Source organism: Argentina silus (genome assembly GCF_951799395.1).
Source record: "Argentina silus genome assembly, chromosome: 2".
Taxonomy (NCBI): domain Eukaryota; kingdom Metazoa; phylum Chordata; class Actinopteri; order Argentiniformes; family Argentinidae; genus Argentina; species Argentina silus.
The window spans coordinates 30,081,075-30,206,432 of NC_139656.1; the positions used below are offsets into that span (position 1 = coordinate 30,081,075).

Sequence of the window (125,358 nt, forward strand, 5' to 3'; positions counted from 1 at the left end):
TTCATGGTTCCCTTAATGATTTGGAGTCGTCCAGGTCCAGAGGAGGAAAAGCAGCCCCAGATCTTGACAATCCCACCACCATGCTTGACTGTTGGGATAAGGTTCTTTTGGTGGTAGGCAGTGTCGGGTTTTCGCCAAACATAGTGGTTTTGATTGTGGCCAAAAAGGTCAATTTTGGACTCATCTGTCTAGAGCCACTATTGTCAAAGTGGGGTACGCGTGCTGTGATTTACCTTCCCAAACAGTCCTGTTGAATAGCCGACTGCAGGCTCAGCACCAAAAATAAATGCATGCACCCTATCCAACAGAATAATATTATCACAATGTCTAATATGTAAGGGATAATGATCATAGAATATCAATTAGGCTACCAAATAAGCGACAGGGGGTACATGACTGTTAAAAGTTTGGGAACCACTGGTCTAGAGAATGGACTTCCAGAAACCTTCAGGCTTGTCCAGGTGGTCTCTGGTTAGTTAAGATGGGCAGTTTGGTTCTTTGTTTGACAGCAGAGGCTTCTTCCTCACAACCCTCCCATGAATGCCATTTCGATTCAGTGTTCCTCTTATTGTTGAAGCATGCACAGTTATCTGAGATGCAGCAAGAGAGGTCTGTAAATCTCTAGATGTTATGTTTGGGTTGGCTTTTACCTGATTTATTAATTTTCTTGTGGCTCTTGGGGATATTTTGGAAGGGCGTCCACCTTTAGGCCAAGTTGCTGTCATGTTAAATGCTCTCCATTTGTAAATGGTTTGCCTCACAGTGGACCGATGGAGCTCAAATCTTGTTGAGATTATTGTATAGCCTTCCCAGACTGATGTGTTCTCACTACCCTCTCCCTGATGTCCTCTGACATCTCCTTTCCTATCGGCATGGTGTGTTTTGCATTCACCTGTATGGGTAACCTTCACCTGTATGGGTAACCTTCACCTGTATGGGTAACATTCACCTGTATGGGTAACACAAATCTGACCAGGTTTCTCATCTCTATTTATCAGAGTTGGTTCATTTGGTACCCAATTATTTACCCACCTACTTACTGACTTGATATGCATCTTGGGGTTCACAAATTTTTGCACCTGCACTAATTTATAATTTAGTTTTTCTACTACACGCATGATTTCCTCAAAATCAACATATGGAATTGGTAAAAAAAAAAACTGTTATGTCAGATAAAAAAGACTGGTTCTGATTAAATAAAGATTTCATGGTAAAAACTAAAAAAAATCTATAATTGCAGGGGTTCACATACTTTCAATCTATATATTAAAAAAACAATGTGGATAACAGACAAAAGCAATAGATAGGAATCACATACCAAAGGACCTGTTACAACAGTTACCAATTCAAAAGTGCAAAGGTAAGGGTAAAGTACGATGGTAGTTTCTGGAGAATTGCTTTATAAAAACAAATAAGCCAATGGCATGATCTTCGATTAACCAGGGAAACCCCACCCACATTCTGGTATAGAGTACAATAATGAATGGTATATCTGTCACTGGTTATAAACCACAGCATATACATAAGTCATCAGGTGCATTTTTCTGTGATCTGGAATATATTATATATTTGTTTTTTCTTGCATTAAGTACCAATTTCTGTTTAACAAGGGTTTTCTGAGGAGCAGTACTGTAAATGCAGCCTGAAGCTCAGAAAAGCCTGTTCAGCATACAAATGGAGGTTACAGTTTTGTACAGAAGACCCAATATTGTTTATATAAATAGTAAAAAGGACCGGACCATGAATCGAGCCTTGTGGGACACCCTTTGTTATATCCAGAAAACCTGATTTAACACCATCAGAAGACATACATTGTTCTCTCCATAACCATCTACATGAAGCCTGGTCGAGACCTATCTTAGATAACATCTGGATAAGTAGATAATGATCGACTGTATTGAAAGCTTTGGAGAGGTCTATGAATAAGGCAGCACAATCATTTTAGATTTTTTTCGGCAATTTAACACATCATCTAAAACAAGTGTAGCAGCTTAACTGTGAGTTGACCAGGGACTATAGTACTTTAGAAAGGTAGGATAACTTCGATATTGGACGATAGTTATCTAGGTCAGAGGGGTCCCCACCCGTATAGAGAGGGAGCACATGGGCTTCCCTCCAAACCTGGGGATAACACCTGAGATAATTGTCAGATTAAAAATATGAGTTAATGATTCATTATCAAAATCCTAAGTACTGTTTTACAGTCTGGGTTTACCTCTAAAACACATACTGCATGTAACCTTAAGTAAACAATACAGTACCAGTAGTGTACAGCACAGCTACTGGTAATGGCTGTGTTATTTTGACAAATTAGCAGCTGTGAGTGAAACACATCAGGCTTCAATTTGCATGTGCAAAAAAGTGCCAAAAACTGAGCAAGTCGGCCTTAACCGTAATATATCTAATAGACACAATGAGAAATAATCCAATGGGAGTTTTGAATACTGCAACTAGCATTTTCGTGATATTCAGTGCATTTTTTGAATGTTTACTAAAACTGAAAAATGACGAATGATAATATGATAATAATTTATGTTCTCAAAAACATAAAGAAAAAAAAAGAAACATAAAAATCATGCTGTAGAGTATTCTGAGTTGGCCCCTCAAGTGCAACTGATGTGGAAGTGGATATACAGTATGAGATATCAATTCTCAATTTTGTTTAGTTAAAATAAATATATTTTTTATAATTTTACATATACAGTATATCTTTCAACTTGAACCCTGAAGAACTAATTTCATGTCATTGCTGTATATGTTATTTTCATTTGAGAGTATGGATGTGACTGTGTTGTTTTTAAGATCTTTCAGTTAGCTAGTCAATGACCACACTACATGACACGAGGACAGATATGAAATGGTCAGAGATAAAAGGTTAGAATCTTAAAAGAAACAACCATGGGACAACAACAACTGCTCCTTGGGATTGGAGATTGTGCTTGCCTTGTGTGACTGACTTGTGTAACACTGTCCATTTCCAAAAAGGCCACTTGTACCCTTCTCTCTCCCATGTCACTCAATGGGTATTGCTCATCATAGGGTAGAATGTAAATGCACTGTACCTTTGAGGATGGAAAAGGGGGATAAAACCCTAGACATGTCTCCTTAACCTGTATTCTATGCGGGGAATACTTCTTATGCCATTTTATACACTGTGCTTTAATGTTTAGAACTTTTTGCACTAGTTCTAATAACATTTATTTTTTTCTGAGATTGTTTTCAAACTGTGCTAACTAATTATGTTCTAAAACTAATATTATACCATATCTGTGTTTCTAGTTAACCTGTATACGTAATCTGTTTTCTGTTTCTATTGTATTTTGGGCAGACCAGTGCCTGCTCACTGATAAAGCCCAATAAAGTAAAACAATCGTTCATCAACAGCCTCCCATTTTGTTAGGGGATAATTTATTTTCTGTTTTGGTCATTTTCAAACATGAAATGACCTGAATGTGTTTTTATTTAGAAACAACATTGGAAGAATGACATCATCATGTAAAACCCATTATGGTATTTTATGACATTATGGAATGTTTCCCCAAAGTGAACAATTATACAGAAGAGAATCTATGGCCTAACCGTGTTGTTACAGGAGAAACGTTTGATATGGATTCCATTTCTGCTCCGAAAATTATTTAACCTGTGATACTACATATCACCAGTAGGGAGAGCCATTGTTAAGTGAGAGGAGTGAAGGAATTGGTAGGATCTGTATCAGCAGCCTGTATCAGGACTTCTATCAGCAGCACCATGTTACGTCTGCATCAGCATTACCAATTGGGTTTTACACTGATTACTATTACGCAATCAGATTAACTCCCCACTGATTATATCTGTTATATGCTCATTAATGTCACAACATCCCAGTGTGATAACAAATTGACGAACACCCACTGCTGTCAATTATCAACTGTCAATTAGATTTATTAAATTTCAAACTTTAATTTGATGTATGTGTATCATGTGTATGACTACAAACCTACTGAAACAAAATGTGTTATGAAGTAAAGGTGACCCGTGTCCTTGACCACACAACCTGTTCTCAAATGGATATTTAGCTGTGGTGCGAGCGACGATGACTGAAATGGTCAAGTGTTTCATAAACGGTATACTTTTTGAAATAATTTGAAATGATTACCTTGTGTTTATTTATCCATGCCCCGTGTGTGTATTATCTGCTGATGTAGTCTTCAAACATGATTTACTGGTTATATTTTAATTTTGCCAGCAGTTGTGTTAAATTGCTTATGTAATACTGTTGTTTTATTTCTTTTCAAACGGTACAGTTTGAAGAGAATCCCTACTACAGCTGCAATGTCGACGTCTGTCAGATGTTGAGAAAATTAATGGATCACAGCAAATTTTCACATCAGAAAAGGGCAGCTTCCCAATGCTCTGTTGGTATTGATGTTAAAATCTCACTCTGAACACTGGAACTCATAAAGTCACTCTGAAAGCAAGGTCCATTCCCAAAGCTGGAGAGGGATAAAAGGCATGCTTATATTAAGCCCATTCTTTATTGCTCTTGGAATGGTGCTGCTACAGAAAATCCTCTCTTGAGTTAATACTTTAAGGAGCAGACATGGCCCATGAAAGATATAGGGTTACATCTGTGGGACAGCCTCCATGATTGTGGGATGGGGAAATTGACCCATGATTTAAAGGTACTGATACTGTGTGTTCCCGAAGCTAGTGGCAAATCTATTTATTCACTGTGACCTTTTCCAACCCCTGTCAAGTCTGTACCACTATGCACTATGCCAAAAGCAGGGAAATCATCTACTCTGGTTACTGCAATTCTATTATTCTTGGGCATACTCTTAAATATTTGATTTTGTCTATGCTGTGGATGTAGAATCACTGAATATTAGTGGGTTAAATGTAGGTGATAGATTCAGAGACTGTCTATGGAGTGTTACCTTATGTATACATTATTTCAATCAGAATACACATGAAAAGAACAGTGCTGGAATCACTGCTTTTGCTCTTTTATGACAGTGGAGGGCAATCCTTCCCCTTGGGGGCCTTGGTGTCTGCAGGCTCCTGTGGTTGCATATGAATCAGCAACAGATCTAGACTTGGAAAACCAGATGGAGTCACTTACTCCCTATTGTGCTGAAACAATGACAAAACAGAAACCAGCCGATCCTGAAGCCTCCTGTGGCTTTCTAGGCTGGCCATCTATGTGTGACCGACCATCCCTTGAACCTAGCTAGTCTGTGTGCCTCAAGACTGTGTTAACCCACTGAGCTAAAGCAGAGTTATTTCCTCCACTGCACTTCACACCTTTGACCTCCTCTTCTTCCTCACAGCATCCCTCAGCAGCTGACAGAGGGCAGCTGTGTGATCGGGTACACAGACCCAATGTGACAAACTGGGCATTGACTCTGAGTCACCTGCACACTGCAAGACCCTCAGGTCCCAGGTGTCTCATCATGTGAGCTTCAATGGTCACAGTACACTCTTGTAGGGTGTACTGTGAGGGTTCCAAAAGGGTTCTTCAACTGTCCCTGTGGGAGAACCCTTTGGGTTCCATGTAGAACCCTTCCATGGAGAAAACCTTCTGTGGAAAGGGCTCTCCCACAGGCACAACCGAAGAATCCTTTATGGTTCTAGATGTTCTATGGTCAGTGTTGGGAAAATGCAGTAGGGGAAGCAACAAATAATGTAAGTTTATCTACCAGAGATATTACATCAAAAGGACGGATAGGTCACAGACAATGTTTTACACTGTTACTGGGCATGAGATGAAATATTTGTGGCTGGCAATCTGAACATGTCAGACATCAACAATCTAAGTATGAGGATGTGCATCAAATCCCTGTAACCAACAACAACTAAAAGATGCAGACACCAATAATTCTATATGCCCCTAAGGTGTTGCTTTTAGTATTGTTAAGGGATGCAGATGGTTGCTCAAATGCTTTTCACTGAGAGGGCATCAGATGTGGAACTATAGAGAGGCACCATTTACTGTAATACGTCACTCTTTTTAGTGGGCATGAGGAAATTATTACTCTCTCCTGTTTTAATCATATTTTTCCAATTTATAGCCAAACACATTCCATGATATTGAAGTTTCCCAGCCTAGTGTTCTGTGACATATGCCTAGACAGGAGTGAGCAGAGCAGCACTCACTCTCTCTCTCCATGCCAAGAGCTGACGGATCCTGCTGTTTCAAAGGGAGCCTAACACTTTGAGGATTACAGAGCGTTGTGACATGGAAGGGCTCAGCGCTGGAAAGTGTGGAGAGTGGAAAACCAGTCCCGGACCATCACCTCCACAGACCTACCGTTGAAGATACTTTTGAAGATAACTAGTGTGTGTGTGTGTGTGTGTGTGTGCGTGTGTGCGTGCGTGCGTGCGTGCTTCATTAAACGTGTTCTTAGTAGTAGGCTATGTAATTATAGCCAAACAGCAGTGAGCCTAATTTCAGAGTTGACTTGAAAGGGTGGGGTTGGTTTATCCAGTCAGATCATGAAGAAACTGACTATTATAGATCTATTTATTTAAGGCTTAAATGTGTATCTGTGGGAAAAAATGAATGTCTATTCATACAAATCAATGTGTTGAGAGGGTTAATAATAGAGCCATCATGACTTTCCAATGCCATTTTAATAGGATGGACATTAACAGTCAGAATGGTTGTACAGTAGAATCAGTGCAACCTCACCAGGAACTAAAAGTGTACATGTCTACCAGAAGTGCTATCAATGAAGTCATAGGGCTCTATTTTAAACGGACGCTAGTCCAATTGCAGGCGTATTTGGGAATTTGTGTCGGTGGTAACTGGTAAAAAATACCACAGTGCTGAATCGCTAACTCTCCTACGCTCAGGTGGGTGGTGTAGCGGTAATAGAGGCGTGTTCATGACAATGCCATCAGTTGCGCTGAAAAATTACAAAAACAAAAAGCACCCTTCACACATTGAAAGGTATAGTATTTTAGGCTTGTATTTAAAAAAAAAAAAAAAAAAAAAAAAAAACGATGTTGACGCAATTGTTGATGTCATGCATGAATACGTGACTTCATATAATTTAAATTGCAGATTAGTTGTTGAAGTTTCAAGAATATAGGCCCCCGTTATGAAGTGTAGCCGAAATGATTTTCCCTTTATGAAAAATAGGCTATTCTGTCATCAGATCAACGTTTGTGGCAGCGCATCTCGTCTCGCTCTTGGCGCAGTACCCTGGAAAATGTGTTAACGGGACCATTGCGGTACACCGTTGTATCGGTGTTGGTGTAGTTTCGGTGTAAAGGCCTCTACGTGCTTCTGCGTCACATGTGCGACAAGTACGCGGTTCGCCCTGCGCAACACAACAGCATTCTGTAATTTATACAGAAGGAGGTGGGCTTTGTTTGATTCCCAGCCCCGGCTCCACAAAGAATTGTTTTCTCCAGCTGTCTTTTAATTCTCATCCTCCTATTGGCCACCTCCTCCACTGTGTCCAGGGTGACACCGAGGACAGAACCAGCTTTCCTAATAAGCTTGTTCAGCCTCTTGGTGTCACCTTCCTTGATGCTGCCCCCCCAGAATACTGTGCTGGCCACCACTGACTGGTAGAACATGTTCAGCAGAGTCCTGCACACCCCAAAGGACCTGACCCTCTTCAGGAAATAAAGCCGACTCTGGCCCCTCTTGTACAGGACATCTGTGTTACCAGTCCAGTCCAGTTTATTGTCCAGGTGCACCCCCAGGTGGATGGAAACAGGAAACAGGGGGACCCTACCCTAGTCCTCCTAAAGTCCACCACCATTTCTTTTGTCTTGCTGATGTTGAGTAGCAGGTGGTTCTGCTCACACCACTCTACAAAACTGTCCACCAGTCCTCTGTACTCGGTCTCCTGGCCTCCACTGACACATCCCACAATAGCAGAATCGTCCGAGAACTTCTGCAGATGGCAAGTATCTGTGTTGTGCCTGAAGTCCGAGGTATAGAGGGTGAAGAGGAAGGGAGCCAGAACTGTCCCCTGGGGGGCGCCAGTGCTGTTCACCACCCAGTCCGACACACCTCCCTGCAGCCATACAAACTGTGGCCTGTTGGTCAGGTAGTTCGTAATCCAGGAAACAATGGGGGTGTCCACCTGCATCCTCAGCAGCTTATCCGCAAGTAGTAAGGGCTGTATGGTGTTAAATGCACTGGAGAAGTCAAAGAACATGACCTTCACAGTGCTGCCAGCCTTATCTAAATGGGAGTGAGCTCTGTGTAGCAGGTAGATGATGACATCATCCACACCAATGTCTGCCTGGTAGGCAAACTGCGGGGGGTCCAAGGATGTCTTCACCAGGGGCCTCATGTGTGCTAGCATGGACTTCATGATGTAGGATGTCAAGGCTACCGGTCTATAGTCATTCAGAAGACTGGGGTTCCTTTCCTTTGGTACCGGTACCAGGCAATATGTTTTCCACATTTTGGAAATGTGGACTTTTTCCAGACTGAGGCTTAGGTTAAAGAGGTACTGGAGTACTCCACACAGTTGGTCCGCGCAGACTTTGAGCACCCTCGGGTCACGCCGTCAGGGCCCGCAGTCTTCCTGGTGTGGAGTTTCCCCAGCTCTCTCTTCACCTAAGCTGTACTGATGAAGACACTGGAGCGGGGGGTGGTGAGGGGGTCGTTGGCTGTGGCAGTGGTGCCGGGGGCAGAATGATGGGGGGGCGCTGAAGAGTTAGGAAGTAAGGAAATGGTGGGGCTGGAGGAGGAGGGGAATGGAGGGGAGGTGTGAATGGAGTCAGAGGGGCTGGAGAGGGAGAGGGAAGGGAGAGGGTACTGGATGGGACAAAGGGGTAGGTGAGAGGTGTGAGGAGCTCCCATGGTCCTTATGGTCCTGAGTGCTGCTGGAGTAGAGGCTCATACATGGGGCTTGAGGTGGACTAGGTTGTAGTCCGATCTGGAGAGATGTAGGCATCCTTTACATTAGCATATAACAGGTCCAGTGTTTTGTTCTCCATAGTGGGGCACTTCATAAACTGGGAGAACGTTGCCAGTGTTTTTGTCAGGGTGACATGGTTAAAATCCCCGGAGATTACAATGAATGCGATGGGGTGCTGGGTCTGTAGTCTCGCGATAACATCATACATAGTCTCACACGCTGCCTCCGCGTCGGCAGAGGGGGGGGGGAGAAATATGCAACCACAACAATAACATGAGAGAACTCTCGTGGCAAATAATATGGGCGAAGTCCTACATCCAAAAGTTCGATGTCTGTATTCTCCATCCATGCGCACAACTGTTCACGTTTCTGGTAGGGCAGGTTACATTACTACGTTGATAGGTACTTCCCGGTGTATTAGCTACGTAAGTCTGTTTTTTATAGTGATAAAATATAGACCATATCATTGTTAACCCTTTAACGCCCGATGTAGCATATAGGCAACAATGTCTTACACCTCGTAAAATGTCTGCACATCATCAATTCACAAAAGGAATGTACTTGGACAAGATATTCTAATAAACACTGTTACCACCATCTGGTGGCTGATTATTGTAATTACACCAGCGTAAGTCTGTAAACTCAGAAAATCTGCTCCTCTGAAAGAGTCTCGTACGTGGTCAAAAGGGTGAGTTTCTGAAATTCAATGGATACAAAATGTTCATAAGATGTCCAGAGATGCCAGAGTAAATGTTCGAAGAAAAATATTTACCATATAACATTTAACATTTTTGGCAAAGGTTCAGTCACTTGAAATGTAAATGTTACATGCATATACGCAACATCGGGTGTTAAGGACTGTATCACACTGTCATACTTTGCATTGGCTTTCATGTGGCTCAAAGGCTGAATGAAAACGTACAATCAGAGTCTGGATCATTTTATGACTCCTATATGAGAGTGTTAACTAAAAAAAAAAAAAAAGATTTTAACAAGTCTTTTTTTGCATTAGCAAAAACCATGGAGACATGAATGAATGCAACATTGCATACCTATTGATATGAGTGTTTAATCTTTTTTTTTTTTTTTTTTTTTTATGTGTTATTTGGAGTCTCCTAAACAACACTGAGCAGTCATAATCACTGCTTAATTTCTATGCAAGGAAAACTGGGTCCGGGTATCAAAGGGTTAAGGCTGTTGACATAATGTGCTTCACGTGAGGGCAATGGCCATCATTCATGATGGAAGAATGGCTAAATGTATTGGCAGATATACACAACTTGATCATGTGTGTATGTTATTCAAAGTTATTTGACATATGAATCGCTCAAGTCCTTTCCTTTTATGTGACAGGCTTGAGGGGATGAAAATATATTGCCCTACACATGTTAGTATTACGCTATAATGCCTTTTATTCTAACACTTTAAAGATGTCAGCTCCATATGCTTTCAGAGGGGCTGATATTTCTTCAGCTGTTGCTATTGTAACAATCCTGGAATAGGATCATTGAGTGAGTTGCAGGGTTTATGTATCCAGCAGGCAGAGACAGAGATGTGTGCACTGAAATCCACTAATGGATATTGCATGGCTATCATCTTTGATACAGTCATATTACTGTATCAACTCACCCTTTTGACCAAGTTTTCATGATGGGTCCTGTCCTGTCCTGACATGGCTACTAAGGCAGGTAGGTTATTCCAAGGGACTTCTCATACTGTAGGTTAAATTGCAGTAGGGGCTATAGCAGACTCATTTGGACCACCAGTGTTAACCTCATCTCACTGACCCTTGATCAAATGCAATTCAATAGATCATGAGTTATTTTTAAACATAAACTGTGGTCTAATTGACAGTAAGATCAGGTGCCATTTTAATATTCTTGACCTCCAACACAAGGTCACTGTTGTGCTCTCCTACTTTGATATAGTAGCATTGAAAAGAGAGAGAGAAAACATATTGTTCCACGTCAAGCATGACAGATAGTCATACGACCGGGTCACTCATCGTGATACAGAGCTTGATCTTCGAGAGGGGTTTTAATGAAGTAAGCGTATAGACATAGTCCAATGAGAGAAAACGGGGCGGATCTTTCAAATGGACTGCTTTATGTTACGGTGTCAGTGTGGATTACCGTACCGTCCCCTTACGAGATGTGGCTGTAGATAACCGCTGCAGTTAAATTTTTTACATCAGACAGTTTAGGTTAGGACATAGGTTAGCATAGACAGAAACCGATTATGCTGAAATAGCAACGACTCAAACAGTGTTTAGACATGGCACCTAAATCTCTTTCTGAAAAGTTTGCAAACTTAGAGGACAGTGACTTGAAAGAGTCTACCTGCATTTGCAGGAAGCAGTGTAATAACTGCAAAATCTTCTTGGGATTTTTCGTTTTATCCCTGTCATTGCATTTGATCACTCTTTTCTGTTATTTGGACCTGAGATCCGAGGTGAAGCGAGAGATTCTCCAGAAGAGCAGAGACGAGTCGCTGTCACCGGGCGCAACCGATATCAATGAGCGATATCCCTCGGGATTCCAGCTGTTGGATATCAGCTACCCGACAATCGATCTACAGGTAATAACGACTATGTACTTGATTAACAACGCATGATAAAAAATAAAATTAAAAATAAAATAAAAACAACAACACATGATTAGACTACACAATACATTAATTATGGAAGGACACGTCACAATTAAAGGAATAAGTCATAGGAAGTAGCCAGGCCAATTTATTTTGATTATTTTTGTCAGTTTCTACGAATCCCTTAAAGACCATATATTCCATTTTGCATAGCATTGTTCTATTTGTAGACGTAATGACGAGTTGAACCCAAATGAACCGACAAGCTTAGGTGGTGATGATGGCACGACGTCTTGTGCGTGGTAGATCTCATACGGAGTATCTGCATGTGGTGCACATTTATCCAACATTTCTTGTTTCAACTACAGTGTGTGGATGATAATGAACTACAATAAGGATGGATTTATCGTTACTCTATTCAGAATGCAATATGACATCATACACTTCACATCTCTCCTTAATGGTACACTACCTTTGATTGTATCATCTGCATCAAAAATGTTTCTGGGTTCCTAGTTATGATAGCACACTGTTTTTGATGTCAGTCTTTTTAAAAAGCAGATTGTTTGGCAATGATTTGCAGTGAGAGTATGGTTTTAGTGACCTGGTGGTGCGTGTTGGGGCGGGCAGACAGCTAAAGGTAGAGAATGCTGCATGCCATTAGCATGTGCCACACTAAGATCCCACCCATCACCTCCGAGTATTAACAAGCCACTCACACATTTCACTGCATTAGCTTTGAACATCTCCCACCATTTTTTGAAGGGGGCAGAAAAAAACCTGGGGCATTTTGGGCTGTTACTGGAATCAAATTATAAGGAGCCAAATGTCTCGTCAGCGGTCTGTGGATTGACAGCATGGGATAGAGCATGCTCTCTCGTCTGCAAGGCTGGTTGTAAGATGGCTCTGCCAAACATGTGCTTGGTTTGAACTATCTATTCACAGGAGCATGGTCAGCCATGTTAAAAATACTACTGCTTAGAAACATGTGGTTGTAAGACGACACAACGTTGATGCCTTTAAATTACAGATTAATTACACACAAACAAGTCTGAAAATGTTAAGATTCATCTGGCCTTCATCAACATCATAATCAAATCAGAGAGGACGGGTTTATTGGGTTTGTTTCAATTATGTTGCTCTAATTTCCTCAGATTCGGTTTTTGATGACCTTGCTATCATCAGAAAAAAACGCTTGCGGCTTCGGTCCAATGATTTCAATGGACTTACACTGTACCCAAAATCAGTTTGGTTCAGTCGCAATGTGTTGTTAGAGTTTGTTGGATGGTTTGTTTTCAAGGGTTCATGTTGAGAATAAAAGACTTCAAAAAGCCCAAATGAGATTCTGAATGAATTAAAGCAGGTAAACGACCCCCTGCTTCCTCATTTTTACTTCCTTAGGCATTGTGGCTTGTATCCAGAGCTCAGTGTGAATTCTCTGACTAGCACAGTTTGCTCCACACAAAGATCCGGTGCCAACCCTCAACATCGCTATTAAACAGACTCTTTGCTCTGTTGTACAATGAGATTTCTTACAGGATATTACCTTAATGGCAACATTGTGCATGCAAGTAATTACATCCACTCAATTACTCAACTCCATTAACATTTAGAATTGTGGAAGAATGTACACATGGCAGTAAAGGCTAATGCATCCAGAGATTTGCAGGACTTGAAGAGTTGATTGAGACACCGAGGGCTATATTTGCAAAGTAGTGGATGTATCCAAAGATATTGGCCTCTCTTATTTGAAATGAAATGTGCTCAACTGGATTTGTTTGTCACATCAATTGTATTGGAGTGACAAGATGGCTTCTTGGTTCTTTGGTCCTAACCCTAACCCTAACCCTAACCCTAACCCTAACCCTTTGGTAAGACGTTGAGCTAGTGAGCAGGAGGTAAATTAGCAATTAAGGGTTAGGAAGTAAGGTTAGGAGTGGGGTTAGGGATAGTATTTAAAATAATATTTAAGAAGACAAATAGTTGTACTTCCTATTAAGCAGCATGGCCTGATAGTGACAACCTGCTAATAGGAGAACAATCCAGTATTTTTGCTGGAAAATAGACATCAAATCTGGTGGAGATGAGGCATAACCAAGGCTGGGGTCATTATAAAACAGGTCAGATTAATACATTATCTTGAAGGTTTAACTTGTGCTCAGCAAATATTAACATTTTTTAGTTTTTAGGTTTTAAAGTGCTCAGTCCAGTTATATGTAAACTTTTCAAATTCCAAATCTCAGACTGTCTCCTATAACAGAAAGTCTCCAACCGAGACATAGCTTTTCCTTGCCAGATGACTTGCCTGTCCTAGTTATTGGGAGTGGAGTGACATACAGTGACTTCGGAAAGTATTCAGACCCCTTCATTTGTTCCACATTTTGTTGTGTTATAGACTCAATTTAAAATGAATTAAATTAAAAGAATTTGCCATCAATCCACACACAATACCCCAGAATGACAAAGCGTGCATTTCTGCCAAATGACAAAGTGAAACTACCGCTGGACCAGGCCTTTAAAGCTAACCCTTACCCCAACCATTACCATAACCTTAATGCTCACCTAAGGCTAGCATTAATCAATAAAATGCTGAAAAATAAAGAATTAAAGGTATACCAGTAGCATGTAGTTTTGCGCTTTGCTGCTGCCTTTGGCAACACAGTGAATCTGAAAACATAGAATAGGGTATGTTTTCTAATAGCGGCAAATGTGTGCATATCCACAAAACATACAAATAGTATGTAAAAAGGGCAGAAAAGGTGTTAATATTTGACATTAATCCATCACATCAAGACCAAACTGCCATGAGACAAGGTACTGTAGCGAGTTAAAGATTTGCCACATTGATTAAAAATAATTTAGAAAATGCGTCAGTTCAAATGACCTCACCTTACGAACATGTGGGCATGTGAAAACCTTCCAAATGCGTTCTGTATATATATATATATATATATATCTATTTGCGCAAACATTTGTTATATTTCCTGGCTATTTAGACAACAAAGACCACTTATAACTTGCTGTTGAGTGTTCCTTTAACACTGTGTCTTATTCAGATGAATCTGCTGTCAATGCTAACACAGTAACAAGCCTTAATCACAACTTTAATCGTAACTTTCATTTTATTAATTTCTTCTTTTAAGAGGATGGATTAAAGAAGAAAAGATTTACGATTATTTTAGGCACCCTCACTCAACCACCCCATCCCCCACCCCCTAACCGAAAGTTAGATCATCCCTGATGATGAACTTTTGATGTGTGGGCAAGAATGATTTGTTTATTTCAGCTCTAGGTTTTTAATTGATCTATTTGGAATCCTTTCAAAGGAACTGAGGGCCTCGGGGCATATTTGTAACTGGGGGACAGGTGTCAAGACTGTTACTGCTTTTGGAGTTAGGAAAGAATGTCTGAATGTCCTTAATTGTGGATGATGTTTACCATGATATACACCTGCTTCTATTTAGATTAACTCGAGGGTATCGTGGCTACACAGATGTTATTTTGTTTCGTAAGCAAACCATGCACATTAAACATTGTGTGGTTTGTGGTATGTTTAGTAGAGAAGAAAGACATGAGGAGGTCACTGCAACCAGTCAAATAAGCCTGAAAGATTCTCAGAACGGTACTCAACGGTTGTCACAAACAAATGCCTTAATATGATACATTACTTAAATGTTAGCGCACCCATTAATTCTCACATGCTTCTTGAGATGCCATGTTGATAACACTTATTGTATCAAACCGAAAGTTTGAGTTGAGTTTGAGATTCTAGTGACCATTACGTTAGCCAAATATACTAGCATTACTAATAAATAAACAACTACAGTCTTTAGTCATCTTTGAGAGAGTGCTTAGTTGTGGAACCAGTGTTTGGAGTGTGTTATTTCAAAGAAACAACACAAGCTATTTTTTACCCTGCCAATCCAAAGCCCAAAACACAGTTGGTTTGAGGTTCACAGAGAAATGTTTTTCTTCTCTTGGCTCTACACTCCAAAAGATTTTAAATCAAACAATTACTATTAGGTTGAAGTAGAGATGTTGTATGATGGTTTGCACCTTGCAGTGTAGCCTCTGTAGATCTGCTGGTGAAGTCTTCTGCGGATAGTCTCTGACACATTCATGCCTACCTCCTGGAGACTGTTCCTGATCTGTGGGACAGTTGTTTTTTTGGGGGGGGTTTTCTTAATCATGGTGAGCATTCTTCAGTCATCCACTGTAGAAGTCTTCCTTGGCCGACCAGGCCATTTGTGATGTTGGAGCTCACCAGTGCTTTCTTTCCTTTTAATGATGTTCCAAACTTGATTTTGGTAGGTTTAAGGTTTTGGCTATGTTTCAGATGTATTTATTTTCTGATATTTCAGCCTCATATTGGCTTCCTTGACATTCATTGATGTCTCTTTGGTCCTCATGTTGACACCAATAGCAGACTCCAAAGGCAAACGCAAAGCCTAGAATCAATACTAGACATTGAGAGCTGTCTTATGGCTGCCCAAATGATGTGACGGAACACACCTGATGAACCAGAAACACCTGTCAAGCCAATTGTCCCATCACTTTTGGGTACCCTGAAATAGGGGGACTATGCATAAAAACTGTACACACATACCATCTAATAAAAGCTGGGAATCTCTATAACCTCAGGGTAATAGTTTGATTTCAAATCCAAACCTTCAGAAAGTAGAGCCAAAAAAAAAAAAGCTTCACTGTCACATTACTTACGCAGGGCAATGTATAAAGCTTCATCATGATCAGATCATCAAGTAGCTAACATTTTACAGTTATATGGTCATTCTTTGTGGTGTTTGGCTGGCCACAATTAATCCTTTATTTTTCACACTTGCATTTTCAGACCATGCATGGATTTTTGTTATGTTTAATTTGTTCTCTTCTCTCTGAAGTTCAATTTGTCTGGGTAAGTCCAGACATTTTTGTGGAGAAGTTTGTGCAATTACTTGAGAGAGGAATTCTCGTGAAACTGTTGTCTTTCTGTCCTTTTAAGGGAGACCACAGCCCTTTATGAGAGTGTTTGTACAAATGCCAGGAATACATTTGCCGGAGTTCAGATGACCAAGATGCCAAACTGGATTTGATGTTTTTGTGGGTAGATCAATTTGTCGGTAGAACAATAGTAGAACATTCTCAAAATAATCTCCTGAAGTGTCAATCTCCCAAAGTATTATAGGGTGTGAATTACATTAATTGACAGCAAAATTGGAAATGAGTGCCTTGACATGCATGTAATTCCAGTTCAAATCTGTTTTGATTCTGATTTAGTCGTTTTAATAAATGGGGTAAAATCACACTTTGATGTAAAAATGTATTCTTTGGCAGAAAGCGTATTGATCTTATCTTTCTGGACACAAATTAATTTGAACATCCCACATTCCTGACACTATCATGGAGCATATCGAGACAATTTAATTGTAATTCTCAGAAGACCATCATAAATAGTCGGTTTCTACTTAGTAACAAACACAGTGAATGGTGTACTTTGTCTAAGATACAGTATACTTATCATTTACCTGGCTCTTTTATCCACTGTGTGCCCTCTGCTGAACCTACATCCAGCAAACAGCACTGGAGGTGACATGAGCATGAAATGACAACGTTAATAATGTCCATTAGCTTGGTAACCACATTGACCATAAGTGACTGTGTCAAGGGAAACATTGAGTGGCCACTGCAATGATTGCAGACTATAATGTTTAATATTTGATCTATGAATGATCTTGTTAAGTTCAGCTCTTAATTCACATTCATATGTAATTACAGTGTAATTGTAACACCAAAAAAAGCTCAGATGCCAAAATAGGAGTGAAATTTCTGCAGCATATGCCATCATGACTGATCATCATGATCATCACTGCAATGAGAAAGGAATAATATATATCTCAGTATAAATAGTTGTGGTGGAGTCTAGAAGAAGACTATGAAAAATAAAGGGGTAGTGAAAGCATGTTGTCAACCTTGCTGCAGAACAGATGTGGGGCCACATTTACGAAACATGTTTCATGTGGTTTTTTGGTTGTCCCAAATTGGAATTGTTTTAAAGCCACAACACACAGAAACTGTGCCAGGAGGAAGGGTAGGGTGAGCACTCCGAGGAACAAAGGGTGGAAAACGAGGTAGCAGGTGGAAAAACATATTTGCCAAATTGCTGACAGGTGCTCCGCAGCCTTGGTTTTGAAGGTTCAAATAGAAAACTCAGCATGGGGAATTGAACAAGCTTTCGATATTTGGCGAAGAGCCACTCAAAGCAAGATGTGACATTTTTTAGCTACCTAGCACATGGATATTTTTTGGGGGATTTTCTTTGTTGAAATGTATTAAAACCCACAGATGAACCTTGCACTTTGTTCAGAGCTGCTGTGATTGTGTCCCATGGATAATGTTGGGACAGAGAGAAGTAAACCTAGACTGTTGGGTGTCAAAGATATTCAAACGTGTGTAGATTCCAGCACATTTACCCTGTTTACTGTTAACTTTCGAAGCCAATGGCCCTCATTAAAATGATGTCCCTACATCAAACCCCTATACGCCAATGTTGGAAGGCTACTTCTCAGGAAATCCAGGTTTGGTTTTGAGAATCTCTATTCTATATCCAAAAGTCTAAGCTCTAGTGACAGATGCTTGGGTGATAAATTGTGATTTCAATCCCTGAAATATATCATTGCTCTGTCACACATTTCTGGAAATATCACCTGTTCCCCATGGTGATTAACATGCCAGCAATTTGATTGTACTTTAGTCAAATGGATTACTCATGAATTTCTGAATTTGTGCACTATATAATTACTTACAATGACTTTATTCTCTGATTTGAGTATATAATCGAAAGTGTTTTATGTACAGTATTAGGTTATTAGAGTCTGATAAGTCCTGAAGGCAAACTTTCATAGATCTCCACTCCAAGCCTGTGCCTTCAAAAGAAGGAATGGAAGGGGGGGGAGGGGGGGTCATATAATGGATCCCTGTAAAATCTGGTATAAAAGACCGAAAACTAAAAGAACGTTGGGGCAACAAAAAGCATGATCCTGTGTTAAAGATGTTGAAAACATTCCAAGTTATTCTTTGAAATAACCAGATGATATTGCTATTGCCTCTTACAAACCTAAGGAACACTAACATTTCAGGGGGTCATCATCTGTAATATCTCAGAAGATGGGGCTCTCTTTTTGTAAGTGTTCTGGAAACGTCCTATACCAAGTATCTCAAATGCCTTAAAATGTCTAAAAAAACGAACGTACAAAAGGACGTTACATGTACTGTGAGTGCATTGTGAATGCCTTGTCTCATGGATTCTCTAAAAGCCCAGTGACGTTCTCTGTCCCAAAGGTGAACAGCCATAAATAAATCTTTCATTCTAAGAAAAGTTCAGGTTTTCCACTCAATTGTATCTCCCCTGCCCATTTTGTCTTTTGATGTCATAAAGACGGCGGATTAGGACAGTGTCATTCGTGATGAGCCAGGATCTTCATTCTGCACAGAGCAACATCCAAAGGCCTTCGTGACTGCCTTAGTGGAAGCAGCTGTGAGACATTACTAGGACTAGATGAGATAAGGCGTGTCTGAGGAGTCCCAGGCCCTTTGTTGATATGCAAAGTGTTTGATGTCAGTTTCAGTGCAGCTTGGTTTATGAAAAAATGTTTCTCATTTGTCATGTCGGAAAGCCTTGTATGACTTATGCTTCAGAGAACGCATCCCAGTTTGTCTTTCTTTGTGATTTAGTCCAATTTCAAAGAGCTATTAAACTCAATTACAGGGATCAGGGGGTTCCCTCTGATTTGTAATATCCACAAAAGTATGGATAAAATACAGGGGGCTTTGCTGAAAAAAAGGGGGAGCCAAGGAACCAAAGTGAGACACGTAGTATCACTATAAAGGATGGCATATCCAGTGGCTGTCACATGACCCATTGACAGGCATTCCTTAGTTAGGCAATCATTTTCTTTTACCAGCATTTTGTCATTTAGAAAAATCTGCACTAGCACCCAGAGCTGCACTTATGAAACTAATGAACAAATTTATGTGTATTGTGGGGGATCCTAAAGATTTAATCAGCCATACCCCACACCCTAACCCTAACCCTAACCCATACAAAAACAAATCTTTCAGTTGTTGTAGACCACACACTCATTTCGAGTGTGTGGCCACATCACAACATCACGTCACAATGTTGTGACTTTTCTTTCTGTGTGGCTGGCTTAACGAGATGCCTTATAAATAATCTGACCCAATATGAATTATGACCTGTTTCATTTCTTGAATTTCCTAATTGATGTAGTCCATTCAAATGAACTGCTTGGATAATTTGATTCTTCACTAGATTGCATACAGATGTTGCACTGAAGTAGTGTTTTGTGTCAAGAAAAGACACCAGATAGATAGATTCAAACCTATACCATGTGTTAAGGCTAAGTGCACCTCTGATACTGTAAATCACATTCTAGTTATGTTATATATGATTTATACTGTAATAATTCTATACAGTATATAGAATTACTGTCATGAACTATATTTACCCTTAATTTGGCATCTAGCATTACTATTCCTCTGGAGAGATCTAAAATGCGAGGGTCTTGAACTGTATGTTTGGAGCCTGAAGGTAAAAGCTGTAGGAGATATTTGAACATGCTTCAATAAAGTGTTCCCCTGGTATATTAATGTGCTCTTAAACTGGATGACATATAATCCTAGTTTATTGTTTCTGGCCTTATGTACAAATCTATATTTGATTTCACATGTAATACATGAATTGGCTAGCTACATTACTGGAGCATTGTGTGTCTATTTGATTAGATTTATTACTTATCCACTTATGGAGTGGGTCTGCAGCCCAAATTTGAAAACAGTTATCAAACCATCTCAAGAACAAAGAAAGCTGATTGCCAATCTTGCAGCTATTTCAGGTTCATTCCATTACTCTGTCAATACGGGAATTCTGGTTTCTAGCCTTTTGTGGGAACAGTTTGATCTTGGGAGCAGTTAGAATAACATATTCACAATATTAATTTCCATAGTTTGAAGAAAGAGACCAATGAGTCATATATCAGGCATCTCCTGGCTATTGTTTAAAGAGGCTAGATACTATTTGTTGTGTTCAGACAGAGGAAAACCCAGCACTTGAGAACGTTTTTCTCATAACTCTTGCTGAAAGGGTTGAGTCTTTGTTTGAAGTCTTCGTGCAGTGTGTTGCCATGACCTGAGTTCCCTCTATAGTAACACTAACCCTGTTCAATCAGATCACATTATAACAATCAAAATTGCACACATATTTCATGTGACAAGATTTCCATCTTTTGGGGGAAAGTTCCAGGGGGCGTTCTGTGCAATGGGCGTTCTTTGCCAGGAAAGAAACGCCTCCAGAGCAAGTTGAATGTGTGTGTAGCATGTATCAAACCATACATTAGTGCAGTGCTTCATGATTTAACACTGGACAAGTATTCAAAGTCCATTGGAAGGTTGAGGACATAATGGATGCAGAATTCTGGTACTAAAATCTATCTCTCAGCAAGGTGTCACGGCTCAAAAACTAGGATCGCCTAACTGTGTGCTGTGGAGTGTTTCTGCATACTCCATTTATTTTGGAGAGAACATTGAGCTAAATAGCCCTTTATTTTCATCCCCCACCATACTATCATTTATCAGTAAAAAAATAATTTAAAAAAAAATCGATTTTAACATGCTTTTTACTATCTGCTGCACTAAGCAGTAGTGGAAACAGCTCCAATGGAAACAATAAGTGTTTATTATTTTGAAGGTGGCCATATTGAACTGAATGTGGCTATAGTGAACTGAATGAAAGAATAACCATGATTTTTATTTGTTACTCAGAGTCATAATGCACCAGATCCAAAATATTTACACTCTGTGGGTCGATAGCTGGGAGGACCTCAAAGCAATCTGTCACATAGCTTGGCTGTGTTTTTCAACCATTTCATCAGGTATTTGATCTAGTTTCATTGGCCTACAATTGTTGACACTATTTTCACCTCTTCTGAGGTTTCTCGTGCTCAGTTGCAGCTTTTACATTTCATATAAAGCAAATTACATCGGTTTGAAAAAGGAACACAGCTGGTGGGTCTCAACTGAGTGCAAGCTCATGCACCACATGCATTCAATCAAATCCTATTAATTTTCTATGACAAAAAGCGGCTTGCTTTCGAAACATGTCATGGCACAACATGGAGTGTGTTTACCAAGTGTAACCAAATCCTGTTTCTTGTAAAGAGGGCAAATCCACAAGAGAGTACCAAACACATACAGATGAGTTTTTCAAAGCTGCGGCTTTGCTACTGCGATGACAAGCCAGCACAGTTCCTCCACGTTGGCTCTGTACATGAAACGACGTGAGAGGAAAGTGATGAGTTATCCCCATTATCTCACCCTGGCATTGCCACAGTCACACACACCCCTCCGTCCCAAGCTGTGTCTGTCTCCCATGACTTTTTCACACACAAATAATCCCAAAGTCACCACTTTGCTTCAAAGAGGAGTTGACGTGTGGAGCTGAAGTGGGGTCTATGCGGGATTCTGTCATCATATCCTCATGAAGTCATGCATCATACTTCGATCATCGCATGTTTTTACATGTCGAATTTGAACATATGCACATTATAATCTTTGAATTCAGAACATGCTATGAACCTCACCCACCATCCTTGTGCACCTGAAGACACAAAGTGTTGATTATTGATTTAGAGTTCCGTTATTATTGTTAATAGTACAGGTACGATCTTCCGCCAATGGTTGCATCACAGAAGGACTAGTCAGCCACCTAGTACCTCATGATAATAGCCTATTATCAATCTCATCTTACTATGTTGTAATTAACCCAGCTATTTCTGTACTGTGTTTTTCTGTTGCGTTTTTCAAAGATTTCTACTGTCAAGTATTAGTTGACTTTCTTAAATTCATCATGTCCCTTACATTTCTGGATTGTCAAATACTCGTCTTCGGTAACAGTATATAAGTACAATTTCCTTACTGTATGACAGTATTTTCTAGTGGAAATATTTGGAAAGGATATGCTTGAAATGGATTTTTTGAAATGACAGTTAGATATAAGTGTGTGTGTATGAGGTCTGTAGACTGCATGTAATGGATGACGGTTGGTTTGCTGTGTCAGGTCTAGTGTCAGTTGTGTGATGTAGCGTTGCTCCAGCTGCCTCCCAGCTGGACAGGGCTGCAGATTGGTGGAACATCTGGAGCTCTGTGGACAGATGAGTCTGTCTCCTCCACTGGACTTTGTCTGGGGTAACACTAGGCTTATGAGGTGAGAACATGTTCACGTCTGGTCCAAGACGACTGCTCAAACATCTCATCCAGCCTGAGCCCCCCCCCCTCTTCATACAATGTATTAAGTAAAGACATTGTGTGAGTTTGAATTTCTCCCTTTGTATTTAGGGGTTGGGTTATGGATAGAATGTGGGAAGAGAAAATACAAGCCATTGAACCTCTTAAAGGATATCAAATGCAGGCATGATGATCATGTAATTATAACACCACTGCATAAATATATCTCCAGTGTCCCCTGGACTTGCTCTTTTCAGAGTAACAGGGTAGTCAGTCGTTAGTCTTTGCTTCGTAGAAACACTGAGCTTTCTCACTTTCTCATCTTGGCAAAGGGGGTGAAGCGGAGTCTGTGTGCTATTAAAAGTGTCAGAGAATGTTCTGGATGATGATTAAAAGCATATCATGTCCAAAGCTTTTCAGTAGTTTTTTATTTGAATATCTCTGTGTAAAACTGATCAGAACCTGATCAGACTCTATGCTGTAGAAAGAATCATACTAATGCCTATGTGTTGGAAGATTAGGCTATGTAATGTGTGAGTAAAATGATCTGGGGAATGCCCTTTCAGGGAAGTGGTCTAGGTCTCCTTTGATTATGAATTCAACTGACTGCATTACACATCACATTTCACGAGGTTTCAAAGTTTGCGTGGTTTTGGGAAAACTCACCTACATCCCACTAGTGTACAGATGTATAGAATGTATGTATGGAACATCACAATGACGTATTCAGTGTATTATTATTGTTATTGGGAAGAATTTCTGTGGACCCCAAATGAATTCCCAGTGTGCCACCATCACTCTTTTACCCTTCTCATTGTGGTGATGAAAACTGAAATCTCATTTTGTATTGAATCTCAAGTAATTTCCTCTGAAAGGCTGTAATATACTACATGTGTGTTTTTTCTCTAGTGGCTTGTAACATCATTTTAACTCTCTCTTCATTATGCCAAAGAGACTCAGAAAGGCTTTTCTGGGCTGCACCATGATGGATTTTGACAGCACCTCTAATGGATCTGGTTGGTTGCCTGTGGTGCGGAAATGACATAATGATACAAAAAAGCACATGATGCGTACTGGAACTCACAGAAAGAGAACGCTCTCCTCAACCACTCTTACTTACTTATTAACCTAGACTCATAGTCTTTTTTCTCACCTCGGGAAATCCTGGGAACATTTGTCGGAAATAAAAAATGTCTAGCAATGTTGAAAAGTTGCTAACACTAAAGTGGCTAACACTGACTAATTTGAAACGGAAAAGGGGGTGGGGTTGTTGTTCTCGAAACATCACTTCTGCTCAAAGCTGAATGTGTAGCAGCCGGCACTCCTTTCTAACAATTTTTCCAGAACAGCATGATTTGGAGGTATGCTACTGCAACGCACTCTTGGCCGGTCTCCCCCGCCTCCACCATCAGGCCTCTGCAGCTCATCCAGAACGCTGCCGCCCGTCTGGTGCAATCTCCCCAAATTCTCTGCACCCTTCACTGGCTCCTGGTAGCAGCTCGCATCAGATTCAAGACCCTGGTGCTCACCTACCAGGCGGCAAAGTGAACAGCCCCTCCCTACTTGCAAGCAATGGTCAGCCCCCAAACCCCTGCCCGATCACTCCGCTCTTCCACCTCGGCTGGCCACCTGGCACCGGAGCCTCTACGTGGATGCAGCAGCCGCACTACTCGGTCAGGGCTTTTCACTGTCCTGGCGCCCCGCTGGTGGAACGAGCTTCCCACTGCTGTCAGGACTGCAGAGTCACTACCTATCTTCCGCCGTAGATTGAAGACCCATCTCTTCAGGCTACATCTTAACGGTCCCTCCTAACGGTCCCTCCTAAAGACCTCTTCAACCCCACTAGTTTCTCTCCTTGTACAGGGGGGTAGTGGGGGTGAAGGAAAAAAAAAAGTAAGCATTGTGACTGCCTATGACCCCTGGTCCGGGCATTGATTACTTTATCTTATGATGACTGATGGATAGATGATTCACTTACTTAAACAAATGTATTTGTTGTAAGTTGCTTTGGATAGAGGCGTCTGCTAAATGCCATAAATGTAAATGTATGTGAGACGACTTACTTATTAACTCACTCAGTCATTGGCTGGCTTACATGCATGTGTTCATCAGAAACCTCCTGCCTTTGAGTCCTTATTGCTACCACCATCATGGGTTGAATGAGTGTGCCACTGAATGCAAATCCCTTACCTCCATTGATCACTCCCCTACATGTCCCATCACTCACAATGTTCAGACATCTGTACTCTTAAGAGTTGTGGGTTAAAACAATGTTTGAATCCAGTCCTGATCTTTAGTGATGCCCATCTAGTGAGTCTTGATTGGATCAGTACTCCTCTCTTTGTATCCATGTCAAAGGCTTTTCTACACAGGTCAAACAGAAGTGCAGTGTGAAAACATACAGAACTGAGTTCTTATACTTTTTTCACCTTTTGCTTCACTTGAAGATCCAGGAGGTAACATTCAAGCTTTCTAAAAAGCTTCGTAGTGGTTGTAATGACTATGTTAATAAGATCCCTTGAAAGAAGTATTTCATTTACAAACGCTGTTTTGGTCAGGAAAAATCGCCTACCATTGTCCTCCACATTTGCATATAACCATTCGTGCAGAAACACAGCAGCTAATGTACGACACTGCAAGTCCATTTCGGAGGGTTATATTATTATGAGGGAGGATGTTGTTGTGGAACTTATATCTGAATTTCACCACAATGGCCAGAGGTGGCAGATTTCCGACACACTTACGCACTGTTTCTTTAAAGAGGGCTGAGTTTGGTCCTTTTAAAGAGGGTTAGGATTAGGGTTAGGGACTATATGTGAAAATACACTGAAATGTTTGAAAGGACATGAGCATTATTTTGCCAGGAAGGCTCTCCCATGATTGACAGTTCACATGAGAGCCCATGGACCATGTGTATATATGCTTTTAACACTCACACATGTCATCTGACATGTATCCATTGCCTTGTCCAAGTCTAAACATGGGCCTCATAGGGCAGTGTTTGCTAGCTGTTTCATGCGAAGTGTGCTAATGGAAACACTTAACAGTCATTTTATTATCCATTCTTTCTATGCTGTATATACAATACATTATGCGTAGGATAAACAGTAGCAGTAGTGTTTATCCTTTAAATCATTCATGAGGAAGGTCATGAAATTTCATTGGTGTTTTTATAGCCTGTTCACAACATAATGACTAAGTACATATTTCATGAAATAACAGCAGCACTCACGCAGACGAGCTTGGGTTTGTACGACAAGTGAAAATAAATAGGAGAGCAGAGGTAGCTACTGTGAAACATACCCTCACATCCAGTGTAATCACCCTCTCTTTCCACCACCACGATCCAAGTCCTGCGAAACAATCTGCCTCGAGATAATCTATGGATTAGCATTGTTTTCTTTGAAGTTATCTCAATCTACAGATCTACTTGGCTAAGGAAAGGAACCTCTTGTGTCTTCTCACGGTAATTTGCATTTTAATACAGCTTGTCAACATTAGAACAGTGGTCATATCCAAACATTTCAATAAATACCAGGATTTCAGAAAACAAGATCCTTTTTTAATCTTTTTCCAGCAAAACCAACACCTTGTATATGTACACACCTTGTACATAACTTTGGCATAAATATGGCTGTCTTTGGTTTCCATGTATTATGAATGAGACCTGCTATGCAACATGAATCTGATAACTCCAAATCTCTGGATCAGGATGTCACGCACACACACACTGCAAACAAATCAATAAAACAGTAGCCCCCGGCGATAGTCTTCCTCCCCATGGCTCCTCTTTCCCAAATGCATTCCCAAAAGTGATAGCACCACCCTATGTGCCAAAAATGTTCTACATGTCACTGCAGGACTGAATTCAGGACTGAATCGGAATCGGTTGTGGGTTTTTTTTTTGTATTTTTTTCTCTCCCAGATATAAATTTCCACTCCCATGTCACATAATAAGTCAGTCTGACCCCTCTGGAGCATATGCTGTTAAGACAGAGAGCAAAGACATTCTTCGCACTCATATCTCCACACATACACTGAACAGAACAGTGTTGGCCTCCGTCGAGGGCAAGGCGCTGGGTGGTCTGTTTAGATCATTGAGGAGGAATAAGTCAAACCGGTCTCTTACCGTCTTTTTTTTACCCACTGTCCCCCTGGCCTCCTCAGGGGGTTGGCCTGCGTGTCTGGCTGAGCTACAAGCTCCCTGTTGGGCTTGGCCCCTGAGCAGAGCACATATTTGACAGAGAAGCCTTTAAATCAATCCCCCAAGCCAAGTGCATGACCCGATCTCGGGACAACACAGAGGACAGGCTGACATGACCTCAGGCACCAGATTATTTGTAACTTCATGCTCAAGGAGATCCAACCATATGTCTCTCAGATCAGGCATGAATATCAGACCAATTAAAGCAGTTATATTCATTTCTGATCTACTGAACCTGTATACAGTACATGCTTCCTTGTGGTATGTGAAGTGAGAACAGGCTAATGCTACAGAGCAGAACATACCAACTGAGCTTGTCCAGGGCCCAGAATCAAGCACCCTAGTCTTTGTAGTATGTAATCAGCAAGTCTATCGTGTCAGATGGTGATAGGAGTTTGATTTGTAATTAACAAAGATCCCTATGAGTACCCTGAGGAGACCTGTCCTCTTTGGGTCCAATAACAGCCTGGGTTGGAGGGCCCATATTCATGGTCCCCCCCTCTGGTCTCTTGGCTGTGTAGAGTTCGGTAGAGAGCATCGTTACAGTTTCGGCCCCAGCTGCCTCGACCCTCGCTGCACTGCCAGATACGGGGTGGAAGGTCTGTACTCTGATCTCCTCTGTTACAGTGCCATGAATGAGACGGCAATGCCCGCCGTCAGTATAAAAGATGCAATTTAAAACGCACCTGGAAACGTCACCTGCATAGAAATGCTCCATGTCTCACGGCAGACTCATGTTGCATAGTCTAGACAACGCGTCTCTCCAGCCTTTCAGAGCCCTGCCGCATTAGGTTAGCATTTGGCAGGTCAGCATCTATTCCGGTGATAGCCTACTCCTCCCCACACTGGGTTCATCTAATATTGGATGTGTTCCTTTGCTCCCTAGGGCATCTCTCTCTCTCTCTCTCTCTCTCTCTCTCTCTCTCTGTCTCTCTTACCCTGCTACCTGACCTCCACTCTCCTGCCTGATTTACTTACCCTCTCTTCCCCTTGTTGCTTTAGATGGTCTCTTCTGTATTACCTACTGTACCTTTGCACCTGTCTAATGAATCACTGTTATCTTGATGCTTCAATCAATGGATCCATTTCAACCTGTGTGAGCACTGCAGGGGAGCATCAAAGAAGGGACTTGATTTAGAGTGTGAACTCTACAACATAGCATTGAAAAGGACTGAAATTACATAGTATATTTGTGTTTCACCTTAGCAGTTCTCTCATGTTTTGCATAGTCTGTCTGGATTTTTCTCAAGGTTTTTACGTAATAGAACGTGAATACATAAAGCATTAGTCATATTCATGCTGTGGGCCATCAACAACTAAGGTGCTTTTTCATACTTATTTGTGCAACCTAAATATGACAACTGCTGTAGGTCATTGAAGTATGAACACAGTTTACCCAAGCACAGATTGTTAGTTTTACCCATCCCACTGTAAGACAATATCTGCTTAGAGAACACATGTTCTTGTCAAATGTTGAGAACTTAATTCTTAATCCAGTAAGTGTGAAACCCAACACCTTTTAAGAGCTCTGCTTGTGTGATCACTCAAAGACTTCAAATTACTCTTCATTAATAATCTTGTCCAACAGCATTATTTTTCCCAGCTACTGGCTGTTCTTGCCAATATCTTGTTTCAGATGTGCAAATATGCTTGATAGACATGAAGATAAAGCACAATATAGTGATCGGCCGCCTGCTGAGAGGAATCCTTAAAGATTGCATCATAGTCCTTGTCATCCCCATCAGAGTGTGTATCTTTTATCCTGGACAGAGGGTCACCCTTGTAAGTATTGGATGCAAGCCACATATTGTATTGACATTGGCTGAATATGTAGAGAGTGTTTCTCGTGTAAAGATGGGCAATGGCATACAGTATAAGCACCTACATCTATTTGGTGGTTATACTTCAGTGGAAAAGTACTTGCTGAGAGTCAATTTCACACAAAGCTGAGGTTCAGGGGTCTTGTCTAAGGCTCCACAGACTGTAATGAGTGCCTGTCAGGTTAGCTGAAGTTTTGGCTGTCCTCTCTCTTTACGGGCTGGCTGGGATTTCAAAGGCCCCGCCGATAAACAAAATAACTCCCAGCACTGCTTTCACCCTTTATTGTCCTGCCCGGTTTTAATGCCGGCCAGGTGCAGAGTTAAGCACAAACTCCAGCATTTTTCAATCCGGCAGCATCCACAGAAGCCTGCCTATTGTGATCCATCAGCTCAGTGTGAGATGGAGGGAACATCCTCAATGCAGAATAAAGGCATTGTCACTCTAAACAAAGTTCTTTTTGAACTACTTTTCTCCTATAACATTGTTTTATTTTATGCCAACTGTGTAGAGCAAGATCTTTCATACAGGTAGTAAATACCTGATATCTACATTTGCATCCCCAAAAACCACAGTAGTGTAGCATTAGCAGTATCCCCAAAAAACGTCAAATATTTGTATATGTAGTAGCCTATGTGCTGCCACTTCACAAGGGAGGAGACACTAGTAACCATGTTTAGATAAAATATTAGAATCCTTGCTCAAATGTGGTCTGAATTTGCATCAATCTGGCTTTAAACCTGGTCATAGTACCATCTCTGTGACATCACTGGTCATAAATGACATTGTTAGTGCTCTGGATAAAAAACAACAATGTATTGTTCTCTTTATTGATTTGTCTAAGGCATTCGATACAGTTGATCATCATCTTCTACTGAATCAACTGGCGTCTATTGGTGTGGATGAGGGTGCCTGTGATTGGTTATCAGTGGTCAAACTCAGTCTATAGTAGTGAATGGTGTCAAGTTTGAATTCCTTGAAATCAGGAAAGGGGTGCCACAGGGTTCCATTTTAGGTCCACTTCTATTTACCCTATACTTAAACAATATTGGTGCCACATTAAAGGATTGTAATGTACATGTTTATGCTGTCGACACTATACTTTATTCTTCTGCCTCCTCTGTAAACCAGGCTTACTCTAAATCTTCAGACTTTTAATGCTATACAACACTCAATGGGAAAAAACAATATATGCTTTTCTCCAGATCCCGCAAAGATACCTCAGCGTTAAATATTAGCACCCTGAGTGGAGTCCAAATTGAGTCCCATCATATAAATATCTCAGTATCTGGATTGATGACAAGCTATTGTTAAAACACATATAGATCTAGTTTCTGTTTTTGTATCAGTTGTATTGCAGGGCACCCTTGAAATACGCTCTGGTCTCAACGTGACTCCCTAAAACATAAGGTTAAATACAATTTAAAAAAAATATATATATATTAAGAGTATCCATATAACTGAGACTGCACTATAAATGCTGACACACGTATATCAGCACATCAGAATCACCTCAGGAGTATATAATCATCGTTGGTGGAAGTGGACTATCACCCCAAAGGAATGCAATAAAGCCATAAAATGAACCTTTTGGCTTGGAGTCATGTGAGGTAATGCTTTACTCATTGTTCATGTTTGGCAAACCCAGTCTTTCTTGCCAATTTTCACGTAATTTTACAGGTACGGTTTTCCTTCATATAGGACTTTTAAAACAGTACTTTGAAGACATCTAGGGTAGATGGTAGCCTACCTAATAAGGTGTATTGTTTACTACAGTTGTTACAGTTCATACAACTCCATTACAATGCAACTACAAAAAACATGTTGTTACTAGTGTGATTACAAAGTTACTACACAAGCAAAGGGCAACTTAATGTCAAATATGATCCATTATCCTTCTAGATATCCTACAAAAACAATAATGCAAGTCACATAGACATTTAGTGCAGGTCATTATATGCACATCCTATTGTTTCCTTTGGGTGTGGTTCTACATTATATCTTATCAAATATACCTGTTTGAAATGATCTGCAATAGGGTCCTCTGTTTAATCTAATGTCCATGAGGGTCTCACTTGCCTTCAAGTTTTTGCTGGAAGGGTAGGCCTGATCTCAGCCTCTGGCATTAACTCCATGAAATGTATGGCTACTGCTTACTATTGTCATAAAATGTGCTATTTTCAATGAGTAATCAATAACACAGCTCAAGAGTGAGCCTTGGCAAAAAGCCTTCTGTTCTGCCAAGGGCAGTTTTGTGAGTCCAACATCTGACTTTCTACTATCCATCAGAGTCTCTTTACTGCCTGGGTTTGGTTTGCTGCATCTTGTACCATTCACACAAGCCTGATGCCTTCCATCAATGGAATCATGTTTTCACATTGTTTCCCCTGGAGTTGGGCATGCAGCAGAGACGTTAATCTCTCCCCCTCCCCTCTTCTTTGTATCTGTTGAGAGGAACTTTGCCGATCGCATTGCAGTTTGGTCTAATTTATGTTCCACAAGTGCAGGTCTCATAAATACTAAAAGTGAACAAAGCCAAGTAATTCAATCCTGTGTCAACAAAGTCCAAAAAACAGAGACAAATCTAATCCGTCCCAGCAGGGTTCCAGTCTGGATATGAAATATCAGTTTTTTATTCTCGTCCTTGAAAGAACATCAACTTTTCCTCCCTTAGTACACATTGCCTCTGAATTTCCACGAATCCTCTTAATTATATCGGCACATTTTGTATTTCTTTTTGCATATTCTCTTGATGACTTTTAGAGGTCCTGCAGATGTGAAATGATAAAGATGTTAACATCTCAAATGTTCCTTTTATCCCCCACTGCACAACAGAATACATTGCCTCGGAAGAACAGGGCCGAGAACTTTCCCCTCTCAGAAGACAGCGAGCATGTCATCCATCGCTCCAAAAGGAGCCAGAATAAGCGACCTGAATCAGGTATGGACTCTAAATGATGTCATTATATTCACAGAGGGTGGAATCTTAACTTGAGATCCGCACGCTTAAATGGAATCACCACACAAGCCAATGCAAGAAGTTGCGCGAGGATCTCGAGTTGGGATTACACTCAGAGTGCCTTACATTTTGCACTAATTTGCTAGGTGGATGGTGAAATGAATGCATATCATCTGAATCAAGAAAGTATGTGGCTCATGGTGGGAGTGGGTTTGTGTAATGCTAGTGATGCTTAGCTATGTTTACAGAGGCTGAGTCTGTGCATTTTGGGAGGGAAACGTTGTTCCCCACTTCTAGGCAGTTGGTATGAAACCAGAACTTAAGTAATGACATTTTTGTGGTCATCCTCCTGGTTTCTTGGTTTGACAGGGGTGAGTACAAAACTTTTTGATGTGGTGTGCAGTTCAAAGCCTGAGATGCATTTCATGTGTACATTTACAATGCAGTAATTTGTTTGGGCGCTCTGTCATTACTTTCTTCCCCCACCCCCCCCCCCCCCCTCTCTCTTTCTCCCAATTCCATTGTGGTCTACTGCTGTTAAGATATCAGTTGAAGTGAGTCTACATACCTCAGCCCCACATACAATAAGGTTGGAATGATCCTGCCTGCACCACTGAAGCATTGTTCCTTTTCCTCTGATTACCTCCCAACCCCAGTCAGGGAAGGCTGAGGAGATGATTGGCATGTGTTTTGAAGGCCTCCGCTTCCTGTGCTGAGGGGTTTATTTACACATAAATGCAGGGCAGTGTTTTCAGTCAAGATACCGAATGGAAGAAATGGTGCTGAGATTCCAGATGGAAATGCGTGTTAGCGCTCCCCTGAGATCTACAGTATACAGTATATTCAGTGGCAATTTGTCAGTCACCAAGCACATTTAGAGAACTGGATATTGCGAGTTAGAATTGAGTACGGTAAAGTGATGCCAGGTAAGGGTCGTACTGATCATAAAGATACACACAAGCACAACTGCACCAAAATGGTTCTGCGTGTGAAGTGTGCAAAGCGCAAAGTATGCCAAAGAGGCAGAGAGTGGAGATGCTAGGTCATTGGCTGCCACTGAGAAGCCTGCCTGGCCTTAAAATACATGCATTCCCAACATCAGCATGGAAGAATGGATCCCCTACAAACATCTGTACGAAAGCCTAGGAGAGGGAGCAAGCATGGAGAGTAGGGTCTCTCCAAAAGAACCCAAAAAGGATGTGGAAAGGACAGACATTATGGAGGGCTAGAACAAACCTCCCATGAAAAGATCATATATATACTGTAATGGGAACAACATTGAGAAATAGAGCCACTACAAAGGCACAAAGATAGATGCATGCTGTATGCACCATTTAAGACTGCACAGTGATTTCCATGCTCTCGTAAACAACATGTGTGTGTGTAAACTTATGTGATAGTGTGTTCCAGCTAAGATCAACCCATGAACAGGCCAATGGACTGTGATGAGCTTGTGAAGGCCCGCATTGTTTTATTTCTGTATTTGGGGCTCAGTAAGGAATCATCTGTTTATTTTCACTGGACTGAAATGTCTACAACTGTCTATGACTGTGGCCACACTGCCCGTGCTCTGGACACTTCCACCTTATTCTGCCTAAAAACGCAGACGAGACACTCATGCGCGAACAAACTGCCGTTGTGACACCTGATCTGTTTTGATCTTTACCACCGTTGGTTTAAGAGACAAAGCAGGAGGAAGGGAGGGAACTCAACCCCCTCTGTGTTTTCTCCCCCGGGGAGATTAAGCTCTGTATTGAGGGTGGCATTAATCTTTACAAGTACAAAATGGTTGTGATTTGTTCACCTGTTGATCAAAGGCTGGGGGTCACAGTTGTAACCAGTAGAGGTGGAATCACACAGAGACAAGTTCTGACACAGACGGCCGCTGTTCTTAAAAGGAAGGGCTTTATGTTCACCTGTCATGTTCTGTCATGATGTTCTTCCTCGTTATCATCACCTACATGTGTCCATGAATTCATTCTGAAAGATGTGTTCAGATCACAAAACCTATCTGTCTTCACTCCAGTCAAACCTCTCGATTGAGAAATTAAATTCTCATCATAATGACAGAATCTTATTTCTAAGTATTTATTCATTCTTTCGTCAGTATAGAGTTGTGGTTGCATTGGAAATGGATTGAAATGAGTTATGAAAGGCCTGGTGTCCTTGTACACTCTGAGCATTGTGTAAACGGGAACATGTGCATGGGGACTGTCAGAATGACATATGTATACATTTCGTGAGTCTTCAGAGTTTGTTACCCCTACATCCTTTTATGCACTGGATACTCTCTCACTGCAAAGTGGAAATGTCACTTTTATAGAGAACATCTTTAAACATAGGCAGGTACAGAGTTTTGTGGATCTAAGGGCAGAGACAGTAGGCTTATTAAATCAAAGACCCATTATGTAAAATAAATCTTATGTTGTTTTGGCTCGAAGTCCTCTCTCATAATTCTACTGCCTACATTGCCACGGTTCTTCATTACAGCACCCCAGTAGTACAACTGCCAACTGCAGCATGGATCCCATTTTCTGCCTGCACAGTATATCATATGTACAACATATATCACCTCACAAATCCACCAAGGCGAATTACTGAGGCAATTTTAAGAGAGGTTTCATCAACTAAGGCAGGATGAAAATGAAATAGAACATCATGTAATTTTCAGTCCTCCAGTGTCATTTAAGTACTGCTGTGTAATGGTCCGCAACCAATCAGGGCCTCCTATTGCGACTTGGAGCAACAATAGAGCTGCTGGCTAACTTTACTCTTTTTAAATCAAATTAGGCGATAGATGACAGATTGGCCAGTTGGCTCATCTCCCCGTTGCCCTCCCTCCCCTCTCTGCTTGTGTTAAGTTCCCCAGGGCCTCCCCTTGACACAGACAGCGTTACATGACAGGGCCTTTGACAGGACTAGGAGCTCGCTGCATTAAATAATGGTGTTTTTCCTCTCGCATGGAACAGGGGAGCACAGAGCTCATTTTCGGACACGACCATTGGCTGACTCATTGTCTGGAATAACAAGCCATTTGTTTTTATAACTCAATTTGATTTAAACTTAATATCCATTTAATTTATTTGACATGACTTTTAAAAACCAAGCAGCCCCAGTCTAAAAACTGACCCAAATTAGGAAACAAGACAGATTATGTTATTGAGCACACTGAGAATAGTTGTATTAATAAATGGATATGTGGCTTATGTTTAACTCTACATTACACGGTTATTCAATTAAGATTGATCTTTAAACCAAAGTGCGACAATCTCAGGCAGAAGGAATGTTAACAATTTTCCCCACCTGCATCTTGGCAGTGTCTGTCCTTCTTTTATATTTTGATTAAAAGAAAAGAAATACCTGTATTAGAATACCTTGCCATGAATCACAGTCTGAGCTTGGAGCAGCACCATGCAGGATCCATGCAGTATGAGATTACATAAAGCAGATCCTATTCCATTTGGACAACTGGTGAGGGCTTCTTGGCAGTCAAAGAGATTTTTGTGCCATGCCAAGGTTTACTTTGTGCCTTTAATTTGAGTTATTTTGAAAGGCATGTTGCCATGTGGTAGTATGTACTCTCAGTTAGTACAGAGGGAACATGAAACTGAAGTATTTCTCAAGATTCTGTTCTAACCATTACAGGAGATTGAGGTGCAACCTTGTTTTGAGAAGATTGTTTGGAGTAGTACCTTGGGGCAGACAAGTAGAGCTCCCAGCTCAAAATGCTTGACACATTGGATGTTTTCACCCTCTGATTCCCTTTTCAGTTATCTCTCTAAAGGGGCCATGGAATCATCCACCAGCCTATCCAGTTACATTGTTGGAGGTAATGGCGATATTTTTCCAAAGCATAAAGGTGTGATAGAGGTGAAGGTTAAAGTAGTACTTTCCTTTTGTTTTTTTCACTTTAGTGTAACACATACATTAATGACACATTGACTACATTTACATACAGCCTAATATTCCATTGACCCTCCATTAATCCCATTTCCCCCCATTTTCCCCAGTCTCATAAATTCACTTTTCAGAACAATCCAATAAAAATTAGCTATCAAGTGAATTACATTTAGGGGAATTTAGTTATATTTTTTGTATTATTTTATGAAAGTTGAGAAATTGCATTTCTCAATCATCCATCAGAAAATTATCTCTGCCTGTGGATGTTGCACAGGCATGATTTTCATATTGCCAGAAATGTCATGTGCTTGTTAACACAGTGGGGAAAACACGCTTGTCTCTCAGTGAAATGGTTCTTTGGATTTGCCCACTTGACTTTGGAAGTCCCTCCCTTTTTGGCCCATCAGAAACAAATGAGGTGTCAGTATGTGCACAAGACCCACCTCTTTCACTTCCCTTTATGGAAAGTTTCTAGGTCAAATAGTTCATGCTGGAGAGGAGAAAAGCAATCGCTGAGAAGAGTGGAGAGAGAGAGACTGCTTGAAAATTGACTTTAGTTACCTCATGGGCATTTTAGAAAAAACAATGTTGTATTAACATTGTTTTTTAGTTGGAGCATTATATATCAGTCATGATGGAAAATGGTATGGTGCAGCAATGTCTAAATCCAAACATTGTATAAGTGTATGTAAAAGGATGTTGATTCACTGTCTTTTGCCATCCATAGAGAGACGATGGACTGTTAAAACCAAACATTGCACAGTAGAATATGGTAACACCATCATACCATGTTGGTTTATGGTTATCATTTGATGGTCATCATTCAGTGTTTTATTTTTTATTTTTTTATTTTACCTTTATTTTACCAGGGGAGTCCCATTGAGGTGATGAGACCTCTTTTTCAAGGGAGCCCTTGGCCAAGAAAGCAGCAACACAGTTTAAAACAGCATAAAAGCAAACATCTGCAGAGTAACACAACATATAAGCAACATATAAGCAAGCAACACCAAGAGCACAAAAGGCAAAGCACACAAGCAGCACACAGGATTTTATTTGTAACAGTAGACACACAAAATCAACACACAATCAGCATTAAAAGATACAAAAGCAAGACATAGAACACAACACACAAGCAAAACATTAAAGCACATAAAATACAAAGCATGCAGTAACAGTAAACACCTTGCAGAGGCATAAGGAGACAGGGGGAAACAGGTCTAGTGGAAGCAGTTAGACTCCTATGGAGTCTGCCTCCAAGCCCTTCACTAGACTTTTAAAAGCCCCGAAGGCCACTGAACTCTGGCATAATGGGTGCAATGGTGAGTGAGAGCTTTGCAGCCCGTAACAAACCTCAGAGCACTGTGGTACACGGTGTCCAGGCGTTGCAAGCACTGGGCAGAGGCATGCATGTACAGCCGATCGCCGTAATCAAGCAAAGGGAGGCATGTGGCCTCAACCAATCTTTTCCTGGCGGAATAAGAAAAACAGGTTTTATTTCAGAAATAAAAACCTAGTTTGAGCTTTAGTTTCTTTACTAGGTTTTCTATGTGAAGTTTAAAAGTTAAACGATCATCAATTAAAATACCTAGATACTTGTATTCCAACACTAATTCAATCTGACTACCCTGCAAGGTTGTAATGTTGGGAAGAGAAGTGGGTGTTTTCTTGGCTTTTGAGTACAGCATCAATTTAGTTTTTGAGGCATTCAACACCAACTTTAAATCAAACAACCGAGATTCAACAATACCAAAAGCAGACTGCAGGAACTCAAGTGATTGAACAAGGGTGGCACCACAACAGTAAATAACAGTATCGTCTGCATAAAAATGAAACTGTGCATTCGGAACATTAAGACCCAGATTATTAACGTAAATAGTAAACATCTATCTTGGGGGACCCCTGAGACAACATGCATTACACTGGAGAAAGTACCGTCAAATTTAACACAAATTTGTGTCGAAGGCCTTTGAAAGATCTATAAAAAGAGCAGCACAGGTTTTTTTGGAGTCCAGTGACTCGATAATATCGTTGACAACCTTTAGGGATGCCGTGATTGTACTGTGTTGTTTTCTGAAGCCAGACTGGTGCGGTGAAAGAATGTTATTAGCACTCAGGAACTCCTTCAGTTGATCGTTTATCAGCCCCTCGAGGACCTTCGATAAGATGGCTAGGAAGGGTCCCCCCCCTTTAACAGGGGGAGAACATGGGCAGATTTCCAAATTTTGGGGATGACATTTTGAGTGAGGGTGAGGTTAAAATAAAAGGGGTTTGGCGATAAAATCCGCAGCGAGTTTTAAAAAGTACGGTTCCAGGTTATCTGGACCAGACGGTTTTTTGGTATCCAGTGAAAGGAGAGCTTTATGAACCTATCAGGGAAAGGAACAAAAGAAAAGGGCTGACCATCAAAAGCACAGTCAGCAGCTAAGTGCGGAGAAGGCACGTTTTTTAGAGGTGGGGACTGGTTAAACAGGGAACTGGAGGCAATGAAGTGTTCATTAAAGCATTCCAGCATGTCTTTTTTTTATCTGAAATGGATTTGGTGTCATTAACAATACAAGGAGGCAGTTGTTGTGGTCAAATAAAAATCAGACTTGGCTCGTCTAGTAAATGAAGTAAAACGTTTGAGTAATTTAGACAGGTCAGGGGAGAACCATGCGTTGGAACCATGCTCCTCCACCCTGTACCTTCAAACAGGAGCATGTTTATCCACAGTACGAAAGAACAAGTCATAAAAAAGTGACCAAGCAATTTCAACATCATCAATGAGATCGATTTTCTCCCAGTCAAATGAAATAAGTCGTGCAAAAAGCCTTGTTCAGAGAAGTGCTTCAGATCTCTTTTTTTAACAAAGCGAGGCCTGGACTTCAGAATTTTAACATTTCTAATTGCAGCAATTACACAGTGATCACTAACGTCATTTGCAAAAACAGGCGGGTGAGGAGCAAAGCAAGATCCAAGCAGTTATAACGACGAAAAAACTCAGCTCAGCAGTAGTATCAGGAGTCCAGCAGTGTAGTCAGGAGTTTAGTGGCAGTTTACGAGCTTTGAAGCCAGCAAGCAATAAAAAACAGACACAACTCACAAGACAAACAGACAGGGAGACGTGCGTGCTGCCATTTTGAAATGTGCCATGTTGTTTATCATGAGTTGAAAATGAAAGTTTTCTTAATATTGGCAGTTGACGGTCAGCATCAGACCATCTCACAGTTGAAAATAATAGTTTTTAAAATGTTGCCTATTTACGTAAATACAGGTTTTCTGAAAATCAGCATTTGACTGTCATCACACAACATTGTAACAAAGTTGCCCATTGATTCCTAAACAAAGGGAAGTAAATAAAAAAGTGTCATTACATGAATAGAACTTCACTTAACATTGACATTTGCTATAATTGAATAAGCACTGTTCTTTATGACATCGTTTGGAATTTTAACCCACAGCCTTTTTGGTTTGTAGTACATTGTTCTGTCCACAATGCAGCGCAAGAGTAATAATGATGTTGTATTTAATGACGAACTGGACTGCTTCACTCAACCCACCAGATGCACAGTGCTTGACATTCCTAAAAAGCTAACATGAAGTATCTCTTAACCCACTGCATCCATATCACTGGAACTTGTTAATGCCCAGTCCCTCACCAACAAATCTCTGCTGCTGTTAGACACAACAAAATAGGATTTACCATGCTCTGAATGAGTCCTGTCCTCCTGGCTGCAACTACATTGAGAGAGAGAGCTGCAGTAGCCGTGCTGGTGGCTTAGCTGAAATGTACCCCCTTGCCCCTGCCTGAACTGTGCTCATTTTAATGTGTAGCCTTAAAATGCAAGCCACCTTATTCCATGACTGTTCTCCTTGTCTACCAACCACCCAAACCCAATTCATCCTTCATCCCTGAATTCTCTGACCTGTTTTTGCCACATAGCTCCAACACCATCCCAATTCTAATAGCATTCATGAACTGTTCCAGTCAGGCTTCAGATCAGGTCACGGCACGGAAACCGCTCTCATCAGGGTTACAAATGACCTGCTGATGGCTGCTGGATTTAAATGCAGCCATTGATACCATCGACCACTCTATTCTCTATAGAGCGCCTCAGAACCACCATCAGACTCTCAGGGACAGCTTTAAGCTGATAGGTCAGAATATGTTGCCCTAGGTATGTGCAGGTCACTTCCCCACATGGTCTCTTGTGGTTTCCCCAGCAAGAGCCTGTAGAAGCTCCAATACATCCAGAGCAGCCTTCTCTCATTCACACAACGTAATAATAATAATAATAATAAAAATCTATTTATTTCGTATAGCGCTTTGTGATGGATTGTTTGATTTGGGGAGAGCATGCTGGATAAATATTCTTGCTTTTGTTTGTCAATCAAAAACGAGTCAGAATCGGAACCGCAAGCACACACAGACATGTATTCCCCCTTCACCTTCCTCCACCCATTTGCTTCCAAAGCGCACCACTACACAAAGTGATCGCATATAGGCTTTAGGAGTAGCTTAACCAGTGTGATATCTAGACTACCAGAGCGCAAGTTGCTATCAGTATATTAAGGAGTGAGTTAAGACAGAGACTTGTAAATACTTATGTTCTCTATGAAAACCGCACTGTAACATGGCAACATGTGAATGGAGGAGTGGGATTGGACTGTGCTCATCATTTGAATTGTATCTCTCTAGTGGCTAGATAAATGTACAACCTCTACGGCAAGAACCCATCAAGGCTCTCACTGCTCGCAAGGACAATATGCTAGCAATCAACACGGCCGACATAAGGAAGGCTTTTAAGCAGGTAAACACCCACAAAGCTGCCGGACCTGACAGCATCCCTGGCCGTGTCCTCAGAGTATGCGTGTCAGATGTCTTCACGGATATATTCAATCTATCCCAGTCTGTAATCCCCACTTGTTTCAAAGCAACCACTATCATCCCAGTCCCCAAGAAGAACAAGGTAACCTGCCTCAATGACTACCGTGTTGCACTTACCCCAATCATCATGAAGTGCTTCAAGAAGCTGGTTAACTCACACATCAACTCATCATTACCTGCCACTCTGGAAGCTCTTCAGTTTGCATACCGCCCTAATAGATCCAAAGATGATGCCATCACCTACACATCGCCTGCACACCTCCCTATCCCTCCTGGACAAGCGGGACACCTACGTGAGAATGCTGTTCATCGACTACAGCTCAGCATTCAACACCGTTGTCCTCTCCAAGTTCATCATCAAGCTCAGAGACTGGCTGAGGAAATTTGGTATGAACCCTCAGATCCTTACAAACTTCTACAGATGCACCACCGAGAGTATCCTCACCGGCTATATCACATACAGAAGCTGCACTGCCCTCGACCGTAAGGCTCTTCAAAGGGTGGTGAAAACAGCCCAGTACATCACAGGCCGCAACCTACCTGCCATTCAGGACCTCTACTCTGAGAGGTGCAAGAGGAAGGCTGGGAAGATCATCAGGGACCCCAGCCTCCCCAACCACGCCCTGTTCTCTCTGATGGCAAAAGGTAGCGGAGCATCCAGAACCGGTCCAACAGGGTCCGGAACACTTATATGACACCTATATGAAAGCAATTATATGACAGCAATTATATGACACCTATATGAAAGTATTTCATTTGTAGCCAAATATGATACATGATGAGGATCGACAGGGGCAAAATAGAACAGTCAAATACAGACAGTAGGCAACTACAAATGACTCATTGGATACGAGGTGCAGCAGAGGTTGGCAATGGCATTATGAATGCCAAATGCGCTACAATTCGCTCACCTTCCCCCACTGTGGTTAATGTTTGGAATGTTCCATGTGGCCATATCTTCTGATTCTATTCAAATGTATTTGAACAGAGTTGGCAGTTTGTAATGTCAGCTCAGAAGCTCATCCTCTAAACGTTTTGTTATCATGCAGATTACAAAATGTTATTTTCGGTACGTTGAAAACAAAGTATCCCCCTTCTTAAAAAAAAGCCATACAAAGCTGGTTACAATTTATATTTTATCCTCCAGAACAGTCAGATCAAATATTACAGCAAATAATCAGTTTAAACTTCAATATACTTATTGGAAAAAAACAAAGTTTATGGGGGAAAAAATGGAATAAATGTTATCAATGATATTATGAAGGATGGAAATATTATGTTATATAAACAACTTTTGAAAGAATATGGGACTGTATGCTCAATTCAAAATTACAATCAACTGATTGCAGCCTTGCCACAAAATTGGAAGAGGAAAATTGGAAAAGGAGAAGGTAAGGATTTAATTTGTCTGGTTCATATTAAAAATCACAAATGGCTGAAAAAATCAGTATACCAGTTTCATTCAAGGTCAAACACACTGACCGCTACACCAGGATATAGGATAACAAGATTACTGGGAACAGATATTTGATGTTCCTATTCCATGGCATCATGTTTATGAATCAATATATAAAACAACAATTGACTCATCACATTGCTTTCTTCAAGTTAAAATACTTTAGCATCTCTACATGTATGGCAGCCATTCCATTCCAGTGTCTGTTGAATTCCAATACAGGCACACCTCATTCTACTTAATGAGGTACTGATTAGGTGATCACCTGAACCAAATCTTATTTAATGAGGAAAAGTATAAAAACCACTGCTGTGGTCATCACTATCCTCTTGCAATAGGACCAGCTGGAAGGCAAAAACAGTGCTGGTAGTACCTCAAAAGTAATTGGAATAAAAAAAATGTCGTCATCTGAAATGTCGTCCCATGGATATATATATACAGGTCACACAGTCACATCCTCAGGGGCCACATTCCATAAGTGTACACAATTTCGTAAAGGACGAGTGTGTCATTGAAAAGTTATGCTTCCATTCCTCATCTGTGACTTCCAGGAGCACAGTCCTTTCCCACTAGTGTTTTACTCAGACCTTTCATCCACTGTTGTATTCAGTGTCTTACGTCAGGTGTCATAATTCTAGTGCGACGCTGTTCACCTGAACTAACTGTCTTATAAATCGTGGAACGATTCTTGATTTTTAAAGTTTTTCCGCATCCGTGGAAATATAGTGCTGTCACATCAGCCCTTTGCTTTCAATGGCATTACAACCTACTTTACACACTATCAAAAGTCAGTTAAAACTGTTGGCTTTTATACTAACTGGCTACTTTTCGAGATACTTACTGTGTATGTATTGTTTTGTATAAACCAACTGGATAGAAGACCAGTCTACGCTAGCTTTGTTCCTCAGGCATGTGGCATGATGGAAGGCCTCTGATTACAGTTGTCACTTTCTGATGATCAAGAGTGGGATGATGATTTGTTGTTGGGTCTGTCTAATTTGCAAAAAAAAAAAAATGAATACGGGCAAATACTGGGAAAAACATGTGTTTGTGCCACAGGATGCACAAAGAAACTGTGCAAAGTCATTAACTACTTTATTCAGATTATATGTTTGGACATGTAAACAGTTGCCTATTTTGGAATGTTTGTCCAGAATGAATAAATTCTGAATGGCCAAAAAATGTGCATGGAAAAGTAAATATTTTGATAAACACCGGTATGTACCTAAAATTGCAAGTCATTTGTTTGACATATGTTTCAAACATGATGCTTTTGGCAGTGTGATGTTTGAGATGTGCCAAAACAACATTGCTATACAATTGCTAAAAATAAGAGAGTTGTTACCCTTGTGCAAATGTATTGGATTGATTCCAAATGGTAGACCGACCATCTGTATCTTTTGAATGTTAACAGTTAACCGTACACTGGGGATCCACCCCAATCTTCAGCTGTTCAGCCATGACTCTATGTGTTAATGATGGAAGTCAATCAGCTGGCCCTGGGAGAGGACTTAAAAGAGGCCTCTGCCTTATCAGACCAAAGGAGCTGGTACTGAAGCATTTGCCAAATATAATTTCTCTTTCATGTCAGATGCACTTTGCCTTCATAAATATGCAGTTTGCCTTTGCAAGCCATTCCAAAGCAGATGTGTTTTTGTAGTACGTGTTGTGAAAATGTGTTTTCAATGTTGGCCCTCTTTGATGCTAATTTGTTCCATTCATTAAAGCATTTTACCACTTTTTAGTCACAATCTGTTTACAGATGGAATATGGGTATTCTTTTAAGAAATCAATTCTCAGTGTTTGGCCATTAGAACTGTGTCACACACAGAGGACAGACTTGTTCTCTCTCTCTTTGTTGTTCAGCTAAGACATTCCCCTCTCCGTAACACATTGACCAATATGTATTGCCCATGGCCCACCCATTAAATTGTGTGTGCACCTCTGGCGGCTGTGCTAAGCATGTGCTTAAGTGGGGACACCTGCTGTAGAAACAGCTGAGTAAGGAGCGTTGTGCTATTAATGGAGCTCATCTGGCCACATACTGTCTAGCATGTCTTTCAGTGACATTTATGCTTGAAATGGCATCCAGTTGCATTTTGGATGTTTCTCAACCATAGTGATTTTGTTTCTGAATCCTACAACAACCCCCCTAGCATGCACAGTGGTTACCACAGTCTTCAGGAGTGTCCGTGTCTGTGAGCGTGTTGACCTCTCATGTCGGTTAACTGACAAGTGAGACATAAAACATGCAGAATAGAAGTGCTTAAGCTTCATTATTGTGTAACAAAACTGTCCTTATTGAGTGACATGTCAGCGTGGCCATGAGAGAAAGCAGACATAGTTGGGATGAAGAGGAAATTGTATTTTAAGTGTTTGTTATATCCTTACAAATCTCCTGTCAAACTGGACTTGTTCAAAGTTGAGTTTCACCAGAACAATCTCACAAGTGTTTATTCAGCTAAGGTCAAGTCAGGAAAGATAGGCTTTTGCATCAGTGGTTCTGTCTCAGTCTCCATCCATAGTTAAATCCTCATTGTCTCATCTTACCGTACACAATTTATCAATGAAACGAGAAATTCTTATCACACTATCCCCGAACGGCAGAGAACGTTATCACATATTTCCCATGCATAATGATAAACAAAGAACTCAATGAAGTCTGTTATTTTCTTTTTGTAGCCGAATATATATCTTAATCAGAATGATTGGTTTGCTCAAAACAATCTGTATGCTCATGGTTTGCTGAAGGTTTTTATTCATTTTGTGCGTTAACCTCAACTGTGTTTCTAGCCGTACTCCTTTCCAGTAAAACAGTCTTTTCCTAGACCACTGCCAATGAAAACAAAGTGAAAAGTGTTGTTATCGCTGATCCAGCAGATTAGTTTAATGAGTAATGCTCTCTTTGGCTCCTCTGTGGCAATGACAGACTGAACTGTTTTGTGCTCAGATTTTGGACAGATTGATTAGTGGGTGGTGCTGTAGGTGGACAGGTTCCCTTCCTATGAGGGCCTTCATCTTGTTTATACAAATGTGTCTGTATCTTAGGTCTATTACAAAGTTAAATAGCACAAACCAAGTGAAAATCCAGTAAAAGGAAGGTTTTAGAGTCTGGTTTGTGTGCTCGGAGGCACTCTGTGTTGACACTTTCACATTTTTCCCATCTTCACTGTAGAGTTATTCACTATTCTGATGCATAGTTAGCCATGCAATACATGTTTACTTTTTAACATCAAAGAATCTATTGAACTCATTTGGAATGAATGTCATCTGGAATAAATACAAAATTGTAACTAGCGTCTTAAGAAAATTGTTCTTCTACTTTTGATCTCTTATGTTTTGAGAAAAATTTATATATTGCGTGAGAAGACATGCAGACAACATTAGGAAACAATGGTAATTAAAACAGCAAAATGATGACATTTATTGAGAAAACAACTTGTGAGCCAATTGAAACAGGCGTATAGAAGTGAGCATGAATGTCACAGGTCTTACAGTATGATTGACAGTCTTCTTGGGCTGTTTCACTTGAACACTTAAAGCAGTTGGTACACAGATGTTGAGTTGAGGAAGGTTGTTGAGGATACTCTTCTGAGTAATAGGGATCCATTCATATAATTCAACTACAAGAAACAGCATGTGCTCTCGTTAAAGCAATTTTATTTTCAATGTCCATCCGAGACTAGGATTTGGGTCCAGTAACACTGAAGCCTTGTTGTTTTTGAAGTCTTGAAGTTAATTACATTTTGTTTAGCCAGTCCCATGCACTACCTGCCAGCTATGAAAGCTGTGGTTGGGGAAGTTGTTTTCGGGAAACACGAACACACTTTATACAAAGAAACGGCCTACAAATAGACCACAGAGTGGTGGGCGCGGCGCCACACCATCTCTCACTATTAATTAATAACAAGTGTTTCAGCTCATGGGCTTCATGGCACAGGGATTGGGATTTGGTCACATCTCTTATAGAACTTTTCTCAAATTATATTCAGAAATATTTATTTTATTTTTTAAATGTGTGATATCCCCAGATTTTCTTTATTGATTTTTTATTCATTCTTTATTCATTCTATGGCATGTGAGAGAAGCTTCTCAAAGCTTCTCCCTTGTGTTGTTTGACAAAGAAAACAACACAAAACAATACAGCAGTACAAACCACCTTTAAAAAAATTAAAACCACCCTAAGAGACATTTTCCTCAAATCAGTAAAATTCCTGAGTCTTTAAATGATAATTACTAACAGACCACCTCCTGCTCGCCTGTGATACACAGACAAAAAAATCAAAAAGGAGTTGGCATTTCAGATGTTTCACTTCTAACATGTTCCAGATTTGATATCACTCATTAAGGGGAAATGTAAAGGCAGCCACTAATCTATCAAGGGAGAAAGTTTATTGATATCTTAAATGTAATCTTGATACATTGTGAAAGAATGGAGATATGTCATCTGAAGCTAAGCCCTGTAATTTCATGGACAGACTGTTTTTAAAACATATATTTTTTAAGTTTATTCTATTTCAGGCCAATAGCATGCTGATTATTTTCATATCAGTTGGGCCCAAACCCCTCAAGCAAACTCCGATCATTAGCTCCACATGCTCCTACAATGAATCATTATGCTGTGACTCATGAGTTAAATCTGCAATCAAGAGTCTGAGAGAGATGGGATGGGCAGCTGGCATAAGACATAGCTTGAAGACTGGTTTTGTGGTAGGGCCACGGGTAGTCTATGCTTCAACCTATGTTTTGGCTGCATGAACTACATGCCCCCCTCTACTTAGGTGACGTGTCTGAAAACCGCACCTCCTCTGAAATGATAGATAGATAGAAACTTTATTTATCCCAGGGGGAAATTCAGGTTCCAAGTAGCATACAGACATAGGGGTATCACACATAACATACACATACAACATACAACATTAGCAGCATTTTATACAAGCGAGGTGCAGTTGTAAATGTCTTTGCAGTTAGGTGAGGTGCAAAAAGGTAAGGCAGACAGTGCAATTATAGCATTAAATACTAAAAACTAAATACGGGCTACATAAATATGGACTATTTTTAAAGTGCATTAGTCCAGGCTGGTGGAGGGAGGTAGTTAAATGAGGTGAAACAGTGACATGAGGCCATTAGTCATGTAGCTCAGCTCCCTTGGCTTCATAGGAAGAGTAGTGCTGGTAAAGTGCTGCGTTTCATTCATACGGGCGTCTTGTGAAGGACAGGTAAATGTTCTTGGACTGTGACCCTCCACTGCTTAGTGGGGAGCGTCTTCCACTGGTCACCATTTATAGCCAGTAACCCCAGAGTGATTTACAGATGCCATGTGGTACTTGATGCAGACCATTCAGAACAATAATGGATGAATACAATGATTGACGGTACATGCAAACTAGGTAATCTAACAGTATGGTTTCTCTCTTTCAGAATCAAATGGAAGACGAAAAGAAGATCGAAAGAAAAAAGGTACAGCTCTCATTTGATGCATGTGACCAATTAGAGAAATATGAGCATTTGAGTGTATCTTATGTGTCTGTGTTTTCTTTCTCTTTAGGCAAGAAAGGCCCTCCAGGTGCACCAGGCCCCCCAGGTCCCCCAGGGCCGCAGGGGCCACCTGGGATTCCTGGGATCCCAGGCATACCTGGGAACAATGCCATGGGTCCCTCAGGACCACCCGGACCTCCAGGGCCCGCTGGACCCCCAGGGCCACAGGGACCTCCTGGTCCTCAAGGACCTTCAGGTGCCTCCTGAGTTTAATTTAATTGGGAGCCAAACTCCTGACTGGAGATAAGGTTGTGTCACTCCAACTTTATGCCACAAGCTCACGGCTTCATCTCGCTTAGTGGTGGAGCCCCAGATGTCCCTATCTGCTTGAGAAGATGGAGTATACTAAAAACCTACCAGAACTTTCAGAAGCAGAAACACTCATTTCATTATCATTATCCTAATCTTCCTGGTTGAACTTGTATCAGTTGAGGGTCTATTCAAACCTTTGAGATATGGGATACTAATGCATCTCCAGTCAGGACTCCACCCCAGATCTCAGTTTGTTGAAATCAGAAATCATTGTTGGTTTGTGACGTTTGTCCATGTCTATGTCCATGTTCAAGCCTCAGTGAGCTGGTTGTTTGATTTTTCTAACTTGTACTGTAAATGTGATTGTAATTGTTCTCTAACCTACACAGGAGGTATGGATAAAGTCAGACTCAGAGATATACAGGTATGTGATTCATCTGAAAGAATCTTGGACTCATGTTACTCAAACTTGTTACTGTCAGATGATATATGGAGATGATTGAGGCTGTAGTAGTTATCTAATGAGAGCATTGCTCTTTATGTATGGGTTTGATGCAACTTTATAAAGGAAAATGCATTACTCAATGGAAAATCTCTACCCTCATTTTATTCCGTTTTAATTATGAATTTCATTGATTTATACCCAATTGTTCCAGGAATAAGTTATTTATTGTTGTGTTCCAGCCTGCTGTGGTACATCTTCAAGGCCAGGAGACAACGATACAGGTCAAGGAAGGTAAGTGATAATTTTAGATAATCTGCTCCTCACATTGCATGTCAGGCCATCAGGTGGAAACTCAATGAAGACCTAAAGGTAAAACAGTTGTCATAGTCAATACACTGTGTGCAGTCGTCCTATTTTACAAATACTATACAGGATTTCACAAATAGTCAAATAATGATAATCAAATCACAAAAAAACAAACTGAATTTATATTCCAACATTTTTATCAAGGAGACTCTAATGATTCTCTTTGAATGAAATCTGACAGTATCAGGATGGTTTTGAATAACTTGATACATTATTGTACTGCTGGAGTGGAATGTGTTCATTATAGTCTACTTTGGTTTTTGTCTCTAATGTCCTGACAATAATACTGTCCTTTTCTCACGCTGAGATCTTTCAGAAGGCGTACTGAGAAACTGGAAAATGATATCAATACACCACAAGGTGTTCAAGATGCACTCGCGCTCAGGAGAGCTGGAGGTGTTGGTTGACGGCACCTACTTCATCTATAGTCAGGTAGAAGTGAGTACGGTCTTGGGCCTAACTCTTCATATCACCTGCATGTCACTCATCCTTTCTCTCTGCAGTTCCAATGGCTTCTGCTGCCTCACAGGGAAGCAGGGTCTAAAGAGCAGAGGTTTTGGCCCACTGTAATAAGGTGTACCATACTGACACATACTGTGTACATCATAATGACTCCATACAGTAGCTTTGAGTCAGAACACACATTCTAAATAGCTATTGCATAACATGTAATCAAATACTGTATATGAGTATCAAAAGGGAAAGAAAGTATATGATATATGTTAACTTTTGCCAGTGTCTCTTATCTGCAGAGGGAAACACCTGGATAAGTGAAGTTCATGTATTGCATGCCATTCATAGTGAATCAGACTGATAAAAGAGAACCATATGAAAAAACAATTTGCCTGCCATATCACCAGATTGTAAATTGTTGATCTTGGATTTAAATGTCTTATTGAGATATGAAGCTATCCTAATCGTGTGTGTGTGTGTGTGTGTGTGTGTGTGTGTGTGTGTGTGTGTGTGTGTGTGTGTGTGTATGTGTGTGTGTGTGTGTGTGTGTGTGTGTGTGTGTGTGTGTGTGCGCGTTCATTTGTGTTAAGCCCTTAGGATTCAACATATCAATGACACGTTTGTTTCAACCCAACCTCTCTGCCAGGTTTACTACCTTAACTTCACTGACATTGCTAGCTACGAGGTGATGGTGGACAAGACGCCCTTCCTGCGCTGTACGCGGAGCATCGAGACAGGTCAGCGCAAGTTCAACACCTGCTACACCGCCGGCGTGTGTCTGCTCCGCGCTCGTCAGAAAATCTCAATCAGGATGGTGTACGAGGACACCTCCATCAGCATGACCAACCACACGACCTTCCTGGGAAGCATCCGCCTCGGTGAGGCCCCACCAGCCAATCATTCCTGAGCAGGCGTACACACACCTAATTCTGTATGCAAGGCCACTCTGCCTTCACTTGACTGATCATTGACCAATCACTTATCCAGTAATGAGGAGGCCTGCCTGCACAGTAAACACAGTATCTACGCCACTCCCTCAGCCTGTGCCAGGCCCTGCCCTTAGGCTACTACTGAGATGATAAGTCCCACCAATCATTGAGCTTCTCCCACAGTTTTCTCTTTACCCGCAGACATTGGTGCCCACAGAGTGTTGCTTTACATTAGGGGGGTGACCTAGTGTAATGATGTTATTAACCCCAACCTTTTCTCTCTGAATGGGATATTCTTTCTGTAGAAAAGTGATGATCATTTGCAGTGATTGTAGACACCAAACGTTCCTAGGCATCGAAAATGGGGGGACACATTGATGTTTAAGGGGAAAAAATACATTCGGTTTCCCTTGCTTGCATTTCTCTGATGAAATGAACAAACAGCTGAAGCACAAGCATTTCTCAGTTCCAATGAGCACTGATAAAAACAAATGATGGATGAGTAGGCAAATCTCTCTCTCTTTCTCTCTCTCCTCTCCTCCCCTCTCCTCTACTCTCCTCTCCTCTCTCTCCTCTCTCTCTCTCTCTCTCTCTCTCTCTCACTTTCTATCTCTTCCTCCCTCCCTTAAGATCAATATGAATGTTTTCTTTTGATTAAATGAAGTTGCTCACTGTAGATCTAATGTTAATTAGTATTCCTTTTCTTTATTTCCAAATTCCAAATTTCACCTTAATGCATTCTTTGTGTTACTATGTTGGCGGATGGTCATAAGATTTCTCTGGATGGTGTATGGATGGTGTATTTGTCTCTGTATTTAGTTCTGCTTTGGTTTGTTTGAAATAACTCATTCACTTGTCATTTTGTTTGAGCCGAACCAGTCATGTCCTGTTTCTGGAAGGGCATTTATCAAATTTTCCTCAAAATAACTCTGTCTTTCTGTATACATAGGCAGCTTGAAGCTTTTGTAAATATCACACAAAGTCAAAACATTTCCAGCATATAACTCCTACTCATGTATATGTTTATATTTGAATGAACACATTAGTCTTATTTAAGGGCACAAATTATCCATCAACATACATTTTCTAGCTGTTTATGAATCTCTCTCTGCACTGTGCATGTACTGTAAGTATTACAGGGTCTTGTCAATCACCATGCAAACAACCCTCTGGAAAACTATTGATGACAAAAGCAGAATCAGGTCCAGTTGTCTTGAATGATTTCATTCAACAAGATCCAACTAGGGAAGGATGGATGGATACGTATGTAAGACAATTACTAAGAGAGGTTATGGAATTCATATATTTTCCTTTTGCATATCCAAGTCAAACCATTAGGCTACATCATTCAAAATCCAAAATCTGACCCAACATCCCATGTAATGAGAAAACATTACCAAACACATTTACTGTAAAGAATGTTTCACTTCATTGGTCATTATGAAAAATTCAGTTTAGATGTCCAGACAGATGGCTTGCCATGGCTTTGTTGTCATCAGTTAGTATTTGTTACGATATGTATCCTGCTTCATTCAGTAATGCTGTTGAATGTCTGCAAGAGGAGTTGTCATAAAGCATTTCAGATTTGACCCCAGCCCTCGTGACAATAGATCCTGGTTGAATTTAAACATTGTTCACCTTAACTGTTAGAATACATCGTGGATTATTTTTGATTGTTTGTAGGTAAATAGGGTATATTTGTTCCCTGCTATGTTGAATATAATGTACATTTGTATACTCTTTTGTGATTGTAAATATGTATATAAAATAGAATTCTGTTTTTGTAAATTTAATTGATTTATAATATTAAATTGTTTTAAATTCACCCAATTTCTATGATAATGTTGTGGAATTTGTATGAGTGTAGTTGAAGATGACCATAGCTAGATTAAGAGCCGGGTTTCCCATTGATTTGACATTGACATGAATATATGCCTATATATGTCTTTCGAAAAACTTATGAAACATGTTGTGAGCTTCCTTTGTTGAGTTGGATAGTTAGGTATGTCAAGGCTACAGTGCATGTATAGATCAGAAGGCTTTCTTCCCTGCCTTGTGTTGATGTACAGTGGCCCCTTGTGGCCAGAAAGCATACCCATACAAGTGGACATCTTTACTATTTCACAAATATGTCCACAAATGTGTGGAATAGGACCACTTTTAGCACCATCATTAAAATATAAGAACAAATGAACTTATTCCATTCTTTTTCACCGCTCCCAATTCAGAAGTAGCACTTCTAGAGACCTAATACCCTTTTAAGCAAAGACTTCAAACGTCTGCCTCTCCAACCTCCAATACACACTGCTTGTCATTTTGTATGTATACTTCCATTCCTTTGGTGGGATGCTTTAACTGTAGATTCCACGAATAAGCATTCTCAGAGGAATAAAGGGAGAAACAGGAAGGTCAAGCCCTTGCATGCAAGCTCACACCCCAAAATGTACCTTTCATAAACATGAATGTTTTTCTCACCTGCTAACAAGATTGCTAACACCTGATCCTAAGCTGGGGGTCCAACAAAAGGATTGTCTTGGAGTAGAATGGCTTTAACAGCAGAGGGAATGTTCAGGGGGATGGCTGGCTGGAGCAAATAAACTCCCTAGCAATTCACACTTGTGTAAGGTAAGTGAGAATAAGGTCATATTAAATAAAAAAATAACTCATAGGCCCCTTTGGCAATAACATATGACACTGGACACTAGTTTAGCTTGTGTCAAACAATTATCAAACTCGTCAAATGTGATGGGGATGTTTTGTTTCCACAATGAGAGACATTAATCAACCAAGTATAACATGAGTTGGAACAAAGGGAGTAATCAATCAAAGATTAGCATGATTATGATCAACCTCAAGGAAAAACTACAACAAATACAGAGAGGATGTTGGCCTACTGAAGTTAGAATATGAACCACAGACCGTTTTTTGTGTGTTTGTGCATCCAGATTGCATTCAGATAAATGGTGGTAGAGAGAGAGAGAGAGAGAGAGAGAGAGAGAGAGAAGTGGTGATATGGTGCTGATAAGTGGAGCTAGATCAGACAACCCAAAGATCCTGTCCAAAGACAATCAGGCGGCCAAGAGGCCTTGAAGAGCCAGTCATCACCGCGAATGATGTAAGGACATCTATATTGTTGTTCTGACCATAAACTGGGGTTCCATTAGACTGGCTCTGGGCAAATAACATCAACCCCATACAGGGAGAATTAACTCTATCATGATACAAATGTTGATACTCTTATGTTTCACACTACTGTCAAATACAACCAAATTACTGTAGCCTATGTTTTTGTTTCAAATACCAAAAGCACCCCTGCCCCTCCCCCGCTTTCAATGACATAGACCCTGAAATGTTTTAACAACATGACCCCATACCAAGTTTTTATTGACAGTATTCAAGACACTAATAAGGTGTTCTTGCAAAGCCTTGCAAAGCCATAAGTCTACTTCAGAGAGAAAAGCTTGCCTCTGTCATGGTGGGAATATAATAGTGGTTAGATAAACACAAGTTTGAATAATCCTCTCACTAAAGTATACTGATGTCCCCTGGAAACCCTCTTTCACCCTCTAATCCTGTGCTCATACCACATGCAGATAATGAACCATTTATACTCCCTCATTTGGTCCATGCCACTGAAAGCCTAGCTTTTGGTTCCCTGCATTCTTTGTTTATAAGAATGTGAGGGCATTACTATTTGCTAGATCAGAGTGATTCCACACACACACACACACACACACACACACACACACACACACACACACACACACATACACACATACATAAAACATAAAACTCAAGACAGTCTGATATTCTGTTTTGCAAGAGCTCATGTAGGTTACCTTGATAATACGGGTAGGCCTACCTAAATGTTAATTGGATTAGTTCAGCAATTTGTTTAGTGCAGTCAATCGTCTTGTTTAGTCGAATTGCTGTAATTTTTATGAACAAGGGCGTGTGACACAAGCCTTTCCTCCCAACTCACATCAAACATCACCAGGAGTGCGTTGCTGGTTTCGATGTTCACTCTTTCATTATACAGAGAAGTTAGACAGAGTATGCATCTCATTTGTCTATATGTAGCGTGGCTTATAAACTAATGGGCCTCTACTGTAATGTGCCTGGAGGAGACCTGGTGAAGACTTGAGATAAGACTGAAGCTGAATCCTACTTTGACATCCGCGTGCGTAAAACCCAGAATTTCCCGTCAAAAGCGTGCTCTTGCGCCGTTTGCAGCACTTTGCCCCAAGATAGAGTAGAGCAAGCAGTCTATCATTATAAAATGATTGAGATTATTTGACTTTAACAAGGCAAATAGCCTAATGAAGGGCATATCATTGCCAGAGTGCCTAATGCAGATTAGTATGTTGCAGATCATGTTTCAAAGGAAATCTTCAAAGGTCCTAATGGCTAGTAAATAGTTTCACGTAATAGATTACTCACGTCTCACACTTTGGATGGCTGTTGTTTAATCATGATTAAACGACGGAGACGCAGTTAGGCTAGAATAACAGTTACATCAACCATGCATAAAAGGGTACTTTTAAACGTCATGTCCAGTAAGGAAGCATTCAAAAATAATATATACGCCTATGAAATTCATATAGGCCCTGCTGCGAGTAAATATTGAAATAGAGCATGGCCTTAAACCATATGGATATGTTCATTCACAAGCAGTTGACTGGGGCGTGGCTGTCGTAGTAAAGCCGACATAAGAAGGCTCCGTGGGTCACAGCGGCCAGCAGCGTGAGGGCACTAACCTACAAACCTAATCTTTCATTTACCGAGGACAACATCATCCCCCTTGGACTACTAAAGGAATACTCTTCTGATTGGAGCTACATTGATAACTTTCGACAGAGGAGTAGCTCTATTGCAATATTTTACAATGAAATTCCACATGGATTTATTGCTACTGACATTTATTGGGAACAACTACTACTGTGCTGCCATACACTGGCTGTAAGTGAATATTCTTTTTCTTGTGCAATAATGAATCTTTAGTTTATATTTTTGGATAGCCTAAATGTGTTTAATAGTAAGCCTATAGTCTATATGAAATAGCTTATTGATGACCTAATTTAAGTTTGTATATATGTTTTGTCTTTGCAGTGGACTCACTGTAAATGGGAGCTCTGTTGGTTGGAATCAAACTCATCATTGCAAGCTACTGGACGGGTTGGCTCCTGACCAGTTGCAACTTTGTCGTCGAAATCTTGAGTTGATGCACAGTATTGTTCACGCAGCGAAGTTGACTAAAAACACCTGTCAAAAGACCTTTAGTGACATGCGGTGGAACTGTTCGTCTATTGAAAGTGCCCCTCGTTTTACCCCCGATTTAGCAAAAGGTAGGATGAAGAAAAAAACCGAAAACATATTGAATGGTCGTGGTTTTCCACAGGTTTATACAATAAACCCTGATTAAGTCTATAACCTCCGTGTTATTAAGCATTTACTGAGCTTTTGAATGTGTGTTATTGCAGGTACTAGAGAATCCGCGTTTGTGTTCTCACTGGCCGCTGCCGTAGTGAGTCATTCCATCGCCAAAGCCTGCTCCTCAGGGGAGCTCCCAAGCTGCTCTTGCGCTCCAGCGCCTGCTGAACAGGCCGGGCCAGACTTCAGATGGGGAGGATGCGGTGATAATCTGCGCTACGGTCTCCAAATGGGCTCAGCATTTTCTGATACACCAATGAGAAACAGCAGATCTGGTTCGCAGGCATTCAGACTGATGCACTTGCACAACAACGCGGTTGGAAGACAGGTAGCGTACGCTGAAGGCTACAATTAACATATTTACGCACGCGATTTACGCACGGGCATCTCACATTGGGGATTTCCTCAGTGTGCATTCCGGCAGCCCCAAACTATAGTGCCATTGGCTTTTTGTTTAACCATAAATATCTCCTTCTAAATCAAATGTTTGTTTGTGCTCTACGTTCAGGCACTGGTTGATGCCCATGAGACCAAATGCAAATGCCACGGGGTGTCCGGGTCGTGTTCTGTCAAAACATGTTGGAAGAGCCTCCATGATATCGGCCACATTGCCATGGATCTCAAATCCAAGTACCTGGCTGCCACCAAGGTGAAACATCGCCATGTTGGGACAAGGAAGCAGTTGGTCCCCAAAGAGCTGGATGTTCGACCAGTGAGAGAGAGTGAGCTGGTCTATCTGGTCAGCTCTCCGGATTACTGCACACACAACGAGAAGCATGGGTCACTCGGCACACAGGACAGGTACATTTTCGTCTGTGTTGCAAGTAACATGTTTTGTGTCCCTCTTCCTTTATATCCATAAAGGCATTATCATTGTTTTATATTCAAATAATCAAATAGTCGTTGTTTTTTTAATACTGATTGGACCTATTTTTTTGTCTTCAGACAGTGCAACAAGACATCCAATGACAGTGGGAGTTGCAATCTCATGTGCTGTGGTCGCGGCTACAACGCCTACGCAGAGACAATGGTGGAGAGATGTCAGTGCAAGTACCACTGGTGCTGCTACGTCACCTGTAAGAGATGTGAACGGACAGTGGAGAGATACGTATGCAAATGAACTTGGCCCAAAGACACTTGAGCAAACATGAAGCACTATTTTCACCATGTCTTGTCGAGCTGTCTGCTAAAATTGGAGGACACATGTATATATATATATATATATATATGACTCCACAATGAAAAATAAGATAAACAACTCTTTAGACACTACCAAAGATGAGAAGATGGATTTGTACTCCCCCTTTACCTGTTGAAGAGATTGCATGATACTGTGTAGAGAATTGGTTACTTGATGGGCAAATGTGATTGATAGGGAGCTATAGCCTTTCATGCCTGGTCAGTTAAACATTCCTCAATGGAAGCCAACTTGAATAGGAGACAATAGGCATGAATCACAAAAAAGACTACTCAGAAGTTACCCAAATGGTAACTGCCCAGTCAGCTTGAGGATTTTTAACTGAAAATGAAAAAACATTTGACAATGTACTCCTTATTCATTAACTAAACTCTCAAGGAGATACGTTAGTGTGCCTGATTGCTCTGAAGCCTGTTTCAGTTATACAGGTACCCTGATCTGCTCAGGATATTTTTGTAATGTAATTTTATATTTATTTTATTAAAAAAATGCTACACTATGTTTAGATGTGTCCTGTTCTGTTATAACACTGCTAAAAAGGAAACACTCACTGTCACTGTGTGTGGTAGCTTGAATAAATGTAGTTTTATATGTAATGTTACATATATATAATGTTACATATATATAATGTTACATATATGTAATGTTACAATAACAATACAGAACTGTTGTAAAGGCCGACAACTATGTTTTTCTAAAGTTGTGTTCAGGGGAAATAGTTTAGTTACTAGAACAGAATCTTTCCTCTTGTACCCGGGTCACTCATAATCATAGTGGTATTAAATGTGGTAATAATAGTGGTAAAAATAGTGGTAATAATAGTGGTGATAATAGTGGTAGTAATAGTGGTAACAGTGTGAATACTTAAGCACATTGTTAACTAGATTCCAATAAGAATATGAACTAACATGAGACATTGTCAAATACAAAAGCTGTCTATTGTAACAGTTTTGTGCTCCTAGGATTCAGTAACTGCATTTCAATTGACAATTGTTGATCATTGAGCAAATTTTAAGAATCAGCTTAGAGATGATGACCCTTGCACAACTCCACATACATATTTTCCAAATGTGTCTGAGTCGTGGAGTTCCAGAGCCTGAGATTAACTAAAGAGGTCGCATCCAACTGTAAAGATCCCCCATGTTGATTCAGGACCTGGTGAGAATATGCTTGGAATGCATGCAAACCCTCCTCACTGATCTGAGTCCAGAATTGTATTGACTGTGGTGATCATTCTTAACGGTCCAAATCTACAGATAAATTGGCGCATACTTATGACCCTGTCATAATTGTTACTGAAACAATACCCTGGGTTTAAAGGTTGATTGCAATTAAATACTAATTTAAAGTATGTTGTTAATTTGAACACAGGAAAGAAAATGGCTCACATTGTCTGTATAGGAATATTAAGGGTATGATTGATGGCTGCAGCCCACTTAAGATTATTTTAGTGGGAATGTGAGGACAAGTATTTACAATGGGGTTATTTGTCTTGTGCATGTTTTAAGACTAATTGCTAAATAAACAGGTGTTAAAATGATTCATGCTTCCCTTTAGTTTAGTCTCTTGTGAAGTTAATTACAGAACTGTTACATTTGTATATGGCAATTTATGGTGAATCAATCTATCTAACTATCTCTAACAAATGTCAACCTATCTATTGTTATTAAGTTTTATTTTGTATTTATTTATTTATTTATTTTGTATTTATCTTTTATTTATACAGGGGAGATCTTACTGAGTCTCTTTTGCAGAAGAGTTCTGTAAGAAGAAGGCACATGGGGGTAAAATAAACATACAGACAGACACAGACACAAAATATTTCAAGGAAAAAAAGCAGAGGGGGGAAAAAAGGGAAATCTATAAAAGAATGAATGAAAAAAGAATAACCACATTATATAAACCCTTAAGACATAAGCAACATAGGTTTAAAAAATAAAAAAAACACACACAATATAGATAACAGAAAATGTCCAGGTCTAAAGCCGGATTGGTGCACATTTAAAATAGAATGGGAAGTTAAAAATGTTCTTAACTACGAGTTGACCAGGGACTCTAGAAAGACAGGATAACTTCGATATTGGACAATAGTTCTAGGTCAGAGGGGTCCCCACCCTTATGGAGAGGGAGCACATGGGCTTCCCTCCAAACCTGGGGATAACACCTGAGATAATTGTCAGATTAAAAAACATGAGTTAATAACTCAGTAATCAGGGGAGCGGAAAGCTGTAAGAGGAAAGAATCAAGCAAGTAAGGCATTAAGCACATGAACGAAAACAATGGTTCTCTACTAGTTGACTGAGCTCCAAATGCTCTAGTTTCCCTGTCATACAGCTGATGTACTGAGTTTCTAGGAGATGACTTTCGAGGCATGCAGTGGGGGGTTGTGGTGGTGGTCACCACTGGTGGTGAATGATTTCAACCCTCATGAAGACATGTTTTCACACAACACAATTGCACTGATGGCACTATTCAATTGCAGTTCTCGATCCCAAGTGACTTTACTTGTTTTTCATTACACTGCATTATTTATTCATTTGCAGTTCATCTCCATGATTGGTGACTTAACAAAAGCAAAATGTCAAATGCGAGATACATCGGCTAACGTTTAAAGTCTGTTTGAACAGTGGGGGTATCCAGTTACCAGTAACAGCAGTTGAGACTTAAATGCAGTCTTTGACATATTCACAAAAAACAAATGCCTTGACTAAAAGGCTACCTGATGATAAACAGATTAGGAGTTTGAGGAGGCAGACCAATGGCTGAAGTTTGAAATATAACATGCTACATTGAATCTATCTGGAGATGGTTACACATTTTTTTAATGCTTCATAAAAAAATGCTTCATAAAAAAAATACCTGGAACCCAGATCGCAATACAAGCCTAATATGTGGGCACACCTATCTAGAAAACATTCAGCCATATATATCGTCATGAAAAGTATATATTTCACTGACATGTGTTCAAACTAAACAGTGTTCCTTCTTATTCAGTTCAGTTTATCCTCCATCTCCCATCATGCATTGCATAGTTGCTTCTAGTCCAGTCTCTGCCAAGCCCCCAGGCATTGTAGTAGTCAGCATGCTTCTCATCTCTATAGAAGTAAGTGGAGTGGTAAAGTCTGGCCAATGAAAACATCCCAGACCCTCTTAACAGCCCATTGTAAAATCATTTATTCCATATTTTTATTTTATGTTCACAGCCCTAGATATTAACATTCAGAATATTAGCTATGCACAGTCCATGAGCAGTTACAATGTGTTCACTCTCCCTGCCCTCTCACAGCAGACAAATTGTGGGCCATATCTGGTCTTGTGGTGGCACATATGGCTCAGTGCTGGAAACAGCAAGTAGTATATGGGCCAGGTCTGGTCTGAATGTGGGGGGCCAGTCCTGGATGAGAGTTGGCAATTTGTTATGGGCCAGCTCTGGTATGAGGAATGTGGCTGATACGTTCCTATAGTTACAGGACCATCTTTGGTCTGAGTGTGGTTGACAAGTACTGGGTGAGAGTTGGCATTTTGCTCATGGGCCAGCTCTGGCAAGTGATATCTGGCCCTGATACCTTCCTGTCGTTACTGGGTCACTTTTGGTGGATAGATATTTTCACACTGGGTCTCGTTCAGCCAATTATGTGAACTCAGAGCTGTTTTCCCAAATTGTCATGCATGTGTGAATGCTCCGAATGAAGTCAGACCCCTCTGAAGCGAACCGAACTGACATCATCTCGGGAGATCTGAGTTCAGTTCTAGGGGTGTAACGATTCACCGATACATCGATGCGAATCGGTCCAAGCATCTACAATGTGCGATCGAAGACCCCAAACCGACATAAACCGATACGGCAATCACAGATCGCATTATTAATGTGATTGGTTTCTGGGAAGCGTCATCTCAACTCTCCTTCTCCCTTCTTGCCAAAATAGAGCTGGCCCTTTCACCGTCTTTTCAACTGTAAAACATCCAATAACAGCCCAGGTGTTTTTGCTTAAACAACCACATATTAGAATCAGGCTGTTATTGGAGACGGGGCGTTTATTGTGAGTTTTACGGTATCTGTTCTGTTAATTGCGCCTGCCAACCACTCAAAAAATAACAATAACTATTGTCCTTTGAGCTCGCTAAAATGTTAGAGGACACAGTGTTTAACATGCCAACCAGTCTGAAGTTTGGAAACACTTCGGGTTCTATCAAAAAGAAGCCAATCTGGACAGAAGCTTTTGATTTGCAAACTTTGTAGAGCTGGCATCAAGTACTCGGGCAGTACCACCAACCTTTCAACGCATTTGAAAAGACAACATGGTGTCACTGAAAACGAAGAACACACTGTTGCAGGAGATGTTTTAAAATGTTATCTTTGTTCATAACAAGCTCTTGCAAATTCAAAGCAATGCACTGAATACTTGTGTGAAAATAAACACAGTGACTTGTTTGGAAGATGAATATTTTGACTTTGATTTAATGTTGAATTAAACCGTATTGTATCAAATCGATACATGTTTATATCTTTCCTGTATCATATCATAGACCATGTATTTAGACGCATTCCGAATCGGTCTGAAGCGAAAGATTCACACCTCTATTCAATTCACTTTAGGGTTTCGCTTTCTTGAGTGCAATGTGAGCGCAAAGCACTGCCAGTGCACTTCATTGGAACCGCTCTGTCCTGACTCTCTTAGCTTGCTGTACATGTCAGATGCACAATAAATGTGCAATTACCCAAGATGCAAAGTGGACTGAGACCTCATCACTGCTAAAATGGAGTCCTTATTCAAACAGAAGGGCAGTGTGAATACAAACATAACTCAGTTTGTTAACTTTTCGGGGGGGGTGGGTTGGTTCTTCTAAAGAGGACTGAGTTTGTTTCTTTTAAAGAGGGTTGAGTTTGGTTCTTTTAAAGAGGACTGAGTTTGGTACTTTCAAAGAGGATGTAAAAATACCCCAAAAGTGGGGGAGCAATGCTGGATGACCATTTGCTCATGGGCCAGCTCTGGAATGAAGAATGTGGCCCTGATACATTCCTGTAATTATTGGGCCAACTTTGGTCTAAATGTGGCGGGCCAGTACTGGGTGATAGCTGGATCTTTGCTTATGGGCCAGCTCTGGTACTGTATCTGGTGTATGGCTCTAATAAGTTCCCATTGTCACTAGGCCAATGTAGGTCTGAATATGGGGGACCAGTACTGGGTGAGAATTGGCAGTTTTTGTTGGCCAACTCTGGCTTGAGGTATGTAGCCCAAATAATTTACTGTAGGTGCTTGGTCACTTTTGTGATTTGTTAAGAAATGCCATACTTCATTCCCATTAAAGCCTGGGCCACACACAATTCAGATCTTGACAGTTGGACTAAGAATTTAGATCTATGGAATAACAAAAACTGGTGTGGGCACACAGAAGTGATAACATCTGAGATTCATAACTGAAAGCTGCAGTTTGTCAGTTTTATGCAGCTTTTAGCAGTTTTACAGTGAAGCAGCAATATTTGAAGGACTCTTTTAGTCACATTAAGAGAGATTGCAGCGCTCCATCTATAATTTTCTCCATTTATCTCTTATTTCAAGTAAGAAGTGTTAGATTTTAGATTTATTTAACATATCTAAGTTATTTCTAAGCTTTTGTTTTTCCAACGTATTTTGTTCTTTTGCTTGATGTGATTTCGAAACGTTCTACTCTAAGACCAGTGTCTGTGAAAAGACGTTGATCTATGATCTAGTCTCCAAACTAATGCTCCCTCAGAAAAATATTGTTTACACATTGCTTATTACACTCTTTTAGGCTGTTTTTTTAAGGACTACTACATTGCATCCTCTTTGCGAACCAAGTTTTCCTGCTTTTCAAATTTCTGTAAGAAACACTATCAGGGGGGTTTATCTTCCGGTTGGTTTGAGAAAGACATTGATACAAATAATGTTCTTTGGGGGGGAAATGAGAAATTGAAAATGTTCTGTAAATGTTTTGTATGAGGAATATCCTTTTCTTAAGAAAAAAATATTTTTTAGAATGTAATAAATATGTTATGTAATATGTTTGTGTCTGATAGTCGTTGTCCTTGCATATTCATTATTATGATTTCATCATGGAGCAATTATGCATATATGCCAGAGGACATACAGAATAATGAAAAGGCATAATTGTTAATGGATAAATCAAATAAAATGGAGCAATTTAACAAACTAGAGACTCACATACTGTATATCTCTCACTATATAATTTGTTATAACAGCTTGCAATTTCTTGATACATTCCAGCAATTCATGTTAATAATTTTTAATTGACTAGATCACTCATGTCAGGACTTGAGTACAGAGAAAAATATTCCTGCTACACTTTTTGATTATAATTTATGTTTATTGAGGATTTAAATGATGGTACATAAACTTAATTTGAAGTGAAACTTAAAAAAAAAGAAGTGTTTTTACATTGTCTCTACAACAAGATAAACATCTTGATTGACAGAAGAGATAACTAATGTGGCTGAGTTTATCAACATAAAGCTTAGTTTAGGCAGGACAATAGCTGTCTGTCAGGTGACAGATCAGCTGTTTACACTTAACACATTCACATGTTACACATTGATATGGCAGCTTATGCAAAGTGCACACCTCTCCCAAGACCACACACACACACACACACACACACACACACACCCCAAGGGAGAACAGAGCCCTGGGGCAGCCATATTCGGTGCCGCTGGAGCAGTTAGGGGTTAAGTGCCTTGCTCAAGGGCACACCGGTAGTGGTAGATATGACACCAGTAACCTTCCAGTTACCAGCTCACATCCAGCTCCCTCCTACGGTGGGGATCAAACCAGCAACCTCCCGATTGCTGGCCGGCCTCTCTAACCTCTAGGCAGGTCTGTGTGGTGTAATGAGGCTCTGAAGTAAAATCAAGTGTTATCAATAGCATAAATAACTAATGATATAAAATCAAAATATAACTATTCCAATATAACTAATAAAGTAACAGCAAATGTAACCATTCAAATATAATAAATAGTACATGTTTTAATACATTTAATGTTTCAAATGTATCTAACAGAATGATTAATGTGGAAATGTGTTTAACATATTTAATGATGGAAGTTGAAAACTAATGGAAGGATTTGATGTGGAAAGATGATGTTGAAACGTGATCAAGTTTTATTTATATAATGTTCAATTATAATCAAGTTTGGGAGGGAGAGAGAGAAAAAGAAGAACCTGACAAGGCCAGAGAGAGAGAGTTGCTGAGCAGAACAAGTAACAGTCAGTTTGCTAGCAACTTATACAGGGTGGATGACCTCGTGGAGCGGGCCTTCTCTGGAGAGTACTTTCCAGCTGGGAAACTTTGGTACTTACCAGGAGGTGGGCCTGAGTGATGTGAAGGAGGAGACAAGTCTGATAAGTTAAAGGAGGCTCCAGGAGGAGCCTGGGTCTGTTCGGGGGTATAAAAAGGGATGACAAGAGCATCTCAATGGGCAATTCCGTAAGACCCCACGGAGGACGGATCCCTAAGAGACCAGGAGGTCTAGCCCAATCGGGGCGTCCACGACCAAAGTCCTCTCTCCCTCTGAGCTGCCTGGAGACTTAGCCCTCGCCCTCTCAGTACTTGGCATTGCCCATAACTATCTGTGGTTGGGACTCGGCTAAAAGGCTTGCTGGAGGTTGAGTGACCGCTTTACTTGGACGGAGAAGGGTGGGTTGTCGAAGCCCCTTGGCTGAGGGCACGGTGCAACCACGGGCTGATAGAGGAACCGAGAGTATTCGATGGTTGCAAAGGTTGCAAAGGTCGATGCTGGATGGAGCCTCTCTAAAATTAGATTAAATCAGACAGAGTAGGATAATATTTTATTTCTTTTATTTCTTCTATTTACTTTAATTTATTTTATTTCTAAAATTACTTTCTTGCTACATTGCATTACCATGCTGTAATGCTTAAAGCTTAAATAAAGTACAAATCTGCATTTAAAGAAAAATAAGTATTTTAGCTCTTGTTACAAGTTTAGATAGAATAGAAATAGTCACCTAACTTGTGTTACCCTCCTTGTTAATTGTAAAAGGTTAGATTTCACTGCGCACATTACATCATAGGATCTAAATGGTTATTTTAGCCTCTTTTTATTCTATGGAAGAATTGTCCTCATCGATAAATTAAATTCCTGCAACCACACCAACTGGCATGCATATAAGAATAGAACCGTCATTAACTACTGGGGCTTTCACAGGCTGTGTTCTGTTGTGGGTCGCTTATGGAGCAAAACCAGAAAGAGGAAGCAGGGGAAACTGTGGGAAGTAGACGGTTATGTAATGGGTTCCGTGACGCAGAGGCGGACTCGAGGTTCCTGGTGTGGGAAAATCCAGTTTATTTTTATAAATGTTTGTTAGGACTTTCCAGTCCCCGCTTTCCAGCCGTCCTCCCCCAAAGCAGAGGCACACACATCTTAAACCATTTCGTCAACGAGGCTTCATTCGCAACAGGTGCGCAACAAAGCCTCGTTTTCGCCCGTAGAGTAATTCAAACTGGGAAAACCCGGTGGAAGCTTGGGGAACTTCCCGTACCGCAAATAGCAGGGGATCTAGCCATTTATGCCAATTCCGACTATCCTCGTGCAAAAACTTCCGGATCATCGATTTCAAGGTCCGATTGAACCGCTCACAATGGCCAGGTGGTAAACACTGGTTCGAATCTTGATGTTCAACAACCTGTACAGTTCCTTAAGGGTGCGTGACATAAAATTGGTGCCCTGGTTGGTGAGAATCTCTTTCGGGATTCCCACCCGGGAGATTACTTGAAACAATGCCTGCGCTACACTCCTGGCAGAAATATTGTGCAGCGGTATTGCCTCGGGGTATCGGGTTGTGTAATCTATCAAGACCAACACAAATCGATATCCCTGTGTACACCGATCAAATGGCCGGATAATATCCATGGCAATGCGGTCGAATGGGTTCTCGACCAATGGTAAGGGCCGCAAGGGGGCCCGTGGAATGGCCGGGGGATTTACCAACTGACATTCACGACAGGAAGCGCACCACCTACGAATTCCCGGCCAATAAAATCGAGCCATTATACGGTTTCTTATCATAACCTAAATGGCCCGCCATTGGGGTTGAAATGAACCGCCTGGAAGACCATTTCCCGGCGGCTACGGGGAACCAACAACTGGGTTACTTCCTCCTGACTATGTGAGTCACGACTTACTCGGTATAACCTGTCGCTGATAATCGCAAAATAGGGGTGGGCGCGTACTGTGTCTGGCCGTACCAAAGTACCATCAATCGCTATCACTTGGTCATAGGCCGATCGTAGGGTCTCGTCACGAGACTGCTCGAGGGGGAAGTCACCTAGCAGCGGATAGTTCGGCGGGGAAATCTCGGGTTGAGACCCCCCCGCCGACTCTGGCTCCTCGGCAGTGTCGCGAGGCGCCGCCTCAGCACAGAGCACATTTACACGCCTCACACCTCCCTCTCTGTCGTGCACGCACCCCGGTAGCCCGCTTTACCGCTTGAGGAAACCCCTCCCAATCTACACCCAGAACAAGGGGATGCGTGAGGCGCGGGCTAACCGCCGCCTGTACACTATGCTTTTTTCCCTCAAAATGAATCTCGATAGCGACCACAGGATATTCGTGAATGTCCCCATGCACACACTTCACCGACACCCTCGATGCCTTTAACAATGCCCCCGGTAGAACCAGGCACTCCTGGATCATGGACTGCATGCAGCCCGAATCCAAGAACGCCTGGTCCTCAGCCCTTGACGTCGCCATCTCCCCCACCGCGGCCTGGTGCTCCTGCTGGAGGTGGGCCTGCTGCTCCAGTACGAGGGCCATCCTTCCGATGGCCGCGCTTAACGCCTCCATTTTCCTCTGCCTTCACTCTGTGCTCCACGTTGGGCGCCACTGTAATAGGTTCCGTGACACAGAGGCGGACTCGAGGTTCCTGGTGTGTGAAAATCCCGTTTATTTTTATAAATGTTTGTTAGGACTTTCCAGTCCCCGCTTTCCAGCCGTCCTCCCCCAAAGCAGAGGCACACACATCTTAAACCATTTCGGCAACGAGGCTTCATTCGCAACAGGTGCGCAACGAAGCCTCGTTTTCGTAAACCCCGGCCACGGTCCTGTAGCTCCCTCTACAGGCCGAACGCTGCATGTCCCCCCACAGGTTAACAGCAGGGTAAATCTATCCGCCACCAGCCTAAGTATATCTTTAAGAAACCTATTAGGGTAAGACTCTTTAGGCTGAGGAACTAACCCGTTAGACAGAGGGCTGGTCCGGGGCTCCTGTACAGGGCCTATTGCCGGGAAACACCTCCCTCCCCCTGGATCATTCAAGTCCAGTGTGGAGTTTTATGGGGTCGGATTCACTCTCACCATCTGCCTTTTCACTGGGACTTACAAATACACAAACATGAGATAGAATATTGGTACATTTGTTAATTGTGTTTATGAATGTTTTTGAATAAAGACTTGAGGGTAGACATTTCAAACTTGTTGTACGCAAAATGAGTGTAAGCTTCAGACCGAACAATGCAATTAATGCAAAACTTTTTTTCAATCCGCATAACAGATGTCCCATTGTGAGAGGCCTGATACAGTCTTTTTGTGCACAGGGTCAGATTATGATTAACAAGTCTTTTTTCATTTAAATGTGTGGCTGTCAGAGTCATTCAGTGGTTGTTGAGTGGTCCTCAATGCAAACAGTAAAGAAGAAAATCGTACTGTATTTTCCAACCAATCTCTGTTTATCACTTTGGTAGCATTTGGAAATTCAAACTCGCCACTGTAGCAAAATAAGGGGAACTTAATCGCACAGGAAAAATCCTCCCATCTGCCTGAGTAACTGCAAGCTGCTGCACATATGTCATTACCATTGGTATTATCTGGCTTGTTTACATTGCAGGATGTAAATGAAGAGTCACTTCGGTCTGACCACAAACCAAGTGAACGTATTGAAATATATACCACAAATACAGTAAAAGATTAGATAAAATAAGCATTATATAAAGTGATGTGATTGCTTAGGGATTAGATATGCAATTTAAGTGGTCACAAAGTGACAAACAGGTTCAAACATGGTGCGCTGTTCATTACAGCATGACCCTTTAGTGACATAAACACTTTGCCTCTGGTGGGGCTCATTGCTGGAGTCATTACACTTACTGTGAGTCAGCAAGATTCACTGTACTCTACAAACTGGAAACTGCTGCACACAATTTAGATAAAACACACATTTTATAACTTATCAAGTGAATAGTTCTTGCATAATGCAATTGTAGACATCTGTTGGATGGCATTAACCTACTGAATGCTGTTATGCTCCTGACAATATCATCTCCATCTGTTATGAATATTTCTTACATACAGTACTGCACATTGAATGAATGAATTCATTTTATTTGACAATTTTAAATACATACAGTATACAGTTGCTCCATATGGTAAAAAAACAACAACAATACCCACAGTAAAAGAACATTGAGCGTAATACACAATAAAGTCAAAGGACTTATTTCCATTGTGGTCCTCGATGTCAGACAAGCAGCATTATTGTCTAACAAACACTGCCTTTACCGTTCCTGTTAGACAATATATGATTTGTGCGTCAAAGTCAAAGTATCCAAAGCAAATTACTATAATTGGGCACATCATATTTCCCAAACTCAAAGTAGGTTCCAACCTGAATTATGATAAATGAAAAGATACAGTTGATACCATAGACAGACAATACCATTCAACCAGCTAAACCTTTGCTACATACCCATTCTCAGATAATTAAACATCAATTACGATGACAAATGAATGGTTTATTAATTGAAATGTTGACCATGATGATGGCCTTTTGCCATTTTATGGAGATTCAGTCATCATTGCGTTGGGAACTGCCACAGCAGCACACTGCCCTCCACAGCCTGTAGAGGATGCTTTGCTTGGGCTTGCTCTGGGCCTCATCTGAAAATTACAAGAAGAAGTATCAATGTCTCACATGCTTGGTTAAAGAGAGCATTCATTACAATGTGAAAGGAAATTATAACAAATGTGCGTAACCTCCTGTACCTGATATGATGTCAGTGGCTTCCTTCACCTCCATTTTGTCTGGTGTAGCGGCTATGGTGGCATCCCTGAGAGACTGAAAACAGCAGAGGGACTAAGTTAAACATTTTATTTGTATTTTATTTTATAGCTTGGTCATGCAGTAAATACTGTACTACAGTATGGGCAGTGCTTACCTCATTGGCCTCCTTTGTTGACATCACCTCTGCTGGTAGAGTCTTCCTCTCCCCCTGGCTATCTGCCATAATGATTTACCCTCTTTTCAATGTACGATCTGATCATGTGGTTTGCCAGACTTTCAATTGGACATGGCTTACAAGACCAAAGCTTACCTTGCTGGTAGGTGGTACCACCTCAGCTGGTGTCAGTATCCCCTCCTCAGTCTGTGTCCCCATGTCCACGCCTCTGGTGGGCTGAGGGGCTGTGTCTCCTGCCAGAAGGCTGGAGACTGGTACTTCATCCACGGGGACCACAGAGATGATGGCAGCTGAAGCCTCGAACATCCTCTGTATTTGGGCTGCGACCACATTGGTCACCGAGGAAATGTGGGCTTTTAATCCTAAGAGCCCTCCTCAGCAGTCCAGGGGTGAACATGGAAGTTATCCTCCTGAGGAGGGACTCCACCATGACCACACTAATGGCGTGGGAGAAGAGGGCCTGAGGGGCGGGGTCCTTCTGAGCCCTGGCCAGCTTCTCAAGGACTGATGTGGCCAACCTAACAGCCATGTCAAACATTATGTTGTTGCTGCCACCGTCCAAAGGGTGGGGCCAAAAGGCCTGGAGAAGTTTGGGGATGATCTCCACCACCACCAGTTCAGGGCTGGATAGACTCGGGCTAGGCTCCTTGCTTACATTTTCTGAAAGGCTCTTGAGGGCTTCTTGGACCAAGCCATTGATGTATGGTTCCCTAAAACAAGATTGAAAGCCAGAGAAAAAGCAAACACATAAGTTAATGCTTAACCGATCACATCCATACGTTTCCAGAACACTGTCTTGCATTACTAGATGTATCGATTTACTTATTTTTTTAGCAGATGTTTTATCAAAAGGGACTTACAATAAGTATATTTGTCTCAGTCAGTGAATCAACTATACATCAGTCATCGTAAACCTTCGATAAGAACAAGTGCCATCGACAGTCACAGTGCTAGAGAAAGCACTCTACATAGAGAGCTATCCTCACAAAGGCGGCAAATTAATATGACTCACGTATCAGCGAGGGAAGGACAGGTGTGACTAGGCCCCTTGCTTAGCAGATCTTCAAGAGCCTTGTGTTCCATGTCCCGCATCTTCAGTCTCGTGTTCAACTCCCAGGCCTGACACAGGAAGCAGGATGCATCATTAGTTTCCATAGAAATGAGGACAAAAGATTGTCAGAAATGTTATAGTAATAGAGAATTTATCAATTTCTAATGGAAAATGGAGAACAGAAACTGCCCTACATTTTGGCACCAAAACATATCAAGTTTGTAGTATGATTTTTGGCATTGTTTGCACCACCTTTATGGAGAGGAAGCACATGGGCTGCCTTCCAAACCTTGGACATAGCACTCAATCAGGGGGGCCGAAAGCTACAATAGACCTGGTTCAAGCAGATGAGGCCCAATGGGTTTGTGCATCTTGACTTATTTGAGCTCAGATCAACATTGTATTGTACACTTGTTCAATTTCCACTTCCTTTGTCCAAAGGTTCTGTTCCGGGTCGCCTCCTACATTGCAACCGGACTATCGGAAACATTGTCCTCCTCAAATTATAATGGTAGCGCCCCTCTGTAAAAGGAGAGTGATGTAATGGAAATGAAGCCTGTGAATAAAGCAAGACGTTTATTCATAAACCTTTTACTAAGTGTACTCTGGTTGTTTCTGTTTTACAGTAGTGTCCCCGTTGCGCAAAGGGAGGGGTTTTCTCTTGGTGTGATCACCTTCTGTGACCAAGGAGAACAATTATTTGGGGGCCATTAGGCTATTATCGTGTTGACATAAGATGCCTTTACTTCGAACACACATTTCACCAATAGGCTAAGACAAAATATTTGCACTGCTAAATTATTTGGTTACAAATGCGACTGGCTCTAAACGTACAGTAGGTTACACAACTCTGGTTTTCTATTGATATAGGCCAAGTGTCGGTATTAAATTATGCTGCATGACTTAACTCACAAAATATAATTCCCACGTTCATTAGGTTATAGGCCTACTGCATGCGGCTACACTCCCACAGCTGCATTCGTAGCCAGACTGAAAAGCCACCGGGAACCTGTGCTTATTTGATCAGTTTATCAGTATTGCTTCATACAGCTTTGCGTTGATTTCTCAAAATAGTGTTCCCAAACTACGTTTTTAATGATGAATCTGCGTCACTTCGAAACTCCTAACAATCTCTCTATGGCAAGACGCATCTTTCACCATAGTTTCATCAGAATTGTCCCACAGTGGTGTCGGAGAAAAGCGTGTGACGTACGGACGGACAGAGGCCGAATCATAATAGTTCCCTCCCCGATTTCATCTGTGGGGGACAATTACGGAGGCCGATAGTGGACATGAATTAGATTACATCGAAAACGTTGGAAAATGGCAGCTGCAGGAACTGCTAGTCTGTCGGAAATGGTCGAGTCAGAACCGCTTAAACTATCTGATTTACTAGATCGTGGGTGGAAATTATTTGAAGAGGTGGACAGCACAAATGAACCCATCGCTGCTACCCATATACAAGTTAAAATCAAGCGTGGGATAATGCAACTGGAGGAGGCATCGCGAATGGTTGCCCAGCTCGACTTGTTCAGGTACCTAAGCAGCATCGTCATAACATTGTTAGCTAGCTAGCTAACTATTCATCTATCAAGCCATTTTAATACGTATCTTACGTTAGTCAACACGAATTGTCAGCAGGACAAAGTGGGTTAACTTTAACTATCTCGCTGAATTGGGGTTTCAAGTTTCAGTCAAGGTTAGCAAATTAATAGATACTGCTGCTAGCTACCCGTAGCTAGCTAACGCTATTAATTATAGCATTTGTTTATAATGCCCTATTTCTAATTTATCACTCAAAATGATATCTGCAACTATATTTTCCGTGCAGACAGCTACACGGCTCCCCTATTATTGATATTGACGTGTTTTACATGCTCATTCTTATTCCGTTTGCTTGTTTTTCAGCCGAAATGAGGAGTTGGAGGAGGTGGCAACTACAGATCTGAAGTACCTGATGTTACCTGCGCTTCTGGGAGCTCTCACTATGAAACAAGTGAACCTGGCCAAACGACTAGAGCAAGTTCAAATAGCTAGAGTATACTTTTTGGACTTCTTGAAAAGATGTAAAGAGTATAATATATCTAAGTTTGAACTACCGAAGACGATTGAAAACTCGGCAGGCACATCGGAGGAATCAGCAAATGGGCCTACAACATCTCCCAAAGGTCTAGACTTATTTGCAATGGCAACACAGAGGCAATCAAAGATAGAACGGTCAGTATTTTTTAAAGTTACATTTATGTTATTCAGTAAGGGCAACTCAATTGTGACTAGAAACTTTAATGACGAATTTCACCAGACACAGTTATTGCATTGAGTTTTCCTTTCTCCTCATTCTTTTGCACCTGCAGCCCTGTCAGTTGTGCCCTATCCTTGATCATGTATTTTAAACATATGGTTATTGCCTCTGCACAAGAAGCTATTGAAGGTTATTTCATCAATGCAGTTAATTGTAAGACAATAAATGTATTATGGAACCACGCTTTGTTCTTATTTATTCCCATTAAATACAAATAATTTACTGTTGAACTTTACTCTGCAGGTATAAACAGAAGAAGGACACAGAGGCCAAGCTGTCAGATATCAAGGCAGCAGTGGAAGGTGGGCATGCAGACGATGAGATTGTCCGAGACTTCTACCTCCTCAATTTGAAGAAATGGATCTCTATTTCCTTGGAGGAAATTGAAAGCATTGATCAGGAAATGGAGATTTTGACCAGAATGGATGATCTTAAAAAGGTACCTTGGTTTCAAGCATATAACTTCATTCTTAATCACTCACAGGTTAAGGTGCTAACCAGTGAATCATTGGCTATGACTGTTTAATGTGCTATACCTTTTCTCATGTGCAGAGTTCAACAGAACCGTCACAGTCCAAACACAGGCCTCCTATGAAACCATTCATTCTTACCAAAGATGCTGCACAGGCCAGGTAGGCACCTGCTCAAATTGTCTTTATTTTTTGTTGTCAAAGCTCATGTTGTTTCCTGTCTTGTCATTTCCCTGCTCACCAAAAGCTTACTCCCTCCCATCTCTATCACAGACCTACTGCATATTGTTTACCACAGGAACTGGATGTTTCATTTATCATGTAATAATACTTTGTGACCACAGAGTTTTTGGGGCTGGCTATCCCAGCCTACCTACCATGACTGTGGATGACTGGTATGAACAGCACAGGAAGAAAGGGGCTCTGCCTGACCAAGGGATCCCACAGAGTGCTGGTATGACCAATCAGATATGTGTTCCAACAATAATAACAGGGCTAGACAGCTATACCTAACGAATAAGACCACTCCCCTCACTTTGGGGAAAGCTGCAAGGTTATGCCATTGACCCCCAGCAAAAATACCCCAAATTCATCCTCACCGTTCTCTTAAACCTTAACGAATGTTGTTTCATCATTAGCCTGCTATGTTGTCTTGGGTGTCGCTAAGAACATATTTGAAAAAAATCGTTATACACAGTCGGCGAACTGCCACCAGATGCTAACTGCTAATACGATAGACTGGTAGCATTACTAGCCAGCTAGCATCCACTGGTTGAAGTAACTTTTAAGTGTGATGCAGTTGATTGGCGAAGATCACACGTAAATATATAAATGTTTTATACATTTTGACTCAAGTTCCAGGATTTTCAACGATCAAAACGAATTTCCGTCTCGCCTTATGTTAATGTAACGTTAATATGTTCTAATAACAGTTTGCTGTGCTCATTTCACATTTATTGTTTTGTGAAAAACAAAGTTGTTTATTGTGCTGTATTATTGCACTATTGATTAACTAGTCAGTGCCATATGTCAAAGTTAGTGTTATTACTTTTTCCTTGTTTCAGCGGACTTTGATGCAGAAGAGCGAGAGAAAGAAGAGAAAGAGAAGCTGGTAGAGAACGATGATGAAGGAGCCTTGCAGAAAGCCAGAGACTGGGATAACTGGAAAGACACGCATCGGAGAGGCTATGGAAATCGTAAAAACATGGGCTGATAAACCCCGAACATAGCAACATCTACAAGTGCCAAGCCTGGTCTGCAGTGTTCACCTAGTCTCTGTCACGCTGCACTACAAAATACGATCACATTACACTGTTGATGTATATGAAAAGATGGCCTTGATAAAGGGGGGGGGGTTTATATAATCCCAGGCTGAACCTGTTCATATGTCTGTTTTTTTGTTTTTTATTCTGATGTTGCAAAGCAGTGTGGTAGTATCATAGGGAGCATAGTATTTATTTGTATCCATTGATTTCTAGGCTACATTTGAATACACCAAAGGCTCTACTCAGGTCCAGTTGTGTGCATAAGGAGATCTTTTAGCTGAATTTGATTCTAAATTGTAAAACGGAGCCTAAGATGATTATTTCCTGAGAGTATCCAGATGCACATAAAGACCCTTTATGCGAAATGCCATGATAGAAAGATGATAACACCATCTGTACGAATTGCTATTTTATTCATTTCATCTCCCGGTGTGTTTAACAAGACCCCCTCAATGATAAGCCAAACCTTCCAAATGTATGCTGTTGTCTATTTTGTCCTCGTGGTTGATGTCTATTCCACCACAGAGTAATTGTTTCTGCTATGTATGCTGAAAACATTATTTTAGACAAATAATATAATTGTGTGAAAGCTATTTTTCTCTTCTCAGAATCTATGGCTTACACAATTATTTATTTCCACTCCTGCACTGTTTACAGTTTGAACATGCACTGGTTTTGACAAGACAGTTTCTGTGTGGTGATGGGAAGCTGGGATGCTAATGGTTTCTTTTCATAAGGAATTTGGTGGTTGGTCTACTTTTTCACCATTTGAATGAAATCTGAGGAAAAACAACTGCATTATTCCCACTGTAACAAATGATTGCTGTTTTGTAAATTACTTTTTCCATTGTTTCTTAAATAAATTGCTCTGGCATTGAAAATATGGATTACCTCCACAATAAATGTGACAGCTGATATGGTCAAAGAAATGTGTGGTGGTCTGTACAAACACATTTATAATTTACATTGATCGAAATTATATACTGGACATGGTCACCATCAAGGAAATGTTTCTCAAACAACTAGATTTTTTGCATTCTTACACACAAACAAGGCAGTTATAGACATGTTATCTATAAGATTTACTCCCTCAGCATGTAGTAAGACTTTCTTTGTTTTGGCCTTGTACTTTTTACTCCACATTGCGTCAAAAACAGCCTCCACTTCCCTTCCAGCATACAACACAATAGATAATAAGGGCAAGCTTCATTGTGTCCACACAGATTCTTTCCTTGGCTGACGGTAGGCGGATATCGAGGCGGTTCATCTGAATTCTAAAGGGGCTTGTTGGGCCCAGTAAAGGCAGCTATTGTATTTAAATTATTCACACAAGAGCATATGACTTCTACAGTGCAGGGCAGTGGCTAGTGTGAGAGAAATCATTAGCAATGCAAACTCATGGTGCTCTTGTTCACAGTCACTAATGAAAAAAAAAAAGAATCTATACTGATGTTAACTCTTGTTTCTGGGCGTCTTTGTGCACTACTTCAACTGAAGGTAAATGGAATTTATTGTTAAATTTATTACGTGTTATACGTAATCTTAGTGAAGTAAAACAAAAATGTTGTTTTTTTATTATGTTTAACATTTAATTTATGTGACTATTTCATGTATTCAAGGTAAGAGATTATCTCTCCCTTGTGTTGCACTTTATCATTGAATGTGATATTGTAAAAAAAAAAACAGTGGTGCACATTAGAAACAAACACCAGTGTATAAAGGGTGGCATTTTGTTCTTCATCTTCATTTAACCCTTTAATATCCAATCTCATGTTCAATAATGCCATGAAGGAACAAAAAAATCAAACTCTATTACTTATGTTTAGTGAATATCTTATGTCTCCATGCAGTGGGCACAATTTCAGTCACTGCATATTGTGATCCACTACAGACAATGTAAGAAATTTGACTCATATTATTATTATTATTATTATTATTGTTATTATTATTGTATGACTATTATTACACACTCATACTTTATCTGTATCCATCATGGTTTCCTGACATTGGAGCTATTGGTGTTTTTAAATTATTATCTTAAATTGACGGTTTAAATGAAATCACCCCCTTACCTTGTTGTCTGTACACTTTATATGTGGAGTTGATAACCCTTGGTATTTATACCATTTTATGATAGTCCCCACCAGTGACCATTCAGTCTTGGCTGTGGGATGGTTATAGATTTACCATAGAGGTTGGTGCCACTAGACAGACTGGTCACATGGGTACAGACAACCCTGCCAGTGGCTTTGGGAAAGCAGGTCACATGATGCATAGTGCCAGACCAAAGGCTAGCCCTCTTAAGTAGCCTGCCAACCACACTGTGGGTAGAGGGGCTTGCTTCTCCACTGGACCAACATCAATGTCCACCCTACACCGGCGGGTCAACGTTGTCCTTCACCCTGGGTGCCGCCTATGCCTCTTACACCTCCTGCTGAGCCTGGTAACCTCTTCTAGTCTCTTCTACTGCAGCAACCAAGATGACGGGAACAATGGAATTAAAATGATTTTAAATGTAACAAGCTGAAAAGAGCCCGGCTGAGCTCAAACTGGTTTGCAATGCTAGATTTTTTTTTTTTTTTTAAATGATTGAGCTCGATTCTAATGAACCTGCTATGCTAAGGACCTGCTATTACTGTTTCAGGGTGACCTGGTGGGACAGTGTTGTTGACTGGTGAAGTGGATTATGAGAGGTCCTAGTTTTGGGGCAATAACAGACTGAGAACAATAATTCCTATCAATAATATTTTGAAGATTGCAATTACTAGTTTTAATTGTACATATAAATCTTGTCAGTTGATTTTTTTGTTGAAGTGATTTTTTATCAGTTTAAGAGTAAACTGATAAAAAAAAAATAGTTATAAGGCTGAATTTCAAACTATGGAAACTAATTTAATAGTTAATTGATTTCTTATTAATAATTATTTTAAATACACCATGACATGAAACAACATTTAGAAGAAAAAAAAAATGTTGGCCACATTGTGCTTACTATACAGTATGTTATACCTGAATGATTTGTTCCATCTTTTTTTCAATCTTACTGTCTTTCAGACCTGGAACCGAAAATGAACTGGGCGTCCTTTTATGCCGTCATAAGCGGTGTAAACAGACACTCAACAGGCATCGGTCGCATCTGGCTCTCTGTCCTCTTCATTTTCCGCATCCTGGTCCTTGTGGTTGCAGCAGAGAGTGTGTGGGGGGACGAGAAGTCTGGCTTCACCTGTAACACCCAGCAGCCTGGATGCAACAGCGTCTGCTATGACCACTTCTTCCCCATCTCCCACATCCGCCTGTGGGCTCTGCAGCTCATCCTGGTCTCCACCCCTGCCCTGCTGGTGGCCATGCATGTTGCCCACCGCCGTCACATTGACAAGAAGCTGTACAAACTGTCTGGCCGGGCCAGCCCTAAAGACCTGGAGCAGATAAAGAGCCAGAAAATGAAGATCATAGGTGCCCTCTGGTGGACATACATCATCAGTCTATTCTTCCGTATAGTCTTTGAATCAGCCTTCATGTATCTTTTTTACATGATCTATCCTGGCTACAAGATGATCCGTCTGGTTAAGTGTGACTCGTACCCATGCCCTAACACTGTGGACTGCTTTGTGTCCAGGCCCACTGAGAAGACCGTCTTTACTCTGTTCATGCTGATTGTGTCAGGGGTTTGCATTCTGCTCAACATTGCAGAGGTGGTATTCCTGGTTGGGAAAGCCTGCGGTAGGCACTTAAACAATGCTGGAGACTCAAGCATGGGAGCATGGATCACCCAAAAGCTCTGCTCCTACTAGCTCAAGCAGACCAGATTAGTGCCCAACTGTATAACTCATAAGGCACATCCTGTAACTATTCAAAGCTAAAAGTGAAGGCCGTAAATTCTGAATGAACATTAACTTACTGCACCATGATGAGGTGTGCAGAATGCATCCCTTGTACCTGTAATGCCTCTAAGTCTTTGGTGAGAGGCATTCTAGTCAATCCGAGGGAGAGGGAATGTGCTTGAGGGTATCAAGCAGTGACGACTCCCACATCAACACTTCTTTTGTTTACTTATTGAAATGACACATTTCCAGGACAATTTCATTGGATATATAACAAGCACATTCCACAAAGGGAAAGTGAAAGAGATAAGGTAAACTCAGTCTGATACATTTTATTCATATTCATTATAATTAATATGCATATTCAGCTAAATTCAACGTCCGCACCTTTTGGTGTGCTCGGCAAGACTGAACTAAATCAGCTAATCATGTATTCTGTATCATAATTCAGAAAAAACTTTTCAAGCATGTTTAATGCAAAGGCAAGTATTAAAAATATCTGGTACCTGGTTCAGTTAAATACAGGGGTTATCAGTGTTATTACCAGCATTACGGCTTCATGTTTGACCAAATGGTTGGGTTATGACGAGTAACTATCCATTCTGATAGCTACCTTACTAACAGAGTAAAATATAAGATGATCTTGCATCGGGTTGTCTTGCTTTGAATGACACTGATTATGAGATATACTGTAACAGAATAGAATAGAATGGATAGTGACTGAGAAAATGTGTCTCCTGGTTCTCATGAGCTCTCATGGTTGTTGTTTTTTTACCATCAAATAGATTGCTGCTTTAAAACTGTTGTGAGTGTGTGAGTGACAGTGAGTGAGAGAGATGTGAAAGACACATTTATGATACTTTCATTTTTATTTCACAATGTACACAGTACTTTCGTTCCTGTTTGATTGTATACTATGCATTTCAATGCCATAGTGGATGTCTTGCACAGAGATTCATAAACAATTGCTGTAGCTAATAAAAGTATACATTCCTAATAACGTGATGTCAAAATGAAGTCTGTTTCTGTTAATATCTTACAGGCTCCTGCCTATGTATCTTTATTGTGTTGTCATTACAGTGTATGGGATATTAGGCAAAAAGGGTCAGTACATCAACTCTCATCTCAAATCAGTCTGTCCTCATTTGTGATTGTAAAATGTGATTTATCATCTACATCATCTGACATACAGTTAGTTAAAGGTTGTTTTTGAGTATGGTGAGAGCATTTCAACTCTCTTATTTTCAATCCAAGTATATTTTCTTTAACAATTTACAATAACTATATACAATAACAATTTACTATAACATCCTCAAGCACTAAATACAGCAATTGTAACAGTTACAGAGCTAGCTACAGAGACTATCAAATTGTATAATATTCTACATTGCACCATAATGTAAGTCACATTGACAATTTTTTTTTACCTTTATTTATACAGGGGAAAACACACTGAAACCAAGGCCTCTTTTGCAGGTGCACTCTGTCCACAATATCCATACAATTACAAAACAACAACCAAAAAGTACAACACAATTAAATACAGAAATCAATACATCATATAAAGCACAGTGTATCAAGAGAAACAATCACATCCTTCACCAAAGAGGTCCTTAATCAACACCCTAAATTGCCTGAGTGGAACCAGAACAACCAACTGTAATGTTTTTTGTAGATTGTTCCAGCACCACAACTAAAAGCGGATTTACCCAATTCGGTTGAGACCCGAGGAACCTCAAGAGTTAACCAACTCTGAGAACAAGTTAGGTAATTTATGTTCTTGAATTTCAATAATGAGGTTAGCTAAGCCAGGAGTTTATGCAGTAGGGATTCATACACAAAAAGGGAGTAATGAAGAGATCTATGGGACTTTAACAAGGTCCAGCCAACCTTTTGATAAAGTATGCAATGATGAGTATTAAAACTATCATCTGTGATAAAGCGAAGGGCGCTATGGTAGATGGTTTAAGAATAGTGGCTACTGCATTTTGGTAGATGATATCACAATAATCAAGCACTGGCATGAAGGTTGATTCCGCTTTCTGCTGTTCAGGGAAAGGCTAAATCTAATCCTATAAAAGAAGCCCACCTTAAATCTTAGCTTTTTTTAACAAGCTCCTCTGCATTTTTTCTAAACATCAAGTCTTTGTCAAACCAAATGTGCAGCTATTTATAACTCAATGGGGGCACCACCCAAAGCACATATGCATAAATCCGATAAATTTTTCTGTGATTTGGAAAATAACATATATTTGTTTTTTCCAGTGTTAAGTACCAACTTAAGCCCAACAAATGCTTTCTCTAGGACAGTAAATGCAGACTGTATCTCAGAAAGGGCCTGGTCAATCGCAGGGGCAATAGCATATACAACAGTGTCATTGGTATATAAATGCAGGTTACAATTATTTACAGATAATCCAATATTGTTAATGTAAATAGTAAAAAGAACCAGACCAAGAATCGATCCTTGTGGGACACCCTTTGTTTCTTGTCCTGAAAACCTGATTTAACACCATCAGTTAAGACACACTGTGTTCTGTCCGTTAAATCATTTTCAAACCAGCTACATGAAGCCTGATCCAGGCCTATTTCAGACAACCTCTAAATTAGTAGGTAATGGTCCACCGTATCTAATGCCTTGGAGAGATCTATAAATAAGGCAGCACAATGTTTTTTCTGATCTAGGCAATTTAACACATCATCTAAGACAAGCGTAGCAGCTGAAACTGTGCTATGACCAGGTCTAAAGCCAGATTGGTGCGCAATAGAATAGAAGGAGAAGATAAAAAAGGTTTTAAGCTGCCCATGGACTCTAATACTTTGGAAAGGTGAGATAGCTTGGCTACTGGGTGGTAGTTATCTAGGTCGGAGGGGTCACCACCTTTATGGAGAGGGAGTACATGGGCTGCCTTCCAAACCTTGGGGACCGTCTGACCAGGGTCAGCCAAACCACCATTTCTCTCAAATAAAAAGCCTGCCAAGATAAAATGCTGATTAAAGACATTACTTATCTCAATTTTCTTTGTAATGAGGCCAGAGTCTAACAAAACTTCCTTCGTTAGGGAGGAAGAGGAATTTCCATGCTTCAGAGAGTTAACTATTCTCCAAAATGTTGTAGGATCACCAGTAGATTCCGAGATAGCACTTAGGAAGTAGCTTTGCTCAACTTTCTTAATTGATGAGGTGCATCTATTTCTTTGTTGTCTGAAAACCTGCCAATCAGCTACTGAGTCCGTTTTTCTAGCTTTGGCCCAGGCCTGGTTTCTCAATAAATGGAGATCTGAAAGTTCTAAAGTTCTAAGGATTAGTTATATAATCCTTGGCTCTTAGTTCTGGCATTTAAAGGAGGCATGTTTGTCTGTCAGAGATATAAATATAGATGAGAAATGTTCTAGTGCCAACTAGGGGTCAGGTATGCAGCTGATAAGGGAAAGATTCGACCAATAAAGATCATGTAAAAAACCTTGCTCATTCAAATGTTTAAAATGTATTTTTGTAAGGAAGCATGGAGCAGATTTGTTTATCCTTTCATCTCTAATACAGGCTATTGGACAGTGCTTGCTGATGCCATTAGCAGAAACACCACTGTCTATATATTTATACGACCTTATTTATCAAGAGCAGTATGATGAGCAGATGGTGGGCGATACACTCCTATCACAGACAGCTTACAGTTATTTCCAAAACACACACTTAGAACTAAACATTCATATTGATTTGGAACAGTGGTGTCTCTGATTTGCATAGGAATCAATTACACACTGTGTGGATCAGGTTGTCATTACAAACTGAGCAAATGGAGAGGAACAAAACTGCTCAGGAATGCGACCCTGAGGCCTGGGGAGACTTACAAAAATCTACAAAGTTGAATGGTGATGAGGAAAAAGCACAGTCGATGGGACAACATCATCTCAGTCACTCTACAAAACTGGTCTATAACCAAGTGGCCAAAAAGAATCCCTTAATGGAAAATAATCTATCTCATATCCATAATTGTGTTTGCAACAATGAATTCAAATGATACAGCAAAGAAAGTGGCTGGAAATGTGTTTATTTGGTTTTACTACAAAGCATTAAGTTTGGTGCAAATCCAGCACATGCAATGCAGTTTCCGCACCATCTCTCGTGTGAAGAATAGTGGTAGCTGCATCAAGTTATGGGTATGTTTGTCACTGGCAGGGACTGGGGAGTTTGTCAGGATCAAGAGAAAATTATGAAATTTGCTGAGTTGGTCGTGACATAACCTAATCTACACAGTGTGTAATTGATTCCTATGCAAATCAGAGACCCTATAAAAACAAAGATATTAATTCTAAAATTACATTAACTATTATCTTTGCATTAAGATGGACTCAATTGAACTTACTGAGTGATTTGTTGATGACATTTTTGCATTTTAGCTAATTTTAAGAGTGTCATTGCAAAAGGTCTGAATACTTATGTACAGTTAGGTCCGGAAATATTTGGACAGTGACACAATTTTCATAATTTTGGCTCTGTACACCACCACAATGGATTTGAAATGAAACGATCGAGATGCAATTGAAGGGCAGACTTTCAGCTTTAATTCAAGGGGTTGAACAAAAATATTGGATGAAACATTTAGGAATTGCAACCATTTTTATACACAGTCGCCCACTTTCAAGGGCTCTAGTGTAATTGGACAAATTAACATAATTATAAATAAATGTTCATTTTTAATACTTTGTCGAGAATCCTTTGCAGGCAATGACTGCCTGAAGTCTGGAACCCATGGACATCACCAAATGCTGGGTTTCCTCTTTTGTGATGCTTTGCCAGGCCTTTACTGCAGCCAGTATATCCCTAAACTCTTCAGAATTCATCCAGCTGCTTCTGTCTTCTGTCACATCATCAATAAACACTAGTGACCCAGTGCCATTGGACACCATGCATGCCCATGCCATCACACTGCCTCCACCATGTTTTATAGATGATGTGGTATGCTTCGGATCATGAGCAGTTCCAAGCCTTCTCCATACTTTTTTCTTCCCTTCATTCTGGTACAGGTTGATCTTAGTTTCATCTGTCCAAAAAATGCCGTTCCAGAATTGGGCTGTCTTTTTTTAGATGTTTTTTTAGCAAAGTCTAATCTGGCCTTTCTATTCTTGAGGCTTATAAATGGTTTACACCTTGTGGTGAACCCTCTGTATTTGCTCATGCGAAGTCTTCTCTTTATGGTAGACTTGGATAATAATATGCCTACCTCGTGGAGAGTGTTCTTCACTTAGCTGGATGTTGTGAAGGGGTTTTTCTTTACCATGTGAAGGATCCTGCGATCATCCACCACTGTTGTCTTCCGTGGACGTCCAGGCCTTTTTGTGTTGCCGAGCTCACCAGTGCATTATTTTTTTCTCAGGATGTACCAAACTGTTGATTTGGACACTCCTAATGTTGCCGCTATCTCTCTGATGGATATTTTTGTTTTTGCAGCCTAAGGATGGCCTGTTTCACTTGCATTGGGAGCTCCTTTGACCGCATGTTGTGCGTTCACAGCAACAGCTTCCAAATGCAAATACCACACTTGGAATCAACTCAGACCTTTTACCTGCTTAATTGATAAAGAAATAACAAAGGAATAGCCCACACCTGTCCATGAAACAGCTTTTGAGTCAATTGTCTCATTACTTTTGGTCCCTTGAAAAAGAGGGGGCTACATATAAAAGAGCTGTAATTCCTAAACCCTTCCACCAATTTGGATATGAATACCCTCAAATTAAAGCTGAGAGTACTTAAAGCTGCACTTTAAGCCCATATTCATTATATAACTGTAACTTGAATATATTTTGGTAAACAGCTAAAATAAAAAAAAATTGTGTCAGAGTCCAAATATATATGGATCTAACTGTACATGAGGTATTTCTGTATTTCAGTTTTAATAAATTTACTGAAATTTCTAAAAACCTGTTTTCCCTTTGTCATTCTGGGGTATTGTGTGTGGATTGATGGCAAATTCTTTTAATTTAATCAATTTTAAATTGAGTCTATAACACAACAAAATGTGGAAAAAGTGAAGGGGTCTGAATACTTTCCAAAGGCACTGTAGATATTGTCTCAATGACAAATATATTACAAAACATTTGAGAGAACTATCTGATATGTCATGTTTATTTAGTGCTTATGAATGTGTCATGAATGTTTTATAAAGATGTATAGATGTTTTTATTGTCACCTCTACAAAGTGATGTAACTTAAATTTCATGATGCAATACCTCAGGAAGCCACAGGAGAGCAGCGGGAACATATAGCAACCAAAACATGCTGGCATATGGGTTCTTGAGTCATTTACATGTTGTGACAATGCCAATGAGTGCAAATGACAATAAATCCCATCCAAATATTGTGTTAAATAAAACACAATCCAAGAAGTACTCTTTCCTCTTTCACGCCAGAGGTGTCCTGTGAGCTGGTATGCCACCTGTCAAGACATGTCTGAGGCAGCCTAACTAAGGGCACATGCTGTCTAGTAGAGTGCATACTTCCAGGTTATCAATAGCGTAGCCTTGTGAGGGGTCAGTCAGTGGGTACGACATTCTCACCTTAGGGACAGCTGGCCGTAGCAAGGGCAAGGGTGAGGGCATTTCTCTTTTTCTGGAACACACCGATCCAGACCATATATAGAGGATATCAGGTGTGAGGTCCACTGAGCAGGGGGACTGCTTTTTCACTGTCTGTAAGACAGTAGGCCTGCTCACAACTCCACCAAATTTAGATCTTGTTATCTGAGGATATTGCTATCTAAAGACACTTATCTTTTGATAGAGTGAAAATGACTAAATACATGAGTGACATGTTACGGTTAATGCTTAATGTTTATATCAGCCTATATATTTATATGTTTACATGTTTATATCAGCCTTTTAAGGTGTACCACCACCGATTGACCATGTTTGCTGTGTTCTCTGTTGCTATATCTGACTGCTTACTGTACAAGTTGATGCTTAACAGATAAAAATGCTTTGAGTTGTGTGATTTTGCAGAGGTCAGTCAAGCTAAACAGAGCGGTTTTGTCTCTCTTTTGGGTTATGTAAATATAACTGTTTTTCCCTGTTTGGAGGGATGTCCTCTGTTGAATTTATAACCACCACAGACTGTGAAATTCCTGTCAGCACATCAACAATCTTGATGGACTACCAGGAATTACCAGTCGATCAAAAGCATAACAATGAAGGGGGGGTCCACCTTTTCCATTTCTGATGCCCTCTCACACAGCCATAGGCCTTGGAACACTTCACCTTTCAACTCTAGCTCAACTAACCCCCAAGCCCCCTTTGTGTGATAGCAAAGCCACTCCCTTCAGAGTGAATTATATTTAGAGCAATGCCACGCAAGACTAAAACCCACCCCCCATTGGACTACTTAGCCGCCACTCAGTCGTAAAGAAACTCCACTTTAGCCGTAGGCTTTATAATTCTCTACAGGGAGTGAGTGTTTTCACCCTAGCTAACTAACACAGTCAAAGAGGGTACTAGCAGAGGTCCTACTTGAGAGAACTTAAAGTTTACAGTATAGTGTCATCACTATCCATGGATATGGCATCTCTTGGGACAGGAGTAGCACTGCATCAACTGTGCTAGCAACCTAAGTGGAAACTTCACTACTGGATCTGCAATTTCCTTGGAGATGAGCATTATGAGAAGGTGGGTCTGGTGGCACCATGTTAAGGGACAGTTATTTGCTCATGCTGTTAGGGCTGCATACTTGTAGAGATGTTTAAAAAAATGTTCTCCTATCCTCAAAATTATCGAAATGCAATGTGTAGTATTGTAATAGAGTTTATAGCACATACTGTAAAAAATATCTGGCACATATTTTCAATGTCTGAAGTGAGTCAAACTGGGAAGTCATAATTTTGGAATCTCCAACTGACTACAGTTTCAGTGCCATACTTACTACACCAGGCCAGTGTGTGTTTGTAGAGGAACATTAGACCATCATACAGTGTAAGAATTTGTCTTATATTGAAACAAGTACCTACCCATCCATGTATTTACATGTACACTATTTTAATAACTTACTGAGGACTAGAATCCGTGTGGGGATCATTTGCAAAAAAACAGTTGTGAGTTAAACTGGTATCAATGTTATGTTTACTAACATGTGTCCACTCACCAGTAACCTAAATCTGGGGTGAGATGAGCTGCACCCTGTTGGGTGTTGTGTCTCTGAGCTTCTTTATTAGTCTATCAGTATTTAGTCCACAAGCCACAGGCATTCTGCATTCATACCTGTCTTTCAAAGATGGCAGGCCAACCCTTTTGGGACGATAAACAACCACATGTTGAACATTCCAATTATCATGTCACACACGCTATTATAAATCACCCTTAGATCAACTGTAGGCCTTTATCATTTTATATAGTAGAAATAAACATGGCCCCTGTACCCAGTTAATTAAACAGTCAGCACTATGAATGTAAATAGTAATCAAATCGAAATAAGGAGATAATACATTTACAAAAAAAACAATGATTCATGCAGAATGCAGTTTTTATTAGAGTCATAATGCCACCAATGTCAGGAATGAGTCAAGTAAGATTCACATAAGGAATGCCAATACACATCACATTGCCTACAGTGAGGTGAGGTTGGTTTGTTGAATGAGAGTTTTCTCCCAAAGGAAGCAGGTGTTAGTTTAAGGGTGGTTATCCTGCTGTTGCCTGTGGTGTGTCGCCCAAACAGAGGAAATGTTTTTTTCTCAGAATAACAAAGGGGAATACTCAAAATATGCATAGAAACCCAGAATTATTTTACTTTTCACACATACGGAAACACAATCAGTTTTTCCGTTTTTGGCAAATGTCTGAGGTTTCATCCTCCGGCTTACATCAAGGTCATATCAAAGATGGTACAAACTACAGCTGTCAGCCATTGTTAGTGTAAAAGAATGAACATGTTACTTTCTCCTTACTTTTTTAAAGCATGCACCCAGCTTGCTTGATAGTTGGTCTGTGCATGAATTGAACAAATGTTTTCACAGAACATTATATATGAAAGGGAATCTGGTCCATTTAGAAAAACACTCTCAAACAAATAAAACTCCCAGCATCTCTTTGCCAAACTAATTATTGCACTGGAAAGGTTAGTTTAGCCACACTAAACATGTTGGCTTTCTTCTTTGAATGCAGACTTCATTAGTTAGGTAAATACATAACTAATGAAGAAACATCATGTATAGCCTAATCATGTATATGCCACCCCAGGTTTAATGATAAGACATTGGCGCATTCAAGTCCTCCAAACTCCATTCAATACCAATCTATTATTACATCCAATGGTTTGTGTTTCATATACAGTACAGTGCATATAGTATAATATACATTTGTTTCATGTGCATCTTTTTTCATTCTGATTGCAGGTTCCTGTTTTGGATCTCTCTTTAAGACTGAGCCTATGAGCCACTATGGGGGACTGGAACCTTTTGGGAAAGCTATTGGAGAGTGCCCAGGAGCACTCCACTGTTGTGGGCAAGGTCTGGCTCACTGTGCTCTTCATCTTCCGTATCCTGGTGCTGGGGACTGCTGCTGAGAAGGTGTGGGGCGATGAACAGTCTGGCTTTACTTGTGACACCAAGCAGCCTGGTTGTCAAAACGTCTGCTATGACAAGACCTTCCCCATCTCTCACATCCGCTTCTGGGTGCTGCAGATCATCTTTGTGTCCACGCCCACACTCATCTACCTGGGCCACATCCTGCACCTGGTGCGCATGGAGGAGAAGAACAAGCAGAAGCAAAAGGAGTCGGCCCAGTTGGCCATTCAAAATGACAAGCAACAGCTGCTTCCTAAAACCAAGGCTAAGAAGGCCCCGGTTCGGGACGACCAGGGCCGTATTCGTCTGCAGGGGGTCCTGCTGCGCACCTATGTCTTCAACATCATCTTCAAGACCCTGTTTGAGGTGGGCTTCATCGTGGCCCAGTACCTCCTGTATGGCTTTGAGCTACAGCCAATGTACACCTGTAACCGCCCACCCTGCCCCAACGTGGTTAACTGCTACATCTCCCGGCCCACAGAGAAGACCATCTTCATCATCTTCATGTTGGCAGTGGCATGCCTCTCTCTGCTGTTGAACCTCGTGGAGATGTATCACCTGGGCTTCACAAAGTGCCGCCAGGGCCTCAGGTACAGACGGGCTCAGTCCATGTACGAAACAGGGTCCAAGGCCCCTAGCGACACAGTAGTACCTTTTGTCCCAAACTATAACTACTTCCCCACGCATCACCCGGCCCCTCAGCCCTACCACTCTGACTCCAGGTACAGCCTGACTGAGCCTGACTCTGCCTACCACCCCTACAACAGCAAAGTAGCTTACAAGCAGAACAGAGACAACCTGGCTGTAGAGATGAACAGTAAACCAGAGGGGGATGACATAAAGGAGAAGAAGGATTCCAGTCCCACCATGGAGAACCAACGCCGACCGAGTCGATCTAGCAGGCACAGCAATAATAAGACCAAGCTAGATGATCTGAAGATCTGAGGGTCAGTTATGCCTTTTCTGCAAACATCGTGGATAATGCGCCTTATACTGAAGACATTACACCAGAGGGTCCGAGGCTGGGGATGGAAAAACATGACCAACTCCACTGGAATGGACAATACACTTTTGTGTACCAGAGATTGTACTTGATAACCCCTATGCACTTGAAGATCTGAGAGAATTGAATAAGTGTATGATATTGCGTACATCTGTCAAATCCTCTCAGATCTCCACAAGTGCATAGGGGGTAAGCGATTGGTGTAGATTTGGGATTGGACAAAGGGATAAATAAAACAAAATAATGTAAAACTGATAGAAACTGTTTTTCTTCAGGGATCAGGGACGTCATGCGCCCAATATTTTGGAGGGGCCACCAGGTGTGTGAGGAAGAAGGGGGGCTTTCCCCCCCTCTATAAAAATGAGCATTTAGCTTTTTTCTAACACCTGAAACAGCTTTTTCCTGCAATCCAAAGCCATAATCCCTATGCCTGATTTTAAGTCTAAAATAAATCTATTTTATGCATAGGTTACCTAAGCCTACCGGTACAGGTTTAGCTGTTCAATGGTAATTTAAATGAATGATACACATTGGTTTTATGCCTTATGAGTTGAACTGTCACACTTCATAACCCAAGAATTAAAGCTATTTTAGTCAACCAGCATGCCCCCTACTGGATATTGTTCTAAATAATTATGATAAAACATGTGCATAGACTTTGAAGTATAGTAATTCATTTAACATCCAATTTAAAACGGGTAGAATCTGAGAGGGCACGCGCCTTTGTGCCCCCTATGGGCATGACGTCTGTCAAGGATCAGGCATGTCTACAGTGCAAAACATCCCTGGTCAGCTGCAGACAACACCCAAAACTGACTCACAGCTCCAATGGCACCAGAGAGGGTACTACTCCCTGGACAGGAGTCATATCTCAGTCGAGAAGTCTTTACTGGGAGTATGTGTGCAAATGGAAAAAAAAGGTCAACTCAAGTGAAAAGCCTCAAGAATCTATGAGATCGGGCACGGCAAATTAACCATTAGTTTACTCCCATCAGTCCAACATTTGCTCTGTATTTTTCAAAGTGCTTAAATTGGCTAAAGAGCACTGCAACACTAAGTTTTAGTGACCATGGCCACTATATTGAGCATTTCGAGGGAACTATATTAATTACATGGCATATTAACACAGCAAAATTCCAAGGTAGGGTGTGTAGAACACTGGAGGTGTACATTAACAAGGATATCTGCACTCTTCCGGTCCTTTTAACGGCTAAAATAGCTAGTTTCAGAGGGTTCGTGGAGTAGTGTTCATGCACCCTACTCCACGTTGTCATTTGAGAAGCTAAGATGTTTGTCAAGTGGGCCCATGCGAAGCTGACAAGCAATTTATGCCTCTTTAAATGCACATTTCTACATTACTACACACTCTACTCTTTCTCTATTCGTTGATCTACTCCAGTCCAGGTCTGTAATGTCATGTGTACGTTTAATGTATTGAAAAATGTTTAGTTTTCACAGAGTTTGCGATTGCAAGTATTCTCATCAGATCAGCCCTCAAAGATAGTTTTCAACATTTATCCAACCATTACTTTTCATCTATCCGACCATTCCACCTTCGTTCATCTTGTAATAAAAAGTGTGCATTTGGATTGTTTTGTTGAGTTTATTGAGCCCACCTACAGTAGTTGTGGGCAGGAGTAATGAACTTGTTGATTAACTGTTATGCGAAACGTAGCAAGGGAAACAGCTAGCTAGCTAGCTAAATAGCAGCATGTTCTGGCTAGATTAGATGCAAGTTATCCAATTTTTCAATCGCGAAATCACTCAAAAGTGTTAGGGTTTCCTTACAACACGTATGTTAATTTATGATCCATACAAATTACACTTAATATGTATCATCATATACACTTGTATCCCTTTCTCACGTAATCTGCGTAGCATGAGAGATGTCCCTGCTCTCTTTTTCACACGCGAGGTGCAGGGTTCGATCCCTGCCAGGAGCAGGTTTTTTTTTATTTTTTTAGGGGGATTTAAATTATTTTATTTTAATGGTCGAGTTGAACAGCGCTTATGGCTGTCTAATGTTTAATTTGATAAATACTGCAGTAATTCTCTACATGACAAAAAGCTAGCTTGATACAAACACATATTAGCTAAGTTACACGTAATTTACGATCCATAAAGCTAGCTAGATACAAACGCATTAAATATACGTACACTCATACTTCTGATTGTTGCCATATCAAAACCCAGAAATGGAATTTTCACACCGAGCCAGATTTTCACTCGCAGGTTAAGGGTTAACATACACTCACCGAGCACTTTATTAGAAACACCTTTACACCCTGTCATGGTGGAGGTGGTGTAATGGTTTGGGGAATGTTTTCTAGGTACACTTTGGGCCCGTTAATACCAATCAATCATCCAGCTCATGCACTCGTTCGATAGCTAGCAACTCCAAACCCAGTGCTGTGTAGCTAGCTACTGTTTTCCCACTGTGTTGGCATAATAAACTTGTAATTGTTAAGTTGGGATGGATCGGTCTCCGTAAGATCGTATGTCACACAATTTATCTCCGACTGGAGAATATTTTGAAACTTGGCTGAATGATGCGTCTTGCCATACTGATGCGGCATTTACACAACTACACTGATTGGCCCAATTTTGATCGTCCTCGTTTTCCACTGAAGCAGCCGCCATCTTGTTGTGAATGTGTGTTTGTCCGCCCCTCCTTTAACCTGATCGGCTGGTGTCTGCTTAGCTCTGAAATAGCCGAAGCTTTGCATTTACAGAGCTGAAAAAGCGACCTGTTCCATTGAGAACCTGTTCCGCTTTTCAAATTAAAGCTCGCTGTGGACACGACCCCTTAAATGCAGTAGGCACATAGCCTAACGGGAATAATAATTTGAGAAATCAATGCAAATCTGTAAGAAGCAAGACTGATAATGAATCAAATAAGCACTACAGGTTCCGGTAACTTTTCAGTCTGGCTACGAATGCAGCTGTAGGCATATAGCCTAACGAATTTGGGAATAATATTTAGTGAGTGAAGTCTATTATGCAGCATCATTTAATACCAAAACTTGGCCTATATCAATACCGAAACCAGAGTTGTGTCACCTAGGTTTATAGTCAGCGGTATTTGTAACCACATAATTTGCTGTGCAAATATTTTGTTTAAGCTAACGAATTTGCGAATAATATATTGCGAAATCAACGCAAAGCTGTAAGACGCAAGACTGATGGAAATATTGGCTTATGAAATATTTTGTCTTAGCCTATTGGTGAAATGTGTGTTTGAAGTAAAGGCGTCTTATATCAATATGATAGTAGCCTAATGACTCCCAAAATATTTTTCTATTTGGCCGCAGAAGGTGATCGCACCAAGAGAAAAGCCCTCCCTATGCGCAACAGGGACACAGCAGTGTAAAACACAGACAACTGTGTCTTTTGCGAATAAATGAATACATTTTAAGTGTCTTTTATGAATAAATGTCTTCATTTCATTCACAGGTTTCTCCAATACTCCCCTTTTATAGAGGGGCGCTACATCATTCTTGGGGGACAACATGTTTACTGTACTTGTTTATATTTCTATGAAATACAATTACCATAGTTACAGTTCTTCGCAACTCAAGCCTAGTGGGCGCCAAATCCAACCTGAGTGTCCAAGTGTCATAACCATTTTAAACTGGCACTTTGGTTTAGTCTAACTTCAGTTGCCTTCATGCATTTCGTTACATCTTTTAATTTACCTTGTTGTGTCATCTCTGTAGCCGCCGTCACGACTGTATGATTAGAATTGTAGGCCAACTTAGGGCAATAGTGGACAATATTAAACGTAAAAATAAATACATAGGAAAGTCAGGACGCGGGATCATTGTCGAGCATGTGAACATGTTGACACTACGATGCGTACAGTTCCAATGATCAGTGGGGCGTGCAATAGGCCTTACTGAGGCCTATTGCACGCTCGTTTATATTATCTCCCCTCCCAATATTACCATGAATTGAAGAAGCAGAATTCGACAACTTTCTGGATGATTATAACCATCTTCGAATTTCTGGATGATTATAACCATATTTTTAGCCTGTCCGTAAAGGCTTTTAAAAATATTTCCCAGTAATGTGTCCAGTATACCATGTTTAAGATATTCTCCTATTTGATTTGATACCCCGTCAAAGACATGCCCGATTGCATGATTTCATTTGTACTTGGCACAGAGTGCGGAGGCGATCGATCATTCATCCATGTTTAGGGAATACAGCATACAGAATGTCATAATGGGAGAACACTAGGCCTACTTCCATATATTTTGTAGAGGATGTACTGGTGGTATAAGGGATTATCCCGACAACTGTTGTGCTCGTTATGATCAAATACTTGTCTGTTTTCACCTATTGGCTTCTTTACTGAACATGCAATTGGTCATTGTCCCACTCCCATGCCAACCCTCTGAACATTCACACTTACCGCTCCGCCTATACTGGTGCAAAGTTTGTGTTCATCGTGGCAGATGCACTTTCCGCTGACACCAAACCAGCAAAACGTACTTTGCGCATGGTTTTAGTGGTGCGCAGCACAGCGCTCTTTAGTGGAAGCAAACTGAGGCGCGATATTACCGTAGCCTTTTCTCAACTGTTAGGAGGAACACACTCCTCACGCCCTCTCCTCCGTCCTCCACACGCGCAGTCGTGTTCCTAACAGTTGAGAAAAGCCTCATAACACTCTTAACCTTCAGATTCTACTGACTGCAAATAGAACTAAATAAAGTGCCTGTCAGTTGTATATCGATGTGTAATGCTTTGGGCACAGGCTACATAACCAAACGTTTACATTGCATGCAAGATACACTATGTATTTTACTGTTTTCCAATAATTATTGTTAATTGTTGTTTATCAAACAACTTGTACAAGACATTCATTCTTTAAAGGCATTCTGTATTCAGAAAGGGACTGTAGAAAATAAACTTTAGAGTAGACAATCAACTATCATCAACATGCAGGGCCGAAAATGTTTCTGTGTACCAAACCTTCAATTTGTCAATACAAATGTCAACAGCATCAAAATGAGATGCAGTTAATAAAAACAACTATACTTTTGTGTGTGGTTTAATGAACACCAGTTCTTTCTTTAAATAAAAAATTGTCAGATAATGTAAATGCGATCATTGGCAGCAACATATTTTCCTCATAACTAGCCACAGAAAACCAAACTCATTCAAAATGATTCTTGATGACCAATAGTGTTACAAGCATTTTCCTATTATCCATCATATCATTGTATAACCATTAAGCTTTGGAATTAATATAAACATCCAGTGCTGCTGAAAAGGGGCAATATGCATTGTCAATTAAATGAGTTAAAGAACTATAAAACGTTCATGTAATATACAATTCAAATCATAGAAAATATGTACAGTAGATTTCCAATAACCTAGAGATGGTAGCATTCATCAATAACTCTACTACAGTGCCCAGTTCTTGAACAAATTCAAAATACAGACTGGGGTCATTCAAGTGGAAGAACTTTGTGCTAACACTGTAGCACATGTGGGAAGAAAACATTTGAGACTTTTGTAGATTTGTGGAATACGGAATGAAAAAGCATTGCTGTTATGTATGTCATCTCTTGAACTAGTGGCTTACAACTCAGCAATGTAAACTGCATATATATATATAAATTAATTATATAGATATAGTTTATATAACATTTTATATATATATAGATATAAAAAACACACACTGAGCACTTTATTAGGAACATTATACTAATACTGAGTAGGGCCTCCCTTTGCTCTCAAAACAGCCTCAATTCTTCATGTCATTGATTCCACAAGATGTTGGAAACATTCCTTTGAGATTTTGGTCCATGACGACATTGCACTTTCAAGCTGTGAATCTCCCGTTCTACCACATCCCAAAGGTGTTCTATTGGATTCAGACCCGGTGACTGGGAAGGCCACTGAAGAACACTGAACTTGTGTTTGTCATGTTCATGAAACCAGTTTGAGACGACTTTTGCTTTGTGACATGGTGCATTATCATGCTGGAAGTAGCCATTGGAAGATGGGTAAATCGTGGCCATGAAGGGATGCCCATGGTCAGCAACAATACTCAAATAGGCTGTGGCATTCAAGTGATGATTGATTGGTATTAGCGGGCCCAAAGTGTGCCAAGAAAACATTCCCCACACTATTACACCACCTCCACCATGAGAAGGTGTACAGGTGTTCTACCACCTCCACCATGAGAAGGTGTACAGGTGTTCCACCACCTCCGCCATGAGAAGGTGTACAGGTGTTCCTAATAAAGTGCTCAGTGAGTGTGTGTGTGTGTGTGTGTGTGTGTGTGTGTATGTACTGAAAATAAAAAAGTAGTGCTTTGTCAGTCCATGTCTCCCTGCCCTGCATGCCCCTCATAGATGTCCTTGACAGCCAAGATCCTGTTGAGCATAATTCCCATCATGCCTCTGTCCATGGGGACATCAGAGTACCAGAGACGACTGTCTGCCATACAGGTGCTCTCCGGCTGCAGGTAGAAGGCAGTGCAGCTGCTGCGCACCCGGTTGGAGCTGAGAGAACACAAAGGTAGCATGTGTACATCAAATAAAGTAAACCCCAGTTTGATTTACTCATTCCAATACAACTAACACATTCAGATTCAGAATCCTTGACAGGGTTAGTGGCTTCACCAGGCCTGTCTGCCTATGCTATGCATACCTGGCCTCATACATACCATTTGGAGAGGTAGAATTCGAAGAATTTGACGGGGCATCTGAGAGGGTTCAGGCTGTTCTCTTGTTGCTCCAGCTCTGGAGGTTCATCCCTCTTCCTCTTCCCCAAGCTGCTCTCTGTGGACAAAGCCAAGGCTCACTGTCTGCTGGTGTTTATCTTAACACTTGGTATGTTGGGGCTATGTTGAACATGAAGGCTGAACATGAAGGCTGAGCCCCAGATAGCACATTTAAGGGGACAATGATTTGGCCTCTTTTTCGAAAAAAATATTGAGCGTTTTTAAAACATTGCATCTATCTGCATTGTCACTAACAGTAAAATATATTTTTTGAATGAGATAATTTGGAACTGACAGGATCTTTGTGTTGAGGGCCACTTTTGGAACTGAGCCTGTCCAAGCTCAGGAAGGTGTTATGAAATGCTGATATATGGAGTTGTTGAATGTGTATCGACATGTAAAACACATCACAGAAACAGTCTGTCAAGGATCCTCCAGTATCATATCACACTAGTGTGTTGCCTGCTGTTGCTCTTTTTAGCTTCCTGGTTTCCCTTGGCTGTAGCCAACAGAAGTGGGGGTCTGGGTGTGTTGTTGTACGTAGGGACATTTCTAAGACACATACCATCATACACCTCCCAAGCTGAGAGCAGCTCTTCAAATAACTCCACTCTCCTGGTATAAATAGCTCTCAGACACTCAGAATAGCATTATGACTGAACCGGGGGGAAGGGGACCAAAACTTCCTTCTCCCTACATCAACAGCTTTCACCGTTATTTCTTACATTTACAGCAAGCAGACATAAGAACAACTAACAGGTTACAGAATGTCCCTCTAAAGACACGTTGTTGTAAGCCATCATTATCAACAAAAGTAGTGCCAAACATTGAGCTTACCAGTGTTTGTTTTCAATAAACATCTGGCACCAGGTCAGTTTTACAACCACTGCAGCACTATCCTCATGGCAGTCAAACTTAGTAGCACTGTGTTATACAATAGGTGGAAGCAATGCAAAGGAGTGTTTATAGTTTAAACACCTTGTTTTTAGTCATCTATCTTCAGTGAATGCTTGGGGGCAGCAACATGTGGTGGTCCCTATTCAAATAATTAGTCAAATTATCTCAGATAATTTACCTATAATCAACATTTAAATGATAAATACCATTGCAAAATACCATTGCAGCGAGTACAGTTTAAACCTCATCTCTCTATCACTGTGAACTTCAGTACGAATTACTACCCTTCTTTGAAATAATGGTACTTTCATGTTACTCTCAATTTACCCTGTTCGATTTCTTAATGTACTTTGAGCCTCCTACTATCCACCGCTGAAAGGTGGTACGACTCACAACAGGTGAACGGCTTGGCCTCCATACTAGGGTCACGACTCAAAGCAATTAAACCTCTACAAGCAGGCTACTGTGACACCCAGACACCATCCAGCCCAGCAGACTGGACAGCAGGCTACTCATTCTCTCTGGACTGCTTATTCAAGAAAACACAACCAATCTCTCACTGTAGAGAGGGGCAGAGAGAATAAAAAGAGAAAGACCCAATGCTGGATTGTTGTTCTTTTGCTCTATGGGAAGGAATGCGTCTTTTCTTTTCAAAGTTTAATCTGTGATGAATCTCAAATGGTGTTTCCTGTACATACTGTACTTATGTAAACATTGTTTTTGGTGCAGTACTTATGTAAACATTTGATTTGGTGCAGTGGCATACAAACTCTCACCTTTGCTGGTTCTCTTGTGATGGGACTTAGGCTGGTAGCACACACCGGTTGATTTGACAATGCCATGTGGTGTAGATGTCCTTTTGGCCTTGATTGTCACATTAGCAAAGGAGAGCTGGAGGTGCTGCTCCACGGTCCACAGGCCAAAGTACTTGGTGTTGAAGAACATGAGGGTGTTGAGCAGCACGAAGGGGGAGTACACACCCAACTGTTTACACTCCCAAAGGTGCTCCTCTAGTACACAAGACTCAGAACCACCTGTACACACACACACACACACACACAGAGACAGACACACAGACACACACATTAAAATAGAGCCTCTTTAAGAGGTCTATCCTAAGATTGTATCCACAGAATTGTATTGATACTTGATACTTGTCTTGAAACGACTGTTGCCAGCTCTGTGAAGACGAGGTCATCATGTATCATGAACGTACCGTGAGGTGACATGGTAGGCTGCCATTTGCTGACAATGTTATTCAGCTCCTGAGCGAAGGTGAAGTACAACTGGTCAGTAAAGATATTCACCATCCGGTTGTTTTCAAGAAGATACTGGAAAATATAAAATGCAAGACCACTTTGCTCAAATACATGGGTTGAACATAGTATGACAATGTACTTGTATTTTTTTTTACTACTTTGACTCATTTTCATGACTAGAACCATAAGAAACATTAGGACTGACCTGTTGAATCCCCAGACATAGGTAAAATATGCTGTCAGGCTTGTAGCAGGGTCCTCTAGGGCTCAAAATGTCTTTCACAAACTGCGTCAGGCCATGGTTCAGCTCCACAGCACCGTATAACAGAAGGTCTTCTTTCATTTCCATTTGTTTCTCTGAATAGGAGGAAGATGACAGGTCTCTAATCATTAGAGGAGTTCAAGCAGAGGGGGATAAACTTGAAGAGATTACTTTTCACTCTTAGCTTTCAAAATACTGCTGGAAAGTCTTACGCTGCCCGTCCTCAGACTGTGAGTGCTTGCTTTGGACCCATGACCTCCAGGCTTTGACCCCATAGGAGCTGTTCAACCCAGCCCTGACAGGCAGGCAGTCCAGAGGATCATGAAGGGTCGTCTCTGACATTGCTAGACGCTTTGGACCCTGTGACAAAAAGCCCGCCTTAGACATCAGACTACTATGAACAGTTAGTTAGCACTATGACTTTGAGTGGTTGAAGAGACGTTACATACAGTATATATGCTGTATTACAGACATTGTTATTTCTCATTGGGAATGGGCCCCGTCATGGTTTGTGGCATCTATTTTCTGACATCCCTTAGCCAATGTGCACGTGATTTCCCTGAATCTAGAGTTAAACCTCCTCAAACACTATTCATCGCAAAAGGACAGTCAAAGTCAGTCTGGGAATGATAAAGAGAAAAGGTATTGTCAGAGAAGGGTATGTAAATTGTCAAAGAAAACAGAATCTGTGAGACTAAAGGGACTTTCATTGACAGCCCGACTAGGTCAAAACCTAAAACTGACCCTTAACCCTCACCTTAACCAAACCCTTAACCAATTCAGAAATTCAACATTTGTTTGAAGGTCAGGCGTGTCCCCTTCATAGTGGTAGATGGTGTTTATACTGTACCTTGTGGGCAGCCATGTTAGGGCTCTGCTCTGCTAGGATGGGATGTGGCTCTACGATCCCACAGTCAAGGAGGAAATCAACACTGGGGTTCAGGTCTAGCGGAGCTGCAAAATAGAAATTAAAGTGATACAAAATGTGTCAGTGACATCTCTTTGCCAACAGAATACTGTCTCCCGGCAAAAGTTGAGTTTCAGTTTAAAAATATAAAATTCACAAACAGAACTCAAAGCCCTTTACAGGGCTCCGGTACCAACCCTCTAGTAACAGGTTTGGACCTTGGGTCCGGTGTAGGTCGGTGGTGGTTAGATTCACTCCGCTGTTAACAGCCTAAAAATCTCATAGTTCCTCCATATAAGCTTCCTTCACCCACTTCAAATGCACTGAAAATTCACCCCTATAAAACCGTGCACAGAAGCGGGCGACCTCTATGGTTGTACGGCTGCTCTAACCTCAATGAGTGCCAGTTGGTGTGGTTGCGGATATAAGATTTATCGGTATGGAAAATATACCCAATGGAGGTAATAATAATGGGCCTGATATAACCATTCAGATCCTATGATATCACATGCACAGTAGCCTATAACCTTTTACATTACCAGGAGGAAATATGTGACTTATACTGAGTTCTACAATTTAAAGTAAAAATAACAAACCATTAAATTTCATGACACTGTTGCTTTGAATGCAGGATATGATGTTTAATTAATGTTCAAAGCATTACAGCATAGCTAAAATATCATAAAATGGGGTTACAGACAGAGTGATTAAAATGTTAACATGATAACATTTAAAACGATAAAAATTAGAAAATAACAAAACCTATCAGTCTGTCTTACTATCGGTCAGTGAAGATTTGGAGAAGCTCCGGTTCCAAACCCTGTCGAGTTAGACCTGTTTCCTCTATCCGCCGTGTTTGTGGTAAGCTCGAGTTTCCTCTACCCAGCCAAGAGGCTCTGATTCCCCGCGGGGGGCCTCAGCCTTGCCCCTGACGAGTAAAATCTAGAAAAACTACTAAAATTATTTTTCTTTGGAATTGATTGAAGAATCCTGAATTCTGGACGAACCTGAAATCCCGATGATCCGGAATTCTGGATGATCCTGAAATCCTGTGTCAAAGTATTATCCGTGAATCTGTTGAAAACTATAATAATACTATATCTAAAGGTGCTCCTCTGAATTTGTGAAAACCTACAATAATAGCTCCTCGGCCTTACTCACTGCCACAGCCCCAACAGCTAAGGGTCCGGCCCCGTGCTGAGAGAGGAACTGTGGAGTTTTCAGAGTGTGGTCTCGTCACTAAAATGATCTCCAAATACTTGTCAAGAAAACTCGTCTCCAAAAGTTGTTCAGCGGTTGCAATTCGTAAGTCAGAATGTGATCAGAGTATGAGCTCCGGGCTTGGTCTCCAACACACTCCATCCTGCTCCGATGCCTCAGGTTCATACGCTCCGCAGCGGGGTGCGACCAGCGAAATGCCGCAAAAAGCATGTTTTCTACCCTGGCTAAGGTACCTCCCTATCTTGTGTTTTGTGTCTATGTTTTGCACAGTGCACATCTATGTTTTGCATGTTAAACTTCTCTGTTTGTTGTACATCTATGCTTTGCATAGTGTGTATCTCTGTTTGTTACACAGCAGGCCTGCAATGCTTCCTTTCCAGAGATCACAAGACGAGAAGGGGGGCTGCTACAGCCCCAAATGTTGCAACTCTGTGGTTAGGCCATTTCCTTTCACCCAACAAGTATGGCTTCCAGGCCCTATTACCAACACACTCTCCTACCGTATAACAATATAGTAATCAATCATTTTAAAAGCTTTAGAACCAGCAAATCACTCTTTTCTCTATATCATTAGCATCACACATTTCTCAGCATATTTCTACTTGATTTTGGACGCCATGGTACTTTTCAGTTGGGGACTTTCCACCACCTGACCTGACCCTTCGGCGGGTCCTCACCTTCATATTTTCTTTCTTGCAGTGGTCACACTTTGCACCCATGACTTCAACTTTTCAAAGATGTATTGCCTTGCCTCAGCGATTAACTCTGAGCAAGACCACACAGTTAAACATGGTTATTTCTAGCACTTTCTTTGTTAGCGGGCCTACTCTTACAATGAGGCCTAAGCAGATATAGTGACACGGGGTCAGACACTCACGTTCTAGTCATATCTAAGCAGTTTAAGCAGTTTACACACATTTGAGGGATAAATCAAAGATAAAATGTGTTTCAGGAACATCCGCAGCCGCGGTGTCCCTCGTCAGGTTGGGCCCCCAGCTGCTAAGCTTTTTCTCTTTCTCGCAGTGTCGTGGTGATTCACCAAGGTTGCTCTCAAACCTCGGGCCAATCCTGCTGTGCTTAACTGGGTAACGTTGGGAATGGTGTTTAGGCCGGGGAAAGGCCATACTAGACTCGCGCTCGGCGACAATACGAGTGCTTCTAGTACTAGTTTACATATATCAAATGCATATTTCTAACTGCAAATCAAACAGCACATTCCACACCACATCAAAAGAGTTGGAGCCTACCTTTGATGAGTTCGTCCTGAGAGTCATCACCTGACTCGGCCATGCAGGGCATGTCATTTGACTCAGCCAGGATGCAGTCTGCCAGTGACGGGCCAGTGTCCTGGTCTGCTGTCCGTTTCATGTGCACACCTTAAAAGTATAAACACAGCATGTAGAACCATCACACAGTTACAAACACATCTAGACAATCAATCAATGGTGAGGTGACAACGGGGAGAGCATTACCACACAGATCAGAGGAGATCTTTGCGTCAGCCTCTGCTATAAGTGCTGCCATGGCTAGAATGTCAGACTCCACTGGATCGTCTGGGATGTTGAGTTTCAGCTCTTTTATAGTCTCCACCATCTTGTCAACATGCTCCAGCGTAATTGGCAGAAACATGGGGACAGGGAGCTGGCACAGTAAGTAATAAGAGCAACAAAAGAAAAGACTATTAGGACAGAAAACCACATACAGTACAATTGCCAAGATGTATACAGATGAACCATAAATGTATTGCAAAGGGCAAGACTTTGAGTAGACCCTGACTGTCTAGTATGATATAATAATAATAATAATAATAATATTATTATAAGGCGCCAGGGTGCACAGCAGTGGACATTGTTTAGTTTTCACTAACAAATGCATTATTTTTTCCGGCCCGAGTGAAGTTGCATTTTGTCCAACACGGCCCGCAACCAAAACAAGTTTGCCACCCCTGACCTCGACCAGAACAACTCACCGGCAGGGGCAGAGCCATGGTGACGGGAGTGTACTGACAGTACATTTGCAGAGGTAGAGGAAGAAACACAGGTACAGGAACTGGCAGCACAAGAGGTGGGGACTGCAGGTAATCATCTGAAATGAACACGCAACAGATTTATGAAAACAGAGTGAAGACAACCTGCAAATTAAATTGCTGTAGGCCTGATCATGCCAGCAAATGAAAGATGTTTTGCTCTGCAATTAGATATACTTGACTAAATAGAGCAACCAATGCGTCACATTGAGAGAGGGATCCACAGTAATACCTGTCTGGCAACCCTGGGACCTCATCTCCGGTTTACATGAGACCCCTGTGGTGGTCATCATGGGTTTGCACATGGACGATTTGTTCTTTTGGGATGTAGGTGGAAGAGAGGGAGCAGGCGTGGCCACGGATTTCATCTTTCCTGTGGCCTGTGTGACATTAACAACAAGAAATGTTTGGACGTTAAATGCAAGCATGCATAGGGGAGGGAGTATCATAGGGTAATTTAAAAGTCTACTCATGTATTTTCAAGCATAGACAATCTAAGCATGGTAAAGCAGACTGAATCAATTTTTGTTCCATTTTTAAGTGGTGTTTTTTCATGGTTGGTGTTGTGGAGCAGGTCGCCAGGGAGCAGATTTACCTCACTTTTCTTTGTAGCAGCAGGGGGTGACTTAGAATCTGGGGAATGACCTGTACATATAGAATTTTAATAGCCAATTACTGAGAGAGACTAACATATGTTTACACTTTACAGGTTTAAGGGAAATCACAAGCTTTCACAGGAATCTAGAGAACAATATAACACTATACTGAACAGTGAACAACCTATGGTACAGTAGTCCTTTTGTAAGATGCAAGATTCAAGCAACAAAAAGTTAAGACATACAACACATTAATTGGTCTTTGAATAAATTATAAACGGTTGTAACCCATTTGTCCAAGGTATGAGATCATCACTAAAAGGTGGCTTGCTTGACACTGTTGGTGCCCCCAGTAACACACTTTTAATAAATGGGTGTTTCGAAGACACCATCAATAAACTGAAAGTGACCTATTAAAAAGTGATGATAAAAGACCTTTTAAAAGTGATCTATTTACTAATTATGTTTGTGTGGATGCATTGGATGTGAGTTTCACATTAACATGTGCATGCTTATCCATGTACAGTCTGTGAGGGTGACGCACTGTGGAGCAGGCTCTCCGGGCCCTGCTGGGTGGCCAGGTTGGGCTGGTTCTGTTGGCTGTAGAAGCGGAGGAGGCACTGCTGGTTGCAGTAGTGTTTGATCTCCCCTCTCCAGTGGATGGTCTCCAGGAGCTTTCCCTGACGCTTGCAAGCATGACAGCGCGTCACCTGGGAGGAGAGAGCCGAGGGAGAGGGGCTCAGCACACGACAGAAATACTGGATCGTGATGCTAAGCAGCGTCTATACATGACGCTACACGGACGCAAAAATCATCACAAACCATCTATATTCTGTCATGTAATAATCATTAACCTCAGTGTGTCATGTGGGCCCATCCATGTATTACAGTACATACTATTCTTCTATCAAAGGACGACCACAGAAGTATTACAGACACACAGAAAGGTCAACTGAATGACCGTGTACTGACAGGCATCTTAACCTTCCCAGGGATATGGATATATATATAGATATATATAGATATAGATATATACATTGTTTAAGCATACTTTCAGGTACCACAGGAGGTATTTGCTTTTGCAGTCCTCGCTGCAGAAGTCCCACGTGTTGCCATCCAGTTCTTCAGTGACCGCCCGCATACAGGTCTGAGAACAGTATGTGCAGTTTATACAGCAGAGGCCCAGCTGTTTGGTGAAGTCTTGCTTGTACAGTAGTATGCAACCTTAGAGAAAAGAAAAAAAGGTAACACTTTATTTGGATAATCCCAAATAGATGGTTTGTAGCTGTTCAACTAACTATGAACAACATTTCAAATTCTAACCCTAACCATCCACGAACCCTAACCATAACCTAACCCTATCCTTAACCCATACTCTAACCATAAACCCAACCCTAGCAAGCTGTTGCATATCAACAGAGTTGCAGCTGATAGTTTGAGCAACTGTAGATCATCTATAGGGGACTAGTCAAATAAAGTGTGACCGAAAAAAAGACACTTATGGTGCTTTTTCACTAGACTGGGTTCCACTCCACTCCTTTCTTTGGTGTAGGACGCGTTAGGTCTTCAGTTTCACCCTCAAACCAGCATGACTTTGAAATTAATTAAGGACTTTTGTGCCCGCAGCTAAGAAAACTTAACAGTGCAGATGAATATCTTCAAAAACGTGACTCCAAACCACAGTAACTAATGGTTTATATCACGTTTTCATGCTTTTGTAACATAACAAGTAACAGTCCCATAGACCAGTCTAGCCAACTAATGGGAGGGCACAGTGCACACCAGACTCCTACCAAACCCCGCCCTAAGTCCCCAAAATATCCCCATGGCCACAAGCCAGGGTAGGTCCACCGAGGCTAATGCCCTTCACTTTTTTTAGGATGATCCTGAGATGGAAACCAAAGGCCAAAGCACCTGTGTTAACAATGACAGTGTAAATGCACCATAATAAGTCTCCATATACAAACACAGAGTGGATAATATACCCATTCAAACAGACAAATCTACTGCATGACAAAAGTATACTAAAAAAAACAATATGCATCACCCAATTCTACCTGCCTACATTCATCCAAAGAGTCTACACATTCATTGAATGTCTCAGATTGTCCCATGGATTAGCAAATTGATTTAGTCTCTTATTTATGGCACAGACAAATGTCTTAGCAGTGAAAGGTTGCACTCCAGTCCTAACCATCACTGCAGAAGGCCTTCTCCACCCCAGAGAACTTGATCCTCTCATGCAGGAGTTTCTCTTCCTTGCAGTGTTCACACATAGAAACTACACCATTCAGGCGCTTATAGTCCTCACAGCACTCCTTAGAGCAGAATTGATATATGGAGTCCTGAAATCAAATACAAATGGAATAGAATGTTAGTACTTATATTTTTGGAAAAGGATAATTGCTTTCACAGTTTCCCCCCCCCAAACAAAATCATCCCTACCCAGTTTTTCTATTCAATGTGTTTTTAAAAAGACTAATACATGACAAACACTTTGATTACCTGCCATTCAAAGATTTCTGGTTTCCCACTGAACATGTTGTGACAGGAGTGGCAGTTCAAGTGGATGTCACCATTGGGACTGTTGCTCTGTGGAGTGCAACAGTCACAATACGCATCTTTGTTACACGGGGGCACAACAACAGAATGAGCTAACCATTTTAGCCAAGGCAAACAACAAACAATCTCACCACAGTGATATAAAAGAGGGATCTCCTTAAAACTCTCTGCCGACTCACACGCATTTTTAAGAGTTTTGTAGAAGCTACAAAGCCATGATTCATCGGGTTTAGATTTAGGTGGAATAAAAGCAAGTGGGTGACCCTATCCACACTGAAGTGCTTTATGACAATTTTGACTTTTAATGAGCTCCCCACTGCAGATGCTTAGTGTGCATTTTAACAAGCATTTTTCTGCTTTACAGGCACCTACGGCAAAGCCTGTACATCACACTGTAAATATTAACTGTTCTCTTTTAGCACTTTCAGAATTATTCAGTTTTGTTGAACAACATAGGCATTAAAAAATGTATGTTTAAAAATAAGTGAACATAAAATAACTGTTGTATGAGCGTCTGGCAGACATGTTAGGGTGTAAAAAGCAGTGTTAAAATCTTGCAGTCAACTCAAACACTCTGTAGGTCGTCATGGAACGGTATAACGTCGCCACTCGCTAGATATCTTGTTCAAAGTCTATTCAGAGTGGAGGGTCGTCCTACCTGAAATTTGGTCCAACATCCAGGGCTACAGAACATGTAAACTGTCTCATTTGCTTTACAGTAGTATGCAGGTTCAAGGAGGGTTCTTCTGCAGGAACTGCAGGGTTCTGCAGGCACTAGCAGAGGGGGGCATTAACAGTGAGGATCCATTCAGAGACGTCACACTAGAAGGAAGTCTATACACTAGTAAACAAGCCAAGGGGAGCTGGATGTACCTGCGTCGTCAGAGGTTTTCACTTTGTGTGATGCGATACAGCACACAGAACAGAAAAGTCTGGTCTTCCCGTAGTCATCCACTTTAGACAGCATGTCAAAGTTCTTACACAGAGTCTTACACCACTGGCACGAGAGCACCTTGGTGTTTTTCTGAAATCAAAGAGAAAGCACAGCAAAAAAAATTTCTTTCATCACATACAGTACACATGCTGTCAATAAAAACATATGCACAGTTCATTATACATTGAGATCTCATTTCGGTAGAATTATGACTATTAAAGGGATGTTCCACCGTTTTAAAATGGTGTCCTGGTTTGGACCTGACTTTGGCTGTAGTTGATTAGCTCAGACAGTTTTTAGTTACATATTTTGCTTCCTTAGATACTGAGTAGTCATATTTTGGGCCCCATTCATTCAAGAAATATGTCCAAAACACCTTGCAGACACTCCAAACCAACTTGTAAGACAGCATCTCTCTGAAGACTTTGTCTGCATTACACTGAAAAATCACTATATTATGTTGTAATACACTTTAGCATTTTGTTACAAAAAGTGTATTACAGCATAACAAAGAAAAAATCACGCGGAGAGGGATTTAGTCATGATAGGACTTGAATTGGAGTGTCTGCAAGGTGTTTTAGACACATTTCCAGAATTAATGGGGCCCAAAATATGATTACATAGTATCTAAGGGAGCTTAGACCTGTCTGGGATAATCAACTAAAGCCAAGGTCAGGGCCAAACCATGAAAACATTTTAAAGAAGTGGAACATCCCTTTAACATCCCACTTTTCATTCAGCTTTTGAGCCACAAAAATATAATTTTACATGAAAGCCTATGCATGAAAGTGCTTGAAAGTGTGATTCCAGTTCTTAACGCCCAATGTTGTGTATATACAGTGCCTATAGAATGTCATCATACCCCTTTGAAATAGTTACTATATTTGTCGTACAGCCTGAAATCAAAACCCATTAAAAAATAACTTTTTCCAGCTTTATGTACAAATTTAGCCATACAACATCAAACTAATGAAAAAAAGGCGACAGTTCTGAAAATGTATAAAAAATGAAAAACAAGAATAACAGGGTTGGAAAAGTCATCAGTCCCCTGATTTAATACTTTGTAGAGCCACCTTTTGCTGCAATTACAGCCATCAATCTGTTTGGATATGTCTCTACTAGCTTTGCACACCTAGATTGGAGAATATTTGCCCATTCTTCCTTGCAGAATTGTTAGAGTTCAGTCAAATTCTGTGGTGAGCGGCGATGAACTGCTCTCTTCAAGTCCATCCACAGATTTTCTATCGGATTTAAGTCAGGGCTCTGACTTGGCCACTCAAGGACATTCACCTTTCTATCCTTAAGCCACTGCGTTGTTCTTTTGGCGGTATGTTTAGGATCGTTGTCGTGTTGGAAGGTGAATGACCTGCCCATCTTCAGCTGTCTAGCAGAGGGATGCAGGTTGTCCTCAAGAATTTGGGTGTACTTGGCAGCATCCATTTTCCCTTCAATCCTGACCAATTGCCCAGTCCCCGCTGAAGAGAAACATCCCCACAACATAATGTTGCCACCACCATGCTTCACAGTAGGTATGGTGTGTTTTGGGGGGTGTGCTGTGTTTGGTTTTCACCAAACATAGCGCTTGGAGTTCAGTCCAAAAAGTTCAATCTTCGTCTCGTCTGACCATAAAACCTTTTTCCACATGGCAACAGAATCTTCCAGGTGTGTTTTTGCATAGCACAAACGAGACTGACTGGCACTTTTTCAGAAAAGGCTTCTTTCTTGCTACCCTGCCATACAGGCCAGCTTTGTGTAAAGCTTGTGAGATTGTTGTCACATGCACAGACAGACCAGTCCCAGCCATAAAGACTTGTAAGTCCTTCAAAGTCGCCTTTGGCCTCTTGGTAGCTCCTCTGATCAATGTCCTCCTGGCTCGGTCATCTAGTTTGAACGGACGGCCTGATCTAGGCAAGGTGTTGGTGGTGCCATACGCCTTACACTTCTTAATGATGCGCTGAGGGATAGCTAAAGCCTTCGAAATCTTTTTGTAGCCTTCACCTAACTTGTGCCTGCCTACAACTTTATCCCTGAGGCCTTTTGAAAGTACTTTTCCAACCATGGTGAATTCTTTGCAGAACCATGCACTTCTAGTAGTGGAATCCTCAAGAAACAGCTGGTTTTATTCTGAAGTAATCAAAACCACTACAATTGATGTCAGGTGGGGGGCAATCAGCCTGGTGTTTGATCTGGAAGTTGAGTGGTTGCACCTGAGCAAGTGTATAATGGTATACTCTAAGGGGCCCTAACCCTATCACTTAACCAAACCAGGTATTTCACTAATTAATTTTCAATAATTGTCCAGAATTTTTAAACATTTTATTTTCACTTTCATGATGAGGGTTATAATGTGTACATACAGCTCAAAAAAGTTAGATTTGATTTATTTTAATTTCCAGGGTGTAATGTGACAAAAGGTAAAGATTTCACAGGGTATGATGACTTTCTATAGGCACTGTACATTTTACATGACTATACCTTTGCCAAAAATTAATATTTTTCTTACAACATGTACTCTGGCATCTGTGGACATCTTATGAATTTCTGTGTTTACAGACTGGTGAGAAGACTTACATCGGTGTAAGTACAACAATCCAGCACCAGATGGTGCTTAAACTGTTTATTAGAATCTAGTGTCCAAGACAGTACTTTCCTTTTGTGAATTGATAGCATACAGACACTTCGCCAGATGTTCAAAGACAGTGACGCAACGTTAAAAGGTTAAAGACAAACTCATCAACCCACCATCTTATAGAGCCTCAGACAGGAAGAGTTGCAGAATCTCTTCTGCTGGCCCTCATGGAGCAGGTACTCAGCCCGACAGGCAGACATGTTGATGTAGGTGCCACACGCGTCACAGCAGCTGGTCTTGAGGCCCTTGGTGGCCCGGAAGCGGGTGAAGCAGACGTCACTGCACAGGAGATGCACAATGTTCCCACTGCTAACTTCATGGACCATCTGAGCAAGTGAAGAGAGACGTGTCAAACTCAAGGCCGAACATTATCATTTTTAAATTCATTACAGCACCAAAAATTATCTGCATCTTAAAAATCAGAAATCTAAGTTTGATAAAAAAAATCCTCCATTATCATGTCCATCATGCAGATGAATCAGCATGAATACATTTACACACAAATTGCTCAAGACAAATCTACCAAGATGAGAAGACAGGGAAAACGTCTGCCACCAGAATGAAGGCATTTAGTAGTCACTTCTGTGACAAGCCCACAATGTAACAAATATTTCACATTTACACAGGTGTTCGGTGGCCTGCCCTACATAGACTGAGCTTGAATTGAAGTGTGCTGATCAGAGCTCTAACCAGCATGTCTTACACAAAGGCAGCTTTAAAGAATGCAATGTATAGCATATTCACATCATTGTTTGGTTTTGCAGCGCTTGGCATAAAAAGTGGTTACTTATTTTTAATACATTTTATTGTACTAATTTACAAATGGCTACCAGATGGTGAGGGGAAACTCAAACCAGAATAGGTATGGTTAGCGCCAGCTTTCTGAGGTAAACATACATTTTTGACTTGTTACAATAACAGAAGCTGCAGACCATATTAAATATCCAGTAATGTATGACCTCGGTTGAACATTACATTTCATGATAAAAGTCCAAACATTACCTACTATCCAATGTGTTCTAAACCTGTGCAAAGCAGTGATCTAGCTGTACGCATACCTGAGAGTGGTAATCATCCTAATGAGACTGGCATGCAGTATACACCGACCCCTTCATAACTCCCACCTCAATAAGTCACTGATTCAGATAAAGGTTGTAGAGGAGGCTCCCAAATGTATTCCTGTGTTTTTAACCTGATAGCAAAAGTAGCCTATAAATCATTAGAATATTTTTGTGAGCTGCAGTGAACACTAAATTTGTGCTAAATTCATGTATTTCAATAAGTTATGAATTCTTGCAAATGTATGCATTTCTGAGGACCCCAAACAGTGCAAGTTATCGAGGGGCCAGTGTAACTAGCAGAACAGATCATCAAGTCTTTAAGAAAAAGCCTGAGTACCTCTCGTGTGCTGTTGCACACACTACATCTCCTGGTAGGGGAACTTGGTTCCTGTATTGGGCCAATCTCCAGCCGGGCCTCATACTTGGAATGGCAAGTGTTGCTGCAGAACTCTTGGAAGGTCTGGCCAACCTGTGCAATCAATGGGGCCTTACTAACACCCATGTCCCTAAAATAGGCAAGACACACAGTGATCAAAACAACAGATAACACCATACAGTATAAGCAATCACACAGGTTTCTACTATTCTGATTAACAGTGACAGCCAATACTGTTTTAGGCTAGAATCAACTGAACATTTTGTGGAGACTGATGTTCGTACTGTTTACAGAAAGCACAGGGCTTTTTCCTTGGGGGTTTCCTACTGAAGACAGCAAGGCAGCCTGAGCTGCAGAAGAGCTGGGGCATGCCCTTGCGCTGGTACGCTGTCTGGCCACTCTGCAGCGTCCCCTGGCAGGTGGCACAGAGGATCCTGGGGGGCTGGCGTGGAAGCCCTGATGGCTGGGGTGGAGGAGGCCAAGACTTCTGAGTGTATCTTTGGGCAGGGCTGGACTGGCTAGGGTGGCGGCAGGTGATGAGGCGGGAGGGAGGAGGGTCGTCTATGTGAGGGGTAGTGTACTGGGGCTTCCTTAGGGATGACCTGGAAGAGCGACGCAGGCCGCGGGAAGCATCAGAGTTGTCCGACTGCTGGTCTGCTGCGGGAGACAAAGCACTTATGTCAAAAAGTAGGATAATCATATGCAGTACACATCGTACAAACAATCTCTGACATACTATAGGCCCATAACTGGAGGAGAATCATACATGATGATGATAGCTGTAAGAATTAAGAAGTAAATGAATGATAAGGTGCGTTACTGTGTTATTGTTGTATGTATTCTAATTTGGATCATATGCATTGTCCTTCGTGTTTCATGACTGGAAGGTTTCATGATCGACAGGTCTCAAAACGTATGTGCCATTTCTTCAATGTGCCTCCTCATGTCTGTATGTGCCATTTCTTCAATGTGCCTCCTCATGTCTGTATGTGATGTAATCACAGATGAAGTAGTGATGCCCTACCCTTGTTAGACACGGTAGGTGTCGTTTCTGTCACCTCTTCATGACGTTGCCGCTGTCCTCTCCCACATTTCTATAATAAACAAGGACAATAACTAAACAACAAAAACAAAAAAACACATTCTAAAGTATATATTTCTTTGTTTAAGAATTGTTACCGTAGTCATTTCAACATCTTTAGTTACTGTAGTGCCATCAATGGTAACCACAGTTTCAGCACAACTCTCTGTTGAGACAAACAAAAAACTAACTGGACGAAAGGGGTACAGTTGATATGGCAACTTATATAAACAGTCAAGTCAAGAACAAATCAAAAATGACATTTGTACACAATCAGTTTCAAAGACTTTCTGTACAACTGTTTCAATAAATTACAAGCAAGAAGGGAGAAATCATTTTAGAGCCAAGAGACAATGAAGGTTCCCGGTGCTAAACATACCTTCAACTGAAGTCACTGATTTGGCATTGGACGATTGTGGTGACACACTGCCCCCTACTGGCAGATCCTCTCCTCTCTCCTCCAGTGTGTCTGCCTCATTTACAGGGATAGGGCTAACATCTGAGATCATGATGGCTCCTTCTGGCCTTGTGTCTACCGTGCCTGGGCCCTCTTCCCCTTGTAACATCAATACATGGTCTGAAAAGGCCCCCTCTTTTTCTGGACTGTTGTCAAAGTATGAACCCTCTAGTTTGATTAACGAAGGCACATTTACGTCGACATTACAACTGACTAACATTTCTTCATATTGGGTGGGTGCAGTGGAGTCCTTATGCGCTATGTCCATTTGCTCCTCTCCTGCATCCAGCATCCCTATCCCACTTACACTTTGAGTGGCCTCAGCTACTTCAAGCCTGTCTCTCATTGGGTCCGCTCCTGTGGCTTCTGCAAGGCCCTGGCTGAGACCTGTGGAGGGGCTGGAGGGTTCTGGAAACGTACGGTTGTAAAACTCCTCCACCTGGGCTTTGGAAAGTTCAAGTGAGTCTGGGTCTCCCAGAATGCTTAGGCTATCCTGAGTTTTCTGTCTCTCCCTCTCTGATTGGGTGAGGAGGGTGGTTGACTCACCAATGGCCTGCTGCTCCACACAGTGGCCCTCTGGCCCCAGTAATTCAGTGCAGGACAATATGTCCATACCAGTCTGTACAGGCAGAGGGTTCATACCAGTCTGTACAGGTAGAAGGTCCATATTAGCCTGTGAAGACAGTAGGTCCATTTCAGCCTGTGCAGACAGAAGATCCATTTCAGCCTGAGCAGACAGCAGGTCCATATCAGCCTGTGCAGACAGCAAGTCAAGGCATAAATCATCTTCAATGGCCATCTGAAAAGAGTCCAAGGGTCCTGAATGATCTGGGGCTTCCATGTTGCAGTTACACTTAAAGAAAAGCAAACAAAACAACAACATGTCCACATTAGTAGCTTATCAAACTTTTTTGTTTCTGTTATAACGTTAGAACCAGCTATAATGCCTGGCCCTCATTTATTGACAACTTCGTCTCTGCAGCAATGTGAGGTAGAGTTTGTAGCTAGGCTACTGTATGAATCTCACAGTATGGCGACACTTACTGATAAAGTTTCAATTTCATAACAAGCGAACAAACGAGCGTGCAAACGCGAAATTGTATAGGAAGCTAAGCTAGTAGCAAGCTAACCAAAATGACAGCCAGCAACCAGCTATTTTTAGTGGTAAAGCAACTAGCAAGCACCACTAGTCCAGATTCAGCTAGCTAGCTATCTAACGTTAGCTCACTACGACGGCATGCAACAGCGAACTAAAGGTATTTGTCTCCAAGTCGGATATAGTTAGTACACATTTATTGTAAAATAACAATGATTCAACCATGATTTTCTTAACTGTAACTTCAAATCGTGCTGAGTTTACCTGAAAAGAAGTGGTTTAGCAGTGGGATATCGCACGCATGCACCTAAACAGCAACGTGAAACATTTCATTGGCTGGTTTCTACATGCAGGCCTATCGCGAGGAAACAGTCGAATGAGCCAATCACAGCCACGCTCTCGACTGCAGCGGTCGATGAGTGGCAACTGACTGACTGATCCACTCACTCGATATCGACTAAACCTCATTCAGAGTAACAAAACACATGAAATGACTGCAAAAGTCAGACAAGTTTAGATTATTTGATGGTAACATTTTTATTTATCTGACATTCACATAAAGTGTCACTTGTGTTAGGCACAGGCAGATCAAACAAATCTTCAGAGTATTCCAAAGCATCCCCTCCAGAAAAACAACAATACATAAATCAGGCAGTACATACATTGTATTGTAGAATCATCATACCATACCAAATGAGAGCATTTACACATGCTGTGGTTATTGAAATGGGGACCATTACATTATTACATTGAACAAATTTAAACTTGACTGGGATTGGCGTAAATACATTTGTGCGATGAAATGAGTCTCCTTAAAGCATGATTTGTTTCTCTTTTATGGTAAAAGTAATGTCTAATGTTTAGTACAGCTATATTTCACTGATAATATACCATTATCCTATGGTGTTGCAGCTACTTCCATAGCCTAGTGCATTGACTCCATATGTCTAGTGCATTACTAATAAGGCCTATAGGCCATGTTTCTTGTATGAATGTTCCACTCTTGAGTGAAAATTTGAGGGTTGTGGCAGACAACAATCACCCAACACCTGCTTTAGCTGATTTGACACTACCATTTTTTTTAAGGCGATGCACACTGCTATAATTGTTTAAAGTTGCTGCTGTAAAGTGAGCATGCCTAAAAATCATGGAAACGACAGACTTGTTTACAGGTGAATTCCAACCCCTTAAATTCATACTCAAGAGTGACCAGTGCTGCAATTATGTACAAAATTAACGACCAACACTGAAACATCGTCTTGTGATATCACTTTACTGACAAAAGAACAGCAAAATATTTATATAGAATTGTTTACGTTATTGTGCTGTCAAGCAAATGCTTTTAACTGACAAATATTCCTAAAATCTTAGCAGCTATGATAACAAGATATTTAAGAGGTATTTATTTACTTAGCCAAGTATTTAATCAGAGTGAGAGGAGGGGTTTATTCAAGAGACTATACGACAACTGCAAGGTTGATTTTACTCACAGATGGCACTGAGGAAGAACACTCAAATACAGAAAATACAGACCATATAAAAAATGCTCATCCAGCTCTCATTTTCTTGACACAATCATTTGGAAAATAAACATTTATCACTGTAATTAAAGTAGAATATCCTGTGTAGTATATCCATACTATACAGAGGAGATTGAAGCAGGGTTTCAATCAAAAAATGCTGACTAAAATTCCCAGTTTCTATAGTCCACCACATCATATCTAAGAAATGAAGTAAGACATTCAGAACCAGCTAATGTGTTGCATTTGGAATGATTTGTTGTCATCATTTGCGATTACCATGCACTGTCATGCATTAGCATTTTAAAAAGCAAAAACATATACAAAGGAACAGGGTATTCACTAGATGTTATACCCTATCAAATTGTTTTCATCTGCAGTGGCATAAATGTATACAATAATCAAATATACCAAGATTTTCATTTGATAAGACACGATGATTATCATGAATATAACATTTACTTAGTGAGTAAATGTTATTATGTAATTAGTAAAATCCCTTTGCAACTTAAGCAAATTATGCAATATCAAACAAAAGAAAGCAATCATTAGACATGTTTAGAGTCATACACACACACACCTACTTTCCCTTTAAGACCGTAAAAAAGAATTATAAAATAATTGAAATATTGCACTACAATGTCCTCCTTTGAAAGCAGTGGCTACCGTGAATGGCCCAACAAAAATAATGACATTTTCATCCATTACATTTGTTTTCATCTTTTTTTGTGCCCTGAAAGTGACATGACTTAGCAATGACAATGCTCTTGCTCTCTCACTCATGGTACTCTCTAACAAGACAATTGCATTTGAGAATTCAAGAGAAGGCAAATGTTTAAGAAATGTTTTCAAAGTAGTAACTGAAATGTAGAATGGTGATGGTCAACTCTGTCTTTTGGGCCTTTAGCAAGTCCAGGTCCCATTGTATTTTCATAAGCCCCATTCATAAAAAATGACCAGAGATTTGGCCTTATCCCTTCATCATAAAGTAAACCTGAACATTTTACATTTACATTTATGGCATTTAGCAGATGCCTTTATCCACAGCGATTTACAACAAATACATTGAACCTACAATAACAAAGATGCCTCTATATGACAAATCTTTCATCTCTTCATTCTTGATTTAATTACACAATTACGGACAAGGAACAGTAAATACATGGAATCTACACGTTCCGGTTTCAAAATATGATCTCCATGGTATGGCTTCAAGTGAGTCCCCTGGAATGTGTTACTGCTCCCCACATATTTCTTGCCACTTGCCAGTCCTAAATTGAAAAAGCTGGTGTTTCTGAGAATTAGCTGAGAGATTTAAGGCTGCATGAGAAAAATCACTCATCAAAAGCAAAATGCTTGATCAGGTTCGCTGGTGTACAAAGGACAGGTCTCAGACAGAATTAACCTAGCCTGGGTCCTGGTCCGTATGCTTTAGCCAACTCCTATGACTATCATTGGCATGACATAATAAATCATATACAGTCCCGCGTAAGTAATGGGAGAGTGAAGTATTTTTTGTATTTTTCTTCTCTTGGCTTTACACTCCAAAAATTTGGATTTGAAATTAAAGATTGTCAGCTTTTATTTGATAATATTTGTGTACGTATTGGTTTCACCATTCAGAAATTACAACACTGTTTATGCATAGTCCCCCTGTTTCAGGGTACCTAAAAGTGATGGGACAGATTTATCATTATTTTTTTTCTCCTGATTTTTCAGCCTATTAAAGGCTTCCTAGACTTTCATTGACCATCATGTTCACAGACACCAATAGCACACTCCAAAGGCAAATTAAAAACCTAGAATCAATACTAGACATTGACAGCTCTCTTACACTTGCACAAATCATGTGATGGAACACACCTGACTTACCAGAAACACTTGTCAAACCAATTGTCCCATTATTAAATTGTCCCATTATTTTTAGGTACCCTGAAATAGGACTATGCAGGACTAGGGACTATGCATAAAAAGTGTTGTAATTTATTAATAGTGAAACCAATAGAATCTCTACTTTAACCTCACATAATTGTTTGATTTCAAATCCAAACTTTTGGAGTGTAGAGCCAAAAGAAGACAAAATGCTTCACTGTCCCATTACCTATGCAGGGCACTGTAGATCTGGAGCCAGGCTACAATGAACCTACGGTATACAACATATTTATCGGCTTTACTTGGTGTGAACGATTTTTTCCGGCAAGTGTATTTCTGCAGTTGGTTACAGTGAATGGGATTGACAGAGTCTGTTCTTGTTACCTGCCTAGGTAAAAGAACACAGGAAGGTATGAGGAGAGTGAACATAGTAAAATAATGGCTTTGATAAGTGGCTTAGACCCACAGTGTATCTTTCACTTGTTTGCCTTGGCTTTCACTTGGGCAGCCTTGGCATGGTCCAGCCGTGACTGAATGTCTACGGGCTTCTCAAAGAAGCGCACGAGGACAGGCTCGTTGAGCAGGGATGCCAGGATCTGCTCAAACGAGAAGGACCACTCAACCTCCTGTGAATTAGACCTTGCCTCCGGGGTGTTGGTGGGGCTGGGGGTGTCGGAGCTATTCTCTGGGGTGGTAGAGGCCTTCCCATCAGCCAGAACCCCCTCTGAAGCAGTTTGTGCGGGGCTGGTGGACTCCTGGGGGCTGCTGGGCTCCTGGAGCCTACGCCCCACCTCCTCCATCCTCAGGAGGAGACTGGTCACACGGACCACAGCGCGATACTGAGACTCCTCCTCAGGGTCACCATGGAACAAGTTGTAGAGAGTCTTGGAGAACTGGATGAACTGAGTCTGAGGACACAATTGTGAGATGGGTCTATGGTAAGATTTTGAAGATTATGTTTGTGCTGTCACAAACATGTAAAATCATGGCATATTTCTATTAAAAAATAAATACATGGCAAGTTAATTAAATTTTATAGTATAATTCATTCTCTCTCTTAGTTCAAGAGATCAGCCTGCACATGATTGACTACATACTGCCCTGGACACTGAGGTTTTTACCTGGTTAATTCTGGGTAAATCCTTGATGCTCTCCTCTTTCTTCAGTATCTCGTCTTGCCATTGCTTCAGGTAGGCCTGCAGGTCCACTTTTCCTCTGCCTTTGGAAAACGTTATGTTCAGACACAATTATGCTGTGTGTACAATGTGTTAGGGAATTTGGTTTAAATCAAATTACGAAGAGCATAGTCAAAGAGAAAACTTTGGAGAAGGGCCAATACTTCACCTCGTTCAGGGCTTTTTCTTATCACACCATCCTCTGGAAGATCGGACACTGCAAAATAAGAATTTTCTGAGGTTTAAGGTTGCCACAAAGTAACCATACAGTACAAATCACTTCATATCGTTCAGAATGTCCTATTCAATGGCACATATCTAACTACTAATATCTAACTACTAGTAACTACTTGAGATAGAAAAATCATAAGATGTTGTTAAAAATATACAGACAAGCACAAAGAAATGAGTTAGGCCAAATGTGAAACTGTTAAGAGAGGAGAAAAAATAGAGCAGAGCAAGCTGACCAGTCAGTCGACTGAAGTGGGAGAAGTCTTCTGTCATTGGAATAAAGTGAGGAAGTCTTTGGCCCTTTGAGTGGGAAGGACTACCTGTGAAAGCTAGAAGCAATCCTCAGTGAGAGCATGCAGCATTACAGGACAGAGAGCTAGCAAAGACCAAAGCCAACTGTTTTGAGAGAAAATATAGAAGGTCAGGATGAAATATACAGTATAGTGGAGATTAGAGATTAGTTTAGCGGAAAGTCTTGAGAGGGTGAAGTAAATTTGCTTTTTTCAAGGAATATTTACCAATGCATCAACACAGATTACAAACCATCATACCAGGAATGACACGTAACACGGTTGATGGATTATTAACACTCTCATTTACTCACCTGGTGGCAGATGAAGCTTAAACAGGAATTTCAGCTTATCTGTGAAACTGCCACTGTACACAATGTCTATGGGAAGAAAAACAGAATGAGGGGAAAGAGAGAGAGAGAAAGGTTGCATGAGGTTGATGCAGGATTAGATTAGTGACACCCAGTTTACCACAGGGTAGAGGTAGGGTAGAGGGCAGTGTTCATAGAACAGGCGTGTGACCTTACCCAGAGCACAGCAGAACTCCTTGAAGTTTACAAGGCCGTCCTGATTCTCATCAATCAGGCGGAAGGCCCAGAGGGAGAGGGCGTCCTTGTTGCTGCAAAGGGACCAGGGCTCCAGGAGGGAGAATAGCAGGCTAAACTGATGGAAGCCCAGCTGGTACTGCTCCAGATAGGCCAGGCTGGGGTCGTGGTGCAGCAGGGCTGGACTGTTCATTGTCCAGTAGCAGCTGAGGAAATGTTGCCTCTGGAAACAGATTGAAGAATTTCCACCCCCAGACAGTTAACATGCATCTATTTTTAACACATTTCCATCTTCATGCCAGTCATGTTTTGTGTCCACATAAGGGGAGATTCAAGCTGTGGTGTTTTATATTTCTTCAAAAAGGGACTAAGCGGTTTTCACCCACCTTGAACAATGCATAAAGGCCGTCAAGCTGGGAAGCACTGAACTTGACTTCTTGTGACACTACCCGAAGCTGGGAAAAAAAAAAAAAAAAAAAAGTGTCTCCATTAATCCTAAATACAATAATAATTATAAGCAAAGACACAAAAAAAAAGTAAGTCCTTCATTGAATGTGACACTCACAACATTTTGCTTGGTAGTATCCTCCAAGGTTTGGATTACGTAAAGTTTGTTTCTTTTCCGCATGCTCTCGACTTCCTCTGATCGCATATCTCCATATTTCTGGAAGAAAATGACCAAAATAAACCAATTGCATGCCTCTCATTGACACAGCACAATGAGAGAGAGAGGAGGTTAGTGGTAGCAGCTCTGGGTGTAACATACCTCATAGGCCTCTCTGATGAGATCACTAATGTCCACCTTGGAGTGGGATGTTTTGTCACTGTTGCTCACTGATGCTTGCTGCACCGTGGAAGGGAGGGGACTGTCCTTGTTAGTCACACTATCAAAAAACCTGTCAGGGAAAATAAAGAAGGAACTGAGGAAGATTATTTGAATCTTGCTTCTGAAACCATAAAGAGTGATTTGTACTAATCGACTTGGTTGAACCCCTCAGACCCTGGTCTCTTGTTGACACTGACTTGTTGAGAATGGTGACTGCCTCTGCATCGTCATGGCTGCTAATCAGGCCCTCAATGTTATAGTCGAGCACAGCCAGGCCCAGCTGCAGAATGGCTTTGATGCCATCGTAGAAGAAACAGTCCACCACGTTGACGGCACTCTCGATGGGCAAGACACTGATGAACAGGGTGAGGAACCAGGACAGGGACACAGATGAGAAGAAGGTCAGGTCTGTCATGTGTTCTGTCAGCTGTGAGAGCTGCGCTCTGATCAGTTCCTCAAACACTGCCTGATCCACCAACGCACCTGGGGAAACAAAGACACAGTTATCACTCAGTCATCTCCAGCAAGGAAGTCCCAAATGGCAGTTGGAACATATTGCAGCCAACACACTGACACGTGTGTGTGTGTGTGTGTGTGTGTGTGTGTGTGTGTGTGTGTGTGTGTGTGTGTGCGTGCGTTTGTTTAAACATACAAGGCTCCAATTTGCATGTGCAAACGTGTAAAATTGGAGGAAAGTCAGGCCATCTTTACTTTGTAATAGATAGTAAGGTATTTTTTTACTCTGCTCAACACTATTTGCTCTAGCAAATTGGGTCCCACAGTGTACGCTACTAAAATGTATCAGGTTTAAAATAAAATGGTACAATAATAAGCTGTCTCTCTCACCAATGATCCTGCGGTTGAAGTAGTCTGGCAACATCCTCTCACAGACAGCCACCAGCAGCCAGAACGCCTCTTCCTCTTTAGCGTAGAGTAACAGGACTGACGTAAGGATGTTCATGGCCTTCACAACAGACAGGTCAGGAGACAGGGGTAAAGATGGGATTTTGTTTTGGACGTGTGAGGGTTTTTTAATAGACAGAGGAGGAGGGTTAAGGGGTTTAACACCAGCCTTGTACCTGACAGTAGCCGATTTTGGGATTCCTGTAGGCGTAAGCAGTGAGGACTCTACGCAGGGCGGAGATGCCCGTGTCGCTTTGGAAAGCAGGGTGCTCAGGGAGGGACCGGTGCAGGTCTCTCTCTATCTCGTCAGTGGCCAGGGTGCTGGTGCCCAGAGACTGCTCCACCAGCTCTGTGTAGTAGCCTGGATGAGTTGCCATGTCATTTATTGCACCTACAAAGGCAAAACAGCACACACCACATTCAAATACAAAACTATGCCGTAATACAAACTGTACAGATCCCACACTGGTCGTAATGCCCTCATCGTGTAATCCTTTAAATAGAGAGCTTCACAAACGCAATCTGTTTTGCTGTCGTACAGAGTGGTACAGAAACGTTAAAGATCCATATGCACAATAGAACAAAAAGAGCAGTCCCAAATGCGGTACCTGAAAAGAGCATCCAGAGCTCTCCTCTCAGGGCCTCTGGGACGCCACGCACAATCAGGTCTCGTGTCTTCTTGGTGCAGAACATACTGGTGCCACGTCCATATTCTGAGAAGTGGATATTCCATGACTGCTCCTTCATCTTCTCTTTCAGCTGTCAGGCATAGATGACACACCACTATAGGCTGAGACATCTCCACTGTGTTTTGCTCTCATTTATCCTAAATCTTATATTTTTGCACCATAAATGCGTACCATTTTAGGGTCAAGGTTTTCGGCATCCTGGGGGTGGAAGACAGTCATGAGAGCCTCTGTACTGACGGCCTTGCTGCTGTCCTTCTGCCCCACCATCAGAGCCACCTCCTCTGGATTGTCCTCAAAGTGATTGATGAGCGACTGGCACTCCCCTCTGATGACCTGAAAGGGAAACACTCAGTTCTGTCTGTTGGCATCAGTACAGAAATAAGGAGCACACTGGTGTTGTCGAGTTTAAACTGGTGTTGTGTCCTTGAGCAAGCCACCTAGCAGGAGAAAGGTCACTGGCTCAAAGCAGGAAGTCACCTCAGTGGACGCAGAGTGCTGAGGGCTGGCCATCATCCCACACCTCCTGCGGATCGCGTTGGCAAGTCGCTCGTAGTCCCGGACTTCTGAGAAGCGCAGCGCCCTTTTACCCCGCACACATACAGTCAAAGCCCTGCTGCTGCGGTCCGGCTTGTCTATACCAATCACCTGGAAAGATAGGCTTTTTAAAAAATCTTGTAGGGCACAGTTACCCATCAACAGATGCTAACAGATATTAGTTTAGGGTCACGGCGGTGCATTGTGTCTTGCCTCTCGGATGGGTATGATCACGTGGCATTGGCTGCCGTCCTGGCTGGCAAAACACAGGTAGCTCTCGGATAGACATATCTTGCCCAGCGTATTGAAGTGGCTGAAGGGCACCCACAGGAAGCTTTCATAAACCTCCAGCAGATTTTCCTCTTTGGGCAGCCTGAAAAAGGCCCTGAACTGCTCATTCCTAGCATGCGTTTCTAGCCCTCTGGAAAAGGTTAACAGAAAGTCACTGTGAGGAGAGCTTAAAGAGAATGGGACTTCACAAAAATAATGAATATCATGTGTTTTAACTTCAGTACCCTGAGGTACCTGTCAATACTAACAGGAGAAACAATGACAGATGAGTAGTAGTGTACCTCTTGGTGATTTGTAGAGGGTCAGATAGGGCAGGCTCTTCCTGGAAGGTCTCCTTATCGAATAGGCGTTTGATGGAGTAGTCAGCCAACTGCTCCATGATCAGGAAGGTCTCGTTGAGGTGCAAGAACATGGAGAAGTAGTGGTCCTCTCCATTAGCCAACACATGGATGCTCTCCGTCAAAATAACGTTGGAAGTTTTCTCCAACCTCCAGATCTCATCCCAGGAGATGACCAACTTCACTGAGGAAATAGATTATCTTCACTAAATAACTTCAATTCTATCATAAAATGAAATGTTACTTTTTTTTTATCGTATCCAAACACAATGATGACATGACCAGCAAATATGACCTGCATTTTCTTATGCCATTTTCAGATTTTCTCTTTCGGCAGATGATTCGTTTCGAGTGAGCGAATAGTGACAGCCAACAGACACTCACCCTCAGCCCCAAGCAGGTACGAGTAGAAGCAGAGGAAGTTTGTGCTGAGGTAGAGCCAGCCCTGGCAGGGCACTCTGCTCCTCCAATAGCTGCAGGAGTAGTAGGTGACCAGCTTCTCCTTCTGGGGGAGGTCAAACCATTTCTCAAACCTCAGTAGCGCCTCGCGGAACTTCTCTGGGTCATCCTCCTGTATCAATGACACCTTCCCTTCCTCTGCAATCAGACCCTGTACAGGGAGGAGAGGAGGAGGACAACAGCTCTCATCATTCACTGAGGGAACAAAATGTAGTGGTCTAAACCAGGCTGTTCAGCATACGTGAAGTCTGCACACTGTTTCTGATCTCTGAAAATAATATAAAGACACAAAGAAATAATATAAAGACACATTTTTATTATTATCACAAAAACATCTGTCCTTTCCTTAGCTCTCAATAACCAATCAGACGTCTCCATATCATTTAGCAGTTGTCCGTAAAATAATGTAATGACCTCCAACAGTTTTCAGAGAGCACTTGTCATCAAGTATATGAATAAATCATTCAAAGCCGGAGAAGGCATTCCCCCCCTTTGAGAGATCAACAACACACATGTTGCTGTCTCTAACCCCCCTGTGTTATTTGCTTTGGTGATTTCTTACTCTGATCTTGCCCTGCACAAAGCTGGTGATGTCATCGCTGGAATCGAACACAGACAGGGTTCTCATGATATTCTGCTGCAGCCACTCCCAGTGCTGGCTGATCTCCTCTTTGGTGGCAGCTGACCAGAGGAACAAATAATAATCACAAAGGAAATGAAACTGTGTAAACCATCAATGGCTGAATCAGCAAACTTGTCACAAAATTGGAAACTTCACATCACTAACATATAATCGCAAAGGCTGGCTGTTGCATAAGACATAGGTTACTGTATAGCCTACATACACCGTATAACATGCATATACAGTAGCCTATTCACATTCTGTCAATTGAAAGCAGGATTAAAAGGGGTGAGAAAAAACCTCTCACCACATGCTATTGACCAGTAGACCTGGGAGTCCGGTGTCTGGTGTAAAATGCGAAATGGAGCAACCTTAGATGTGGAATCCAACACTGTATCCAGGGTGCCAACCAGGAGACCTGTCACACAAACCCCCAGAATGATGAAGGACTGGCCTAATATCTCACATACACTGTGATGAATGGGACAGACGTAGTCAGATATTTAAAGATCATTGGACAATGCTGATTTCATTTGGGAATTTCACACATTGTGACAACATTCACCACACAAATCAGCCCTCTCATGGGTTGTCATAAACTGTTGACATGACATACAGTACAGTGGAAATAGTGAAAGGCTATTGTGCTGCCCATAGTCATGTTTGTTTAAGTATCCTACCCGTGGCTCAAACTAGCAGTGTTGTGTTACCTACCCCTCAAGTGCCCTTCATGAATTATTAACAAGGTCAGAGCCGTACTTCTATCCCAGATTGCATCAGCATACAGTTTTGCTGCTGTCTGAACATGACACAGCTGGAAGCTACAGCTGTAATGGGATTAGTTCTCCTTGTAAATAATCCAATTCCAATGTTAAAGCTTGAAGACAATAAAATCAACTTGTCCACTGTGGCAAAGGGCCTAATTAAGCAAGCAGGTATCCCTGGAAAATACCATGACCTGTGGCTTTTAGAGATTTAAATGAGAATACTTCAGAATGAAAAGGTCCTTGAATTTGAGAGGGCTTCAGGGGCGACAGTGGTGAACGTCCACCATTATTAGCCAGGTCAGGAGACAGCCATTGTGTTCCACTTCATCTATCAACCCATTAATTAGCTTTAATTATAGCTCTGATGTTCTAAGGGACAGAGATGGGGCTATTAGTGGCCCTGTACTTCACTAAGACCTATATCATTAACATCAAGCATACAATACAACCACTTGCGCACTGGTTTTACAGACTAGAGGGCCACCGATGATGGTTCTATAAGATGACTGCAAATGTAGAAGTCAGAAACAGTGTTTCAATTAAGTTAAGGACAATCTAAGGCTACTCTTGCTTCGTCACTCACTCAATCAGGTTATCAACAGCCTGGAAAGTATCTAACAATACTGCTTTTTTCTTTTGTAGCTTATCAATATTATATTTATAGGGTTATGATCAAATTGTTACAGTATTATTGCAGAAGGAAATGTAGGACCCAAGTCTTCCTTACACAGAGGTACAACTAGCCCCATTTTTGGATTATATTTATAGTTGGATGTTGTGTGAATAATCCTAGGAAGACGTTCCAAATGTAAATACATATAATCCTAGTCACAGATGGGGGTACGATTGGTCCTCCCACACATGAACTAGAAAAATGTCGTATCTTTCATTATACAACCTTGTCATGTCGACAGATTTTGACTGTGTGTGTGTGTGTGTGTGTGTGTGTGTGTGTGTTGTCAACAAAAACATAGCCTCTGCATACAGTAGCTCATGATAGGGTGTGTGAACTAATGATAGGGTAGAGGTTACCAGCTGGTTACTTTGTGTACATTATACCTGTTGCAATCTACTGGCCGTGACGTGTCGACCGGGGCGTTCCATTGCATTTGACATGCTCAAAAGAACTGTCTGGCCCGCGACCCAAATGCACAAAGGTGAACATTCATATAGCCAGGGGAACACTCATCGTAGGCATGCACACTGGTTATAGGAGGTGCAAGCAAACGTGGAGCCTACCATACACATACCTGTCAAACCGCCTCCACCTTCGCCATACCCTCGCCTCCTTTGCAATACGAAATAATCGTTGCCGTTTTCCGTCACCCACAACTTAAATGCATTTTTCAGCAATATCTCCTCAGGTTTAAGCCACATATTTCAATTCAAAGATATGTATTGAATCCAATTTGCATGTCACGACGTTCATTTCTATCTTAACCTACACCCATGGACATTTGTTTGTGAGTAGACGCTTTCCATCTGTGTTCCCTGAGCTCCAATAGTGAAACTCCGCCCACCTACTTCCTGTGAATGTAAATAAGGATTTCTTCAAAATAAGAGCGTCCAAGTTCAACTTTATTTACCATTTAAACATAGTAAATAGGGATTAAGGAACCACAAACAATATACTAATCATCTTAACAAATATATATTCAATGATATATTATTTGGTATAGTATTGCCCCAGAAGGTTTTGTAACTGTTTTAATATCCAAATTACCCTGATGAAATAGTATTGTCCCAGAATAATGGACTGTACATAAATGTTTTTATTATTTCAACTAATCCCTGGTACCAGTCTACTCTGCAACACTTAAACTGTAGATCAGGTGAGTTTGAGTTAAAAGTGTCTAATGTTGCTAGTATTTTACTGAGCTCAACCAGCTCAGAGGTTCCCTATGCAGTTCAGATACGGTACTTTGAGCTGTATGGCACCCAA

General features: G+C 41.1%; 7 protein-coding genes across 11 annotated transcripts; 5 read left to right on the top strand and 2 right to left on the bottom strand.

Moving 5' to 3' along the window:
• Nucleotides 1-10,843: 10,843 nt before the first annotated feature.
• Nucleotides 10,844-49,916, top strand: eda (ectodysplasin A; the record flags this gene model as incomplete). Its single annotated transcript, XM_083665310.1, has 9 exons — nt 10,844-10,915; nt 11,322-11,447; nt 31,609-31,714; nt 47,377-47,415; nt 47,504-47,689; nt 48,135-48,169; nt 48,430-48,481; nt 48,864-48,994; nt 49,656-49,916. 9 exons carry the CDS (start codon nt 10,844-10,846, stop codon nt 49,914-49,916), a joined length of 1,008 nt encoding a protein of 335 aa, XP_083521436.1.
• A 4,907-nt stretch (nt 49,917-54,823) lies between these two features.
• On the top strand, nt 54,824-56,488 carry wnt11f2 (wnt 11, family member 2; the record flags this gene model as incomplete). Its single annotated transcript, XM_083689298.1, has 5 exons — nt 54,824-54,897; nt 55,048-55,283; nt 55,419-55,696; nt 55,877-56,169; nt 56,314-56,488. 5 exons carry the CDS (start codon nt 54,824-54,826, stop codon nt 56,486-56,488), a joined length of 1,056 nt encoding a protein of 351 aa, XP_083545424.1.
• A 14,673-nt stretch (nt 56,489-71,161) lies between these two features.
• igbp1 (immunoglobulin (CD79A) binding protein 1) lies at nt 71,162-74,800 on the top strand. The gene is made up of 6 exons (XM_083688346.1): nt 71,162-71,381; nt 71,755-72,063; nt 72,392-72,587; nt 72,701-72,780; nt 72,963-73,072; nt 73,683-74,800. The coding sequence occupies exons 1-6, from the start codon at nt 71,170-71,172 to the stop codon at nt 73,829-73,831; spliced, it is 1,056 nt and encodes a 351-aa protein (XP_083544472.1). The 5' UTR covers nt 71,162-71,169; the 3' UTR covers nt 73,832-74,800.
• A 1,498-nt stretch (nt 74,801-76,298) lies between these two features.
• gjb1a (gap junction protein beta 1a) lies at nt 76,299-77,674 on the top strand (the record flags this gene model as incomplete). The annotated part of the gene is made up of 2 exons (XM_083685865.1): nt 76,299-76,326; nt 76,938-77,674. 2 exons carry the CDS (start codon nt 76,299-76,301, stop codon nt 77,672-77,674), a joined length of 765 nt encoding a protein of 254 aa, XP_083541991.1.
• Nucleotides 77,675-87,125: 9,451 nt separating this feature from the next.
• Nucleotides 87,126-88,196, top strand: gja2 (gap junction protein, alpha 2; the record flags this gene model as incomplete). The annotated part of the gene is made up of 1 exon (XM_083686775.1): nt 87,126-88,196. The coding sequence occupies one exon, from the start codon at nt 87,126-87,128 to the stop codon at nt 88,194-88,196; it is 1,071 nt and encodes a 356-aa protein (XP_083542901.1).
• A 5,132-nt stretch (nt 88,197-93,328) lies between these two features.
• On the bottom strand, nt 93,329-112,685 carry LOC310801070 (zinc finger MYM-type protein 3-like). Of its 5 annotated transcripts, XM_083665033.1 has the most exons (25): nt 112,619-112,685; nt 111,181-112,111; nt 110,900-110,967; nt 110,745-110,814; nt 110,005-110,377; nt 109,682-109,850; nt 108,397-108,609; nt 105,594-105,744; nt 105,379-105,494; nt 104,664-104,750; nt 104,353-104,503; nt 103,210-103,382; nt 102,703-102,868; nt 102,158-102,207; nt 101,795-101,942; nt 101,506-101,621; nt 101,009-101,177; nt 100,784-100,912; nt 98,259-98,362; nt 97,621-97,768; nt 97,352-97,503; nt 97,104-97,218; nt 96,664-96,921; nt 94,934-95,048; nt 93,329-94,769 (listed from the first exon to the last, which is right to left on the bottom strand). In XM_083665033.1, exons 2-25 carry the CDS (start codon nt 112,097-112,099, stop codon nt 94,583-94,585), a joined length of 4,347 nt encoding a protein of 1,448 aa, XP_083521159.1. In that variant the 5' UTR covers nt 112,100-112,111; nt 112,619-112,685; the 3' UTR covers nt 93,329-94,582. The 5 variants fall into 5 exon arrangements, with proteins under 5 accessions (XP_083521159.1, XP_083521157.1, XP_083521158.1 ...); XM_083665031.1 differs by lacking the exon at nt 112,619-112,685 and having other exon boundaries at nt 110,005-110,374; nt 111,181-112,253; XM_083665032.1 differs by lacking the exon at nt 112,619-112,685 and having other exon boundaries at nt 105,379-105,485; nt 111,181-112,253.
• Nucleotides 112,686-112,888: 203 nt separating this feature from the next.
• Nucleotides 112,889-124,879, bottom strand: tbc1d8b (TBC1 domain family member 8B). Its single transcript, XM_083665082.1, has 20 exons — nt 124,667-124,879; nt 122,957-123,067; nt 122,590-122,708; nt 121,953-122,178; nt 121,512-121,752; nt 121,153-121,360; nt 120,883-121,050; nt 120,577-120,738; nt 120,325-120,475; nt 119,893-120,107; nt 119,660-119,777; nt 119,011-119,296; nt 118,754-118,883; nt 118,553-118,651; nt 118,374-118,442; nt 117,970-118,210; nt 117,757-117,822; nt 117,091-117,138; nt 116,868-116,965; nt 112,889-116,654 (listed from the first exon to the last, which is right to left on the bottom strand). Exons 1-20 carry the CDS (start codon nt 124,791-124,793, stop codon nt 116,223-116,225), a joined length of 3,315 nt encoding a protein of 1,104 aa, XP_083521208.1. The 5' UTR covers nt 124,794-124,879; the 3' UTR covers nt 112,889-116,222.
• Between the last annotated feature and the right edge of the window lie 479 nt (nt 124,880-125,358).

Bases quoted from the DNA above. Each gene is read 5' to 3' on its own strand.
- igbp1 (XM_083688346.1), top strand. From the start codon at position 71,170: ATGGCAGCTGCAGGAACTGCTAGTCTGTCGGAAATGGTCGAGTCAGAA. The intron at 72,588-72,700 runs GTACCTTGGTTT...TCTCATGTGCAG, and splicing joins GAATGGATGATCTTAAAAAG to AGTTCAACAGAACCGTCACA. The intron at 72,781-72,962 runs GTAGGCACCTGC...TTGTGACCACAG, and splicing joins AAAGATGCTGCACAGGCCAG to AGTTTTTGGGGCTGGCTATC.
- LOC310801070 (XM_083665029.1), bottom strand. From the start codon at position 112,141: ATGTTGTTGTTTTGTTTGCTTTTCTTTAAGTGTAACTGCAACATGGAA. The intron at 105,745-108,396 runs GTGGGTTGATGA...CTTTGATTTCAG, and splicing joins GTCTGAGGCTCTATAAGATG to AAAAACACCAAGGTGCTCTC. The intron at 97,219-97,351 runs GTCAGTCCTAAT...TATATTTTCCAG, and splicing joins TATGTCTGGGGATTCAACAG to TATCTTCTTGAAAACAACCG.
- tbc1d8b (XM_083665082.1), bottom strand. From the start codon at position 124,793: ATGTGGCTTAAACCTGAGGAGATATTGCTGAAAAATGCATTTAAGTTG. The intron at 118,443-118,552 runs GTGAGTGTCACA...TTTTTTTCCCAG, and splicing joins ATACTACCAAGCAAAATGTT to CTTCGGGTAGTGTCACAAGA. The intron at 118,211-118,373 runs GTGGGTGAAAAC...ATCTGTTTCCAG, and splicing joins GCCTTTATGCATTGTTCAAG to AGGCAACATTTCCTCAGCTG.